Source organism: Nelumbo nucifera, chromosome 2 (genome assembly GCF_055504915.1).
Source record: "Nelumbo nucifera cultivar China Antique chromosome 2, China Antique-T2T, whole genome shotgun sequence".
NCBI classification, from domain to species: domain Eukaryota; kingdom Viridiplantae; phylum Streptophyta; class Magnoliopsida; order Proteales; family Nelumbonaceae; genus Nelumbo; species Nelumbo nucifera.
Genome location: NC_142650.1, coordinates 34,346,525 through 34,474,656, shown reverse-complemented (window position 1 = coordinate 34,474,656; position 128,132 = coordinate 34,346,525). Strand labels below are relative to the sequence as shown.

Below are 128,132 nucleotides of genomic sequence, written 5' to 3'. Positions count from 1 at the left end.
ATCTCACTTGGCATATCAAAGACATCCCAATTCGACACCTAGTGCAGTACCATAATCGAGTCTAGGGGTCAGGTGTAACATTTCAATTTTGCCCATCTATCTCCAAGGTCCAGGGCAATACTGGATTTTGGTCTGGTTTAGAATTTCAAGCAAAGCCACACTATATGTACCTCAGGTCTCACCCTAACAGCTGAGACAAGCCACCCCAACCAACTTGGTGGCACATCAGTGTTAGCTTTGGCAGGATAAATCTCCCCAGATCTATCCAACGGTTGTGAAGATTCTAAACTAACACAAGTCTTATAAGTGTCTAGTTTAAGAATATTACACAAAAACAAACCAATATAACATAAATCAAATATGTATTTTATTCATTTACAATAAATATCATAATATACGTCAAACTGATTGGAACTAAAGACATACACTGTCTAACAGTTGTATCCCAGAAAGAAGTCTCGTCGGTGCTTCTTGTCCCTTAAACTTTGATGCTTTATAGAATCTTGTCCAACACTTCAAGCAACTTCCTCTTCTCGATACATCCACTCAATGCTGATACATATACCAAGGAATTCATCTGGCTCAATCCGTCTATCCTCAAATGACTTCAGGCTCTTCGTCTATGGGTTGAATGCTTCTCTATTTTGTTGCGATGCCTACCGGTCCTTAGGTAATGATTCTATTCCTAATATTAACATCCACACTTGCAGGTCGTGTGGAAACACCGAAAGAGGATAACAGTACAATTAGAGAAGAGTTAGAACGTTTACGGGAGGAATGTGAGAAACTAGCATCAAAAAATGCGTCTAGAAACTTAAGAAACATCAGGGACAAAAGTCTGGAGTAAATGACCTTGATGGCAATCCTGATGCTAAACGCTTGAAGGCACCAAAGCAGGAACCACCTTGTTAAAAGCGAACTGTATCATATTTCAGATTCCAGATTCCGATTCATATACGGATGTGGAAAAACAAAAGTCCAGATCAAAGTAGTGCTGATGATCTCATCTAGTTGTTGTGGGTCCACAACCAAACCAGACGGGCAGCTGGAAACATTAACAAATGGTAAAATTGTAATTTAATAACATCCGTTAATTTATCTACTGACATGGTGGTTTTTGTATGTTTTGAAAAGCTATGATGAATTTAAGAAAAATAGTGAAAAGTCATGATAAATTTTAGATAATTTTTTTTTTAATTTAAAAGAAATTGAATAAAAGACCACAAACTAAAAGCAGAAAATCAGAACCTCCACTGAGGGCCCATACATATCCTTAGGGTGCGTGAAATCGATGCTGCAGATAACGTGGACCCATGTATTTTATATATTTTAAGAGATTGATAAAAAACGACAAACTAAAAGCAGAAAATCAGACCCTCCGGCCCCATAAATATATATATTTAGGGTGTGTTAATTGGTGTAAAAGTACATGATTACACCGTAAAAAAGTGATCGTTAACTTTAAAGCGTGAATTCAAAAAAACATGTAAATTCTACATTATGTAGATATTTAATTTAAAATTTTTCTTTTGATGAAGTTTTATATTCATTTGTCATATAAAACTTTATTTTATTCAAATGCCGAAATGGAATTTTACATTGATTTTGATTTACATTCCTCCCGATAAAATCAAATCAACTTAAATATTTACATCGTTTTCAAACGCAGATAGGTACAGTATGAACATGATTAACATAACAATAAAAACCTAGACTTAAATTTTTTGTTTAAAACAATCTTATTAGCTAACAAATCAGTGGGACCTACTAACCTCCTTATAACTGTGAGAGATAATTATTGGGGAGCCGGTGATAATTGACAGGAGGCTAGACTCAATGATGACCGGAGAGAAGTATTTGTCCTAGCATAAATAGCTTATAATTCAGCCAATGAAAAAGATATTTCCACACCATCTTTCCATTCTAGTAGCCGTTGACATAATTGATTGACCACCCTCCGCTTTGTCATAGCTAAGCTTAAACCATTAATTGGAGGAATCACTCGCAAAATCATCCAGATTTGGGTCGGGATACATCCATTATCCGTAGTGGCGTAGTCGACGTTTCACTACGGAATTAAGATTGAAAATTCGAAGCCTGTGGCCGAGTTCGGCGCCATTCGTGTTATCAAAACGGCAAAACCTCCCCCCTCCAAATTTTAAGGATATACGATGGAACTATTGATCCGAAAGTAGCGATGCAAATGGATTAGATCGGATTTGAATCAGGGTATATTCAAATTCGATTTGACATTGTTCATATCGGATCTGATCCAATCAGATTTTATAGGCCTCAATTTAAATTTGAATTCTATTGGTAAGTTGGATCTTTGAATTTGATCCAATTCGATTTATTTTCTTTAAAAATTAATAAAATATACCAATTTAAATAAACAAAAAACAAAATTTTCAAATGTTCTTTTAATTATTTTCATCATATATATACAGGTTTTTTATAAAAAATAAATAATATAACAAATTTATAAATTACAATATAAATAAATAACATGTATATATATGTATGATATATATTTATATTTATAAATACATAACATATATCGGATCAGGTAGGGGTGATCCAAATCCGATCCGATTTTTGATCGAGTCCTATTATCTGATGTGAAGATCTAAACATAAGTGATCCGAATTCGACCAAATAGGATCGGACTGGGTCATGATCCAATCCATTTGCACCCCTACTATTAATTGCATGTTCGATCCAATCAGATCTGATATATATATCGATCTGAATTTGAATCCAATCGAGAAGTCAGATATTCAAATCTAATCTAATCCGATTTGTTTTCTTTAAAAATTGATAAATTATTAAAATAAAAATAAAATATACCAATTTAAATAAAGGAAAACAAAAGTACAAGTATTTTTTAATTATTTTCATCATATATATACATGTTTTTTATAAAAAATATAAATAATATAACAATTTTACAAAAGTATAATATAAATAATATATTTATACATAAATAACATACATATATGTATTATATATATTATATAAATAAATATATAGCATATATATCAGATCAGGTAGGGGTGATCCGAATCCAATCCGATTTCTGATCGGATCCTATTATCTGATTCGATCCAATCTAAAGATACGAACTGGGGTTATTTGAATCCGACAAAATAGGATCGGATCTCAAATCAAATCAGATCCATTTACACCCCTACCCGAAAGGCCAAATAAAGAGTTTATATGCTATCATGTTCCTTTACAAATTCTCTGACGCCCTGATGTGTCAAGATTTCCAAGCCACACTTAAGAGTTAAGAGGGCTGCTTTACGATGGTTCTTAAGTCCCCCACCTCGGTCCATCACCTCTTAGGACTAGTTTGCAGACCTCATCCTCTCCCATTTCTTCAACAACTAACACTACCAAAAGACCTTAGTCATGCTCATGGAAATTAAGCAAAAATCCAAGAAATCCCTCCATAACTATATATAATGCTTTAACGACGAGGCCGTTGAAGTCAAAGATCTCAATCAAGCCCTTGTCGCCCTCGTCCTTCAACTTCTCACTTGCCAAGAGGCCACCTTTGAACATGGTAAAGTTCTTATCAAAAGCAAAGAAATATATCAATGCAAAAGCCGAGGCTAGTAAAACTCAGTTGAAGAAGAATGGGCATACAAGAAGATGAAAAGGACAGAAATAAGCCAAGGCCTGGCAGCTTACATAAAAAGAAGGACAAATCTAAACAGATTACACCATCATATGAGAGCTATACTTCCCTTAACACTACTTGACCTATATCCTTGTGCAGGTCAAGAAGCAAGAGTTCATGCAATATCTCTCCAAGATGAAGAAGAACCCAAGAAAGGGGAACCAAGACAAGTACTGTAAGTACTACCATGGTGTCAGTCATAACAGGATGAATGCCATAAGTTGAAAAATGAAATTTAAACCCTTATTAGTCATACAAAACCCATGAAAATCAACCCCAAATCGAAGAGAGTCCTTTCACCAACAAGGAAAAGTTAATTGAGCACCTTTTTCTATGAAAAATCTTTGTCATTTTCTTATAAAAGCTCTATTGAGGCCCAAGCTCTTTGGTTAGACGAATTTCAGACCTCTTCCTCTCCTTTTCTCTATAAATAGAAACCCAACTCAAGCTCAGAGGGTGGACCTTTTGGAGGACTAGAGAAAGGAGGGACAGTAGAGAGACCTGGGAAGCATTTCTTTCCTCTACAGAACTCCATTTACCTGAAATCCCGAAGCCCTTTGAACCACAGACTTTAAACTCGCTTCCCCTATTTTCCGACGGAAGAATTTGCATCCAGAAGCACTCCCCCATTTGAAGAACCCATTCAAGTTTCATTTTAACTCATTTCAGCTACCGAAAAACCTTTATCAAGGTCACACACAAGAAAGGTAAGCCTCTCACTCTTCTTTAGCTTGAGTTTGTGATTTCTAGTTTGCTTGAAATTTGAGATCTTTGAGAACCATTGTTCTCAACTTCTTCTAAATTAAGATAAAAGAGTCAGAGAGGCAAGTGACTTAGGGAAATTAGTACCTAAGGCCCGATAACATCACCTTGAAACCGATCTTAAGAGTTGGGAGCATTTTTTTCCAGATTTCAGAAATTCTAGCAATCACTTTACTGGTTTTTCATTAGAAAATGGGCCTAAATAACTCCCATATTAGGTTGCTATAGCAGCTTGGAGAGAAGGATGCCTAACACCTTCCCTCTCTCAATCCTTATTGGGAACCCGAAATCTCTTAGTTGTGTGCCTTTCCCCATGGAGAACAGGATCACTATCAAGAAAATAATTTTGAATATGAAAATGGGGGCCTATTTCCTCTAAAAAATGGGTGTCAACTCATTTTGTTTGAGCCAGCCATAAGCTTTCCAGAGCTTACAATGGCTTGTTTTCCACTCTATCCATAAAGCCAACAGAAGTAAGAGAAAGAATGATCCAAGGAGTGCATTGGGGAGTAGCAGTCAACAAACCCTCACCTCGGTCTGACACTCCATGGACTTCCAACCTTATGGCTTGTTTTTTACGCAAAATCTTTTCCACAACAACATCGAAAGGCCACTTCTTAATTACGACCTTCTTCTTGTAGGCAGCTTCGGCCTCAACATTCTTCTTCTTAGCGGCCTTAACGATGATCACCTTGCCTTTGGAGACCTTGCCCTTCTCCTTTCTAGCCTCGATTGTGACCTTTTTCACTATAGCCTCCTCCTTGGCCTTCTTCTTAACTATCAACGCCATCTTCTTCCTCTAAGTTGGATCCATATCTACACAAACAAGAAGTCTAAAGTTAGTACATGCATACAACAACCAACGAAAAATTAGACAAGAACATGTATTTTACCTAGCCTAGCCAAACTAAGGCCACCCTCCACCAAAGCTTTCTCCTTCAAGATATCATTAACTATAACACTCCCACAATGCCTAATGCATATCAATACCTCCTCCTCCTCCTTGTTGTGTGGATCAACCTTTTTGAAGGTGAGGTTTAGGTTCCTCCACTTCATCTTGAAAGACCAGCCCTTGGGATAAGATATATAAAAATACTTGCCCTTCTAATTATGTACAGAAGATGAAGAACCCTTCAAGATTTTTCCTTTCTAGGCCATGAAATACAACCATCCTTCACTAGAGGGGTGATTCCTTAGAACATATAGGCTCCTAGATGTGTTTAGGGTAAGGGGAACACCTCGAAGGTGACATACAGAGAGAATGTTGATGATAGTCTTAATGGTGTTGGGTACCAAGTAGTTCAAGGTAACGTTATGGTTCAATGTCTTTGCGACAATTGGTGTTCATGGATACATAACTCGCCCTTACGAATAGTCTATGGCCTCTCATCATCCACAAGAACAATTTTTGAAGGAAGGTTGAGGTGATGTGTAAGCTCTCGAGTGATGACTCAAGTAACAAATGGCAGGTCTCTCAACCCCTCAACCTCTCCTTTTATACAAATTCCAATGGCTAAGATCAATCCAGTTGAACGGATACAATGCATCTTTTTGGTTCCTAACACCAATAGTTACCATGTGGCACACACCTTAGGAGATAAAATGACGTCAAACCAAAAATAATGGATCCTGAGCCAACTCCTCATCTTTTGAATAGAACGATCTCGAATTGTCACCCTCTTAGAGCTTGAATTGCCATCTTTACCAATGAATAAAGGCACAAAGGACTTCACACTAGAAAGATGGGTTCTACTCAAATAGCCCTCAACTATTTCCATCACCTGACACTAAACTCGAGACAAGCTAACAACCTCTACTTAAGCCTCAACTGTAGAAATGGGGGCATGGGATATAGCTTAAATCTTCCATCCAATCAAATATGGACACATGGCACATTCAGGGGGCAACCCTATCATTGCACAGATCCCGAAGGGTAATTTCGATATTTCCTCCTCTGATTTAATGAGGACACATAATGGCAAGTGTTACAACCTCGATCGCACCCTTTGATGTATTATTGATAAAGTAATACTCGATTATGTGGTTGTTGCCTTAATGGCCTTGGACTTAATGACACTCGATGTGTAGAGCCATTACCAAAATTCCATTACGCCACCTCTAGGAGACCTCACCTGTATGTACGGATCATTGACCACAACTAACCTCTTTTATGCACTCTTGTTTTCCTACTTAATCATGCTCTCCTCTCACCTCAGCACCTCAACTCTTTGAAACTTTGGTTGACTAAATTGTCGGAGTCCACACCCTTGGACCACACTTCGAGGTCTCTGACGTCTTTTTGTGCTAACATGTGGGATCCTTGACCAAAGAACCTTGGAAGTTTCAAAGTTTTCCTTGTTGTAAACTTCAACGACATCAACCATTATTAGGTGAAGCCCTTCTATTACTCATTTTTTTCTCAAGTTTTACATAATCTAATAACTTAATTGCCAGTTTTGTTTTGTTCTAGATATTTTTCTTAGGTCAATTTCCTCTTGCTCAACAAGCACAATATGAGTTGTATTAAAATCATGAGTCAAAATCTTGCATGATTCTATTCTTGGGTTGTATAGTAGCAATAATATCAGTTTGTTTGTGTTTTTAGTCCATGCACTATAGGGTACTTTATGCGTTGGGCATAAACTAAAGAAACATTACATATCTACTATTTGCATTAATCAACTTTCTCTGTTGTTGTAGTAGAAAGGTCGGTTTCTTTGAGTTCTTTTTTTTTTTAATATGATGTGCTTATCATATGAAGTGATGATTATATTTATAATTTTTTGATTGCTTTAATCAGTTTATTTATATTAAACCAATATGAAATCATGTTTTTATTTGATGCATGTTAATTGTTACCACTGAATTTTCATCTTCAAGGTTTTGTCAAATATTGCTTTATGAATTTGATATTTTACAATTCTACTTGGCAGCACTATTGAAATGAACTTTTCAACTCTGTAGGGAAAGAGCCTGGAATTTTTTATGAGGGGGGACAAAACCTAAAGTGGATTTGGAGGTGGGGGTATAAATATGGATGGGCCCATAGGGGGGGGGGGGGGGGGGCAACCATTGAGGTAGGGAATGGGGAGGGGGGAATTTACATAGAATATTGTACAAAAGTGAGAATTTTTGGACCATGGGGGGGGGGCATGTTTCCCCTGGGTCCCCCTAGCTCCCGCCCCTCTAGTCTCCACACTTATAATTGGGTTAGAAAAGCTTCTTTTATGAAGCTTGATTTGATCTCTTTTTTCCTTAACCCTCCCAACCTTGGTGGCAATCAGATTTGATCCTAGGTCTTTACTCCAATGAGTTAGAGGTCCTACCAACTAAGCCACCATTAGTTGGTGAAGATTGATTTGATCTTATAAAATGGACCGAGTTGCATATGAGGAATCATCGGTGTTGTTGGCTTAATTTTGGTGCAAAATGAGGGTGCATTTTTCTTAAAAAATCACTACTATGCTCATTATGTCAAGCAAACCACTATAGCTACATATCGAGCTAAGACAATTAAAATGAATCAAGTTTTGGGCAACCCAATCCAAATTTGATATATGATTAAAATAGTTAATTATGGTTTGATTGGGCTTAGCTTGTCTAGACCAGTTAGGTATTTGGTTAATCTAGTCTATTGCGGTCCTATCTGGTCTTTATGGATTTCAAAAATAATTGCATACTTAATTAACATTAGTAATGTTATAGTTAGTTAATTGGTAGTATTAATTATGGATTAACACTAATTAATTATCGAAAAAATAATAATAATTAGGGAAAAGTGCGGATGGGCCCAATTTACAATTCTAAATTCTAGTCTATCCATAATAGATTTTAAAAAGACTTACAAACATAACTTTTGGAAAGTCTGAATAGATTCCCACGCCACAGAAATTATTGTCTTTATTGATTTGGTGGCAAGCCAACATGGCTTCTGTTAGACAATTGTATGCCCTTAGTTTCAATCAGAATGATGTACATTATGAATTTATTGTAAATGAATAAAGTACATATTTGATTCATGTTCCTGTGGTGTGTTTCTATGTAATACCCTTAAACTGGATACTTATGAGACTCGTGTTAGTTTAGAATGTTCACAACCGTTGGATAAGTCTGGGGAGATTTATCCTGCCAAGGCTGACATTGGTGTGCTGCCAAATGTTGGGGTGGCCTATCTCAGCCGCCAGGGTGAGACCCAAGGCACATGCTGTGTAGGATTAATTGAATCTTTGAACCAGACCAGATTTTCAGTTCTGCCCTGGACCTTGCAGATTGATGAGAAAAACTAGAAACTTATACCTGACCCCTACACTCGATTATGATACTACACTAGGTGTCGGATTGGGCTGTGTTTGATATGCCAATCAGTGAGATCCTTAGCGGGGGTCAAAACCTGGGTATGTTGTGACAGTCTGAGAAATCATCTGAGTGGGTGATCATAGTGACAGGATCAGCCCCTTTGTCGGACAAATGTAATGATCGGGGATGCACTCTCTCTGATGGAAACCAAGACTGCTGACAACCGATTTCAATCATTGAGATTTGTTTTGAAAAATATATTTTATATGAGATATAAAAGTATATATATATTATGGTTTCCAAACGTTTGCAAAAGGTTTTAATTCCCATGATCCATGTGAGTAGAGAGTGTAGCACTGTTCCTTGCAGCCGAGGGAGAGGTCCCCTTTTGTCGGGCAGTGTTTGATCATTATGGGCTGAGAGGTTAAGTGTAAGACCATTAAGGGTAATACCTGATGGGCTAATCTTACATCTGCCCACAGACCCTGGGTGTTACAAGGTGGCTTGGCCCAGGGACCACTTAGGGTAAGTGTTGGGCCCATAGAGCCCATGTGATGGGTTTCAAGGGGTGCACTGTCCATAACAGTGTATTCGGCCAGGCCTTGTAACAAAGGCTGGGCTGAACCCATGTGGTTGATGTGTAGATCAATGTTTGGGTCCCACGCCGTACAAGGAAGCCCAACTAGGCAGCAGTTTGGAAGGCTAAGTGAGCACATAACCTTAATGGGCCTAACGCCCATTTCGAACGGGGCTGATTTGATCAGTTAAATAAGGGGTGAATTCTGAGATTGGATTAGCAGATAGGATTGGGTCTTAACCCTATCCACTCAGAGAGTCCAGATCTAGGAAACATCCTAATGAGATTAGGAGAAGGCTGATCTAATCTGCAGATAAGATAAGGGTTTACCCTTATCACTTAAAGGGAATTCTGATCCAAATATGATTTGGATCAGCAACTCCTAATGGGATTAGGAGTTGATCCCTTTAAGGTTATGAAAAGGGGAAGGGGCGGCAGCCTTTAGACACACAAGTTCACCACCTGTCTTCAGAGCTGAAATCACAGAAGAGAGAATTCAGCACATCTGCGAAAATTCTCTCCTGCCGCCTTCTTCCTGTCGCCGCCACACCTGCCAGTTCGATCTCCAATTCAGTAGGAGAAATCAAGATTGGATCTTGATATCAGTTCCTTGTGAAGGGACTAATAGGAAGTTGTGCTCACATGCCATCCTGCTAATTCTTGCGAAGGATTAGGTTCTTGGGAAGAACACCGTTGATTCTGCTCCATCCTGCACTGCGCCATTTTCAGTGGGAGCAATCTTTGGATCCTTCCTTGGGCGTGAACACCTTCATTGGGAGATATTATTTCTCCGTATCAGGTATATCCCTCTCCTACTGCTTTTGTTCAGATCTGATTCGATTTTTTGTTCAAGATTGATCCTCGAAAAATATGATTTTTATAAAATACGGAATACGATTCCCAATAGGATGGAGAGAAATTTTTGAAATTCGCCCATTCTACTCCGCAAGATTCGGGCGTCCATGCGATGGATATCTCATCCCTTCAGCTTCCATGTCACTCTATTGCATAAAACTTTTCGAAACCCCTTTTCCCCTTGAAAGACAAAGACTAAAATGCCCTTATTACAAAAATAAGACTCATTTGAATCTCTTCCTCTCTCTCTCTGTCTCTCTCTTGCTTGCCTTGCATTTCTTGCATCTTAAAGCTCACATAAATCGAAACAAAGTGCTCTTACTCATCTTTCAACTCCATTCTTCTTATTATTGTTAAAGACAAATTTTAGGCCTTCATTCAACCAATATTTTAACTCTCTAGTACTTCACTCCCTTTTGTTCATCCTTTTCATTACAATAGAGTTTCCTCTAGTCCTTCCACTAGATTGAAGGTAGCCCTAACATAGGCATCGAAACATCTCCATTGAACACAAGTATTAGAAGAAGAAAGAACTAAAAGACTGTTTTCTAAAGTTTTAAAGAGAATCTTTCATGTTTGGATGAGGAGTGTAGACACCCAAATTTTGCGCTGTTTAGTCTTTCTACAGCGCTTCAAGCTTTAAGCATGCTTCAGCTAACCTCTTAGCCGACCCTGGGGCATTCTTGGATTTTTACAAAAGCTTGGACCTCAATGATCCAACACCATAGGTACATAGAGGCCAAAAATCCAAATCTGATGACACCTAGATCACCAAAATACGACACCGTGTACCCCTTCATCTTAAGACCCAAAGTCGAAACTAGTTCTTATCATCCGATTGGAGTCATTTGATCCTGGACCTCATCTTATGTCAAATAAAAAATCCAACATCATAGGTACATACAACCCAAAAATCTAAATCCAACGACACCAAGGTCATCTAAATCTGACATTGTTTATCCCATCATCTTAACACCCAAAATCAGAATCAATTTCAACCGTCCGATTGGAATCATTTTGATCTTCAATCTTATTTCATATCAAAACAGAAATCCAACACCATAGGTATTTATATCTTGAAAATCCAAATCCGACAACACCAAGGTCACCAAAATCCGACATTGTTTATCCCTTCATCTCAAGACTTGAAGCTAGAACAAATTTTTATCGTCCGATCAAGATCATTTTTATCCTAAATCATATTTCATAGGAAATCAAAAATTTGACCTAGTAGATGCATAGAGCTCAAAATTATGAGTCCACGATACCAAGATCATCCAATTCTGACACCGTTAACCCCTCCATCTTGAGACCTAAAGCTAGACCCAATCTAGACTTTGTTTGGAATCTTCTTCACTATAACTTCAAACCTTGGGACCCACACCATCAGATATTTCTCCTAGCCTTTAGAAGCATCTTAAAATTTAAAATTTGACCAACAAAGGAGCCACTAATCAATCAAGCCAATCACCTAAACTTGGAATGTTCAATTTAGGTAAATTGGTAAAATTTTCTACTTATTGTCTTGATTAGTCAAGAAGATCTCTCCCAAAGCTGTCTTGACAGCCCCTTACCTCAATCAATCTCCCTCCAAAAACCCTTTAAAATTCAACCATTAATCTCTCTATTCTCAAATCTCAACCCTTCACTCCCTTCTACAATCCTCCCTAAAAATCTATAAATACCCATATTTTCTTACACACATGGACACACATTCTAGCCTAGAGATATGCTAACCTAGGGGTAACCCATGCAAACACCTTCACATAGCCATTAGCCATGTCCAGTAGCCTCTCCCCACTATCTCTCACGTCCGTAGAACCCCCAATATCTGTATTGTAGTCTAAGAAACCCCTAGATCACGCATACATCCGAGAGACATATGAAACATTCTTGAAGCAACAATAGTGCAACAGAATTACAGTCATATAGCAGCAATCATACATCATTTGGGCTACATAACAAATGTCTTTGACCTCCTAAATTATTGGAATTCATGCCTGTTATGATTCGGCCTGCCTTGGAGTTCTATTTGTCTGAGATCGGTTATGTAGAAAGAGGTAGAAAGGTGGAAGAAAGAGAGAAAGAGAGAAAGATAGAAAGGAGAAAATCTGGTTCGAACTGGAAGTCTCAAGTCAGTTCCCTCAGTCGGCCAGACAGTACTTTTATTATTAAAAATAAATGAAAAGACATATGTGCCCTTATTTAAGTAAGGAGCACTGGTTCTAACACAACATTACAAATCAACAACATTAATCTAGGTATAAAGACAAAAATACCCCTATGCTAACACTCCCCCTCAAGCTGGTGAGTATATATCATATACTCCCAGCTTGTTATATATGTAGTCCACTCTTCCCCGACTCAAGCCTTTTGTAAATAAGTCTGCCCACTAGTTTCCTATATTAACATATGTAGTGCCTAGCTCTCCATTCAGCACCTTCTCCCTCACAAAGTGACAGTCAACTTCAATGTGCTTGGTTCTTTTATGAAACACCGGATTAAAGGAAATATGAACTACAACCTGATTGTCACAATAGAGTTTCATTGGAGTGTTGATGTTGTACCCTACTTCCTGTAAAAGGTTCCTTAGCCACACTAATTCACAAGCGGTGTGCGCCATAGCCCTATATTCTGCTTCTACACTACTTCTTGCCACAACCGTCTGCTTCTTACTTTTCCATGTCACCAGGTTACCTCCCAGGAAAGTGCAATAGCATGTGGTAGACTGCCTATCAGACATAGAACCGGCCCAGTCAGCATCAAAATACCCTTCTATTTCAAGTTTGCCGCCACTCTTGTATATCAGACCATGACCCAGAGCCCCTTTTAAATACATCACAATTCTCAGAACTGCATTCCAGTGAGGAATCAGAGGTTTTTGCATGAACTGGCTTACCACGCTAACCGCAAATGAGATGTATGGTCTAGTAATGGTTAGGTAGTTCAGTTTACCCACAAGTCGTCGGTATCTGCCAAGGTCTTCAAACACTTCACCCATATCACTACTTAGCCTGGTATTTGTGTTCATAGGTGTTTCAGTTGGTTTAGCACCCAACAAGCCTGTTTCTTCGAGCAAATCAAGCACATATTTCCTCTGGCACAGATTAATACCATACTTGGATCTTGCTACCTCTATCCCCAAGAAATATTTCAGTTTACCAAGATCCTTTGTCTAAAAATGATCCTGCAGATAAGTCTTCAGCCTGTCAATACCCATGTTATCATTCCTAGTAATAACAATATCATCTACATACACCACCAATAGTATTTTTCCTCCCAGAGAGTCATTACTAAATACAAAATGATCAACTTTGCACTGTTTCATACCAAACTTCTTTGCTAGCTCACTGAACCTACCAAACCATGCTCGAGGAGACTGTTTAAGCCCATATATAGCCTTTCTTAGTCTGCACACCTTACCATTCTCCCCCTGAGCAACAAACCCTGGAGGTTGCTCCATGTAGACCTCTTTGAGTAAGTCACCATGCAAAAAGGCATTCTTGATATCAAGCTGATGTAGCGGCCAATCATACATGGCTGCAAGAGACATCACAACACGAACTGACCCTATCTTAGCAACCGGTGAGAAGGTCTCTGTGTAGTCAATACCATAGGTTTGGGAGTACCCTTTTGCAACCAATCGCGCTTTCAGGCGTTCAACACTACCATTAGGCAGATACTTAACCGTATAAACTCATTTACAACCAACAGCTTGCTTCCCAGGAGGAAGAGCAGTGAGGTCCCAAGTATGATTATGATGAAGGGCAGAGAGTTCTTCTTTCATCGCTCGACACCACCCTGGAGAGGCAAGGGCTTCTTGGACATCTTTAGGGACAACAATTGATGATAACAAGGCGACAAACTGGTGATGGGAGGCAGAAAGATGAGTAAGTGAAACATAATTATAAATAGGACAAAGGGTGCAAGTGCGTTTACCTTTCCGCAAGAAAATGGAGAGATCAAGCTCAGATGCTGTGCGGGTCTGGTGCCGGATCTGTCAACGGAGATGTAGCCGGAGGAGTAGTAGTTGGTACGCGTGGGCGATGTGTATACACATGATGGATGGGTGGGCGTTCAACAGGTGGTGGCACCGGAAGCAAGGATTTGGTCATGACTGGAACAAGGGGAAGAGGGTCGGCAACGGGAAGTGGAAGAGGAGGAGGTGATGAGGTGGATGAAGCATCACCGGACCCCCAAAAGAACGAAGTAGACTCAAAGAAGGTGACATCAGCACACACAAATGACCGTTGAGAACTAGGATGGTAACACCTATACCCTTTCTGGGTCCGAGAATAGCCAAGGAAGATGCACTTAAGAGAACGGGCATCGAACTTATCATTCCCGGGACCCAGATTATGGACAAAGCAGACACACCCAAATACCCTAGGCGTAAGAGGAAGCGGAGACAAAGCGGGAAACAAGACCGTAAATGGAGAATGACCATCAAGGATGAACATGGGCATCCGATTAATCAGAAAGCAAGAGGTAAGCACTGCATCACTCCAGAAGGGTTTGGGAACATGCATGTGATGCATTAGGGACCGTGCGGTTTCCAGGAGATGGCAATTCTTTCTCTCAGCCACCCCGTTTTGTTGTGGTGTGTAGGTACATGAGGTTTGATGTATAATGCCGTGTTGGTCTAGGTATTCTTGAAATGATGAGGATAAATTCTTCACGGCCATTATCAGAATGGAAAACTTTGATGTGGGTACCAAATTGATTACGAATCTTAGCATAAAATTTCTGAAAAATGGTAAACATTTCACTTCTTTCTTTCATTAGATAGAGCCACGCCATCCTTGAAAAATCATCTACAAAAATGACAAAATATCTGTATCCATTATATGACATCACTTTATAAGGACCCCAAACATCTGAATGAATTAACGAAAAAGGACTCGACACACGGTTATCAACCCTAGAACTAAAGGGAACACGATGGTGTTTCCCAAACTGACATGACTCACAATCCAAAACAGAAAGTTGACTCAAAGACGGAACCAAAGACTTCAAAACTTTTAGCGACGGATGACCAAATTGGCAATGCCACTGGAGAGGAGAAAGGGATGACTTGAGAGCTGTTGAAGTTCTGCCACCACCGTCAAGATAATACAGTCCACCAATCTTCATCCCCGCCTTGAGATCCTGAAAAACACACATAAAAGTTTAAAAAGTAATGGAGCAGTTAAGTGATTTGGTCAGCTTACTAACAAACATAAGATTAAAAGGCAATTTGGGAACATACAAAACTAAGGAGAGGGATACAGGGTCTAGGTCAACATTACCAACACCACAAATTGAGGATGTGGAACCATTAGCAAGGGTGATAGATTGTGATGTTGAGCAATGAGATAAGGAAGAAAACACACCTGGAGTTCCAGTCATGTGATCGGAGGCTCCAGAGTCAATGATCCAGGGATTGGGTGTGGATGCCAGACAAGCCATACCTAAGTGAGCAAAAGTCGTCGTGTTCTGCTGTGATTGGATAAACCTCTCATATTCATCACGGGGAACACTCACCGTCCTCTTCACGGGACCATTTGTGGATGTAGGAGGTATCTGATCAGATGAATGATTCTCCTGTCTAAAGCTGGAACTGGAGCCACTGGTCGCGACATGATTGGCCCAGGTTGAGGGTGGACCATGTAGATCATAACAATAGTTAATGGTATGTCCATCCATACCACAATGAGTGCACTTCCTCGGGCCTGAGCCACGTGTTCTACCATGGGCTCCCCCTGAATCTCTGCCCCCAGTACGACCACCACCAGGATTATAAGTAGGCCCACCATTGCCACTTCGGCCATACACAGAACCATTACTACCACCACGGCCAGATTGAGCTCCCCGAGCTCCACCTCTAGCACCACGACCTCTCGATACAGCAAAGGCAGATCTATCTGAGATATTAGAGTTCTCAGTAGATCCGATAGAAATCCTCCGGAGTCGAGGAAATACCTATTCTAAGGAGGGGAAAGCTGATCCTCCTAATATCTGAGCCCGTACTGGTTCATATTCAGACTTCAATCCCACCAAAAATCTAGTCACATCAAGTTGTTCTCTCTGTTGTTGCTGGATCTTGACATCAGAAGTGAGAAGGTGATAGACATTCAACTCATTACGTATGTTTCTCATGCTGTCATAGTACTCAAGACTCTGATTGCCCTGTTGCAGATTAAAGTACTCTTGATACAACTGATACACTCTGGTTGTATTGTCTTAACCTGAATACAATTTCTTCGCATGGTCCCACACATCTTTGGCAGTGTCAAGAAACATGAAGTTTACATTAATCCTGGGTTCCATACTATTCCACAACCATGTGATGATCTAAGCATCCTCTTGCTCCCAGTCTTCATACTCGTGAGAGTCAGTGGAGGGTTTCTCATCTCTTATGTGTTTTACCTTTTTCTTTGCCTTCAGAAAGATTTCGACGGATTTAGCCCAATGCACATAATTCTCTCCATTTAGTTTAATGGAGGTCATCTGAACTTTCAGGTAGTCTATAGGCACCATCACACTACATTTACAATCACTATTATCTTCAATTCTGTTATCACCGATTCTGCACACTTGTTGAATTCTATTACCACTAAATTCTGCACACTGCACACTGCACACAACTAAATCACACTCATCACACTGATTTTAGCACTTGTTGTTGCTGAAAAGTGTGCTCTTTACACCACAAGCCCTACCCCTACGGCTACTTGAAATCTCACCACTATATGATCACAACTCTTCCTTTGAAATACACAAAAAAACCAGCATAAACCCTAGCACACTACTGTCTGAAACCCTAGCATATGGTCTGAAACACACTTCCTATTTGATCCATAACAGATATCATGCACAGAAATCTCTTACCTTATCACTGAAGGAACAACCACACGAGCAGGAATTCAATCCACACAAGAAGCCACTGCACCACACAGATCGACCCTCTATTCTTCATCGATTAGGGGAGGGCGATCTTAGAAACCCCAGCAACCGACCACACAAGACCTGACTAGAGGCATAGAAACCTCCAAGGGAAGAGGGCGATCACTCCTTTTCAGCCCTTTCCCTTATCTCCAGTCGAATGCAGAAAAAATCAAGAAAAACCCTAGATAGGGTGTGCAGAGAATAGAAATCTAGGCAGACAAAAATTTAGGCAGATTCAAGTAGCTCTGATACCATGTTATGATTCGGCCTGCCTTGGAGTTCTATCTGTCTGAGATCGGTTATGTAGAAAGAGGTAGAAAGGTGGAAGAAAGAGAGAAAGGAGAAAATCTGGTTCGAATTGGAAGTCTCAAGTCAGTTCCCCCAGTCGACCAGATAATACTTTTATTATTAAAAATAAATAAAAAGACATATGTGCCCTTATTTAAGTAAGGAGCACTGGTTCTAACACAATATTACAAATCAGCAACATTAATCTAGGTATAAAGACAGAAATACCCCTACGCTAACAATGCCAAAATCAGAGATTTATTCTTGGTGCAAAAGGTGTTCAACGATGTGCATTCGGGGCATCAAACATTAATTCAACTTTTGCAAGTTGATGCAATATGTTTATTTTTCTAGAAATCATTTCTGAGGTATGATAGTTGCTTTTTTTTACCATTAAGCCAATTTAGTTCATCTTTTTACTTCAGTTTCATCTCATTTTTATATTTATTTTTTATTCTTATAAGTAGTCTAGTAGGATTGGTTCATCAACCTTCCAACGACGAACATATTTTCATAGTGTTGACATTGCAAATACTTTTCTAGTAGATTCATATTTCATCAAATAGTTTTTTTTATTTATTTATTTTTCTCCATTTCTCTCTTACAATTAGATTTGTCCATCCTCCTGTACGCATCATACATAGTTAAGCTCAATATATGTCTTTGAATGGGATAGCCACATGGCATTTTTCTTAGATAAATTTAAGACCTATTAAGCATTTAGGTAGGTTCTTTTATGCTCTTTAAAAAGTGTTCGGCTCACACCATTGCACCTTTTATGCTTGATTTCAATTAGGAGTGTGGTTTCATTCATTCTATTGCAGTGTTAGTTTGTTTTTAGTATAGCTATCCTATCGTAATTACATTAGAATATAGGACATCATCTTTCACTTTATTCTTGTTAATTGCCTAAGTCAAGTAAGGGTCCAACTTTACCAAATCAGCATTCACTAGGTTAATAAATAATCATATTTTTTCACTTTTTGTACAATAGAGCATCTAATTCCTTTAGTAGACTCTAAACCCCATTATTTTCTATTTTTTAGCAATGACCTATTCATTTTTTACATGTCTTAATGTTCTTTTCAAAATAAAACGCATTTTTCTTCTTTCTCCCAATTAACTTTTTTAAGGTGTTGGTTAGGCCCTTGGTTGCAACGTCCAAATTAGTAGTTATTTGTTTTCTCATTCCACACATTAGCATTAGGTTTAGTTAGTGCTTATTTGAACTAATCATATTGTTCTTAAAACATGAACACCTTTAAGTCATCGATTATGGCATTGCATCTTAGGTTACACTCTTGTAATTTGTCATAGGAGCTCCTTTAATTTTTAACTATATTTTAGCTAATTATTAGTCTTATTCTTTAATATTTTGCTCATCAATTTTGATTGTTATAATTTACATTTTATAGTTAATTATTCAATTGTCATCTCTTAGTTTAATGTTTTATTCTTATATTAATTGTTAGCTTATAGCTAGTTCTTTTGTTAATTTAATAATGTGATATTCGTTACTTGTCCAAGCCCAAAATTATTAAACCTTTTTTGGAACATTGGTGAAGTAGAGGCCGATTTAATCAGGCATGTGTGGGGTTCCTAACACCTTCCCACACTGTGCCTTGGTCCCCTGGACCCTAAGAATTTCTATCCCATTGAGCAACAAGTCACCAAGAAAATAAATTGTTTTTCTTGCAAAATCCCCGATTTTCCTAAATTCCTGGGTATTGACACATGCCTTTTTATATGGTTTTTCATACCCTAAATGCCATCTTTGTGAACATTTACTTAGTTTCTAAATTGGTGAAATTTACTAAGATGGGATATAGGGTTGGTTGTACTTTGATCATCATCATAGATGTCTGGCATTGTTTTACAATGAATTAGACAAAAAGTTATTTGTTGCACTTTGGCCACCCTCCTATATTGGCCTTGAATGCTTTAGTTGCTAAATTAGTAAAAGTTTACTAAGGTGGGGATTGAGGGAATGATTTGAAATGTAAGGACACATGGAAGTCATCTCATACATATATATTCACCTGGTGATAAATCAAGCTGTCAATTGTGTAAATCAAATAATGTGATTGGAAAAACTACACAATACCCCTACATATCTTCAAAAAAATATAACAAAAGATTTTAGTCATGATTATGAAATTTCATTCTTACAAAAAAGTATGGAGAGGAAAAAGAATAACTTAATGGGTCTACAAACAATTTCATATATGCTTATTACTTATTAGTTATTTTGTGCTTAGCCTTCTCATATTAGCATTGCTTGCCATGATTGCCAACCTTGTAAAAATGTATTTAGATAGGTTTGAGTTGTTGGTTGCGTCAATTGACAAAAAAAGTTACACATTCATTTGGTTTTCATGTTGTATGGTAATGGTTTCATGAACAACAATATAATAGTGTCAGTTATTGTATGTTCACTCTTCTTATGTTAGCCTTAAATGTTATAATTGCCAACTTGGTAACAATTTACCAACTTAACATTGATGAATTAAGTTCAAAAGTTAGGACACATGGCAACCATCATTAATGCTTAATATTGTTTTACAGTAAATTAACATAAAAAATAAAACTAAATAGGAATTTATCTCCAATAGGTAGCTTTTTTCCCATTCTCTCCCATATGCATCCATTGAGAGTTCAGATTCTACCTCAACTCTCTTTATCCAATAAGTTGAGTCAATTGAATATAAGGGGTTGAATTTTATAATGGGGACATATGAGCATTCCTATTAGGAAATCAAGGTTCAATGGAGAATATGATTGTGCTTTGGTAGGATCTTATATATCATTCCAAGTTAATATTTATTATCTCAATGCTCTAAGTTTGAGATATTGCACATTGTTCAACACCTCAAACCAAATTAGACTTGAATGCTCTAATTACTAACTTAGTGAAAGTTTATCAAATTGGGTATTAAACGTTGGTTAAATTCATTAGTGATAACAACACCACTCACTTGACTTTCATGTTGTATAATGACAACTTAATGAATTAAAACAACATGATGGTTCTTACTACACTTGGTTACCCTTTAGACTTGCATATGTTAATTGTCATATTGGTGAACATTTATCAAGATAGAATTAATGGGCTAATTTCAAGTGTAAGGATACATGACAACCATCATAAGTGTTTCACTATCAATTTTTAATAGACCTAATGTAATAATTCCAATTATTGTGTACTCATTATTTTCATATTAATTTTACATCCCTAATTGCCATCCTAGGATTGATGGGTTGATTTCATGATTGAGAACATATAGCAACTTCCATAGATGTCCAATGTTGTTTCACATTTTTGTTGAATGCTCTAACTGCTAACCAAATAAACATTTATTAAGAAGGGATCAAGGTATTGGCTAAATTCATTACCAAGGCATTACCATTCTCATTTGGATTTCATGTTATAGCATTAATATTTGATTTATGCCAAGTAATAGGCATGGTTATTGTACACTAACCCATCCTTATATCAGCCTTAGATGTCTTAAATGTCATCCTAGTAAATGTTTACAGAGATAGCGCTAGGTTGTTGGTTAAATTGATAAGCAAGAACATAACACCTTTCATTGCCCTTTAGGATGCATAGTGATGATCACACAGACAAGGATTTAATATTGCTAAGTATCATGTGCTTAGCCTTCCCACACATTGGTGTTACTATCTTAGTTCACATTTACCAAAATAGGTATGAGTGAAAACACATTGTACTAATTTGGTGTTAGCCTATCTTAGTATGCATTTACCAATTTGGCATTGAATGGTACTCACCCATCTTAGTATGCATTTACCAAACCATTTAGATAGGGCCTCCAACTTGTTTATAAAAACAAGAAGTGGAGTTAAAATAGGAATGTTGCAATGAGAGAAATAGCACTTGGTCCGAAACTATTGTGACCTCAATTCACAAGAACATAGAGTGAGAGCAAGTGTGCATGCGCACTAGAGAGAGAAAGAGAGATTTTTGGTTTAGGAGTATAGTTGGAGGAACTGAGAATTTGAGAAAGGGAGAGATAACAAAAGAAAAAGAGGAAGTGGAGAGAGAGCGAGAGGGGTTCAAAAGGTGCCTTTTTGTTTTGTTTCTTAAAGAGGGTTATTTTAGTTATTGCATATTTAATGGTAACTTTGGCATTTAAAGGAGTTTATGTAAGTAGCTAACATGGATTGGCTTGCCACTTCATGGAATGACATACATGGTATGGCAATCTGTCCACATTTTTGAGAAATATGTTTATGTCTTTTTAAATTTTGTTACGGCTGAGTTGGAATTCAAAATTCTGAATTGGACCTATTTGTACTTTTTCCCAATAATTATGGATTAATCAACATTAAATTAACAATAAATTACTTATTTTATTGTTTAAGTAATTACCTAATTTACTACTAATTAACATTAATTTATTTATTATTATTTAATTACTTATTTTGTTAATTAATGGTAATTTACATAAGTTTATCTATTAACATTAATTAACTCTATTTACATAATTAATAGTAAAATAGTTAATTTAGTTTCTACAATTATTGATTTACTTTATTTCCACAATTATGAGTTTCAACGATAATTACTTAATGCTAATTAATTTACTAAATGTTTTAATACCTTAAACCTTAAATTTATTAGGTTTCTTAATAAAGCTTAGTTAGGTTGCTTAATTAATAGAATTACTTATCATTATCAGTACATTACTTATTTTACTATTAATTAAATTTAATTATGGATTAAGAGTAATTTATTAACTTTAATTATGGATGAATTAGCCTTAACTTAGTATTAATTATGCATTTATTATTTACTGCAAATTAATTTCCTTCCATGTTATTATTTGGTTTCTACTACATAAACTAAAAATAATGTTTGAGTTGGAATTAGTTTAGCTTTGCCTAATTGAAAATGTCATAAGGGTCCTTTAATTTGGATTTGTTTTAACACAGGGCCATGCAGGTGTGCATTGTACGCCCCCCCTCTAGTTGAAAAATAAATTAAAATATATTACTTATAATACACCTAACTCCGCCAATGTGAGCTTGTCTACATTGGTGGTTCCAATCCCAGATAAAGATAAAGGATAAGGGTTGCATTAGGTTATTGGCAACAACACTAAAACTTTAGCCATCTCATGAATATAACTACTAAATTTGTCTTTTCATGCTCAGGGACGTTCTCTAGAAATGACACACTACACCCAAATTTCAAGAAATTATTTAATTAGTTGGCTATAAATAAAGTAAATTATTTAAAATCAAAATTTCTCTTTATCCAAAAATATCTCTTTTGATTTTTCTTACTAAATGTACATGTTAGAATATCATATTCACTCACATATTCATCCATGGCATGTGACTATAGGACCCATTAATTTACATATTAAAAATACGTGTTATGATTTTTCTTTAATAAAAATAGATAAAGTAAAAAAATCACTATAATAAAAGATTGAACACAATTTTTAAATAATTTTGTCCACATTAAATTACTTACAAGCCATTTAGTTCCAAAAAAAATATTGTATATGATGAAAATTATTCATTTGAAAAATTTATGAATTAGTTTATATTGAAAAATATTATGTAAATTAAGAAAATTTTTATTTTATTTAAATATAAAAGGCTATAAATATGAAGTCCATCATTATGCAAACCCTATCCCAAATATATGGTGTTAATAATCCACATAACCCTCTTCTATTGAAGAAAATTATAATAATGAAACAAACTAAAATACAAAATTTTTGAAAATAAATTGCATATTGTATAAAAATGACAAATAAATTTAATTTGTATATATAATGTTGTATTAATATTATTTATATTGCTATAAAAAATAGGTGAAATTTCCCTTAAAAAGGGAAAACTTAATTTACCCTCACCTAACAAATGTTGTACAATTAGAAAGTGACGCAAAGAATTGATGCTAATACAAGTAAGGATGCAAGTCAAGTTGGCCTGAGTTAACAATTTACATTGTTTCGGGCTTAGGCTTTGGGTTGGGCCCATTGAAATTTTAACAAAATTTCAACCATAACCCGCAAAAGTTGCACCCCTAAATATAAGGGAAATGTGATAAAAAAAGGATTTTGAAGTTTTAATTTGTTATGACAATTCAAATAAAAATTTGTTAAGTGGGTTTTAATGATAATTTCCCTAAAAAATTATAATAAATATGTTTATAGATATCCATGCAAGAGGCTTAGGCCTCGCCTCTAGAACAACTAATAGCCTCACCTCTGCCTTTTGGTTGGTCTTTGGACTAGAACTTTGAAGTGGTTTATTTTTAAAAGCAATGCTAGTGTCATGGGCGACTGGTGGTTCTTGTAAAGACGTGACGCAAAAGTTGATTTTATTTTAAAGGGAAATTGTCAAAAGCTCACCATGAGTTTTCAACATTTTTCTTAAACTCACCACAATTTTTCAAAAAGTCTAAAACTCACCATGTCACTAACTTGATATTAAAGAGACTAACAGCTGTTAATATATTACCATTTTAACCTTCATAGAAAAATATAAAATATATACATATAATTTAATATTTAGACATGAAATAAGGAAAAAGTTCAAAAAATATTTTCAAATATAAAAACACAAAAAGTACAAAAAATATAAGAATTACAGAAATTGCACACAAAATAAAAAATTATTTTCAAATTATAGAAACTATAGAAATTGAAAAACAAAATCAGAAAATAAAAATTATAGAAAAAACACCAAAAATTATAAAAAAACACAAAAAGTGCAAATAAATAACAAAAAATATAGGAAATGTTATAGATGGTAGAAAAGGGAAAAATATAAAAAATAGAAGAAATATAAAAAACAGAAATTATAAAAAATATTGGAAATTATAACAAAACAGTAAAAAAGTAAAAAAAAATTGAAAAATGAAAAGACCATTTTCCTCTAATTCGCCATGGGTAATTTGGTCATAAAATTTGTTATTTGTGTTGATGTGGACATCTTTGATAAAAAATATTAGCGGTGCTCTAACGAAAGGTGAATTTTAAAAAATACAAACTTATTGACTTGATAAATTTTAGATGTTTTAAAAAGTTGTGATGAGTCTAAGAGACCCAGACAATTACGGTGAATTTTAGACAATTTCCCTATTTTAAATAATGGGACCCAGACAATCATTCCAGTGTTCAAAGGCATCAGTAACCGCAGCGGTGAGTGGTGCTAACCGCTACCCTTTCTCATGTTAATGTTTAAAGATATTTTGATAAGATCAAATGCTTAATACTCATCCGATCGGCTGATTTTTGGTGTACGACCATTTGATCGTCTCTGATCCTGCCACGTTGCATGTTCGGTCCCGCCCCAAGTTCCCAAGTCCCCAAGTCCAAAGATCGATCTCATTTCTTTCGTTCCGAAGTGATCTGCGGGTCTCTCTTTGCACTTTGCTCCTCTCTTTCTCTCTGTACTGTGGAACGACGAGTCTGAAGCCAGGTCTCTCTCTCCCCCTTGTATGCGTGTGAATTTGTTGCTGAGATTTGTTTTAGGATTTAGTAAGATCTATGGAAGAGAACTTTGCTTTGATTTCGGCGTTAATTTATGCTTATTTTTATTGGGTTCAGGCTCAGATCTGCAGATATCAAAATTGAATTCGTTTCTGCGTTGATTTACGCTCAGTGTGTTCAATAGTCAATATCTAGTAGGTTTTGCATCTGCAATTCGAACGCCATAAATAGCTTTTGATTTTACATGATGGGCGTTTGTATGTAAAGCTGTGATTTGTGTCGAGACGAGTTTATGTGGTAGAAATGGATTCAGAAGCTGCAGCTTCTATAAGAGAAAGCTCTGTACGTGAAGCACCATCACTATTTACTGCTTCTGGCATATCGTCATGGGCCAGAAGTCTCAGAAGCCCACAGCCCTCGGTTTCGGGGCAAGAAGAGTCACAGACTGGAACTGCCGGGAAGTCAACGTTTGCACGTTTTACCGGTGGATTGGGATTGCGGTTATCTCCGAAAGATCCTGTGTCTGATGAGAATGCTGAGGGCACTTCAACAGCTGCGCAGCCTGGTGTTTTTGGGTCAATCACCCAAGGGTTGGTTGATTCGTCGAGGAGCGCGGTTAAGGCTGTGCAGGTCAAGGCTCGACACATTGTGTCTCAGAATAAAAGAAGATACCAGGTAGCACACTTCTGTAATTTTCTTTATAATCACTGTAATTGTCTTTTTATTTTGTTTTCTTTCTATTCTAGTCAGAATACTAGCTTTTCTGAACTTAATTTTATATCTTGAAGTGCATTTCTGATCTAAGAGTTTATGGCAATTAAACCCAGAAAATGCTACATTGTATTGGTTTCTCAATACTCTTCCCCTTTCATCGGGTCTCAGATTGGATCCGTTTAATAAATGGAATAGAGATGTATCATTAGAATTACGGGTTTCTTGCACTGTACCTTAAATTTAATAGGTAATACCCTAGATTGACAGGTGCAAATCTTTTACTGCTAACATAAATTTCTTGTCCTTTTCTATATCTAATGTCTTTTTCTTTATTATCATGAAGTGCTGGTGCCCCTTTGTTGGGGAGGATTGAACATACCATTAAATGTGCCTGATCTTGCATTACTTTAGGAGCTCTGTAAAGAGCTTTAATGGAGGTTTTATGTTTATAAGATACTCTCATTACCTTTATCGCGGAGGATTGAGCACACCACTAAGTGCATCCCATCTGCATTACGTTAGGAACTCTAGAAAGAGTTTTACTGGAAGTTTATGTTTGCAAGATGAAGGTTGTAAGAAACACAAGACTGTGTGGTCTGAAAGAAATAGAAGACTGTTCCACCAGACCTCTAAGGATGTGGAGGAGTTTTATCTTTTGGAAAGCTGGTATCTTGGATTTCAGCTGCAGGGCTCAAACAGCAAAACCTTGTGTTGTTGCTGACTGCTGAGATCTAGGAGCCTGTGAGATGTTCTTGGGGGTCTGGTTGTACTCTTGTTTTTTTATTAGTAAAATTTGTCTCATCTCTTTTCAAAAAAAAAAAGAAAAAAAAAAGGAAAAAAAAAAGATGACCGTGGTAAGAGGTCCTAGTTTCAATCATCTATGGAGCTGATTACTATTGCAGTTATTTGTTTAAGCGGATCATTCAATGGTGTATCCTGATATTCTTGAAGTGTTATGAGTGGATAATTATAAGGGTTTCAAAATCTTACAAGAATCTGCTAGCCCCATCTCAAGATATTGCCTTCCTGGATTTTGTCAGTGATTTGTGTAATGATCATTATTTATATACCTGGTTTCAGGAAGGGGGGTTTGATTTGGATATGACTTATATCACTGAAAACATTATTGCCATGGGATTTCCTGCTGGCGATATGAGCTCTGGGTTTTTTGGATATGTTGAGGTAAGCAATTAAAATAGCTTTCTCTTGAATTTTAACTGGTTGAGTTTTACACCATCTTTATGAGATAATTTAAGAAATGTCATGCAGGGGTTCTACCGGAACCACATGGAAGAAGTAATCAAGTTTTTTGAGACTCACCACAAGGTAATGATACAACTACTTCTTATCTTAGGGTAAGGTTGAATTAGCTTGCCAACATGAATTTTATTAGTGTTACTGTATACTCTATTTTAAGCTCAAGATGCAGTTATCACATGTTGAATGAAGGTCAAATTATAAGTTGTTCCCCTGGTGGTCTAGTGTATAAGCAATCCTGTATATCAACTCCTAAGCCTTATATCTTATTTGTAATGTCAATAGATTTTTCTGTTAAGAGTATTGATTTCTATGATGTCTGTTGGTCTTGTTCTCTGTTCTTGTGTGTTTTGTTGATGTAGGGTATGCAAAGGAAACACTTTACTTCTTTAAAATCCATGGTTTAGCCTCTAGGAGAATCATACTGGGGAACCTTGTTATCTAGGCATATAAGTGATTCTAGGCTACAGTGGCCAGTGGGTATAAATTTTACAAAGAAAAAAAATCTAGGTTAATTTCCTAGTTTTATATACCAAACAACATGAATATAAATTGAAAACATGGCAATGCTCTTCAATTATAACATTGATTTTCTATCAATCTTTATATTTCAAACACAATATTAGCTATAATCTTTATACTAATTGAATCTTTAAGAGGAGAAAAGGGAAAAGAACAAGTTCTACTTCAATATGAGAGAAAGAAGTAGTTGTAAAAGAAAAAAAGAAACTTCTTGTCAAACCCTTAAGTAAAGCATGGTTTATATGTTGCATATGATAGGATGTGTCAATATACATAGTTACATACTAATATATCCCCAAATTGGTGTTCTCTCTGTAAGGTTGATGGGGAAACTGGCTACCACCTTATGGTTACTTGCTTGTTTGCTAAATCTATTTGTGAGTGGGCTTTATCCCTTTTTGGGTGTAATTGGACTCCTCCCTTGATTGTGCAAACTCTATTCTCTTCGTCCTTCTTCAGTTGGCCTAAGAAAAGAGGGAGGATTATGTGGAGATGCATTAGGGTAGTAGTTTGTTGGTCCTTATAGGAAGAAAAGAATTCTCGTATATTTTCAGACAAGGAGAGAACAGCAGAGAACTTAACAGATCTGATACACCTAAGGGTGATTAACCAGCTGAAATCATTGGACCTTTTTACAGACTTTTCCATGACTGACTTGCTGAGAAATTGGAAAGAGATAGCAAACTCTGCTCCAGTTAAGAGAATTTCCAGCCCCACTTGGACTTCCCCACCCTCTGGATTTATAAAACTGAACTTTGATGGGAGTAGTATTGGAAATCCAGGACCGTCTGGGATCGGGGGTGTCTTCAGGAATGTGGAAGGGTCTATTCTGGCCTTGTATTCAGGGCCAATTGGAGAAGGGGACTCTCTTAGGGCTGAGATCTCTGCGGTTTTGGAAGGGATCCAAAGAGCAAGACAATTGAACATAAGAAGATTGGTCATTGAAGGTGATTCAGAGGTGGTGGTTAGATGGCTAAAGGAAAACAACAGTACCATGTGGAGCTACAGTAATGAAAGGAAAAAGTTCAAATGGTTCGCTAGGGACATTGAGGTGAAGTACAGCTGGGTGAAAAGAAATGCCAACTCTTTTGCTGATGGGTTAGCTAAGCAAGGGGTGAATAGGGTGTCTTTGTTTTGGGCTAATTTCTAATATTATCTCTTTGTGTAATTTGTTGATGGGGAGTTAAGTCATTTTACCTCCCCTGTATTTTGTGATTGCTTCCTTCTAATTTAATAAAGCTGATTGTTATTGATCAAAAAAAGAAAGATGTGACCATGGTAATAATATTAAAATAAGGCACTCACCTTGTCATTTTTGTTGCCTAGGCAGGCACCTAGTTACCTAGATGGGATTTTTAATACAAGTCATTGGAGTTCAAGCTGGTCTCCCCACCAAGAGCACTTTGTCACCTACGCAACCCCTTGAAAACAATGCTGGGGAATAAGCTAAGACCAACTTGGGTCATGGAAGAACCAATATGTGATCTAAGTTTGTGAAGTTAGTACAGTAATAGGCTAAATGAAACTGAATATGTTCTCCTAAGACTACTTAAGAGATTTAGTGGCTGAAGTTGTGGGCAGATTTGAAGCTTTGAAGTCCTTGTTGAACAACTCATTGAAATGGATGTCTAGTTTTTTTTTTTGCTAACTTTTGGTTAATTATTTGGCCAAAACTGGTGGCTGAAGAGGTCACCCAGGGCCTTTAAGTATATGGGGAGTATTCAGAGATGGAGATGGGAGAATTATTGCTATGTTCTCTGGGCCGTTAGGGGTGGGAGACTCATTGCGAGCAGAAGTGATGGCTCTGCTTCAAGGTGTAAAATATGCCAAGCAATTGGGATTACACCAAGTGGAGATTCTAAATTGTTAATGGACTGGCTGCAATCAGGCAAGTTGGGAGCATGGATGTATTGACAACCCATACGGGAAATTCTCAATATAACAAGGGAGCTTGATGCAGGCTTCAAGTGGAAAAGAAGATCAGCTAATGGTCTGACTGATACCTTAGCCAAACAAGGGACAGTGAGGGAAAACTTGTTCTGGGCAATTCTGTAATTCAAATTACTTGGGCCCAACTCCTATCTTAGGGGTTGACAATTGTAACTTAATTTTCAGTAATGAAGTTACCGTTTCCAATTCAAAAAAAAAAAAAAAAAACTGGTGGCCAAAGAGAGTTGTAATGGTGTGCAGTAGTCCTGGTTTAGCTTCGGTGGTTCATTTTGTATTGCATTGTTCCTTTATTTTCTTTTGGCTTTTGTATTCTCTGTAAGGTTTTGTTTACTCCTTTTAAGCCTTAATTATTTTTATTGATTAAAAAACTAAGGCTGCGTTTGGTAAAAGTGCAAATACTGAACCAAAGCAAATTTCTAATCTGGTTTAGTTTTGCAGGTGTTTGGTAGAATTTGATTTTGTACTGGAAACGAAAGTAAACATTTTTTGCATTAAAACGGGAGCAAAATTTGCTTTATTTTTGAAAGCAAACTTTTGCACTCAAAGTTGGTCAATGTAAAAAAGGTAGATTGCAGTCTTGAAATTCGTGTTTATACACATCACAGCCAAATACATTTGGTGAGAATAGAATTATCAATGCAAAACCAGATAAAGTTTGCACTTTCATGAAACCAACATATTTGCATTTTCACTGTTACCAAATGCAGCATAATAAGTAACAGTTGCAAGTAAATTTCAGCAGGGTTTTTGGTAGATGTTGAATTAAAGGGATTCATAGAATGTGGTTTAAGTGCTGATTTTAAGATGGGGAGATAGTTGTAGTAAGAGTTTGGTTTGGCAATGCAAACCGTAGGAGATTAAGGACTGGATGGTTGGGCTATGATTGGATTATAAGCATTACAAATTAAGATTTAAGAGGGTATTGTAATGGACAAAGCTTGGAGTTAACGAAAGTCATGCTTAGGACTAAGGGCTGGATGGTTGGGCTATGATTGGGTTACAAGGATTACAAATTAAGATTTGAGAGGGTATTGTAATGGACAAAACTTGGAGTTAATGAAGGGCATGCTTAAGACTGTAGCTGCAAGGAGAGTCACTAGGAAGTGGGAAATTGTCACTGCAAGGAGAGTCACTGCAAGGAGAGTTAATGTAGGAGAAAAAAACAAAAAATGCGGTCTCCATTGCTTCAAGATATAACTACAAAGAGCTTAAAAAGATTAACTAGTGAAGTGGGAAATTGTCACTAGGAGGTGAGAGGACGAAGGCTTAGGCATTAGTAATATTAGATTGAGAAACCTAACCTTGTTAGGAAAGTGGTTATGGAGATTTCCCTTAGAGCAGGATAGCTTGTGGGCCTTGTGGCATTAGGTGGTAGTAAAGCATTCATGGTATGGAAACAAATGGATGGGATGCTGGCCTTGACCCTGGGGCCTCTTGTTTATCCCCCAGAAAGCAATTGTTGGAGTCCTACCTTCTTTTCAACCATTCATAAGGTATTATGCTTGCTTAGGTAACAAAATTTTGTTTTGGGAGGACACTTGGGTTGGAAACGCTCCTCTTAAGGACAGGTTCCCGGTTATGTATTCTCTTTCTTTAAACAAATTGAGGGTCATTTCCTTTGTGTGGATGAGGGTTCGTAGGACTTGGGACTAAGGAGAGGGTTGAGGGACTCAGAAGTGGCCTTTGCAGATGAGCTATTGTTGGGTGCTGTTTTTCTGGACCAGGCTTGCCCAAATAATAGAATTTGGTCAAAGTTCTCCTCAGGGATATTTTCTTGGTCTTCATTTTTCAATGTTTTACTTAGTTTTGTTGTTGTGCCTACCCCTTTCCACGCAAAACAAGTATGGGTACTTCTGTTCCACCAAAGGTTATGGTTTTTTGCTAGGAAGTGGTTCTCCAAAAGGTCAATACTTTGGACGTACTTCAAAGAAAAAGGAAAGATTAGTGCCTTTCCGCACATGTTTGTTGCCTTTGCTTAAGGAGTGGTGAGACAGTGGCTCATCTATTTATTTCCTATCCTTTTACTTCTTGTATTTGGGATCGGTTCTCCTTTCTCTTTGGTTGCAAGTGGATGACTCCTTCGTGTGTCAACTCTAGCCTTTTCCAGTTAGCAAAGAAGAGAGGCAAGGCAACATGGAAAACAACAAGAACAACTATCATATGATCATGGTTTCAAATGTCTTGACATTTCGCTAATGTCACCCGACATATGTTAATGTCGAGGCTCACCGACATGAAAATGGATGGTAATATAAAAATTACATTATTTTGGTCGACATTTCCTATATTTCAGAAATGCCGACCAAATCGGTCCAAATAACAAAAAAAAAAAAACATTTTTTCCTATTATGTCGACAGGATGTCGACTAATGTACATTAATAATATAATATATTAGTATATTATATTAATATAATACAGTATATTAATATAAATTATTCCATTAATAGTTTCTATTTAATATTTCAAATAAAATATTTATAAAAAAGAATTAACAAAAAATAAAAACAAAAGAATAAATTAATTACTTTATAATATAAAACATAAAATATTTTTCAAGTAATAAAATATTAACTAGTTAGTATTTTTAAAATATCTATTAAAATCAGAAAATGTTTATTAAATTTTATAATAAATCATATTCTAAATTTAATATAAAAAATCAGAATAAATTTATTTAATTTTATACTTATTATAAATTTAGTATTAAAAATCATAATAAATTCATTAAGTTTTATAAGAAATCAGAATTTATCATAATCTTAATACTACAAAAAGGAGAATCGGTTTATTAAATTTATAATAAAACATAGTGTATTGTAACTTTAATATTTAAAAAATCAGAATAAATGTATTTCTATTTACTAGTGTGAAATAAATATATTAGAATTTATAATATCGGATAACCTTGTTAAAACATCAAAGTGCATAATAAATCAGTAAATCATCATTTACTAATTTGTTATTGATCTTAGTTTCTTAGCTTTATATAATGGTTGGGAATAAGATAATAGTCTAGAAATATGTATTAATGCTTCTTTTATCATTTTACAAAATATCATTGCATATTTCCACATATTTCATAATATTTCCACAATGTCTCTAATTTTTACAATATTTCCCCTCGACATTTCCGACATATGTCTTATGTTTTAGTAAGCGACATTTCCATCGACATCAACATTTTAAACCTTGCATATGGTCAGTCTGGGAAGAGATCAGGAGAGAAAGAATAGGATTTTCCAAGGGCAGGAAAGACCCAAGGAAGCACTTATAGAGAGCAACACCACCAGGATCATACATTAGCTGAAAGCTTTGGAGCTTTTTAAAGAGTTTTCCTTTACTGACTTCACTAGAGGGTGGAGTGTCATAGCTGGTTCCTCATCCTTCTCTCCTTCAGAACAAGAAAGTTGGACTCCGCCACCTTGTTCTAGAGTGAAACTGAATTTTCATGGAAGCTCTGTAGGCAACCCAGGCCCCTCAGATATAGGGGGTGTTTCAGACGTGAGGGGGTAGAGTGCTGGCCCTGTAGTAGTGGAAGACTCCTTAAGGGCAGAAGTTTTTGCTTTTCTCCAAGGTCTCAGATTGGCAAAGCAATGGGGAATGCAACAGTTAGAAGTGGAGGGAGATTCGAAACTGTTAATATGCTGGTTGCAAATTAGAAGCTTGGGCACTTGGCCCCTTCTACAACCATAAAAGTTTAGTTTGATCAAGAGAGGCTATGGAGGTTACCATTGGGGGTGTGTTAGATTAAACTGCATTTTAAATACAACTTGTGGAGATATTTACATGGAAGTATAGTGCTTTCTAACTGATTAGAAAAAGGAAGTACAACTGTCTTATGCTGTAACAATGATGAATCAGGAGAATATCCATAAAAGACAATAATGAATGAGAAGAAGGTTTTGCCAATGATGAATGTTGATGATGAGTCATGAGTTCAAAAACTAGTTTCTCAAATCATGATGTGGTGTACTTGGCTGACCCAGGTCATTACGAGTTATACAATACCTCACGATGTTCTAATGGTCATTGTTGCAGTTGCATATGCAATTTAAGGTCAATTAGTTTCCCATTTCCTGAAGATAGTCTTTGGCTTAGATTTAACTGGCCCCATATAGTTGGGGTAAGGCTTGGATAATGATGATGATGATGAGTCTTTGGCTTAGATTCTTGAGTCAGATCGTAGATGCCATGTTTAACATTATAGGAGTCCAGATATGATAAAAGGGAATGCATGATACAACTCTTTTAACCCTAATCTGAGACAGATGTTGGCTCCACAAGAACTATCATAACCACACACATGATTATATTACAAGCAACGACAGACTTGAAGTGAGACCTGCATGAAGCATGAAGGATTTTGTGGGCCCTTTTGAATATCTGTCCCACCATAACATGTACATTTTTCAAAACACATGTAAGCTCCACAAGAATTACTCTTCATGTGTTACAATACATATTTCAAGCTTCTGATCTTCACAGCTCTGAAGATTATTAAATGTTATCCATATTCTCGTTACTTTCACATAAAGAAGATTATCTCAAATTCTTCCAAAGATCTAATTCAGAAGTAGAAGCTAACATGTTTTAATTATTAAACCTTTAGCCATTTCTTGGACATTCTGTAGGAGTGTCAACTAATAAGCAAGGATTGTAAAAGCTGGAATTGACCTTTCGAATTTATTTATTTTTTGATCAGCAACTCAAGACATTTTATTAGGATTAAAGAAAATAGAGTACAACAAGGAGTTGTTTAGGATAAAGACCCTTTACAACAAAGAACCCCCCATACAATTAACATTTGAGCCCAAAACAAATGATGTCTATGAACTCCTTGCTTAGCTAATCCATCCGCCAAACCATTAGCAGGACCTCCTAACCCTTCTCCTTTTTTCAACCAACCAATGACTATTTTTGAATCCCCTTGACCCTTCAACAATCAGCCTTGTAATTCCCAGAACCTTAGCCTTTTGCATCCCAACAATAGCATCCATGAATTCAGCTCTCACTGAATCACCTTGATTGATAGGACCTGAAAACAAACCACAAATATTCCCACTCCCATCTCTAAACACTCCACCAATTCCAGAAGGCCCTGGATTGCCAAAACTACTTCCATCAAAGTTCAGCATAGTCTACCTGCCACTTGGGGGACACCAAGCCTCTAGGGTCTTTTGTTTCCTAGAAGAAGAAAAGGGCAATTGACCTCCAGTTTTGGAAAATGTCTCCCATTGAGAAATCTGAGAATAATTTCAACGTTTTCACGCAATGTGCAGTTCTTACGGTAACACTCTCCCATATTGCCTCCTTATTTCTTTCTCTCCTCAAAGATTCTTAGGCTCCTTTCCTCCTAAACTGACCACACCACTGCTGCCCTTGCACACTTCCATAAGATTCTACCTCTTCTCTTTGTTCTCCTCAGAAAAGATGGGCTAAAGAGCCCTTCCAAGCTGACAAGAGGGATCCACCTGCAACCAAAAAGAGAGCAGAACCATTCCCAAATACAACCAGCAAAGGGACAAGAGATTAAAATATGGAAAACATTCTCACCATTCAACTTACACAAAATATACCAATTAAGAGACAAGCATCAATTTGGCCTTTTCTTTTGCAGCATATCACACATGTTGATGCACCCGCGATAAACTCCCTAACAAAAGGCACTCATTTTTGGGGGATAGGGGCACACCGAACTTCTTTCATATGAAAGGAATGGGGAAGGGAAGTGGACACAAGGGAAGAGAAAAAGGATTTATAGGTAAATGACCCGAGGGACTGAGAGACCAAACCCTATTGTCATCCCCTATATCATCAAGGACACGACCACCCGGACTATTTAACAGGTTACACTGATGAGAAAAAAAATTGATAAAATAAAGAGAATTTTTGACTCTTTAAGGTTTCTCACTAACCCCAAATTCCAACCCTCCCTAGGGGAGGAGGGGAGACCCAAAGAAATCAAACACAAGTTTCTCCTTGAGATTAAAGAGAACCAAGCTTCAAAATTTCGATACGGTATGCCCAGTATTGAGTGTATCGTATCGGTGGCTTCACGATATGCATATTTACAGGTCTTTCGGGAACCAGCCTCTGTTTAATAAAAAATATAGTTAAAAATAGGCCCAAAAACCAAAATTTGAAAAAAAAACAAAAAAAAATATAAAAGCGTGTCATTTTAAGTACCGATATGCCCATGCCGATATACAGGTGCATATTGATAATTTAAACCTTGGAGAGAACATATAGAGAGGGAAACATATCTTTCAAGGGACTATCTCCAATCCACACATCTTCCTAGAATCTTATCCTATTACTAGAAGCCAGATCATACTTGATATGCTCAAGGAATTGAGAAAGAATACCATGCACTGCTTTCCACGGTGCTACAAGATTAGCTCTTTGCAGAACACTGGCATCCCATCCATTCCTAGCAAGCCCATGAATACTTGAAACCACTTTATGCCACAACCTGTCATTCTCTAAGGGGAAGCGCCACAAGTACTTACATAGAAGAGCAAGGTTTTACTTACAAATGTTACCTAGACCCAACCCACCCTCTTCTTTCCTTTTCACCACCTTTTCCCAATTCACCAAATAATCCTTTTTACTATCTCCTAGTTCCCACAAAATGTCTCTCATCGGTTTTTCCACCCTATTCACAATTGCTTGAGGCATCCTAAAAGCAAACATGAAGTACATAGGGAGATTAGCCAAGGTTGATTTTATCAAAGTGATTCTCCCCCTAAAGAATCGTACCTTCTTTTCCATCCATTTAATCTTTTCTCAATTCTCTCAACTATTGGATTCCAAAAGCTTATTGACCTTGGGTTGCCACCAAGGGGTAAACCTAAATATTTCAACGGCCACTCCCCTCTTTCACACCCTAAAATCTCCGCAAATGACTCTAGCTCCTCTTCTGCTCCCCGAAGAAGCACTTCAGCTTCCGATGCAATCCAAAGTTTTCTCCATCTGCCTTTGGTAAACAAGTCCAAAGCACATGGGATTAAATCCGGTTTTGCTCCCATAATCCTCACCCTCACAGCACAGAGGTCAGGGAAGTTAAAAGCATCTAAAACGCCTCCATAGACTGCTGCTACTTTATCCATAACTTGGATCTTCCACAGGTTGAAGGGGAGCCCGAAAATTCTGATATCAGATCTTCCTCCTTCCAGCTCCTTTTTCATTATAGGATGGATTCCAGCTTTTGATCAGCATCCAGCCCTCTTTTGGTCATAATATTTGTTGTTTCGATAGTGCCTCCACTGAAGTTGGCAATAGCTATCTTCTCATCAAATGGCATTGGCCAGGGTGAGTTCTCACATTGGAAAACAGTTGAGAGATCCACCCAGATTCCTTTCCAATCCACTATTTTCTTTTCTGCAGTAACTACCCATCTCTTCCTCCAATCTTCCATTGTACCCTCCATTATTTTTGGTGAGGTCAAAACACTACACCTATTTCCTCCTCAATATCTTCTTTTTTCCTTCCAACTTGCCCCTCAACCAACTTGGAATTTTGCTTAGTCGATGCCTCCATACCTCTCTTGTTCTGTCACCTCCTCTGTGCCAAGTCCTCTAATGCCTATGTAATCTTGACTCAGCCTTGTTTTCCCCTACCCTCTGGGATACAATTATTTGGCTTCGTTTTTTTTCCAAAAGTTTCCGTCAACAAAAGATTAAAGAACCCCTGTTGTTGCTTTTTACCATTGCAGACTATCTTCTCTCTTCCATACTCATATCGCTCGCCCATCAATGAATCCTTTAAGCCAGTCCAAAGATTCTTTGATCATAATCACCATAGATTGCCTGTTCTCTCTAATTTTTACCGCGGAGCCTCCATTCGCATCCTCAAACAGAAATTTTTTCTTTTCCACTGTCACCTCCTTTCTCCACTTTGTTGCCGGAGTAAAGCCATTGGGTGGATCCTTCTGAGAGTTGCACATCACCGGTTTTCCTCACTTCCATCAAGGAAGTCTGCACTTGTAGCATATTTTCATGCCATTTGATAGAAGTAACTCAGTTACACCAATATCTGGATATTCGCATTGCAGTATAATGTCCCTGAGACAAAATACCCTTTGAATTATGGCCTCTGGCCTATTGTTTCTGTTTATTATTTAAAAGATTGGTAATTTACAAACTTTTCTGTACAATCTAAGGGTTTTAATGTTTTACATTATCATCATCATAGGGAATGAACCAATTTTGAAAAAGAAGGTGGCGAGTGACTAAGGCATAATTCCAATATGAAACCGAACAGGGGGGGGGTAGGGAATGGGTTAGATCCTTTATTTATGGAAAGACAATTTATCCATCTTTCTTTCAGTTTCCCTTTTTAGAAAAGAAAATTTTCTTTTTCAAATGGTGAAGTCATTGCAAGCTTGACAAAGTAACAAACTAACAATTGACATGAGGAATAAAGAAACATAATATGGAAATGAAAATGATAATGTGGTGTTAAAGTTTCTAACTCTACAAACTAAGATGTGGGAGGACTAATAAGAAAAAGTAGGATGAGGAAGCTTACAACCTCTGCTTTCTTTTCTCTTTTATTGATCAATTTTTTATTCCATTAATCACCCCATCCCAAAAAAAAATACTGGTGATGAAGAGTGGAGTAATTGTTTCTAGGATTTCCTTCAGTGTCAAGATGAACTCATCCTTCAACTGTTACTTTTTCTTACTTTCTTTGGGATTTAGTCGGGGTATACATGATATATTTTTTTACTTGGCTTCTCTTCTTACAGTTTCCCATTGTATTTGGCCAGCTATTCCTCTCTTCTTACATTTTCCCATTGTATTTGGTCAGCTATTCCTTTTTGGTTCCTCAGGCCTGTTCCATTTTCTGGTTGATCTAAGAAAATATCTATTTTCAAAAAGGGGAAGCACTTCTTGTTTCTTCTCTACTGTGGTTTTCGTGTTTTTTTTTTTATATTGATTTACCCAGTTAATTGTCTGCTCAAAGGTGTACTAAGTTTGCTTATTTGCAAAGACCCTGTCTTTTCTATTTGGAGCATGGTTCTGGCTTTTGCTGTTGATGGCATTGCACTTTAGGTCATTAAATATATCATGCAAGTAATTCTGTAATTTGTATTATATATTATCAGTTGAATGAACTTGATATCATTTCCACGCTTCTGTTTGCAGGGAAGATACAAAGTGTACAATCTTTGTTCAGAGAGGTTGTATGATGCATCACTATTTGAGGGAAAGGTGTGTGCCTTTCCTTGTTATTTACTTCGTTCTTTGTTAGAATCTAATAGTTATTAGGTTACAGATGTCAGCTATGTTGTTTATTAATTAATGCAGGTCAACCTAGAAGGTTAAAACTTGTACTATAACCTAATACTAAAGTAAAATAGAGGTGATCAACCTGTAGGTTGGATGAATTGATTCTCTTTCTTTTTTTCCCTTATTGTATTTTTTTCTTTCTTTCTTCTCTTCTCGTAAGTCTTGCCATTGAATATTTTTCTTATGGTTTCAGTTTTGGACTCTTGAAAGAGTTTTCTTGTGTAGTGGGTAGAGAAAACTTAGGTGAATGCTCTGTCACCCTCTGGCAAAAGAATCAGAATTTGTCTTCTCTCTCTTTATATTGGAAAAATCTCTACAATTGGAGTAGTACCCTGTCAATAGTTTTTGTATCAATAAAACTTATTGGTTTTCTTTGCTACTTGTGGTACAATAGCACACGGGTCCAATTTTTGACTCATTTGTTTTTTTTTGATAGATAAAATATCACATTTCCATTAAATCAAAGAGAGATTACAAGAACAGTCCCTTGGGAAGGCGTGAGATGCTGCCTCTCCAAACCGAAAACACATAAGCTAAAGCAAAAAGTACATGAGTGGTAATACAAAATTACAGTTGAGCCCAAAACAATGTTTCCCTATTTGAAACTATTGTCAGTCCCTTGGGAAGGCGCGAGATGCCGCTCTTTCTTTCAACTAGTGCTATGCATCTTCATTCTTCTTAATATAAAAGATTTTTATTAAAAATAAAGAAAAATGAGATCCTCCTTCCTCTTCTTCCTCCTTCCCTTCCTCCTCCTCCCCCACCTCTTAAGGAGGCTTACGCCTCCTTGTGTTTGGGAGGCTTATGCCTCTTACATTCTGAACTATGCCTCACACCTCTAGGTAGTGGAACATCTTGCGTTATGCTTCCGCGTTTTAAAAAATTGGGCATTAGCTGATATCGCCACCCACAATATTGAAACAGACATATTCCTTGTCATCCATTTGAATTTCTTTAGGTCATTCTTGTAACCCCACACAACATCCTCCAGATTATTTAACCACTCCAGCACTACCTTGAGTCCCCTTCAACCATCCAATTCTTTGCAAGTACTCCTTGTATGTCAGCTAGCAATTCTGCTCTAACAGAATTAGAATTCCCAACGTCCATTGGGCCAGAGTAGAGAAAGATAACCTCTCCAGCCTCGTTTCTCAAAACACCTCCTCACCTAGAAGGCCCTGGGTTGCCCTAGCTACTCCCATCAAAGTTCAGCTTCAATAAGCCTTGAGGGGGGAGTTTTTGCCTCATTTGCTTCCTATTTTCATCTTTGTTCTTGAAATTTGTAGAATATGAAATAAGACTTGAGATGAGAAAACCGTGAGAGCCAAAAAACAAAACCTGGGCAGTTGGCCCTCACATTAGTGTATTATTTAATAAGATGAAAATTACAAAATACTTTCAAGACCAAACATGTTAATCATGCCTCACTTGACTAGAAGATCAACAAATTTGGATTTACAATTCCTTTTGTGAGAATACTGACAAATTTAAATTTGGACTTAATAAAAGGCAGACACACGCATAACCTAATTTCTCTTTCTTCACTTTTAAAGTGTTGGGCTACTTTTATGTGCTTGACCTATTAAGCTGAATTGGAATCTGTGCTGTGTTTATTGTTGCCTGCTTATCAAAATATAGCCTAACATGTTCTTCAAATGTGATACCCAAGTCAGAAGAATTTTAACTAGAGTAGCTTAGATTTGTTTGCCCATCAATTTGGGGATGGCATGTGCTGGAATATTTCAGTTGGGTCCCCAAATGCCTCCAAAGTGATCTCCAAAAGTGACGAACAAACTTCACATCACGGTTGGAAACTATAGATGTTGGCATCCCATGCAATCGCACTTCTTTGAAGAACAAATCTCCTACATGAGTAGCATCGGCTATCTTAGAACATGGGTAAAGTGTGCCGTCTTTGAAAATTGATCAACCACAACAAAAACTGAGTCATGTCCCCTTGCTGTCTTCTGCAATCCTAACACAGAGTCCATGCTTAGTATGTACCCATTGGTGATTCTGGCACTGGTAATGGCATGTACAGATCTGTATTTTTCGATTGCCCCTCAGCCAATTGACAAGCTCTGCAATGCCTCACTAATTTGTCCATGTCTTGGTACATATGAGGCCAGAAATAGCAGTCAACCACCATAGCCATAGCTGTATCTCTACCGAAATGACCTCCTAACCCTCCTACATGCATTTCTCTCATGATTTGTTCCCATAGTGACCCTTTGGGAATACATAATTGATTTCCCTTAAATAGATAACCTTCAATCATAACAAATGGACAATCCTTCTGGCTGGTTGGGTTATCCAATTCCTTCAATATGTGGCTGAAAAAAACACAATTGTTGCTGTATTGTGTTCTCAATTCTTGAAACTTGACAATAGAACAGATCTTTGGCTTAAAGCATCAGCCACCACATTTGACTTCTTGCATTCCTCCTCGAATTTACAGGCTGAAAGGTAACCTGCAACCTTGCTGTCCCTAGAAGGATTTGTGGCTTCCTCCTTCATAGGAAGCAGAGTGATCTTCTTCCCATCCTTCTGGTAGGTGTAAGTATTGGCATCTGTAAGATGCACCATTTTGTGATCATATAGCCAAGGTCTTCAAAAAAGTATATGACTGACATCCATAGGAGCCACATTACACCAATCTTCATCATCATATGTATCACCAAAAGTAAAACCATAGTTGTCAAGGCGACACCTAGGCGAATAGGCGGTTTTCAAACTTTGCCTCGCCCAGACGCCATGCAAAGTTTGTATAAGGTGCACGCCTAGGCGACTAGGCAGGCACTCAACTCCAAGGTGCACGCCTTGACTAGATGGAAGACACATTAATACATCCCTTAATACATTGGTCCTTTTATATTTTTATATTGTTTTTTACTTTTCTTTTGCTGCAAATAGTTTTTATTGGTTAGTTTTTGTTATTACAATAGAACCTATCACACATTATCACTCTTTTTATTAGAAGAAGAGTGCTGTCTTTTTAGGGTTTTATTTTCTTGGCAGAACTGAAAAGAAGAGGGAGAGCTGTCTGGTCAGGTATGTTTCACACACAGTCCAACTCCAACTGTTGCTGCAATGCTGCATAACCAACTAGAAGTCTAAACAACTTCGAATATGCCAGGTATTCAAATGAATCATCTTCTTCTCAGTTTTCAATCCACCTATTCTTCCTCCTACCCTCTTTGTTTTCAGCCTTTTTATTCTTCCTTTTTGTTGGTTCTTCCTTTTTTTGTCTTTTCCATACATTTTTTGCATGATTTTTTTTGGAATCAAACAGGGGCTCCACCCCCTTCGTTTCTTCTTCATTTTCCTGCAAACTTTTCACCCTTTTACATGCACTTTTGTCCTCCTCGATGGTAATCTGGAACAGGGGTTCCGCTCCCTTTTCTTCTTCATTTCTCTGAGTTTCTTCATCATTTTTTCCTCTTCACTGGTGATCTGAAACAGGGGCTCTGCCCCCTTCTTTTCATTTCTTCTTTTATTTAGTGTTTCCCTTGTTTTTCTTGGTCTAAAACAGCAGTGGAGCCCCTTGTTCTTTTTCTTTTTTTGGTCTAAAACAGGGCTCTGCCTCCCTGTTTTCTCCTTAAGTTCCTTTTCTTTTCTTGGTCAAACACAGGGGCTACGCCCTCTTCAGTTCTTTTAAGTCCGAATTTCTATTTCTAATATTCTGTGTTGCATGCTTTAAGCACGACTACAAGAATCATAAGTAGAAAATTTAGTTTAGAGGTTTGTAGGTTAATGTATAAAACCAAGTAACTAGCTCATGAAGGCTTACTATTTTCTGATTTCATTGCCTAGGCACCCCTTGGTCGCCTAGCCTTGCCTTGGCGCCTTGAATTTACAAGGCAATGTGAAGTAATGGGAAACTCCATACCGTTTTGGAACCAAGCAACCTTGTAAGGTTGTGGATGCTTCTCCATTGGCAGCTTTAGCTTTTCTACAGCATCCTTGGAGATGATGATATTTCACTGCTCCCTCCATCCAAAATCAGATTGCACACCTTTCCGCCACAAATGACATGTGTACAGAATAAGCTTCGGCGATGCCAATCCTTCTCTTTTTCACTCTTAGGGGATGTTAGCACCCTTCTCACCGCCAAACTCTCACCCTGGAAAGGAAACACATCCACTTCTTCCTCTTCACCTTCATAGTCATCATAAACAGGTTCCACAAGTTCTTCTTCATCGTCTCTTTCAACAAGATTAACTCTGTGGACATGTATAAGAGGTGTGTCCCCTTTCTCCACATGTAAAACAACGTATTGAGGGCATGCTAACATCCTTGGAAGATCCATCACCTATGCGACTAGTTGCTGGTTTGGCAACTTATTTTTCTTTCTCGCTTCTGTCCATACCTCCAACACCCTTGAACCCTGTCCAGCTGCCACCAGAAGCACCTTAATCCTAAGTCCTAATGGGAAGCATTAAGCTCAATCCTTGTGTTCCTAGCAGCCCCATAAGACATCTGATTTGAATCTGCATCTATGCGTACAGCTGGAACTCTCCTTGACCCTAACCTTTTTGACTCTAGCTTCAGTCCAAAGGGCATGCTGTTTGGCATCCTCCAGATTTGTGAGCTGCACCACCCCAATCTCATCTTGAATTGAGAGGTTCGGCCTGATAAATAACAGGAAGTAAGTTGATAATTAGTTTCTTAGAGATCAACAGACACCAACAAGTTATTGAATTCATTTGAATAGTCCTCCACACTACAATCCCTTTGTTTCAACTCATGGAAGCGGTGGCACATGTCCCTTAAATAATCAGCAGGAAGGAACTGTTTTCGCATCTTTCTCTTCATGTCTTCCCATGATCTGATCTTTGGCACTTATGTCAAACTCAGTTTCTTGAAGATATACAAAGTCCGGAGATGCAGTGGTCCTCCTTATCCCAGAGGATCTATGAGGAATTATCGGTCCTTCTGGTTCAAAGATACTGTTGAAGTTTGACCTGCCATAGAATTCTGTCTTGTTCGTTGACTGTAGAGTAAAGTAGACAGCAAGAAGTAGGAGAGGAAAGAAGAAAAGAGAGAAGAGAGAAAAGAGAGAAAGGCTGGTTCGAATTAGGGAAAAAAGTTAATCCCTTGATTCGGCCAGACCTATTATTATATTATTGACTTATTGAAAAAGACTTGAGTGCCCTTCTTTAAGTAAGAGGCACTCGAACTAACATAACAGTACACATCAGCATTCTCAACAAGTACAAAGACTGAAATACCCCTTCACTAACACCACTAACACTCCCCCTCAAGCTGGTGAGTATATATCATATAATCCCAGCTTGTTACATATGTAGTCCACTCTCCCCCGACTCAAGCCTTTTGTAAACAAGTCTGCCCACTGGTTTCCCGTACTAACATATGCAGTTTCTATCACCCCATTCAGCACCTTCTCTCTCACAAAATGACAGTCAACTTCGATGTGCTTGGTTCTTTCATGAAACACTGGATTGGAAGAGATATGAACCGCTGCCTGATTGTCACAGTAGAGCTTCATTGGAGTACTGATGTCATATCCTATCTCCTGTAGAAGGTTCCTCAGCCACACTAGTTCACAAGCAGTATGTGCCATGGCCCTATATTCCGCTTCTGCACTGCTTCTTGCCACAACTGTTTGCTTCTTACTTTTCCATGTTACCAGGTTACCCCCCAGAAAGGTGCAATAGCCTGTGGTAGATCGTCTATCAGACATAGAACCTGCCCAATCAGCATCGGTGTATCCTTCTACTACCAGTTTTCCACCACTTCTGTACAGCAAACCACGACCAGGAGCTCCTTTCAGATACCTCACAATCCTTAGCACTGCATTCCAATGTGGGACCAAAGGTTTCTGCATGAACTGACTCACCACACTAACTGCAAATGAAATATCTGGCCGAGTAATGGTTAGATAGTTTAGTTTGCCTACAAGTCGTCGGTATCTTCCAGGCTCTTCAAACACTTCACCTATATCACTGCTCAGCCTCGTATTTGTTTCCATAGGTGTCTCAGCCGGTTTAGTACCCAACAATCCTGTTTCTTCCAGTAAATCAAGCACATATTTCCTCTGGCACAAATTAATGCCATGCTTAGATCTTGCTACCTCTATGCCCAAAAAGTATTTCAACTTGCCAAGGTCCTTTGTCTGAAAGTGTTCCTGTAGGAATGCCTTCAATCTGTCAATGCCCATTTTATCATTCCCAGTCACAACGATATCATCCACATACACCACCAATATTATTTTACCTGCCGAAGAGTCAAGACTGAAGACAGAGTGATCAACTTGGCACTGTTTCAGACCAAACTTCTTGACCACCTCACTGAACCTACCAAACCATGCTCGAGGGGACTGTTTAAGTCCATAAATAGCCTTCTTAAGTCTACATACCTTACCATCCTCCCCCTGAGCAACAAACCCAGGTGGTTGCTCCATGTAGACCTCCTCGAGCAAATCCCCATGCAAAAAGGCATTTTTGATATCGAGCTGATGGAGAGGCCAACCAGACATAGCTGCAAGAGAGATGACGACACGAACTGACCCTATCTTAGCAACCGGGGAGAACGTCTCCGTGTAGTCAATGCCATAGGTTTGGGAGTACCCTTTGGCAACCAGCCGCGCCTTCAGGCGCTCAACACGACCATCTGGCAAGTACTTAACACTATACACCCACTTACAACCGACAGCCTGCTTCCCAGGAGGAAGAGCGGTGAGATCCCAAGTGTGATTATGATGCAAAGCAGAGAGCTCTTCTTCCATAGCACGGCACCACTCTGGAGAGGTAAGGGCTTCCTGGACATCCTTAGGAACAACCACGGAGGATAACAAAGATATGAACTGGCGATGGGAAGCGGAGAGGTGGGTAAGTGAAACAAAATTGGAAATAGGGTGAAGGGTGCAAGTACGCTTACCTTTCCGTAAGGCAATAGGAAGATCTAGGTCGGAGGCTGGTGTCGAAGCTGGAGCTGGATCTGTCGACGGTGATGAAGCTGGAGGAGCTGCAGCCGGTACACGTGGGCGATGTGTATACACGTGACGGATGGGTGGACGGTCAACCAATGGTGGCACCGGAGGCAAGGACGTAGGCATGACTGGAACCAAAGGAGGTGGATCAGCCACAGGAAGAGGAAGAGGAGGTGGTGATGTGGGGGAAGCAGCAGCACCGGACCCCACGAAGAACGGAGTAGACTCAAAGAATGTAACATCAGCACATACCAAGGAACGACGAGAACTAGGATGATAACACTTGTACCCTTTCTGAGTTCGGGAATAACCAAGGAAGATACACTTCATGGAACGTGCATCTAACTTGTCAGTCCCGGGACTCAGATTATGAACGAAGCAGACACACCCAAATACCCGAGGAGAAAGCGGAAACGGAGACATGTTGGGGAATAAGACACTAAAAGGAGAACGACCATCAAGGATAGACGTGGGCATCCGATTAATTAAGAAACAAGAGGTGAGCATTGCATCGCTCCAAAAAGTTTTGGGAACATTCATGTGGTGCATGAGGGAGCGTGCCGTTTCTACAAGATGGCGGTTCTTTCTCTCAGCAACCCCATTTTGTTGCGGAGTATAGGTACATGAAGTTTGGTGTATAATGCCATGTTGGTCCAAGTATTCTCGAAAAGATGAAGACAAGTATTCACGACCATTATCAGAACGGAAAATTTTGATGTGAACACCAAATTGATTACGGATCTCAGCATAAAATTTCTGGAAGATGGAAAATAATTCACTTCTTTCTTTCATTAAATAGAGCCACGTCATTCTTGAACAGTCATCAACAAAAATAACAAAATATCGGTATCCATTATATGACATCACTTTATAAGGACCCCAAACATCTGAATGAATTAAAGAAAAAAGACTCGACACACGGTTATCGACCCTAGAACGAAAGGGAACACGATGGTGTTTCCCAAATTGACAAGACTCACAATCTAAAACAGAAAGTTGACTCAATGAAGGGACTAAGGACTGCAACACTTTCAGCGAAGGATGACCAAATCTACAGTGCCACTGGAGAGGAGAAATGGATGACTGAAGAGCCGTTGACGTTCGTCCACCACCATCAAGATAATACAGTCCACCGGCTTCATGCCCTCCACCAATCTTCATCCCCGTCTTGAGATCCTGAAAAACACACAGAGAAGGGTAAAAAGTGATGGAGCACTTAAGTGACTTGGTCAGCTTACTAACAGACATAAGATTAAATGGAAGCTTAGGTACATATAAAACAGAGGATAGGGATACAGGGTCTAGGTCAACATTACCAACACCACAGATAGATGACGTGGAGCCATTAGCAAGGGTAACAGATTGTGATGTTGAGCAATGAGTGAGAGATGAAAACACACCTGGAGTTCCCGTCATGTGATCGGAGGCTCCAGAGTCAATAATCCAGGGGTTGGGTGTGGATGCCAAACAAGCCATACCTGAGTGTGCAAAGGAAGCTGTGTTCTGCTGCGACTTGGATTGAACAAACCTCTCATACTCATCACGAGGAACACTCACCATCTCCTTGCCTGGACCATCTGAGGGAGTAGAAGGCATCGGGTCAGCTGACCGTTTCTCCTGTGTAGGGCTGAAACTGGTGTCACTAGTCATGGCATGGTTGGCCCACGTCGAGGGAGGACCATGTAAGTCATAGCAGTAGTTAATGGTATGTCCATCCAAACCACAGTGAGTACACTTCCGTGGACCCGAGCCACGTCCTCTACCACGAGCTCCCCCTGAATCTCTGCCTCCAGTACGACCACCACCACGGATATGTGTAGATCCACCACTACCACTCCTGCCAGGCTGGGTTCCTCGAGTCCCACTTCTGCCACCTCGGCCTCTTGACACTGCAAATGCTGATTTATCGGAGACATTAGAGTCCATAGATCCAATGGAAGCCCTCCGAAGACGAGCAAACACCTCCTCTAAAGATGGAAGAGCAGATCCCCCTAGTATCTGGGCTCGTACTGGTTCATACTCAGACTTCAGCCCCACCAGAAACCGTGTTACATCAAGCTGCTCTCGCTGTTGCTGTTGAACTTTGACATCTGAAGTGAGAGGATGATAGACATTTAACTCATTACGGATATTCCTCACATTGGCATAGTACTCCTCAAGGCTCTGATTTCCCTGTTGCAGATTGAAGTATTCCTGATACAGTTGATATACCCTAGTGGTATTATCCTGACCTGAATACAGTTTCTTGGCATGATCCCACACCTCTTTGGCTGTGTCAAGAAACATGAAGTTCACACTGATTTTGGGTTCCATACTGTTCCACAACCATGTAATGATCTGTGCATCTTCCTGTTCCCAGTCTTCATACTCCTGAGAATTAGCGGGGGGTTTCTCCTCTCTTATATGCTTCACTTTCTTCTTCGCCTTCAGAAAAACCTCTACAGACTTGGCCCAAGGGACATAATTCTCTCCATTCAGTTTAATGGAGGTCATTTGGACATTCAGGTAGTCAGTAGATATCATGACACTAGGTTTACTATCACTGTTATCTGCCATTGCCGAACTCCCTTAATTCTGAGCACTGAATTAGGAGCACTACACACTGCACACTACACACAGACACTTCATCGAAATCTGCACACTGATTTCAACAGCTGAGAACTGCAACACCACAAACCCTACTCACCGAAGTCTGTACACTGATTTCAGCAGTATTAAATGTTGAAAACTACAACACCACAACCCCTACTCACCGAGGTCTACACACTGATTTCAGCGATATCAAAAGCTGAAAACCACACTTGTAACACCACCAACATTAATCCACAACTATAGGAAGCTTCACCATTAAGTAGACACTATTGCCATTCGAATCACACACAAACCAGAATAAACCCTAGCATAAACCCTAGCATACTGCAATCTGAAAACCCATCATGCGAACTGTACTACACCTCTCATGTATTCCATAACAAAAAAAATATATAAAAAAACTTTACCTCATCGCCTGAAGGCCAACCATACGAAGGGCTGAGACACCACTGCACCACACGTACCAGCCCTAACTAGGGCTTAGAAACCACAGCAACCAATCACCAACGACACAATCGGAGGCATAGAGACCTCCTAGGGAAGAGGGCGATCACTCCTTTTCAGCCCTTTTCCCAGTCTCCAACTCACAACTGAGAACCCCAAGTGAAACCCTAATTCGAATGCGCAGAAGGCAGAATTCTAGCAAGTCTGATTTGGTGAACCTAGCTCTGATACCATGTTGAAGTTTGACCTGCCATAGAATTCTGTCTTGTTCGTTGACTGTAGAGTAAAGTAGACAGCAAGAAGTAGGAGAGGAAAGAAGAAAAGAGAGAAGAGAGAAAAGAGAGAAAGGCTGGTTCGAATTAGGGAAAAAAGTTAATCCCTTGATTCGGCCAGACCTATTATTATATTATTGACTTATTGAAAAAGACTTGAGTGCCCTTCTTTAAGTAAGAGGCACTCGAACTAACATAACAGTACACATCAGCATTCTCAACAAGTACAAAGACTGAAATACCCCTTCACTAACACCACTAACAGATACTTTCTTGAACTTCAGTATTTTCCTCAATGCATTAGTTGTATTCATGGGTATTTTCTTCTGTGTAGTAGAATCTGTATCTTTTCTACCTATAAGTGTAGCCTATAAAGAATCCACTTAGGGTTCTTAGATCCAATTTGCCCATTTGCGGGTTGTATATCTTTGCCTCAACCCATAGTTGTCAAGGCAACAAGGTGCCCTTGGAGGCTCACCTCGCCCAGTTGCCAAGCAACTTTGCATACTGTGTAATAAAATACTTTTATATTGTTATTTCTTTTGATATTATAATTATAAAATAGACATTATTAAAGAAAAATATCCATTTTTTTTGTGTTTATAAACTAATTTCTATTTAGTATTTTCTTATTTGTTAGGGTTTAATCAACACAAGCATTGCTAACTGCTGTATTGAACCCTCAATGACTTCAAAATCTGAACCAATAAGTAAGGGAAGAACTTAAAATTTTGTCTAATCAACACATTTCTTCTTCCACGTATTCTTCCACCTTTTCTTTTCTTCTTTTCCTAAAACAAAAATAGGGGTTCAGCCCCTATATTTTTTGATTTTTCTTTCCTTTCTTCTTTTTCTTCTCATAAATATGTTGATTTTCTAGACTTAAACATGAAGTATATAATTTTCTTATGAAAATTATGGATAGTTATTAAAGAAAGCTGGTTATGGAACCTAGGGAACTACCCTAGGATATGTGATTTTTACTTAAAAAAATCCATCGCCTAGGCAACAAGGCGCCACCGTCACCTAGCCTCGCCTTGGTGCCTTGAAAGCTATGCCTCAACCTTGCAGCCCCAGACATGTACATGGTCGAAATTGGGTTTCTTTCCAACCCACAATTCAAAAGGTGTTTAGGAATTGCTTTAGATGGAACCCTATTCAGTATCATTGCAGTCTTAAGGGCTTCTCCCCACAATTTTTGAGGTAACGAGGATTTGTTCGTCATGCTTCTCACCATCTCTTTAAGTGTTTTGTTTCTCTGTTCTGCCACATCATTATGGTTGGGTAAATCTAGCATGGTGTATTGTGCCACAATTCTGTGTTCATGGAGAAACAAGGTAAAGGGTCATGGATTCTATCCAATTTCTGTGTACCTACCATAATACCCTCCTCCCTTATTGGACCTTATGGCTTTAGTTGCATTTTTGGTCTATTTTTCCATTTTTGCTTTAAATACTTTAAATGCCTCTAGGGCTTCTGGATATTCATGTATCAAGTAGAGATGCATGTATCTTGAGTGGCCATCAATGAATATGATGATATATCTCTGTCTACTCAAGCGAGGAGTAGGTAGAAGTCCATAAATGTCTGTGAATTAGGTCCAATATCATATTGCTTCTCGTGGTCTTTGTTCCCTCTTGGTAGTTTGTTTACTCTTAATACAACTAACACCAGCATGGAACTTAGTGAAATTCATGATCTGTAATATCCCATCATTTCTTCTGTGCCATAAGATTAATGAATTCTCTTCTCGAGAACTCCTTTTAACATCAACATCACAGCTTAAGACCATTCTGGTTTCACCTAAGGAGCATTCAAGTTTATATAAGTTTTTCACGCAAGAAACCATTTCCTACCAATCTAGAAGGATTTCAATAATTTAAATTTTGATTCATGAAAAATAAATTTCAAACCATTCAAAGCTAGTTTGGAAATTGAAATCAAATTCCTGGACAATCTAGGAATGTAAGCAGTTCTACTTGATAAAAGTTCAAAACCAAAACAAAGTAGTAATCTGAAAGTACCCACAACCTGCACTTCCAATTGATTTCCATCTCCCAACTAGATGAATTGCTCGCTTGGATTCAGTTTCCTTGTCCTTAGGAACCCCTTCAAGGTGTTAACAACATGGGTTGAAGAACCAGAGTCAATCCATAGAGAATCATGATGGACCTCAATTAAATGAGATTCAATGACTAGGGAAAGATTAGTACTCGTATTCATTCCTTCCTGATCCTTCTTTTCTAGCCATTTCTTGCCAGTAATTTAAAAGGTGCTCCTCAGGCATGCCTAGCCGCGCAGGCCCAGGCATAGCATTTTCAAGAGTCGTGCGGCTTTTGAAAATCTATACATTTTTTCTATTTTTTTGTGTTTAGCAATTGAGTCGGGGGATCCGCCCTTAGACCCACCAAAGCGGAGAGAACCCCATATTTTCTAATGTTGCTCATTCATTCATCCTAATAAAAGATATTTTTAAAAGACACTTAAAGTTATAAAATCATTTTTTTATAGGGATTAAGAATTTAAGGCCCTGATATTGATTTGTTTGGGCTTGCCTCAAGGGGCTTGGTACAAAGGCGGTCGTAGAATTAGGAATGCATAATGTTTAACATCACATTAGCTATTTGAAGTAATGCAATTGGGAGAAAAATAAAGAGATTAAGAGTTTACATGCTTGAATATGTTTTATATGCAATGCCTGATTTTATTTTTAAATTTTCATTTTGAATATGTTTTACATGTTATGTTTATATATTAATTTGAGATAATAGGTTTTTTTAAAGCATTTATTTTAAAATTGAAGTTTATATTTTCAATTAATAACGTGTTTAATATTTTAATATTTTGCATTTTTTTTGAATTTTTTGGCCTTTTTTTAATTTTTTAGATTTTGTTTTTTGCATTTTGGTGCCTTGCTTCAAAAAGGTGTGTGCCTCGGGTGCAAAGTGGTTCTTATGCTTTTTTTTTGCGCTTTGCACTTTTAAAACACAGTTTCTTGTACCCAGTGCAATCACTTTTGCAGTGACCTTTCTTCTTGAAGAACAAACAAGTTGGATAATTCTTCCCCTTACTCTTGGACAAATTCTAACCTCTGCCCTTCGTGTAGTTTCCTTTATTCTTATCCTTGATGAAAAGATTAACCGTTTTTAGCTTTTTATGTTTCAATCTCTCTTCCTCTTGGACACACACATCATCAAGAGTCTATTGAAACTCCATGGCTCTTTCTAAAGGCAGAGCTGCTGAGAGTTTAACACAAAGGTCAATAGGAATGGTTCAATGGTTGTAACTTCTATACTGTTTAGTTTGTTACTAATGTCCTTCATTTCCAATATGTGCTATCTCATTGTTTTGAAGTGTGAGAGCCTCAATTTGACCATTTTATTGAGAAGGGTTTGTAACAATATCTTTCTTGATACTTCAAACTGCTTTTCTATTTCTGTCACATACTTAGCTACAGTCTCCTTTTTAGGGGCATCACCTCTAATATTCTTAATTATCTTTGATTTCATAATCAGTTTGTAGACCTATTGGACTTGTCCTGGTCCTACAAGTAGCTTTTCTCTTCCTTGGAGCTTTCATTAGTTATGACAAGTCTTTCCTTAACTCGTAAAGCTAGGTCTAGGTTATTGCACCCTGAGGCAAATAAGAGTCTTTCTTTCCATTTTGGAAAATTGTCTTCTTCCAGCATCAGAATCGAGCTAAGGTCAAAGAAATTTAGGTTTGTTGCCACAAATAAAATTAAATCATTAGGATACTTGCAAATTGTAAAGAGACTGGGCCGAATGGGCCCTAACAGCTGCTTGTGGGATATCCTTTATTTTTATCTTTTATTTTATGTTGATGGGCCTCACTTAATGGGCCTGTTATTTGTTCTTGTTTTATTTTCTTTATGTAATTGCCAAGCTGGCCGCCCACTTAAGGGCATACTTGTCATCATTAATTTTTGGAGATTAATAAAATAGGGTTAGAGGAGAAGGGTGATTCATTCAACTTTTTCTTCTCTTACCTCTTCTCTTCGACATACACAGCTCTTGCACTATTATTCAGATCTGATCTGCACTGTTAATTACTAATTTTAATCCTGATATTAGAAGACTGATTCACATCTTGGTATCAGAGCGGGTACAGTTCTTCTTTCTTCCTTTTTCTTCGTTCCTGTACACTCTAAAATCAAGAGAGTGTATGGAAAGATAGGTTCTCTATAGTATAGAGAATCACTTGCCCAGTTGGTAGAAGGGTTTGGAGATTTAAGTTTTGGCCGAATTTTGCCAAGAAGTGATCCTATTTTGCTGCTGCCCAAAACCCTAGCCAACTAGAGATTTTCGAGGTTACCAGGAAAGGTGAAGCTTGGGTGTGGCGCTCTGTGCTTGGAAGGTGTCTTGTGACTGCTAAAGGAGGGCGGTTCAGGTTAGGAAGAGTTTGGGTCAGTCTGGTTGGTGCGACACCATCTTCTCTCTTCCTCCCATCTGCTGGACGGAGCAAAACCCTAGTTTTTCAAGCACCCTATTTTTGGTTTGACTTCAAGTAAGTTTGCATAGTTAAAATTTCAGTTCTTTGATTTCCGTTTGATTAATGGAGACATACGGAAGTGAGTTCAAGCAGGTGCCGGTTTCTGGACCTGCTCCAGTAGATTCCGTTTTGACTGGTGTTACCACGATTAAGCTAGATGGAACGAACTATCTTGTCTGGGCACAGTCTATAAAAATTTATGTTTGTAGTAGAGGAAAACTCGGGTATCTCACATAAGCCAGCACTATCTCTGGATGTCTTCTATTAAGGAGATATGAGACAGTGTAACTGAGACTTATTCACAGAAACTGAATGTAGCCCGAGCATACAAATTGAAAAGTGATGTGAAGAAGCTGAGACAGGGGGAGAAGAGTGTAGCAATCTACTACTCTACTAAAATCCCTATGCCAGGAAATTGATGTTATGGAAACTGTGGTATGGGAGAGTAAAAAGGATGTTGAAATGTACAGAAAGCTGGTGGAGAGAAATAGGGTGTTCGAGTTTCTCACTGGACTCAACCTTGAGTTTGATATTATCATACATAATATTTTGGCCAGAGATGAGGTTACTCTATCAAAGGCATGTGCCATGATAAGTAGTGAGGAAAGTAGACGACAAGTTCAGTTGCAGAGTCCACCTACAGAACACTTTGCACATGCAGGAATGAAATCTAAGGGGCCTATTGAAAAGGGGGAGCAGGTGTGTGAATATTGCAAGAAACCACGGCATACCAAGGACACCTACTGGAAACTTCACCCTGGACTACTCCCTGAGAGGTTTAAGAACAATCCTAAGAAGGGCAGTCAAGCGGGAAAACTCAAGACTACTAATGCTGCTACAGTACCTGAAGGGGGAAGTAAGGAGAGTGAGAAAACATCAACCATTGAGCAGTTGGCTGCAATGAAGTTAGACTTTGAGAAGTATGGGAGGCTCCTAAATCAATTGGAAGCTACAGTTTCTTCAGCCCACCCTTCCAACAATACATCCTCTTCATCGGCTTTTGCTCACTCAGGTACATATGCCTCAGTAAATCATGCTTCAGTTTCAGGTAATCATAAACTCCCTTGGATTATAGATTCCAGTGCATCAGACCATATGACCAGCCTATCTAACATTTTTGTTCATATCATCTCCTCTCTGGGAAAGAGAAAATATCCCTTGCCGATGGGTCACTTGCCCCCATCTCTGGTAAAGGAGATATAAAGACCTCTGACACCCTGTTCTTATCTTCTGTTCTCCATGTTCCTAAGCTTAACACAAACCTTTTATCTGTTAGTAGCTTAACAAAGTTCATGAACTGCAGCATAACCTTCTTTCCCACTCATTGTGTTTTTCAGGACCTGCAGTCTCAGAGGACTATTGGGAGTGGCCATGAGGCGAACGGAATATACATGTTGGACACACTAGATCAAGCCTTGGGACCACCTCATGGAGTTGCTTTAGAGTCGGTTGTGTCAGAGTCTGTTAACAAAATTTTGTTATGTCATTTTCAGTTTGGTCATTTGTCTTTTTCTGCTTTTAAGTCATTTGTTTCCAGATATGTTTAAAGGAGTGCCTTTATCTAGTATTCATTGTGAGTCATGTGAGCTAGCAAAGCATTGTAGACATTCCTATTCAATCAGTAATAAAAGATCTCTTTCTCCTTTCCATATTGTTCACTCTGATGTGTGGGGGCCATATCACATGCCAACCATGGGGGGTTACAGATATTTTATCCTTTTTATTGATGATTATTCTCGTTATACTTGGATTTATCTCATGAAATCCCGGGATGAAGTACCAATTATTGTGAAAAATTTTCATGAACTCATCCTCACCTAGTTTAATACCCGTATCAAAATATTCCGCTTTGACAATGCTAAGGAGTATTTTGAGAAAACCCTCTCCACCTATATTGAAACTTTTGGGGTTATTCATCAAAGTTCTTGTTCCTACACTCCACAACAAAACAGGGTGGCGGAAAGAAAGAACAGACATGTGGTTGAGGTTGCTAGATCCCTTTTATTTGCATCCCATGTTCCTATAAGGTTTTGGGGAGATGCTGTTCATACTGCTACCTACCTAATCAACCGTATGCCCTCTAGGGTCCTTGGTTTTAAAACCCCCTTTAGTCTTCTCTTCTTGGATGAGGATCTCTTTTCTCTCCCTCTCCGTGTATTTGGGAGTACTTGTTATGTGCATATTCGTAGTCATCAAAGGCATAAATTTGAACCTAAGGCTCATAAGTGTGTGTTTCTGGGATATGCCTCTACACAAAAGGGTTATTGCTGTTTTGATCCAGTTCGTGGCACCCACTTTGTATCTCGGGATGTCACCTTTGCAGAGTTGACTCCTTTCTTTAGTATTCCTCCTGGGGGGGAGACATCTGATGAACCCTTTGCTATGTCTCTAGCTGTTCCTCTTCCCATCCCTTGTGAGTCTGATCATGGGGTGTCCACCTCTTCCACTGGACCCACCCCTGATCCTCCTCTTGCTTCTGTTCCTACTCTCCAGAGGTGTTACCAAAGGCGGAGATTCAGACATATGCAGGTTGCTTCCACTCCTTCAGAAGAGCATCTTGCCACTCCCACAGTTCCTGAGGAAACAGGTCAGCCCTCTATCGACCCACCTTCGACCGTCCCTGACCTTGACCTTCCTATTGCTCTTCGCAAGGGCAAGCGGAAGTGTACAATCCATTGCATCTCCAAACATTTATCTTACAGCCTTCTCTCTCCTTCCTACTACTCATTTCTTGCTTCTGTTTCTTCACATGTGATCCCCAGGCCTGTACCGAAAGCATTATCTCAACCTGAATGGAGGGATGCTATGATGACTGAACTTGAAGCATTATATAAGAACCATACCTGGGATATTGTGGACTTACCGGAAGGGAAGGAACCAGTGGGGTGTAAATGGGTGTTTACCATTAAATATCACTCTGATGGCTCAGTTGAGAGGTATAAGGCTAGGTTGGTTGCCAAGAGTTACACCCAAATGTATGGCATTGACTATCTTGAGACCTTTGCTCCTGTAGCTAAGATGACTTCAGTCAGGGTCTTGCTTTCTCTAGCAGCTACCTTTGACTGGCCTCTACACCAGTTTGATGTTAAAAATGCTTTCTTGAATGGAGATCTACATGAAAAAGTGTATATGTCTTTACCTCCAGGGGTGTATGGGAAAGAAATGAAAGGCAAGGTGTGTAAACTACACAAATCAATTTATGGTCTCAAACAATCTCCTCGGGCTTGGTTTGAGAGATTTCGGGCTGCTCTTGTCTCCTTTGGCTACATTCAAACACAATCTGATCATACATTGTTCTTGAAGAGAAATAACACTCTGGTGACCTTCTTGATTATTTATGTTGATGATATTGTGGTCACGGGTAATGACATTGAAGAGGCCAGGAAACTAAAAGGATTTCTCAATTCTGAATTTGAAATCAAAGACTTGGGAGACCTTCGGTATTTCTTGGGCATTGAAGTTGCTCGGTCTAAGGACGGTATTTTCATATCTCAGCGCAAATATGTCCTTGATCTTCTTGCTGAAATTGGTAGACTTGGAGTTAAACCCATCTCCACTCCCATTGATCCTAATCATAAACTTTCTGTCACAAATGGTGAACCTTTGTCTGATAAGGGAGTATTTCAGAGACTGCTTGGGAAGTTGTTGTATCTTTGCATGACTCGACCAGATATTTCCTATGTAGCAAGTGTTATTAGTCAGTTTATGCATTTTCTTAGAGATACTCATCTAGCTGTTGCGGAAAGGGTTTTGTGCTACTTGAAAGGTACTCCAGGGAAAGGTATTCTATTTGCTAAGCATGGTCACATGAAGCTGGAGGTCTTTACTGATGTAGATTGGGCAGGATGTATGGATGACAAAAGGTCCACCTCTGGTTATTGTGCTCTGGTTGCTAGGAATATTATGTTTTGGAGAAGTAAGAAACAATCAGTAGTTGCTAGATCCTCAGCTGAAGCAGAATACAGGGCAATGGCTCATGGTGTGTCAAAACTACTATGGCTACGATCCCTTCTAGAGGAATTGGGGGTGGACTACGAGAAACCAATGATGCTCTATTGTGACAACCAAGCTGCTATCAACATTGCACATAATCCTGTTCAACATGACAGAACTAAGCACATTGAGGTTGATAGGCATTTCATAAGGGAAAGAGTCTCTTCAGGAGAAGTTTGTTTGCCATTTATCACATTAGAAGAGCAACTGGCTGATATCTTGACCAAGGGAGTTCCCAAAGGGAAATTGACACACTATATAAGCAAGCTAGGCATGATTGACATCTATGCTCAGCTTGAGGGGGAGTGTAAAGAGACTGGGCCGAATGGGCCCTAACAGCTGCTTGTGTGATATCCTTTATTTTTATCTTTTATTTTATGTTGATGGGCCTCACTTAATGGGCCTGTTATTTGTTCTTGTTTTATTTTCTTTACGTAATTGCCAAGTTGGCCGCCTGCGTAAGGGCATACTTGTCATCATTAATTTTTGGAGATTAATAAAATAGGGTTAGAGGAGAAGGGTGATTCATTCGACTTCTTATTCTCTTACCTCTTCTCTTCGACATACACAGCTCTTGCACTATTATTCAAATCTGATTTGCATTGTTAATTACTGATTTTAAACCTGATATTAGAGGACTGATTCACATCTCAAATACCACAATCAAGTTTTACCTTTGGGCATTCAAACTAATTGTATTGTGGCTAACTACATAATCCAAAACTAGTTTTGGGTTAATTCAAGTATGGTGTTCCTATACCTTTGGGCATTTGGGATCACTCCATTCCTAACCAACTCACACCCATCTAGCTCCATAGTCACCAAACTAGTGATTACTTGCCTTTAGGCTCACATAGCCACCAACTTGATGACCAAATGCAATTTTGTAAATGGTATGGTTTCCAATTACAATTTGCACCTAGGTTGCTTTGGCCACAACCAAGTCCAAATGTAAGTAAAAAATAAGCAGCAAGAAATCAAGTAAAAAAATCCAAATCTAAGGAAGTAGTTCAAATGTGGTGTATGTTTTCTAAAAACTTGATTTCGACCAAAACCTTGGATTTGGTTGGACTTGGTGTCCAACTTAGAACCCAGGCCTATGCTTATTACTCTCTTAGTTTTACTATAATGATCAAATATGTGATGTAGTTCCCAATTCATCCCAAATCCATTGGCAATAATCCTGATTTTTTTTTTCACAAGTGGGCCTGGAGTTAAAGCATAACATTTCAATTCTACCTCTTGTCTCAATATTATAGATATAATCAATCAAAACCAACCAGTTCATACACCATACACAAGGATAATACAAAATTAAATAAAAAACTGATTGGGTGTAACATTCTATTCATCCAATGATGCACATCACAACACAATCTATTTAGTGGTAGGAGTAAACTAAGCATTCACCGAGTTTATCTAACAACAATAGAACTGAAACGCCAAGCCTTTTGAGTGTATCAATCAATCTACTAAAACAGCATAAAGTAAACACACCAAATAAATATGTTAATGGACTTTGCCAATCCTTAACATTGCCTGTTACATCAGAGATGCCTTCAAATTTCAGCATCTAAAATGAAAAGAAAGAATCAAATAAAATTACATTGAAATTTAATACAGGGAAATCAGTTCTTATGATTACATCATCACAAATCAAGCCATGTTTTTGGTATAGACATCACCGAAATCCATTAACTAAAACACTAAATAAATAAATGAGTGTTTGATACACTCAAGATTGTCTGTACTTGATAATAAAACATCCCCATCTTCTGACATTCAGTCAATCTAACCATGAACCAAGCAATGGTTTACTAGGACCCACTCTGATATCACTATTAAGTTGATTGAATATCAATAGAACCAATAAAATAAATAAATATGGTCATACCTGTAGACGCCATAGCCATGGGATTTGTTCAGATTGACCTGAATCAATCCTAGAACTGTCTCTCTTTGATTCTCAGGTCCAATGATGAAGTCAAAAGTATGAAGTTGATCCTTGCCTTGGATGCTACTTTCTGTCAACGTTTCTCCTTTTTCTCTCTAGTTATTGACTAGATAGGCTATAGTTGATCTCCCTCTCTCAATCTATTTTGCTCAAAGCAACAATAGTACAGTGGTAGCAAGAATGGGATTGCCAACCCACCTAGTTGATTAAGAGGGAAGGACCTTATTCACTTAGAACATTGAGTGGTTCCTCCCATTAAGGAACCGACTCTTGTACTAGCCAATAGGAATCATATTACTCCCCACCTACCTACTCCGCCCCAAAATTGTCTTCATCCTTATCTCTAATTTAAAATTTTAAATCAGTAGTAGAGATCAAATAAGAGAATACTTGGGAGATTTAAGGACCAAATCAAATGGGTCTCTTTGGAGTCAGTCGGTTTGGATTCTCTCAAGGTTTGGCCACAACACAGGGCCATACTTGGGTCTGTGGACTCGGGCTAACATGGGTAAGGTTTTGTTTGGTTTTGAGTTGAGTTGATTCAGCTAATGCAACCAGATGGTGTAAAAGCATGGAAAAACTTTGGCTGTTGAGAACATTCTTGGGAATGCCACGTTACCATGATAGTAGGGTAAAATAGTAATTGCCCCTATTTCCTTTTGTCCAAAAAGATAGGCATGGGCGTGAATGGGTGAACTGTCCAGCCCAAAAACGTTCTCAACAGCATAGGCTGTTGGCCCCCAACAGCCAAGGTTAACTCCAAACACATGTGAAGTGGCTCAGTCCCTAAACAAGATTAGGGAGATATTCTCCATGTTGTCTCGGAGATGGATGTCAGGATTAAAATAGAACTCTGTGCATAATGATAAATCTCTTCTTGATTGGTAATTGTTGTGTGATAGGTTTTCTATACATAACTCTGTGCATTTGTATACATCCTTTCATGCAATATTTTTTGATACAATTGATACTTTTCTGTCTTCTTAAGTATGACTCGCATCTTTTTGCTAGCATGTGTTAAAATTATAGAAGTTTCAACCTATTAGATTACTGAGGTTGTGTCTGGATGGGCTGGAGACAAAACCATGCAGACCAGACTGGGGAACCTATCACGAGTGAGCACACCAGTGTTCCATACACACGGGGCCCACATGGGACCCACACCTTATGCATATGGCACACTGGTGTGTTCAGTTGTGATAGGTTCCCTGGACTGTGGTATGCATGATTTTGTCTCCAGCCTATCTGAATTCATTGATGTTGCTCTCTTGCTTGATCAAATTTTTGCAGAAAAAAAACTGTTCTCTTTCAATTTTTGATGTCTTGTATATTTCCAGGTTGCATGTTTTCCATTTGATGACCACAACTGCCCTCCCATTCAACTGATCATATCATTTTGTCAAAGTGCATACTCATGGTTGAAGGAAGACATTGAGAATGTGGTTGTTGTTCATTGTAAAGCTGGTATGGCAAGGACAGGATTAATGATTTCTAGCCTTCTTCTGTACCTTAAGGTGTGTTATGTTTGCCCCAGTATAGATACAAGTTCTGTGGATATGGGGGAATTTATTAGTTTATTTGTTCTGCTGCCTTTGTGCAACTGTAGTATTACTTTATCTGGTTCTTCGCAGTTCTTCCCAACAGCTGAGGAGTCTATTGATTACTACAACCAGAAAAGATGTTTGGATGGAAAGGGGCTAGTTCTTCCAAGCCAGATTGTTAGTGAAAGTCTACCATCTGATGACTGATATTGATGTATTTCAATGAGAACACACCTTTCATATCTGTCTCATAAATTTTTAATTTTTCTTGTTAGAGATATGTCAAATATTTCGAGCGGATCTTAACATACTCCAATGGGGAAAATCAACCTGGGCGCAGGTATTAATTATCTCTCAACGTGTGGCATTTAGTTATCAGATATTTATTGACTGTGTTTTCTGCAGGTGCATGCTTAGGGGATTTCGACTTCATAGATGTCCCTATTGGATTAGGCCATCAATTACTATTTCCGACCATAATGGTAAGATGTGGCATTCTTATTTTTCATTTGTTTTCTTCCTTTGACTATTTTCTGATAGATGATGCTGTTCTGTTCATTGTTTTTTTTTTCAGCAAATAAATTTTTATTAATATATTTAGAAAATTCAGAGAAGAATACAGTTAATAGGCCATCCCACCAGCCCAATATACATCAGATTACAACTTTGCCCAAAACAAACTAGGCTTGTCAACTCCTTGCTTTGCCAAAACATGTGCCAACCCATTGCAGTCCTTATCCAGCTGAAAGTAGAATTGGACCTCTTTGCTAGGATATTAATTTCCCTGAAATCATGTCTGTATTTCCAAGGAGCTGAACTGAAATTCTTGGTCCATTAAATGACCAACTGTGAATCTCCTTCAATTTCCAATTCCCTTACTCTGAGCTGTACTGCAAGTCTCAATCCTTGTAAGAGAGCCAAAATTTCAGCCTGGACTAAATCTGCAAAACCAATTAGTCCTGAAAACAGGGCTACCACCACTCTTTGGTGGTTTCTAAAAACTCCTTTTCCTGCCCGTCCTGGATTACCCAATGAGCAATCATCAAAGTTCAACTTTAGCTTTTTTATAGCTGGAGGTTTCCAATCCATTCTTACACTTTTTGTAGGTCTAATTGTTTGTGCCACTTCAGTCTAGGACCTTATTATGTCATTTGTTCAAAATTCCAAAGTTTTTACCCAATGTGCAGTTCTTACTGTTACGGCTTCAATCAAATCCTCCTTTGGTTTGCTCTTCTCATTAAAGATTTACTGATTTATTTCTTCCCATACAGTCCACATCAATGCTGCCCTTGTTTCCCTCCACAAAATTCTTCATCTCTTCTTCTGTTGCTTTGAGAAACTGAAATTGAACAAACCTACCACATCTTATGGGAGAACCCATCTATAACCAAAGAGATAATAGAAGTATTTCCAAATACAAGACACAAAGGAACAGGAGATTAATAAATGTGGAAGGGTCTCACCACTTTTCTTGCATTGGATACACACATGAAGAGAGAGGCATTTATTTGGCCTTATATTTTTTAGCAAGTCACAGGTGTTGATCTTCCCAAGGAACACTTCCCAACACAAAGCTTGTACTTTAGGAGGGATAGGTTTGCACCAGATTTCTTTTACCGGGAAGTTCACCCCCAAAGGTCTTGACAAGACAAGAAGGTTAAAAAAGGAGGCATGGGAGAATAGGCCATCATGTGAGGAACCAAATTCTTCCATCTGAAGTGTTATGGTCCAAAAAACATTTTCAAGCTTTGACAGTAGGAGAATAAGGGAGTTACACTCACTTAGAGACAAGTTTGGACTTATAATTGGACAAAGAGTAGAGTAAGGGAAGTTATAATTTAAGGGGCAAACCCCCAATCCAAAGATCCTCCCAGAATAAAATTCTCTCCCCATTGCTCGCATCAAAATGAATGAAATCGAGGAAGGTTGGTAATACCTCTACTATTGCTTTCCAAGGGGAATTTGGAGAAGCATGAAGTGCCAAATTTGCATCCAACCATTTTCTGCCAGACCATGAATGCTCCCAATGACCCTATGCCACAATTTATCTCTTTCTAGAGGAAATCTCCAAAGCTACTTTCCTAGAAAAAGTGTATTCCTCTTAGTTAGATTCTTAATACCAAGTCCTCCCAGTTCTTTAGGCTTACACACCTATTCCCATTTGATCAGATGATATCTTCTTTCATCACTCAGTTCCAACAAAATGTTTCTCATAATTTTTCCAAACGCTTTGCAATTCTGACCGGTATTCTAAAGGTGGACAAGTAGTAGGTAGGTAGGTTGGATAAGGTGGATCAATTAGAGTAATTCTTCGTCCCATAGAGATGCAATTCCTCTTCCATAAAGCTATTTTTTTTGTAAATCTATCTACTACTGGTTTCCAAAAGCTTTCTGACCTCATATTACCCCACAAAGGTATACCAAGATACTCTAGGGGCCAGCTTCTAATCTCATGGCCTAGTATTCCTACCACCATTTGGATATCTTGTTCTCCCACATTAATTCCTGCCACACAACTCTTCCCCTAGTTCACTTTCAACATCGAGACCCTTTGAAATCCATCAACTAGAAGTTTTCAATTCCTCATGCTAGGTTCATTGCAGTCCTCACAAAAGATTATTATGTTGTCTACAAATTGTAAGTGGGTAACAATAACCTCATTCTACCAATTCTCCAACCTCTAAGCACATTGTTTAGATCAGCCTTAACAATTAGTTTGCTTAGCACTTCAGCAACAAAAGTAAACAAGAAGGGGGGGATAGGATCTCCTTTCCTTAAGCCTCTTTTGCTAGAAAGGAATCCTTAGCTACACCATTTATGAGAACCAGGAAATGTATTGAACTAATGCACCCTTTAATCCATTTTCTCCACCTATTTCCCAACCCAAAATTTTCCAAGAGAACTAAAGGAAGGACCAGTCCACCATATCATAGGTTTTTTTCAGATCTAGTTTGCAAATTAGACTTCTCCCTCCTTTTTTCTTCTTTACAGCCACTAGGATTTGGCCTATTGTTTGTCTTCCTTCTACAAAGGCTCTTTGGTTTTGAGAGATTACTAAGGCAACAAAGACTCCAGCCTTTCTGCCAAGACTTTAGCAATGATTTTATAGTGACTACTAATTTATGGGCCTAAAGTCCTTGGGAGTTTTAGCCTCTTTCTTTTTGGGCACTAGGGCAAGGAAGGTAGCATTTACACCCGGTGAGATTTTCCCTTTGTGGTGAAACTCAAAATACACCTCCATCAAGTCATCTTTTAAGATCTCTCGACAATCTTGATAAGAAGTTATAGAGAAACCATTAGGTCTCGGGGCTTTAGATCTTTCCATTGAGAAGACTGCTTCACGAACCTCCTCTATAGAGAAATCATTAGGTCCTAGGGCTTTAGAAATTCTGCTCTTTTTATGTTCTTTCTTTTCTCTAGGCAGCAACCGATCAAAAAACTATCAAGACTAAAGGTTGACAAGTTACCTTGAACAAATGCCAGTTTACTTCCATATGCTTGGTCTGATCATGTTGCACTGGAATATGGTCAATGTTAATTGTTGCCAAGTTACCAAAATAAAATCTTGTTGGGCTTATGATGCCTAAATATGGATATGGATAGAGGCGATGGCACAGATATGAGAAACGGGGATATGATTCTCCATTTCCTAAAATCTTGGATAATGGTACTCTAGACATCTAACATCAGTACAATAGGCTTGTGCAGGCCATATCTATTAAGTATTGTCTCCAACATTGGTACACTAAGCATGTACAAATATCTAGGTATTATAGTTCCAAAACGATGAAAATGTTTGAAATGAGGGAAATAGGTCTAAGTTTGGAATTTTCAATAAAATTTCCTAGGTAGGGATTGAATGGATAGTTTTATTCTTTTCTTATAAAAGTTATAGGTTATTTATTAATGAATTATGGTTGCTAGTTGCTACGGAACCTAGGGAACTACCCTAGGGTTCATATTATTTATTTAAAAAAAAAAATCCATTGCCTACGCAACACCTAGGTGACTAGGCGACAAGGTGCCTCCTTCTCACCTAGCCTTGCCTTGATGCCTTAAAAACTATTACAGAATTGCCACTATCATAATAAAACTGAATTAACTCCTAAACTAGTTAACCAATGACTGGAAATTTAAACAAAACTATATTATAGACAAATCAAACTCTAAGGCCAATCCCATCACTCATGGGGCTCGCAATGAGGGCCAACATCATTCCCTCCTTGGCCTTGCTCTCAAATTCTTTGCAAGACAGGAGACAGGTGGTGATCCTAGATGTCTTTTGTTGCTCACATTGGGATCTCTCTAGTCTAAGTACGAACTTGACTCCACCCTTGACGAGATTGTACATGTTGCTTCTCCCATCGTGGATCACACTTTTGTCATATTGTCATGGTCTTCCTAGGAGCAGGTGACATAAACCCATCTATATAACATCACACCACACTTCATCAATACAAGACTTACCCATGGCAAATCTTATCAAACAACGCTTGACAACTCTCACTTTGATGCCCTTCTTGAGCCAATGGAGAGAGTAAGGGTGAGGATGAGCACTAGTAGGCAACTGAAGTTTCTTAATTTTTTCCTCCAGTACAACGTTCTCATAGCTGCCTCCATCAATCACAACGCTACACACTTTTCCACCAATTAGGCACGTGGATCAAAAGATGTTTGTGGAGCTAGTCTTCTTCCTTCTACGGTGCTAACAAGTTTCTGCACACGACTAGGCCTTTTTCTTCAATGCCATCATCTACAAACTCAACATTTACCTTTGCTTTAGATGGAGGGTCATCAAGTTGGGGCTTTGCATCATCATACAACACGCTCTTCAACTTGTAATTGTTGGTAGTATGCCCAATCTCTTTACATTGGAAGCATTAGACACCCTTTTGCGAGTTTGATCTTGTTGAGGGCTTTGTCGAAGATGCTACACTGAGGGTGGCAGGGTTCATGGTAGGGGGCTTACTACCCTATGTCTATTGTGGGGCGGAGAGTTTGAGGGATTGTTGGGACCACAACCTCTCCACTCTCCATGCTACCTGTTGAGCATCGGAGATGGAGTAGATGTGCAAAGCCACCAACAACTATTGTTTCAAGGCTAGTTTTAATCCCTCTATGTACCAGGTGACAGTGATCTCCTTGGGTTCTTGCAAATTCATCTGGGCTAGAAGAGGTTGAAACTTGAATTTGTATTTGTCTACTATCTCGGTTCCTTGGCGTAAAGACTGAGATTAGATGAAAAGACCGACGGTAGTAAGGGGAGGAACTCTCTCTTCATCTTTGTTTACATGGCTTCCCAAGTCCTAATCTTGGGCTTACCTTGCTGGCGGCAAGTTTTGCATCGATTGTTCCGCCAAGCAAGGGATTTGCCTCACAGCTTAAGGGATACCAATAAAACATTCCTCTCCTTTTGGACCATCTTGTAGTCAAAGAACTTTTCTATATTGCTAAACCAGTCAATGAAAACCTTTGGGTGAATAGTGCTAGCAAACTTGGCGATCTTGCACTTGATTCCTCCGTTCCATCAATGGGGTTGGTGTCTTTCTGTTGTTGCATGTTGCCTAGGGTGGCATGGCTCCTAGGAGGAAGACACTGAGGCCTCTTCATACTCTCCCACATTGAGTCGATGTGATGAGCTATGAGTGAGATAGAGAAGGGGAGATAGATGAACACTCCTGGAAGCTCTCCTTCCTCGTTGCCCAAGGACCAGGTTTGCAAGTTCTTGGACCTGAGTGGAAATATGGTCAAATCATCTATCCATATTTGTGATGCGTTCTTCCAAGTCTTGCGTTGAGGAAATAGGTCTCTGCAAGCCTCAGATAGAACTCTCTTCAATGTAGTGCCCTCCACTAGGGCTGCAACCGGACTGAGCTCTAATTGAATAGTTCAGGCTCAATTCAAGTTCAATTATAATCGATTTTGAATCTCAAGGTAAGCTCGATTAGTTATTTGAACTCGTGCTTGGCCAATAAAAAGTTTGGCTGGAAAGCTCGTAAGCCTAGCCTGATTAACATAAACATACATACATACATATATTATAGAATATAGATATAAAAATATATTTTCATAATATATGTTATAAATATACTCTCTCTCCCGGTATAAAGGGAAAACTGTGTCTAATTTCTTGATCCCTTCTGAGTCCAACTTCAGTTTTGATAGGAATTTGGGTCTTAGACGAAGCGGTTAATTCAGGTTTTGAAGGGGGTGGTTTTAGACTTTTCAAAAAGGGATGGCAGAATTTGGACCTTATCTCCTTCAGGTGTCTTTTCTTGTGCGTCTTTCTTTTAAGTCTTTGGTGCAACCTGTCAGTTTGACTGCCCAAACTTTCCCAGTAAAAGAAGTATGGGGTAAACGGATCCCTCCAAGGGTTGGAGCTTTTTGTTGGGAAGCCTTCTTGGAAAGATGTAATACCTATGACTTACTCCAAAGGAAAAGGCCTAATTGGTGCTTGTCCCTAAACTCGTGCATACTGTGTAAGGCTAATGGTGAAAGTCCGTACCATTTATTAATCGCTTGCCCGTTTGGCTCTGTTATTAGGGAGTGGTTTATGGCTTTATTTGGTTATAGGTGGGTCCCTCCTCCAAGTACAAGGGTTGATTACTCCTTCATTCTTCAAGTGGCCGAAAAAGAGGGGGAAATTCTTGTGGAGATGTTTAAGAGCTGCCATATGTTGGACTCTATGGGAGGAAAGGAATTTAAGGATATTCTCTGAGAAGGAAAGGAAGAAAGAAGATATCATTGAAGTTATAACAGTTAGGGTGGTACAATGGGTAAAATCATTGGAGCTGTTTGTTGATGTCTCCACAGGGATGTTGCTTAATAGCTGGAAGGAGGTGGCAAATTCTGAACCAGCTCTTTCAGCTGTTTGCCCTCAGTGGTCACTACCAGTTCCAGGTTTTATAAAATTAAACTTTGATGGTAGTAGTGAAGGGAATCCAGGACCTTCAGGAGTAGGAAGTGTATTCAAAGATGAAAATGGGAAGGTGGTTGCTATGTACTCAGGCCCCATTGGGGTTGGTGACTCTCTTAGAGCTGAAGGGGACTCAAAGTTGGTTGTAAACTGATTGGGGAAAGATTGTGGTTCTTGGAAAATTGCCAGTGAAAGGAGGGAGGTTAAGTGGTTATCCAGGGGGCTGGAAGTTCAGTTTCAATGGGTGAAGAGAACTGCAAATGCATTTGTAGATACATTGGCAAAGCAGGGGGTGGGAAGGGAGCAAATGTTTTGGGCTATTTTGTAATTTCTTTCTTGTTCTCTTGGGGAGAGTGAAGTTATTTTACCTCTTCCCGGATTGTTGTATGTAATCCTGTCTTTTTTTAATAATATGAATTTCTGTTATTGATAAAAAATATACTATATGTTAGTGTAGGGGTATTTCTGTCTTTATACTTATGTTGAGGTTGTTGATCTGTAATATTATATTAGAACTAGTGTCCCTCACTTAAGTAAGGGCGCATGTGTCTTTTCCATTATGTCAGTAATATAAAATATGTCTGGCCGAATGGGAGAGGTAATTTTTCTCTCATTCGAACCAGACTTTTCTTCTCTCCTTTTCTCTTTTCTCTCTCTTTCTTTCTTCTTTCTTCTCTCTTCTTGGCTGTTATCAGACTAACAGAACTCAAGGGCAGGCCGAATCATAATACTATACATTATAAAAAAATATATCCATTTTCAAGCTTTCAAGCTGAACTCGAGCTCATCAAATATTTAATTGAACTGAGCTCAAAGCAGGAAATAAAATTCAAATCGAACTTGAACCCGAGCTCAGGCTTGAGGCTAATCTTATCTTGGCTGAACCGAGCCAAGACATGCAAAAGTTCAGCTTGGCTCAACTTGATTGCACCCCTACCCTCCATGTCTAGGAGTCATTCTCACTCTGATGCCAGATGGTACGGCAGGTAGTCTCTAAATGGAGCAAGTCTTGTAGTAGACAACCAACAGCAACAAACATTGCAACAGTGTGGGTGACTATAACAGTGGAAGTGCCCACCTCCGGCTTTGCAACCTGCAAGGGTAGCGACCTTAACCTCTTCTCTAGCAGGAGGCGAAAGGATTTGTAGGATTCTAAGTAGCTCTAAACCAAGTCTAACAAGAGATGGGAAAGGGGGCACAAGGTAAAGCCAAAATACTTCTATTAGTTCAAAATCTGAGTTACAAATGTCTGAGCAGCAGCCCTTTTATACTGTTGGGATGGCAAACTGTAGCTATAGGTGTCCGACGAACTCTGCTGGTAGATGATTGGCTGGTTGGCAGGTTTTGTGCTGACAGAGTAAAGACTGGATCAACAAACATTGAGGGGCTAAGCCTTGTGGGAGAAAATTTATGGAGCCTCGCAACTTGGATCTCGTGGAGGGCCTCATGACGTCCCAACCTCGTTTTCTCAAGGGCCTAGCTAGGTCTATGGCCTTGCACGGTCATGTTTTAAGTTCCTGAGGATCTTGTGGCTCTTTGTGATCTCGTAGGGTCATGAAATGTGAACGCCCTGGTCTCCCATGTATGGATCTCGTTCCTTCCTGTTTTGCAGTACTTGGACTCACTTTCTTGGGCTTCGCAGGGCACAATCTCGCTTGTGCTTTGTCCTTGACCTCACTTTCTTGGACTCACTTCCTTGACCTCATGGGCTGTATCAGTATTGAAGCAGGAAAGGTTCAAAATATCACAACATATCAGTGCATATTGACCAACATGTATCAGTTTTCAGGGTCACTGACACCTAATGGGAAGAGTTAGAAGATTTATTTTTTTTTCAAATTCTAATATGTGATGCGACAGGTTTCTTGTCAAGTTGTCAGTCCAAAATTTGTATATCGAGAGTATCGATACTTTGAACCTTGGAAGCAGGTTCTGTTTTTACTTTTAAACTTTGAAACAATACAATTATCTCATTGACTATCTCAATTGTGTTTGGTTGTATTTCTTTCATATTGTTGTTAAACAAGATTTTTAATGTCTGTGGAATGTAATTTATTTGTTTCACACCTGCTAGTTTGAGTTCCTTTCGTTGTGGAATCTATATGATGACACCCGCTGTTTGCTTTTTTTAGTTTATGACTTTATAGCACCAAACTTAGCTCAAATTGGTTAATATAGGTATCTATACAGTTTGGAGCTGATTGGTCAATATAGGTATCTATGCAGTTTGGAATTGATGGTGATATATTTTTTTTAATGTACAGGTGTTCTCTTCTCTACTAAAAAGCATCCAAGAACCAAGGATCTGTCGGTACATTATTATTTGACACTTCAAATTTCCCTTTTCAGATACATGTCAATTTATGCTTGCTATGGTTCTAAAAATATCCTTTTACACTTCTATATTGTTGATTAATAGTTCAAGCTTGCATGATCTTTATATTTCTTTGCATATATTTTCTCCTTGTCTCAGCCAGAAGATTTTTGGTTTAGTGCACCAAAGAAAGGGATCATGGTCTTTGCTCTACCAGGGGAGCCTGGTTTGACAGAAGTGGCTGGCGACTTCAAAATCCATTTTCACGATCGCCAAGGAGATTTCTATTGGTATGTGAATAGTACCCTGTTGGTCCTAGTTCTGTTCAATGTGTTGATCTTGATCTCAATACTTTCTGACCATCCAGATTGATGTTATCTTTTCCACCAATTTCCATTATAACCTCTGGCATATATTCAATTGAAACTTGAAAGATGTTTCATAGAGTTTAAATACAATTCTGATATTCTTGCTTCGTTTGGTAAATTACCAATTTTTTCAAGTAATGGTATTCAGTGAATAATTTTCTTTGTAGGATCTTTCTTGTGCAATATATTTGTTTTAAACATTTCATCCCTGTACTTGAGAATCATGACTGCCTATTTTTTATTCCATGTTACAGCTAAAATCTATATTTTGGTGCTTTTCTTCTTTTTTCAGTTGGTTGAATACCACATTGTCAGAAAATAGAAAAATCTTAGACACTTCTGATCTTGATGGGTTTGACAAGGTAATTTCAAGGGGAAAAGAAATTTGTAGTAATATGGTTGTATATTTTTTCCTTATTCTTTCCTGCTGTCTTTTTTCTTTTTCTGCTTGTCACTTTGCCACTATTCATTATTGAATTGTGGTATTTGCACTGAGCAGAGGAAATTGCCTTCTCCTGGATTCCAAGTCGAGGTTGTGATGATAGACTACAATGGTACCATTCCAACAAAGACAAGAACTGAGAGTGAGAATAAGGAGTCAAATGCGGGCTCGGGGACAGGTCCTGGTCCAAGTGATGGAGGTGCAGCAACTCCAGACAAAAGTAAAGGTTCTGGAAGTCAAGATAAAGATGATGTTTTCTCCGACAGTGATGGAGAAGACAATGAGTCTTCAAAGAATAGAGAAGCTCGAGCACTTTCTGGAGGGACAGAAACTGCTACTACAGCTGCCAGAGGTCCTCAAACTGGCACCACTCCAGAGCAGATAGCATCTGTAACACGTGGTACCGAACAGCTTTCATTAAGAAGTGAAGGACCCAAACAAGCACCTGCTGCAAACGAAGTAAAGACTGATGGAGGAAGTGGAACTGGTTTGGGCCTTGACATTTCAAAAGACTCGACAACAAATGATTTCAAAGCAATCGCAGCCGATGCTTCTGTTTTTACTTTTGGAGATGACGAGGACTATGAAAGTGAATGAGCCATTGGCGACATTGACGGCAGAGATGGCCACAAAAAAGATTTGTACAGAAGTTTTTGTTTCGTTATTGACATGGTTTCATATATTGGATCAGTTAACTGAAATTGTGCTTTCTTTTGGATTTTGATACGAACTTGATCTCAAGGTTTTATCTTTTACTGATGTACACAGCTAAGGTTAAATGTTGGATTGGGACTTCTTTTTAATTATAGGGGATTGATATTGCGTGTTAGCAGCAGTGGCAATTGGTCAGATTGGGTCAATTTTGAATCGGTTGATATCCTTATTGTTCTCTACCCACTATACATGGGAACGAACACAAACTTGCATCAAAGTGACAAACCCCAAGACAGCTTTGCAGCCAAACGCATCTAACCCAATATCTTGGCTTTTTGTATGTAAATGTTGTTGCCAGAAACAAGGTTCGAAGTATTGATACTTGAAAAAAAAAAAAAAAAAGAAAGAGAAGTATTGATACTTGGTTCTTTCGAAAAAAAAGGTATTGATACTCAGAATTTGTCGATTTTATGTATTTTTGTAAAAGTGCTTTCGTAAAACTATTTTTGTAAAAATGTTTTCATAAAATTATTTTTATAAAAGTGTTTTCGTTTTCATAAAAGTAATTTTATTTTGGCTTCAGTTTTGATTGGTTTCAAATTGGACAAGGGTTTGGCCTCATGATCGGATTATTGGAAATTTTATTTAAGTTTAATTCAGACCAATTTATTTTGGATTGATCCAATCCAATAATTATAATGAATCGTCCAAATCCGATTTGATAAAGTTTGGATCAGATTGGATCCAATCCAAAACCAATCGATTGACACTCCTAGGTGGATGGCTGTAACTTGATTAGCTAAAATTGAGGGGAGAATAGCATTTGTTTTATTTAAATCGTAGGAATTTGTTCCTCTATTGATTAGAAATTTTACTTTCTGATCTTCTATTATTTTTATTTATTTATTTATTTTTGATGATTTGATCTTCTCTTATTTGGTCACTTAGTAGACCTGGCAAAAAGTCTCTCCAACCTACAAATCTGGCCCAACCTAAAAAAAGTGGGTTAAGGTCCCATATGTAGACCTGAAGTAAAAGGTGGATTCACTTTACCCAATCGGAAGAGATTTTGGGCCGGGTTGGGTCATGGCCCATGGGTCACCATTTGATCCCCTATTTTCAAACCAACATTGATTTGATGGTTAAAACTGTATTTTTTGTAAAAAAAAAAAAAGACTTGGTCAAAGTAAGAATTAAAGTATTGTATCAGGTATTTCATCAAACCACTCAAATATGGATACATTTTGGAAATGCATATATATAAATGAAAAATATGGAGATGCTTAGATATGTTGGGAAATTGATCTAAATCCCATAAGTATATTAATAACATTATATTTAATTAAGGTCAAAATAGTCATAATTAATGTATTAATACATAGGAACTATTATATGTGATAGAAATACATACAATTAATCATACAATTTTATTGATAATGTATCAATCAAGAGTCCTAAAACATATATTATATTTAATATATACACACACACAAATTAATACATGCACAAAGTTATTATTATGTCATTTTCCATTGTAGTACAAAAACATATGCAACTATTATATGTGAATGATTATTATATCAACTATTTTCTATTTTACTCTTTTAACTTTTAGTGTTAACAAAAAAACAATTAAAAATTAATTCCCAAATGTTTGGTAAACAACATTTTTATTTATGTAAACAATAAACACATTATTATGAAATGTAATAACTAAAATATCAATTAATAATTTATAAAAATACATAATCCTAACTTAAATTATATTAAAATTTATAAGATACATATCACACGCAAATTCATAATTTTCTAATTACTATATTAAAATTTTATTTCTACAATTTTTATGAAATAAAAAATCATTTTTGATATAAAAGTAGACCAATGGATTTGACAAATTTAATTTATATTATATTCTTGAGTAATTTATAAATAATATTTTTGATCTCTATAAATAACAAATATGTTGTTGTTTAATGCAAATTAAAACATTAATTAATAATTTATAAAAAAATTAAGATACATATCATGTTCAAATTTATAAATTTTAAGTAATAAAATAATTATTCTATTTTTAATATTTTTATTTGTGTAAATTTCCTAAGATTAAAATCCATTTTTGATATAAATATTAATTTGAGAAATTATTTATTTCATTAATTTACAAAAGACTAAATTTGAATATTATTTTTTTAATATTTAATTGGAGTTCTTGAACATAAATACATGTTAATTGTTTAGACTACACATGGACATTAGAATTGATAATTTTTTTTTATTTCATTTATTGCGATAAGATAAAAATTGGCTTAGTGATTTAAGGTTACATTTAGATTTTAGAACATCTATCATCTCATATCGACATGAATCGATCAATACAATACGATATAAACCGATATGAATGCATGTCACCCTGATACGCATGATTTGGGGGAATACAGACTTAATGGTAGCATTTTCCATATCTCTTGGCGGATATCAATACGATACGCGAAGTATTTAAATCCTTGAGGCCGTTGAATCATTGATCCATCGGTCCCATGGGTCAACCCTAACCTGATTTCTAAGGTTTAGGGTCTAATCTTTTGCCAATCCAATCGGAAAGTTGATTCTATTCGAACCCGACCCGGTCCAACCCAACCTGATTGCCAGGTCTGCTTGTGAATTACGAAATCGGGTAATTTGAATACCGTTTTAAACCCATCAAATGCTAAATGGGTCTGACCGTCTGAGCTCTTGAGCGAAATCAAATAAATAAAAGAAACGGGCGTGCGCGGGAAACCAAATTAGAGTCTAGAGAGAGAGCGAGAGAGCGAGAGAGCGAGAGAGCGAGAGAGCGAGATGGGGCATCGCCGGCAGCAGCAGCAGCAACAGCACGAAGCGGTGGACAATCTGTTGAACCTGTTCACCAAAGCGAGCTACGATCTATCTGTTGTCCAACACAGGCTTGAGAAGGAATTCCAAAACATCTATCCCGAAAACGTAAGCCAAGCTGCTTCTCAGCCTAGGGTTTCTTTCTTCTTTTTCCCCTAACTTCAACATCTAACGCTAGAAATCTTCATATTTGAAGGATCTCTTCGTGTTTCGTTTTGTTTTCGACTTCTTCTCACTCTTATTTTCTATCTGATTTGAAAATTGCAGGCAAATCCAATGAATTTGGTTTCTCGGGTAAAGAAAATACAGGACGAGCTCTCTTCCTTGAAAGATCAGTGCCGTGAGCTTCTTGCAGCAAAGCAGGTATGCTTCGCTTCCAGCTCGTATCTTTGTGTTCGAGTCGACTTGTAATGACACGTTAGAATAATGGTCCATTTTCACTTTTTGAATAAACACTGTTTTAATATCTTTGTGGATTTCTGTTTGTTTTAATGTTTATCCATGGGTATGGCAGGATTTGATAGACCAGGCAAGGACAACTTTAGTTGGGAATAGGAGCTTGCTGCAACGGATGCAGACATCCTCTGGCCTTCCCGTCACCAGGGATTTTGATGATCCGGCGTACGCCGACTTTAACCAGGTGACGGTTCAATTTATATATCCAAAATTGAGTGCAGATGCATGACACCAGATGATATTTTCCAAGTTACATCTGTCAACATTTTCCCGTGAACTTTTCTTATTGATTGTGTATTAACTGAATTAGTTCCATATTTCTTTTTCATTTCTACTTTAGCCCGGCGTCTTCTGCGCCTGTTGTAATAGTTCTTTCTTTTGTGGTTGTATTTTTCCAAGTGGTGTCAATAGAGGTTGCACCATTTGCCAGCAAGCAACCAAGATTAAGCAAGGCAAGACTTTCTTTTTCTTTTTACATTGAAAGAAATGAATGAATGCCAAGGCACAAGTTTTCGCCTTGGGATTATTGCAATAGAACCTTGCTACATTCTCTTGTTCCCTGAAGTTTCATTTAACGATTTTGATGAAATTTTCAGATTAATGTTTATTTCTCAAGCGAACTCAGTTGTTAAAAGCTCCTCTTTCTTAAGCCAAAATAGTAGAAGTTAATTTCTTCAAATTGACCTAGAAGAATTGAGTTAGATCCTAGGGCCTATTATATTTCAGCCTATAGATGTATTTACATTTATATTCAGTGTGTGCGTGATTACTGTTTGTTTTAATCATCTTGGTTTCTGACATGCTGTATTTAGATCATCGACGAGTGGACAGCTCAACTCAGATCAAATAGAGGTAATGGTATTTGCAAGGTTCATTCTTTTTCGACTTTTTTTGTTTTCTAGATCATGGTTTGTGTTTTACCATTCATGTCATCTACTTGGCACACAGTAGTGGGCAGTCCTAGGGTTGTAAGTTGGGCCCATTTAAATTTCAACAAATGCTCAACCTGAGTCCTAGGGGTGCAAGTCTTCAGAGAAATGTGTCAATTCTCATACCAGACAGATAAACGCACAAATAGAGGTTCAAAGGTCTGAGTTCTATCTACTGCTATATGGTGGTTTAAACATGCAAACATTCAAGGGCTAGGCTGCTGTAAATGTTCATCATTAACTTAATAAAGTCATTCTTTAATGGGGCAAGGTGTTAGATGTCTATGTTAGGAATTTTTAAAATTCTTAAATGGTTCTTCTTATACCCAAAAGCTTCAAGGTGTCTAGTGGCGATTCTGGGCGACACTGAGGCGCCTAGTCACTCGTCACCTAGGCAATAAAAAATTTATAATATAAAAAACTGACTTTTGGCTAGTTTCCTAGTTTTATATACCATTCAGCATGTATGTTAATTGAAAAAATAGCAATTCTCTTTATTAAGAACATTAAATTTCCTCTAAAAATGTGGCAAATCATCACATCTAAAAGATAAAAATCTTTTACATATATTAATTTCATTATTTTCAAAAATAATACTACTACAATAAGTATTTAATAGAGAAAATTCCTATTAATTAGCAGCTAAAGATGGTTATCAACTTTATATGATAAATATTCAAGATGGAAAGTAAAATAGAAAAAAAAAACAAGGATGGAGTTTTTGTTTTATTTAGTTAGAGAGAGAGAATAGAAAAAAATAACTTTATTATTCTATTCTTTCTTTCCTTTTCCTTTTTCTTTTCTTTTCTTTCTTTCTTTCTTTTTCTCTTCTCGAAACCCATTAATCTTTTAAATTTCAATAGTAAAACATTAAAACAAAGTACAATTGATATATATAGCATATAATAAAATGTATTAACAAATACATTAATAAGATACAACAACATAAATGATATTATAAAAGGTGTCCGCCTTGTCTTTTTTGTTGCCTAGGCAGGCACTTAGTCGCCTAGAAGGGGACCTAAAAGTCAAGGCGTTTGGGCGAAGTGCCCAGCCAAGGGTGCCTAGTCGCCTAGGTGATGCCTTGGCAACTATGCCCAAAAGAAATGACTCTTTATTCCCTTTGTGCTTTCTATGTAAATAGTACCTGCATATATCCCTCAAAGTTTTGGCTACTGAATTGAAATGGAATTCCAACATTATAACTTATAACGGCAGGAACTGTTCCCAAAGAATTGTAAACTGAAGTTGCACATTTGTGCAATGTTAAATGATATGCTACTTCTAATTTAACAAGAGCATTTTTTGAGAGGCATAGGAAATTATCTCTTACAAGTTCTGACAAACTTTGCATGATGATGACCACAGGCAATAACAAGCTGGAAGCAGATTCAGAGGATATTAATCAGCTTCTCTTCTCAGCAATAGTTCAAGACAATTGATTAGAGCTAACTTGTATAAGATTTTTAATTCTGTAGCCATGTTGTATGTATAGGTAAGGATCTGGTTTTCCTTTGCCAATTGCTTGTGGGCGAGTGAGTACAACTATATGTTTCTCCATTTTGGCTGTAAAATTTGAATGAGAATAAAGTAAAAACATTCTTAAACTTACAAACTCATCTACTAGATTTTTGCAAAGTCATAATCTTTGCATTCCACTACAAATCAAACCCTAGGTTTCCTTTCTCAAAAAATAGATTCAGAGTGGATATCTGCTCTGTATATGTGGTTTCTTTTTTTAGATGTAATGGTCTCAGCTCCACTAGTGTGAGCTTATCTTACACTGCAGGTCCCAAGCCTGGATAAAGGACGAAAGTTGCATCAAGGTGGCAGCTGGAACTAAAACTTTTACTGAACTCTCATTATCATTGGATCCTGAATTGTCTGTTTTGTGCTAATGCTAGGACATTCTGGCATTAAATAGAACAGAATGGAAAAATAGGATTGATGTAGCCAACCCCATATAATTGGGATAAGGCTTGGATGGTGATGATGGTCTGTTGGTCTGCATTTGCTTGATGTCTTCTCATTGTTTTCCCTATTTAGACTACCTATTACCTGTTTTCAGCTGCTATTGTTTACATTCTGAAAACCCTAGAATGCTTTAAATAGTGATTTGCAAAAGCAAACTTCTGTAGGTGAAGCCTGGTATAAATGACAAATGAAGAATATTTTAACAAGAATTGAATGTTGGTTTGGTTTAAATTAGTCGTTGAAGTGAATAGAAGCAGCTTATATGCCACCATATGACATAGATCAGTTTCATGTAGGAGCCGGACTGTATTGATCTTGAATAGTCTTCTTCCATGGCTTCTGCCACCTCTGTTTCTGTTGCAGATGCAACTTCTGCAATGAGACCGGCAACCTGCAAGCAAATTAAAAATGAAGGCTTAGTTTCTTATTTGCTACTTAGGTTCAGTTTGGAAGGAGTACAAATACAAATTTGTAGAGTACAAAACCTTGAATTTTGTATTATTTTGTATGTATTTGCTCTGTACATATTTGTATTTGTACTCTTTCCAAACTGAGCCTTACGGGCACAAGCACTAGAAGCAATAAGTTGATTTAATTTTCTTTTGACACATTTCTTTTGGGGCTTGAGGGGGTTCAGGGAGTGAGGAAGTTGTCTTGGTTGCATGAAGTACAAGGTTTTTGGTTTTGTATTTCTTGTGAATCTTCTTTTATACTTTTGTATTAAAATATAAAATGGAGTTCATTTCAATAGAAACTCCAAAAAACATAATTTCAATTTTGTTATCATTGGAATGAAACTGTCAACAGTAATAGATTTATGGCCTCAAATGCAATAGAAACTCCAAACTTATTTCATTTTAGGTGTCTCAAAACAGACCATAGGTGAGACATCTCTTAGATGGTGTCCTGAAATAACATGCAACGGAGGAACTGAAATTTATTGCCAAGAATAGCTGTCTAAATCTTTGCAAAGCAACTGCAAGAAAAAATATTAAGACAAAAACAGGAGTTACAGGATGCAACTGTTTGTCGATTTAATCTTTCAAGTACAACCTATCCTAGGTATGGATTGGAAGTGGAATTGTTCAACCAAGAATCTATTTGAGATGTTGGACAATGCGTTTTTGTTGCATTCTTTAAGAATAATATGAGAGGAACTGTGTAAATTTACCTCGGGATTTACAGATAGCAACATTTGGAGATTGGAGCGAGCTTCAAGTTCAAGAGAAGCATCCCGTCCAAATAAAGATCCTTTTCTATCAGTTCATCAGTAAGACCTTTCTTTCACAGAACATTTATGAACACCTGACACCTGATTGCTCAACATCATTGATCAAACAGGGCTTGTTTATACTTATATCAGATGGTCTGTACTACTGAACTATTACAAGATGCGTGAGTTTGTCAGGCTCTCGCCGCTCTCCAGATCCAAGGATGTTGTTTCTGGTGACTGATCAATCACTATCATCATCGATGCCCCTTTAGAAATTAGAACAATAACAGTGTTAAAGAATAAATTCAGGTACCTCATCTGAATTGGTATTTATTCTCTAACACGTCTCTCACGCAAAGGTTTATTGGGTTTGAAACACGGATAAACACAGGCCCATCCATAACTTGCTGAAATTTAATTAACTGTAACGGAGGCAACAAGGATAGAATATTAGGCCACTTGGTCAAACAGGCTGTGGTATCATTTCAAGGAACCATTCAACCTATAAAAGTTTAAGTTGCTTGATGAGGATGTGCTCATTGCCATGGTCACACCTAACAATCTCTTTCATCATATGTGGTTTATCAAGCAGTTGCTAGTTGTAGGGCTGTAATTGGGTCGGATTACAATTGGATTTGATCCAAATGCCAAAATGTTATTTCTGAACCTGATCAGGAAACTGATACGTTGGACTTGGGTTGGATTCAGGTTTAATTCGACTATATACATATAAAATATATCATTTACTAGCAATAAATTTTATATAATTGTATATATGTATTATAAATACATAATTTTATTGCATATTTAGGGAAAATTCCTGATTACTACCCCGTACTGTGGGCCTAGGGCCACTTTGGCCCCTGAACTTTAAAACACAACAGTTCAGTACCCAAACTTTCAAAGCGTGCCAATCCAATACCTGTCGTTAACCAGCCATTAAGTGGCATTATGACCTCAACTTTCTTGGATAAAAGAGGCAAGGATTGAGAATGTTTGTCAACGTTTGGATGGTTAATAAAGAAAATTATATAACACTCAAAGGGCATTTTGTGTCTTTTCAAATGCCACCTAATGGATGATTAATGACATGTACTAAAGTGGCACGTTTTGAAAGTTTGAGTATTAAATTGTCGCATTTTAAAGTTCAAGGACCAAAGTGGCACTAGGCCCAAGTACAATGTACTAATTGAGAAATTTTCCTATATATAAATAGGGGTGTTCATTGTACGATTAAAACCGTAAAACCGCACAGAACCAAACCGAAATGTGATTTAGTTTTTACTCAAAACTGTTTGGTCCAATTTCAAAAATTTTAAAAATACAGTTTACAGTTTCGGTTTGGTTTATTAAAATTTTTAAACCAAACCAAACCCTAAATCGTATTAATATAATAATATATATAAATACATATAAAAATTAACTTTTAAATTTTAATTTTAACATTCTTCTCTTTTATTCGATATCCTTCTCCCCTTTTGTTCAATATTCTTCAATCTCCCCTTTTGGAGATTAAAGGGGTAATAGTCACAAGTCAAAGTGAAATTGCAAGAGCAGTTGTAGATCATTTTAGGTATATTTTTAGAAGGCTCCTAAATAAAAGGGTGTGGTTGGAAGGTCTGAATGGCCAACACTGAAGAGAGAAGATAGGGAGTGGTTGGAAAAGAAATTTGATTTGGAAAAAATAAAAGAGGCAGTCTTCTCAATGGATATAGCAAAGACACCGGGTTCAGATGATTTTACGATGGCTTTTTACCAGGATTGTTGAGAAATACTAAATGAGGACTTAATGTTGGTATTTAATGAATTCCATGCCAGAGGAGTAATTAATCTTGGGCTAAACTCCACCTTCATTGCTTCAGTACCCAAGAAAAGTGATGCAAGTCATCCAAAGGATTACAGGCCGATCAGCCTAGTTAATAGCATTTATAAGATCATCACTAAGGTGTTGTCCTTTAGAATTAGGAATGTGTTCCCAACAATCATAGCAAATAATCAAGGGGCTTTTGTGAAGGGAAGGCAGATAATAGATCAGATACTTGTAGCAAATGAGAGCCTAGAGGACTATAAGAGATCCAGGATGAGAGGAGTGGTCTATAAATTAGATCTGGAAAAAGGCTTATGACTTGGTTGATTGGTTTTTCCTATTAGAGGTGGTGATTAATTTTGGGTTTGGAGACATCTGATGGAAATGGGTGATGGTTGCATTAGGGATTGTCATTATTCCATTTTGGTGAACGGGACAGTGGTGGACTATTTCCTAGCTTTGAGAGGGATTAGACAAGGAGACCGCCTATCCCCTTTTTTGTTTACATTGGTTGCAGATGTGTTGGGGAGACTAATATCCAAAGCAGATTCTAAGGATTTAATAAAAGGTTGGAGAGTTGGAAGAGAAAATATACCATTTACACACCTACAATTTGCAGACGACGCAATTCTGTTTTGTAAAGGAGGGGATATCAATAGGATTACAAACCTGAAGCTCACTATACAACTTTTTGAGCAGATGTCAAACCTTAGGGTGAATTTTGAGAAAAGTTATATAGTTGGAGTCAATATGGGGGAAGAGGAGGTTCGGGAGTATGCAGACACTTTGGGGTGTGTAGTACCTAATTGGCCCTTAAATTACCTTGGTTTACCTTTGGGGGATAATCCTTAGAAATGTGATTTTTGAGCCCCTATTGTGGAGAGGTTTGAAAAGAGACTTTCCAACTAGAAAAAAAATATTTATCTCTTGGAGGGAGAATCACCTTAATTAGGTCTACTCTAGCTAACCTTCTTGTCTATTTTTTGTCAGTCTTTAAGATTCCGGCTAAGGTGGCTAGCAGGCTGGAAACACTAATGAGAGAATTTCTTTGGGAGCCAGGGGAGGAGAAGAAAGGACCACAGGGTCAGGTGGGAGGTGGTATGTAGGGGTAAGGAGGAGGGAGGTTTGGGAATTGGGAATATGAGGATTAGGAACTTAGCATTACTAGGGAAATGGTTGTGGAGATTTTCATTGGAGAAAGAAAGACTATGGGTTAAGATAGTGAGAAGCATAAATGGGTTGGTAGACAATAGATGGGACTTTGGGATTCTAGCAATGACTACAAGAGTTTCTCCTTGTAAAGCTATTCAAGCCATCTTGCCCTTATTCTCTCCTTGGATCAGGTATAACTTGCACTCAGGTAACCTCATTAAATTTTGGAAACATGTTTGGGTTGGGGATTATTCTTTGAAAGATCAATTTCCTCTTTTCTTGTACCGTCTAATTCACCTTCTGGGTTCAGATGGAACCTGAGTTTAAGAAGAGATGTCAGGGACACCGAGTTAGAATGTACTTTAGCCTTATTATCCATTCTTGAAGGGGTATTCATTGAGCCATCAAAGACAAATAGTAGAATGTGGACACTCACTCCCTCGGGTTCCTACACTTGCACCTCTTTCTTTAAAGCCCTTTTACCCCCTCCTCTTGTTGGGTTGTCTTTCCCTGTTAAAGAGGTGTGGTGTCGACTTATACCTTCAAAGGTTGAGAGTTTCTGTTGGGAAGCTTTTTGGAAAGAGTTAATATAGGGGATCTATTTCAAAGGAAAAGACCCAATAGTTGTTTGTCTCATCACTGATGTGTTCTTTGTAAATCTGATGGTGAGTCTGGATACCATTTACTAATTTCTTGTCAGTTTGTTAAAGATATTTGGGAATTGTTTACTTCTTTGTTTGGGTGCAGGTGGACTCCTCTTTTGAATGTGCAAAGCTTATTTACTTACATGCCTAATTGGCCAACCAAAAAGGCCAAGATCATGTGGAGATGTGGTAGGGTTGCGGTGTGTTGGACTATTTGGGAGGAGAGAAACTCAAGGGTATTCTCAAATAAGGATAGAAGTTTGGAAGTAATCCTAAAGACTATCCACATTAGGATGATACATTGGTTGAGAAGATTGGAATTGTTTTCAGTGTTCTCAGTTGATGAAATGATAAAAAGTTGGAAAAAGATTGCATATTCAGGCTTAATTAAGAAGACCTTAAATTCCTGCTGGACACCTCCACCTCATGGGTTTACCAAACTGAACTTTGATGGTATCAGCATAGGCAATCCAGGGCCCTCCGGTGTAGGGGGAGTGATAAGGGATGAAAAAGGGAATTTGTTAGCCATGTATTCTGGTCCAATTGGGGTGGGAGATTCCTTGGGGGCTGAGATTCTAAGAGCTCTTGAAGGGATACAAAGGGTTGAGGAAATGAATATTAAAAAGTTGATCATAGAAGGTGATTATGAAATTGTGGTGAATTGGCTAAAAGAGGACAATTCTATGCTCCAGAAATACAACAATGAAAAGAGGAAGTTCAAGTGGCTCACCGAGGACATTGAAATTCATTGTACATGGATAAAGAGAAGTGCAAATGCATTGACAGATGGTCTAGCGAGGCAAGGAGAGTGTAGAAAAACTCTATCTTTTGGGTTGTTTTGTAACTGTTTCATGGTTAGGATGTACTGTAGGTAATTGGGAGTTAAGATTCTTTAGCTCATTCCCTTGTAATTCTGATTTTCTCAATCGTTAATAAAATTCATTGTTATTGATAAAAAAAAAAAAAAAAAAAAAAAAACTAAAAGAACCACCGAACCAGAGACATCAGCCACAGCCCTCCCTCTTACACATTGCCATTTGCCATTGTCGATCACTACTAGTTATACATCGCCTTCATCGTTCATTGTCCAAGGTCTGTCCTCTCTCTCTCTCTAAAAGACTAAAACAAATGAAACCCTAACCCCTATTGTTGTTTCACCATTTTCGTTGACTTACCGCCAACCAGTCCACCGATGTTGCTGCTCCCCTTTCTCTCTCATCCTATCATCTATCTTCCAACCTTTACAAAACACCCTAACCCAAGAATCAGGAAACCCTCTCTTTAACAGAACCATATCTCTCCACCCTAGTTCGACAGTCCCACCATTATCGTCGAGTTGCCACCGGCAGTTCCACCATCTCCTCTCTTATAAATAAAAGCTTTAACCCCTTTATCACTTCTTTGGTTAGTGTTCAACTGTGTATAGGTGCCAGAATTGGAAGTCTGGAACTCTAGAAAATTGGAAATACATTATACCAGACCAAGAATTCGAATTTGGGCTTGAGAGGCAAGTAAAATACCAACCATTTTTAGAATTTTGGGAAAAAATAGTATTTGTTTACTTTTTAATTATATGTTTATATATATGCATGTTTTAGGCATTAGAATGCTCAATTAGATGTTTTATATGAAAATGTTTTTATTCATGTTTTGATTTTTTACTATATTTATTTAATTGATTGTTTTATATTGTTGTTAAAGTTTTTTGGTTTTAGTATATATTGAATATATTTAAAATGTCAGCAATAAATTGATACAAATTGTTTGATTTCTATGCCAAAATGATTTAATTTGGTCTGAGAATTTCCGAAACCGTAATTTATTGATTTGATCTAGATATTCTCCAAACCACACCAAACAGGACTATGAACACCCTTATATATAAACAATAGTATTTAATCAGATTCTGATTTTAATCAGATCAGACGAGAATAAATCGGATATTAGACTTTCGGATGTCAAATCGGCACTACACCCAGCAAATTGTTACCAACATACCATAATTACCATTAACGATATCCTCTTCACAGGACCCCTGAAAAATTGTTGAATGTTGACCTTCAGAGACATGAAATATTAAAAGGATACTATTGATGACAACTCATCAATGGTCTGGTGTTGGACAAGGGTCATGAAAGGTTGCTGCAATCAAGTTTGACATCTGTTGAAGATTGACATTAAATGAAAGTATTGTTTCCAAATATCAGAAAAAAAAATGAAAGCATCGTCTCCGGTGCCTATTGGAAGTATTTTGAAGATGCATTCGCAAATCTTTCCTTGCTCAACCATAAGGTTCAGTTGGAAAGAGTACAAATATAAATATATATAAAATAATACAAAATACAAGGTTTAGTACTGGGTTCTGGGTTGCTGATGAAACTCAAGGGACTTGAACGAGGTACAGCACTTTGTGGATGTGCCTAGCAGCTTGTGCAATGCTAGAGAACATTGATACAAGATCCAAAATATTGCAGTGTATCCATGTATATTTGATTGATAGATTTCGATTTTCAGAGTCACAGATACACTAAAGCCCCTTTATTTTTGAGATTTTATCCATTGACCAATTTACTCATGTTTTTATTTCAGAAACATGACAAAATTAATTTTTCCAAGTATCACTGGTAAGTGATACCCTTCCCAAACCTGGGTAGGTTGAATTTCCCAAGTAGAGGGTAAATGAAAAAAAAAATGCCCCCACAAGATATATTTATCCAAATAAATTAATACCCTTCCCAAAGATGGCCTGATTCAAAGCTTGAAACCTAAAGCAATTTCTACCCATACATTATACCTTTGGAAGATTACCTTGGTGCAAGTGGTGGTTCAGTGGAGAAAGAACTTTGATGATTTCTCTCTTTTGAGATTTGATGCATATATCCTCCAACATGCTGCCGTAACAATTAATGAGAAGTTTTCGTGCTTTATTTTATTCACATTAATATCAGATTCGCATCTGCACCCCACAGAGAATCTTCCAATGACAACTATGGGAGATGTTCCCAATGCACACCGAAATGTGCATGTGGATCTAGCCCCGATGTGAGCTCTTTAATATCTAGTACTTACTGGAATTCTGGGGACCCGGCTGCTTCAATGATTACACGGCACTGAGGGAAGGGTTATGATTCTGTAAATGCCCATTGGTTCAATCAAATGAGATTAAGTTCTAACTTGTAAGAAGTATGAACAGCTACAGGGCAACCATACAGGTTCAAGGTAAATTCATCATGGTTAGTGAGAACTAGGGGTGTCAATGGAACGGACTCGGGTTGGACAGGATTGGACAGACCAATGAGACATTGAATTTGGACAGGCCAATATGACATATTGGATTGGACTTGATCCGTCCATAATGAATTTATATTGGATTGAGCCAATATCTGGTCCATTGATAGAAGATAAGAACATAGGTGTCAATGGAGCAGGTTTGAGCTGAGACCAATTTAGATTTACAGAAATTTGAGCAAATTGAACAGCCTCTGGACCGGTACAAAATGGTCCAAAATATTCATTGGACTGGATTAGACCAGGTCCATTTGTAATAGACTCACATTGGACTGGACCGGATTGGACCAAATCCAGTTCAATTGACATCCCTAGTGAGAACAGTAGGGTTTGTAGCTTCCTCTCTGTGTGGACACAGAGACAGCATGTCCTGAATCTCCATCACCATGATTATTTCTATGAATTGGGAGAAAAAAAATCCAATTCAATGAACCCAATATCCTTGGTGTAAGTAGAAAATTATAATATATTTTATCAATCTACCTAAACACAAGTTAAAAAAAATCCCTCCAACCCACAATCCACCCCTTCGAAGTATAGCCTCCATTGTCAGACCCATCTAAGGAGGGTGCCATCACGACCTCATGGAATTATCTGGACGACTATCAACCTGTTTATTAAAGCTATGTTTGGTGTGATAAAATAAGAGAGGAAAGTTCTCAATAAATTTTGTGAATTGAATTTCCCTCGTCTGTTTCTCTAATTTTCTATCAAACGGAACACAGCCTAAAGGGAGAAATAAGGAATAGCAAATTAAAACCGATGACCTTGAAACTACGTGATGATACCTCAATAGACCAAAACCTACACTGCATAATGTTTGTCAAGTGCTGATAGATCTCATGCAATGGTGAGGAAGAAGGGGGAGGGGGAGTAACCTTATATCTACACAACTTTTAGTTCCTTGAGCCATGTTGTGTGTAGAGGGCATGGATCTGCCTTTCTTTCAGCAAGTGCTTTCTGGGTGAGTGAATAGAAATATCCATTCCTCCACTTGAACTGTAAAAATTCAAAATGCAATGCAGTGAGAAACATAACTCTTTAATGCTAGTGACATTAAATTTATAAACTCATCTATTATACAATAGAACAAGAAGTAACCTCTTTAACAGCAGTTGGGAAGTGTGCAACAGCCCTGGAATAAGCACACAACCTTTCCACTATGGCTTCTTCAAATACCAAGCCTTTCTCGGCTGCTGCTGCAGATGCAAGTTCTCCAATGAGACTGGCAACCTGCAACCAAATACAAGAGAAGAAAATTCTAATTGTTATATTTAAATTGTGTTCTTTCATTCGCTACTTAGAGATGGCTAGTTAATGGAAACAAGCATTAGAAATGCGATTTTCAATAAATCCAGTATCAAGACCGAGGCACAAGCCAAAATATTTATTTCTTCATCCCATTTTGCCAGCATAGTACTTTAGTTCTGAGCTTATGAATTTCATTTTTTTGAGCATTACTTATCATACCATGTTACCAAGCAAACAAGCCACTGACTTCTTTTTTTTATATAGAAAATGGTAACTTCATTCAATGATTAGAAAACAAGCCACTGATTGGTACAAGAAATATATATATATATATATATATATATATCAATAACTTTATTTTTTTGTGGAATTTGAGCTAGAACTCATCATAAATAAGCAACTCAAAATCCTAAAGTAGCATGTTATTTCAAATTTGTTAACAATTCTTGAAACGAAACCATTTTATGCAACAGAATTATGCTAAATCATTTCATTCTACAGGGCCTTACTAGATGCACCTGAGCTACATGATGTCCAAAAGTATATTTAGATAAATACAGGCAAACTTTTTGGTCAAACACTATATTTGGATAAACACAGAAATAAATATATGCAACAAAAAGATCACATTAATCTCAGACCTATATGTAATGATGAAATCTTTACTAAGACAGGGTTCCTAGAACTGATGGAACCTGAAATTATTAATAGAGGTCCCATCCAACTCACTAAGTGCCCCGTAACAAAAAAGGTAGAGCAATAGTTAACACTTAATATGGAACCATCCTGATACAGGATGAATAGCCTACCTTGCTACAACTACAAATACTTGACGAGTGGTGAAGATAAAAACTGTTGTAAAAGAAGAAAAAAAAAATAACAAAGAGAACTACAGTAACCATAGGGTTTAAAGCTAGGAATTGGGGCAAAGATGGGGATAGGTCTAACAAACGTCTTAAGAATGGTAGGGAAGGTTAGAGTTTAAATATAAGATTCTAGAGAAAGAATAATATGCTAAAATACTGTATACATAGAATTTTCAAGAGTGAAAAGGAAAGACTTTTTTGATATCTTGAAAAATAGGATGAATTAAACAAAACAAACTGAAGGAGTGGGTAAATAGGTGAGATATAAAGGAAAGTTGGCATAGATAGAGGTTTATATGTGGCTTGTCACTTGTGGAGTTTCTAAGTTGGATGATTTCTAGAGAGAGTATAGGTTCTTGTAGAAAGTCAACAAAAGATAAACAAAGGATGCAAGAAACTTGAGCACAGATGGAACTAAAAAAAAAAATTATGTATTCTAACAGATGGAATTACAGCTCCAATCAATATTTAAATCAAACATGTGGAATAGGAAGAAAAACCAATAAAGAAGAAGAGAAAATGGTAGAAGAAAGAGTAGTAGAAAAAGAGTTAGGGCTTAGGGAAACAATGCCAAAACAAGCTCCAAGAAAGAAAAAAATCCAATTTTAATTTCACTTGCCTCAGAGAAAAGATGAACATTGGGTGGCTGTGGCTCAGGTTACTCTTCACCATAATTATGAAATTGCCACTGCCCATGCAATTAAGAGAAAAAACAATATAACTTCTAACTTATTGATCCAATTACTTTGGAACTTTAAATCAACCCTAAAGATGACTTAACTAACAACTTACAATGGATGAACATTAAATCAAAAAGTAAAATGACCAAATTATCATTGTAAATGAAAATTTTAAAAAAATCAGAAAACATAGAAAATTCTTAAACCCAAACAAAAGATCCTTATGACATAATTGCAGTGAGGTAGATACAATTAGAGTATGAGGCCAGCAAACAATGAGACCATTGTGATCATGCCATCTATTGATTTTGAATGCAAACCAATTCAGCATCCTTCCTGCCTCTAGCTATCCAAAGTCTTGGGAGGGGTGGTCATGATATTTGGCATTTTTTGAACAATAAACCACTTTTCGACTTGAACCCTCATTTTCAGGATGTTCCTCTGTTCTAATACATATTTAATTTTATCCAGAATCAGTACCATACAAAATGATGAGTTGACCATGTACATTCAATTGAATGCAATTGAGAGTTAGATTGATTGCATGCATAAATATTCAATAACATTAGGTCATTGGCATTGTATGACAAAAAGGTTTCAGTTTTCAGATTATAGGACCATCCCTCCATGAAGATGTTTAGCGACTTTGTCAACAAATCATCCAAGAGCTGGCCCCCCAATTAGGCACCCCAGACTGATGAAAGCATACTTCTTAAGCATTGGCAGTTTGGCACTAAGAATGCACCAGGCAGTGATGATGATGTCCCAGAGATTGTGGGATGAGATAAAAGTATGAATGATACGCTAATACAATTCTTCAAGTAACGATTAGAGAATGATGTAACTTGCCTCAGAACGGTATTGGCTCTCCACAACACCTACTGTGGCTCCCGGATGCCGGGCTCCAACCAGCATGAAAGCACATATCCATATTAGTTTCTCTAACATTTGCTTCTGAAAAGCTTCCTTGTCGAGGACCTGCCAACAATATTTATCCAACTTCAATGCCAAAATTGTTCTTTGTATCTAAACATAATATATTGACACAAATGGTAAATTGCAGTCCAAACAGAAATTCGAGGCTTAAAATCAAAACCCATCTCCCACCTTGCAAGAAAGGCCTCCAGCATGCAATCTTGATGCCACAGCAGATGCCCATTTCCCGTATGCCGCCGTTAATCCCTCGGGATTGGTATCCGTCTTCCCATCCACCGGAGGCTCTCCAAGCTTGGAAACGGCGAAATACGCCAAAACCTGGTCGGCATCACCTAGGCCTTTGCTCTCAAGCCATGGCTCAAGCATCCCATTCTGGAAAAAAACCAAGTCTGCTAGATTATTAGCATCCATTCTGCTTTACCAGACTAAACATGATTTCTGTAACATCAAACTAAGCAATCAAAATCCATAACAAAGAAAACCCAGATGAGGCAAATGCTCTAATTAGGTACCGCTCCACCGGGATTGAGGAGTGGATTGAAGAACAGCTTCGAGGTCGTCGTTCCTGGTGCAGACCAAGATGGGTCCAGGGAAATCGAGCGGCACAGATTCCCCTCTCTTCACAAGCACATCGGAGCCGTCCCCCATGCTTTGCAAAGCTTTTCCTACTCGCCCACCTCCGACGATGATGGCGGGGACAACAGTGGTGGTGGCCGCCATTGCCGCCGACGCCCTAACCTTGACACCACTAGACCTGACAGTGGCTCTGCTGCAGTGACGCCAGATGGAACTAGTAGAACAGATTGCAACTGCGTTGGCCATCCGTGCGCCGGGGCTGTGGACTTATAAACCCACCCCAACTTGCTGGATGCTGAGCTACGGGGAACATGCTGTACTATTTTTTTATCTCTTTTCTGTTCATAAGTGACGACTGACGACGACGATAGCCACCCGTTCAAAACATGATCTTTGTTCTCCTTCTCCGCTTCTCTTATCTTGTCGTCCCCAGCGTACGTTAGAAGGGAAAAGAGTCTCTCCCCTCCACAATCGAGCTCACGTCTGCGCCCACAACGTTCCACAGAACATCCCACCGTGTATTTAGAACATCTCCCGATGATGTACCAGAAATGATAAGGTTCGATCGGTTAGAATAAGGTTCGACCAGACATATATTCTCTCTTCCCACTCTCGACCACGGCCCGGAATTCATATATGCGCCTAGAAGTGTAAATCGGGTTGTGCCACCCGTGGCCTGGCATGGCCCAGCACGACGGCCTGTGGGTCGTGTCAGGCCCGCCATGACCATGTGGGTCGTGTTGGGCCTAGGATTTTAGGTCCACGGGCCGGCATGGCATGGCACGACCCAACCCGTAGCCCGGTCCAGCATGGCCCGTGGCACAGCCCATATTATTTATATATATATATATATATATATATTATAATTATAGAATAATATTACTATATAATATATTAATAAAATAAATAATTTTTTTATTTTATTATACTAATTTATTTAACTATTGCATATATAAGCAATTTTATACACAAAATTCATATAAAATTAAAAATTTAAGTTTTTTTATCAATTTTTTTAAATAAATAGTTTTGGCCCAATACATGGTTTGACTCGGCCCACGGGCCAGCCTAGCTCATGGCATGGCATGGCACGGCACGGGCCCACATGGGCCCGAGCCGTGGGCCGTACTGGGCTGACCCCCAAATTTTTCACTGGAGAGAGTGGCACGGCCCACTTTACACCTCTATCTGCGCCCCACAACGTCCCACAACACATCCCCGTTGTGTATTGGCAACATCTCTCGATGATGACATCACCGAGACTAGTACTATCATTGAGAGATATTCATAATACAGGGCGGGGATGTGCTGTGGGATGTTGCGGGGCATCCCCTTGTGGGGTACAGATTTGAACTCCACGCCCAGGGTTGTTCATGGTCGGTTCTACCCTATCCAATCAATTATTGAATAATATAATATATAAAAGTATCCTGATTTTTTATGATCTTTATTTTATTTTTTCAGTAATGGGCTATATACGGCATGGGTACCTCAACCCCCAAACCCTATACCTCCCAACCTCGATTAAGGTGGTTTTTCGTATTTGTTTCATACAATGTTTAAAGTATTAGAAACAGTGTATGGAAAAGACAATTTTAAGAAATGTATGAAGATAGTATGTGTATCGAGAAAAATTAAAATAAATATATATACATACGAAAATACTATAAATACTTCAATAAATCATCAAAATACATCAATAACTTTAAGGGTTTGGAATCAGAATCAGAATGGACCATGCGATTGGTTGGGCGGAACTGAAATTTGATTCCCATGACAATCCCCCATTTGAGAGAATGGCCATTCCCGACCCACCCCCCGTAATCAGAATCCTATTCTTGTTTCTTAAAATAACAAAAAAAAACAAAATTACATTTAAAGCCCTCAAACCATTTTCACTAGCCGTTTCCAACTTTTATACCCCTCTCTCACTCATCTTTCGTCTCTCTCTCCTTACAGTTGAAGAAGAACGGATTTGGACTGAAGCTCCGGCGACGGCAAGGTAAGTCATCGTGGATTTTGCTCTCCCTCCTCTCATATTCTCCTTCTCTCTCTCACTCTTTTTCATTCCTTCCCTATCTTTTTATTGCAGATCAGACCATGATGATTTCTTTTTGTTATTAGATTTTACACACACTCTCTCTCACACGGCTCGGCTCGATTTACAGGGATGAAGACAATACAGAATAAGCCGTAGTAGAAAATTGCAGACCAGACTAGACCACAATGATTGCTTGAAATGCTGTGAGAAGAAATTCCTTTTATTCTGCTGTTTGCCTGCTTCTCTGCTGGCTTATGGGCCTTATTTTGTAGTGCTGTGTCTTGGGCTGTTTTTTGTTTAGAATTCTTCTATTGGAGTTCTCTGCATTCCTAATCTCTAATAATTTTCTTCTGTTCTCATTAAATGGCAATAACAACAATTTGGCAACCACATACACTGAGCATAGTGCACACTAGCAATTTAACTTGTGGAATGAATGGGACCAATGAATCCACTTATAAGTATTCTTTTATCAAATGGCACTTTAATAGTTTGATGATTGACCTATTACATTCTTATGGATGATGATCTCCTAATTGCATCCCATTGGATGATGCATATAAACCATGGTCTTGATTTCCTTGGATACAAATAATTTCCTGCAATGCCCCCTCCTCCATGCTTTCTTTCTTGAAGGTGGGAAAATATCTCTTATATTATCTCCTAGTTATACATTTTTTCCTAAGGGGCCATTTGATAACATCTAAAGTTGCTGAGCTGAAAGATATATTGCTTTGTCTTTTAGTTGATAAAATAATTAAACAATGAAAATTTTAAGGGTATAATGATCTACCCAACTTCAACTTCAACCATTAAGGAGCTCACAACCTCCTAAAAATCTTATTTGCTAAAAAAGCAATAAACTTTTTAGTTCACCCACTTCAGCTGTTATCAAATGGCCCCCAAATATCAGAATTATCAGGATTCTTAATTTATTGGGAGAAATCAATTTTCTTATAGCCGAATTAGTGTTTTTAAGGAGATGATAATAATTTTGGTTGAAGTTATATCTAGTAGATATGAAAAGTTTGATTATTTTGAAGTCTTGAGGAGGGGTGCTTGGTACTTTTAATTTGCATCCATATTGTTTAACACAGTTTAGTAAAGTTTCAACTTAGTACTTACCAGTAAAAAAAGAATGTTTACTTATTTTGGTGAAATAATTTAATGTCATTTATTTAAAGGTGTTAGTTATCTTAATTGTTAAAGTCTTTTTTTTTCCTCTTTTATTTTGGGGGGAGGGGGAGGAGGAGGGGTGTTACTTTTACAATGAAATCATGCCTCCTATGCAGTTTTAAAACCTATTGTTTCTAAGGTACTTATCCATAAATCCAATTTTGCATTTAATCCCCCTCTAGTTTTGTCAATCAATACTATGCCATCTTCTACCCAAATAAAAATAAAAAAATTAATTAATAAATAATAAAACAGAATAAAATAATACTGTGTCATCAGTAAACAACACACACCAAACACCATAAATGTGTTTATCAATTTTTCTTGCCTAGCTATGGATTATAATTATGTGTTCCATACAAATTTCTGATTTTTTAACAGGCACTGATATAGTTTCATTAAGAAACAAAAAGGGCCTTGATAACATATGAAGGGGGAAAAGAGAAGGCCCCTGGTAGGGTTCTGTGATGGCATGAAATAGCTGCTACCCTTCTATCCTGCATCCTGCCCCATTTCTACAATATTTTCATTCACTGTACCTTTACAAGCAGAACTTGGCATCGCTATTTTAAGGCTTTTAAGGCCCAATAGTTTGTTCCAGAATCCAGATTCAGTGGAGTCATTGGGTTGCTAGAATCTGAAGGGATTGAATAAGAAAGGGAATGTGCTTTGGAACTTAATTCAGTATGACTACAGAGGAATACTTGTATCTTTGAGCAGAAAAAGAACCCTGTAAAAGCTGTTATCAATCTCAGTGTTGAGATTACACAATCATGTCTAACAAATCACAGTCTATGCAGCGATGTTCATAAGAATGATTTGCTGACTTTTGATTACTTTTTGAACTTTTAGTTTTCTGACCAGTTGTTTCTTACACAATTTTTTGACAAGGGATGTTCATAACCTAAATGCATCTCTAGTTTGGATTTCTGCATGTTGATGTGGTGATGTTGCAATTGTAATAATATGAATTATATGTTCTATAAATTGATAATTCATGAGGCAAAAAGATGATTTAGTTTAACAATCCTGAAATAAAGAAGTTTGAAATGTCCACGATGGTTTAATGTAAGCAGAAAATGGATGTATACCAAGGTTCAAAGTTTCGGAAATGCTATGTGTATCGAAGAGGCAAATTTAAAAGACATATCGGGATACGCCTTGGATATGCATAGATACGGACGAAAAATTAAGATACGCATGGAAACACATGGAAATGCTATAAATAATCTAATAAATCATAAGTAAACATCAGTATCACTAAATATAAGACATAAATGAGCTATTTATGCATAAAAATAACACGTTTTAGTGGGTTTTATGAAAAAAAAACATTATAATCAATAAACGAGAAGTTGGGAATAGAAACATACTATCTAATTATGGACATAATAGGTCAAGTAATTATTTTGCATGTTTTATTCTAATTTTCTAAAAACTAAATAGTTATTTATTTTTATTCAAATAATTATTTTGCATGTTTTATTCTAAAAATTAAATTAAAATTAAGAAAAGTACATATATAATGAAAAATTGAATAAATTTATGGACATAATAGATGAAATAATTAATTTTCATATTTTATTCTAAAAATTAAAAAATAAATAAATATCAATGTTTTAAAACACATAGTTATTCCACTACCTAGAGGCGTGAAGCATAGTTTAGAATGCAAGAGGCGTAAGCTTCCTTAAGAGGAGGAAGGAGGAAGGGGGATTTCATTTTTTTTCTTTATCTTTAATAAAAAAATTTATATTAAGAAAAATAAAAATGCATAATAGTTGTTAAAAGGGGGGTCTCGCTCGCTTGCCGAAGCGGAGCAAGACCCCCCTAACTCAAAAAAATAAATTAGGCTACATCGAAAAGGGGGACAGGGGGGCGAAGCCCCCCAACCGAAGGGTTAGGGGGCAAACCACTTTCTTTCCCCTTATTTGCCGTGTAAGTGGGTGCCGCCTTAGATAGGACTGCCGGCTTAGGTAGGAAAAACTGCTGCCTTCCCCTTGGTCCGATGCGGTTCAAAGTTCTCTAAGGCGGCAGTTTTTCGGACCGCCGGCTTCGCCTGAATAAGTTGGTGGTCTAGACCACCGCCTTAGGTCCTGTGTGACACTACTTCCCATCTTGTTCATAGCTAAGCTGGCAGATATGGACCGCCAGCATAGACCTTTTCTAAAAAAAAAAAATTATATGCCTACTTAATTTCAGCATTTTTGATACCTGCCTTTTTCCAATGATTTAGCATCTTAATGTACCTACGAAATCCTATAATTGATACATGAAAACTTTGATAAATAAAAAATGTAATTTAAAAATTACATTAAAAAATCCAAAAACAAATTATTCAAATACAACATTCAATTGACATATTAACACTACAAGAACCTCAAAAATTTCCAACGATATCTAATTGACATATTAACCATACAAGCCACTGGTAATGATAGTTGTCTTCCTTTTGAATGTTTAACTTTGGAATATTTCTTGAATTCCTTCACCGTTTCCTACGAGTCAAGCATTAGAGTGTTAGCAACAATTTTCATTCAATAGATGTATTAAAATAATAATTTCTTTCATTACAAATCAAACAAATACCTTGATGCCTCCAACTAATCACACACTTAACCACAATAACTATGCATTGGAAATTGATTGCTCCACGTATAACCAGACCTGGAGTCCTGGACCTTATCAAATGTATGATTTACAACTCTTATGAGGTTCACACCTAAATTTGAGACCTAGAATTCTAGACTCCGATCCAAATGCCAAAATAAATTAGGTATGTAGAGATTGGGAACATCCTATTGCAAAACATTGAAACATAAACTTCATTATATGCATACAATTAAAGACGAAAGAAAAGATATACTTCATTATATGCATACAATTATGATCTGATCCCTCATAAGCTTCAAGGTGGTGTCAGAATTTGGACTTACATAAGCTTCAAGGTGGTGTCAGAATTTGGACTTCCGTATTCTCTCCTCCATATACTGTACCCTCCCTTGACTGTAGTCTTGAGCTGTTTGGATTGTTCAATTGCTGCTGCTTGCATTTGCTTTTCAGACTCTTTGTTCTAGTGGATGAGCTCTGCAATTTGAAGTTCCCTCCTTGCCCGTCGCAGTTTCTACAAAACTTAAAAACATGACCACCCTGAATCCATTGTCCTAAAGATATTTAGAATTTGTGATTAGAAGAATTAAACAGTTCACCTGTCGCTGGAGCTTTATTGGGTTCATTATGATGGTTGGTTGATACTGCATACCTCCATCCTTGAATTGATGTTCATCAGTAGAAAGCTCACTTCTGTCATCCATTTCACTCATCACATGTTGAAATGAATCTTCTCTTGCCTGAAGAAAGCAGTAAGATGGAAACAAATAGCAGTGTTATTAATACAGAAGGAAAAGGTAGTCAAATCAAAATTTTAGACATATATTCTGGACATTACAACCTATCATATTTTAATTGGTATGGCCTATTTAAGGTATACAAGGATGACATGACCATTCCAAAGAGTCCATAGAAAGGAGACCGGTGGATTTGTCAAGCATTCACTTCTGTACTGGAGCTTCCCAACGTAACATTATCTTTCCAGAGTTCTCATTTTTCAATTCTAAGAAATGCCTACAACAAAAAGCTTATTTTGGACATTTGGAAACTAGCAAAAGCTTCCTGGTTGAAAGTTGCCCCATGAACAGCAGAATTCAACAAGTACATGTGAGGCACCACCACCTTATAATTGAGCTAGTAGGTGGGCTTTTCTTTTATTCTTTTTACCGTAAGTCCAAATATCTATGCATGTTTACTTGGCCTTACCTGTTTTAGAAACTCATAAAATTTGGCATTATTTTGGGGTGGTACTGATATTTTAATTTTTTAATTAACTTCCAAGATTTGATTATAGCAATGCCTTTATCTTTTATTCTAGGTTGTTGTTCATGTTTCCAAGACTAGGGTCACTTATACCAATTCTATTAAAACTGAACTAACCCAAACAAATGGCAGTTCAAGATCTTATAACTAATGCACCTGAACTGATCAATGGTGTCTGTGATATCATAAATGAATCAATTCTAAAAAAAATTGAGGGTACACACAGTATTTTAGAAGGTGCACCTGGGTTCACAATCAAGGCTCATTGTTAGGTGCACTTTGCCAGACTTGTTGCTATGTTCTTTTTAATCAGTGACAGTAAAGCTTTGTTATAGGGAAAAAAATGAACAGAAAGTACAAAGTTCAAAGAACAACCAACACCCATGGAAAAAAAAACCATGAAAAATTAGGGCAGTGCCCTTGGCTGCTCCCCACCTACAATTTAAATGTAGTACTCCTAAAATTTGGCACATTTTGAAATTCGAGTACCAAAGTGAGACTAGGCCCAAGTACATGTTAGTAATCTACAAAGGATTACTGTTGACATTTCAAATGCTGTTTATTTTGCCTACACAGGACCTTTTTATCAAAGTCTGGGGGTAAAAAAATGGCCTTCTTTTAGGGTCAAAATTGGCTTTTTTGTAAAGTTCAAGGGTTGTCCGAGCAAAAAAAAATGTTTTGAATATAGTGTGATAATGTACATATTACATTACTTAATTTAATCAATAAAGATAATATAAGTTTTAAACTAATATTATAATATTATATTTATTGAAAATCAAGTTTTTAAAGAGCATGTTTCTTCTTCTTCTTCTTTTTAATAGAGGAGAGACAAAGAGTTAAGAAAAAACAGGTTCCATGGATAGACCTTAGAACTAACCCTAGAACTGCCAATGCCAAAACCGACACGAGAACTCACCTTCACCGGATAGGTTTCAAGTTTCAAAAACTTGGAACTGACCCCTATATGGCAGGTTCTAGGTTCTGCCATGGAATTGAACAGAATCGACCCATACTCACCCTTAATAGTGGGATCCATACTTACCAAAAAGCGAGCATCGAAAAACTCCCCCTTCCCCAAACTTACCGCCAAATGAATGTGACCTAAATATCAAAATGACAAAAATAATCATTCTCAAAAAATAAATGATAATATACTAATCATTCTCATGGCATTCTCAATATGAATTTTGTTAAAAGAAAGTTGAGAGAAACATTGAAAGTTAGGATTAAAAATAAAAAGGAAACATGAAAGGGAAAGATGGTTTCCCAAAATAACATGGATTTTAGAAATATTTAAGGAATATTCTAAAGAATTAATTATCAAAATAATGGAAGGGTAAGTTATAAAGAACCCCTTGTACTATAGGGTTAGTGACAAAAACCACCCTGTATTGCGACAAAGACCTCCCTAAACTTTTATCGTGCAATAAATACCCCCTAGTTGTTAAGTAAGTTGACGAAATGCATTAAATTACCAAAATACCCACCTAAACTTTGTTTATTGTCTTCCCATTGCCTTTTGTCTTAAACCCTAACCTAATCTAATCTTTGTATTCCTTTCCCGAAAAAAAATTACCTTGAAAGAAGCATAACTTAAGGAACTACAAAATAAATGAGAGAGGTAGCATAGAAAGAAATCCTGTTCAATTTGAAATTATTACAAGCTATGAATAGGGATGGCAATTTCTACCCTACCCAGTGGGTACCTGCCACTACCCCCCCTGATGGAGAAGGTTCTTTTGCTTAAATGATGGGTTTTGGGGCAGGTACGGATTTTGGCATTCTACAACCTTTATATACTAGTTTGCTAAACTTAATAATATTTTGAATTTTATGTGAAGGATATAATTTCTAGTTTTTGTTTTTTACATGTATTAATTAAATAATTAGAAATCTTGATGTTTATTTGTGTTATTTTACTTATTTATTGCTTATATATATGATAAGAAATAATAGAAAATTAGATGCAAGCTTTAAAACCCAACTTGCCCCTACCCTTGAATGCGGGGAGGGGTACGGTTGGGGAGGGTTTTGCACTTTCATGTGCGGTGAGGATTTGGATTCTCAAAATCCAACCCACTATAGGTTTTAGGGCGAGTACGGGTTGGGAGGTTTAAAGAGACAAATAGAGTCTAGAATTTACAAAACCCTCCCCAAACCCGCCGTATTGCCATCCCTAACTATGAAGCTTGAAGCATTGAATTTTTAGATAAACTTCCATGAATTCAACCATTGATTAAAATTTTCAAGTACTACCATAATAGTTTACGACCAGTTGTACTTCATCTGTGAGGTCAAGTAAACAAGTCGATTCCCAAATGTCTATTCTAGTATTAGAGATAGCAAAACAAAAACCATTAAGAATTGAACTATTGGTTTTAGTTCCAAACCAAGTATTAAAGTATGGCCGTCCAACCTACAACTTGCATTTATAGAGAGAGAAATCCACTAACGTCCATTACTTATAGGAATCAATAGTCACTATGGTCATCAATTTAAATAAATAAGAAAAGAGCGGCTTAGGGATTTAAAAATTTTAAATAGTTGAATGAGAGTCATTTTTTAAGATAACTGAAGGAACAGTAATGAAAAGGGAATAAAGTTTAGGGGGTCTTTGTGGCAAATTAAAGTACAGGAGACTTTTGTCACTGATTTCACGTGTTTGGTATGGCATCCCATTTATTTGATAAAGGGTTGTTACGTAATTGTCAAATCAACATTTGCCCCATCATGCCGATTTATACACATTATTATTGATAAAGTTTGGTATTGATTTATATGCATACCAACAAGTTTCATTTTAATGTTTTTCTTAATAATTAAGTATTTATTTAATGTTCCATTGATGTGACGTTTAATGGCATTTAATTATTAATAAATCCTAAAAAAAATATTTATCAATCACTTTTTCTCGATTTTAAAAATAAATTAATTACAAACGTTTATTTAGTAAATGAAAACTATACCAAACACAACCCCCATGGTAGAGGGGTCCTTATAACTAAAGTACAGGGGGTCTTTGACACCGATCCATAATTCAAGGGGTCGTTGTCATAAAGCAAAGTTGAAAGTTCGGGGACGTAAGTGTAACAACCCCCTTAGTAAAAACAGAAAAAAGTGTTAACAACCCCCTAGAAAAAAAAAGTATAACAACCCCCTAAGTACAGGGTCGTTGTCTGTGGTTTAATTTAATTTACCCAAATGGTAAGGCATTACAACGATAGCCCTTACTTTCCCTACCCAATGCAACTTCTATTTTCGGCTGGCCGTAGTAGTTCCGCCGCCGGTAAGTCATCACTCTCTCCGGCAGTCTCTCACTCTCACCCTCCTCCTCCTCTCTCTCTCTCTCTTTGCACGATCTCTCTCCTTCTTTACCGATATTCGTGTAGCCGTATATACCGCCGCCGGTAAATCATGTCTCTCCGGCAGTCTCTCACTCTAACCTCTCTCTCTCTCTTACACACACACAATCTCTCTATTCCCCCTTTATCTATGCAATGTTTCTAACTTCCTGTCCCTCTCTTACGATTTCTCTCCCCCTTTTCTTTTTTTTTTGGTAAAGTTCTCCTCTTTTTCAGATCTTCCTATTTCTCACTGTTACCTCCTTCGGATACTACCGATTTTTGTTTCTTATTTTTTTTCATGATAAATTTGGCCATTTTTGTCGCTAAATTTATTCACCTTTTTATAAGAAAAAGGCCTTCTGAGTTCACAGAAAAAATTGGTTTTTCTGATATTTGTTCTTGATATGTTTGATCAGAGAAAAAAGGTAGTTATGCTGCAGACTTGAGCTTGCTTTTCAGCTTGGGTGGAAGACTGAACCGTGCTACTAATTTTACTCTGTGAAGGTACGCATGGCATACGCAGATGCCTTCGAACATTACTTCGTATTCTTGTCACTAGGTCCAGAAGCAAAATTATATCCATGATATAATGCTGAAATCCTGAAACCCTAGTTATTAGACATCCCCCTGTAAGATTATAGATTTCAGTGTGTTTTTTTGATAGATAAAATATCACATTTTCATTAAATCAAAGACAGATTACATGAACAGTCCCTTGGAAAGGCGCAAGGTGCCGCCTCTCCAACCAGAAAACACACAAGCTAAAGCAGAAAATACATGAATGTTGATACAATAATACATTTGAGCCCAGAACGATGTTTCCCTATTTATCCCTTATTTTACCAAGACATCAGCAAAGGCATTGGCTGATCTCCCCACCCACTGTATTGGTACAGATATATTCCATGCCAGCGATTTGAATTTTTTTTGCTCATTCTTGTAACACCATGCGACATCCTCCAGATTATTTAACCATTCCACCACTATCTTAGAGTCCTCTTCAATCAGCAGTTGTTCCACGTCCAATTCCTTTGAAAGAAATACTCCTTGTATGGCAGCTTGCAATTCTGCCCTGACAGAATTCCCAATGCCCAATGGGCCAAAAGAAAGAGGAACAACCTCTCTAGCCTTGTTTCTCAAAACACGTCTGAGTTGCCCAGGCTTTGATGAGGAACAGCTTGCTACTGTTAGCCAGTTCCTCCATAAGTCAGTAAAAGAGAATTGGTGAAAAAGTTCCAAAGACTTTAACCAGTGTATTGTGCTATATATGATGCAGTCCTTTAGGGTTTGGCTGCTTGTCTCCTTTTCTTGGAAGATTCAGGCATTCCTTTCTTCCCAAACTGTCCAGATCAAAGCTGCTCTTCCACACCTCAGCATGCTTCTTCCTCTTTTATGGGGCCAACTGGCCAAGAGAGGGTAGAAAGGTTAAAGATCGTGCTTATTTCTGCTAGCATATCCCACCAAACAAATAGAAGAGTGAAACCTGAAGCTCTGTAGTGACATTACAGGATAAAATAAATGGTAACATTCCTCACCATGAGATCTACAAAGAGTACACTAGGTAGGTGAAATACAAAGGTTCTTCTGTTTTGTAGGTTATCCATAGTGTTTACTTTCCCATGGCACACTTCCCAACACAAAGCCATAACCTTAGGGGGAATTGGCCTGCACCAGACTTCTTTGAAAGGGAAAACCTCTTGAGAGGAGGACCAGGAGGTTTGGCAAAGGAACTTAAAAAAGGAGCCACAGGAAAAAAATCCCTTTCGGATTAGGGGCCCAAATCCGCTTATCTAACTTTGAAGGGTCCAAGCAAACCTTATCAAGAAGGCAAAGTAGATTAGACAAACACACAACTTTCTCATCCTTTAACCCTCTATGAAAACCAAAATCCTAAGTCAAGGCCAAAAGATTTAACAAAGATGGAAGGAATTTTGAGATCACCTCTTTTTTATACAAAGAAACATAGAACAAGGATGGAAAAAGGTCTTTTAGAGGAAGGTCTCCAACCAAGTGTCCTCCCAAAACTGAGCAAAATTGCCAGAACAACATCATACCTGACACAACTGAGAAATTGCAGGAGAAGTCTAGGAATTGCCTTCCATGGTGTTGCCAAGTTAGCCCTTTGTGATGCACCAGCATCCCACCCATTCTTTGAGCATCCAAGAATACTCTTCACCTCTTCGTGCCAAAGCCTCTCTTGCACCAAGGGCCACCGCTACAACCACTTCCCTAACAAAGACAAATTCTTTTTAACCACATTTCCTAGACCTAATCCCCTTTCCTCTTTTCTTCTACCCACAACCTCCCATCTGATTAAATGATCTTTTTTTACATTCTCTTGGTTCCAGAGAAAGTCTTTCATCAATTTTTCTAACTTCTCTTCGCTTCCCTAGGCGGTATCCTAAAGATAAAGAGGTAGTAAGTAGGTAGGTTCGTGAGGGTAGCTTTTATCAAAGTGATCCTCCCACCCAAGAGATATAATTCTTCTTCCACGAGGCTAACCACTTCTCAAACTTTTCTATGACTGGAATCCAAAACTTACTCTCCCTAGGGTTTTCCCCTAATGGAAGCCCTAGATAGGAGGACATAGGCCAAGAGGATATAGAACACTCAAGACAATTTTCAACATCATCAATCTCCAAATTGATTCCCGCTAGCAGCTCTTTTTTGGATTGATTGTCAAATTGGAAATTCCTTTGTAGGCTCTAACCAGCTCCTTGAGGTTTCCACCTTCTCACCATAGCCTCCATCACAGAAATCACCAAATCATTTGCAAATTGAAGATGAGTAACTGGAACTTAGCTTCTGCCTATTCTCCATCCCCTTATAAGATCTTCTCTATCAGCCTTAGTGATAATTCGACTGAATATATCAGCTATTGGGGTAAAAAGGAAAGGTGAAAGTGGATCCCCTTGTCTAATACCCTTATAGGCTGGAAAAGAACATCCCTTACCACCCCATTTACTAGGATGGAGTAATGACAAGTAACAACAATACCAAACATCCAACTACACCACCTTTCCCTGAAACCACATTTCCTCCAAATCTCTATTAAAAATTGCCAATCCACCAAGTCATAGGCTTTCTCAAGATTCAGCTTACATACAATGTCTCTTTGCCTAGATCTCTTCATCTCGTCTACACATTCATTGGCAATCAGACTTCAGTGTGTTCCTTAATGTAAAATTTGGTTTCTAGAGACTTGAAACATAAATATTTCTCTTCCTGTGATGAATCTACTGTTTACTGTTTTTCAACTTTCTTTCTCTTGATTTTCTATTTTGGATTTCTCTCCCTTTTTTTGATTTATTTTTTTTGGGCAAAAGAGATAACAGGAAAGATAGATATGACTGAGGATGCCTTCCTCTTTGTCTGTTGATGTGTTATAAGCCATGACGACACATCTTTTAAGTACTTTATACAACACTGTTTAGTTCTAGTCAAGTTTTCCATATGATGGGATACAATATTTTCATGTCTATATACATAATTGATGTAAAGTGGATTTCCATGTTCCTGTGGATCTATTCACTATTAGGAATTCAGAGGAATTATCTAGACCTGCAAGATGATCTCTGTGCTTTGCTTTTGGAGATGTCATCTCTTATACTCCAAGATTGGTAAAGGAAGAAAGTGGCATGGATTTCTCAATTACATTTTGAAATCTACATTGAAAAACACATCATACACCCACCTTGCATTGAATTACTATATGATCCCTGCCTTGTAATGGAATTTTTGTCTCCCTATTGCCAATCCAGTAAGGATTTTTGCGTGGGAGAAAGGCAATTAGACAGGTGGAACTGATGTTCCATCTCAAGTGGTCCCCCATGAGAACCCCCTATTTGGTAATGCTGTCCATTCATTCATCCTAATAAAATATCTTCTTAAAAGCATATAAAACTATAAAATCATTATTTTTTTGTGTGAAAACTCAGAATTTAAGACCCTAACATGGACTTGCTTGGGCTTGCCTCGAGGGGCGTGGCACAAAGGCGGCTCGTAGAATTAGGAATGTAATATGTCACATTAGCTACTTGATTTAGTGAGAAAAAAGAGATTGTGGGTTTTATATGCTTGAAAATGTTTTATATGTTTGATTTCATTTTTAAATTCTCATTTGAATATGCTTTACATATTATGTTTATGTATTTTAATTTGAGATAATAGGTTTTTTAAAATATTTATTTTTTTTGATTAATGATTTTTTAAAACATTTACTTTAAAATTTAAGTTTATATTTTTATTAATATTATGTTTTATAATTTTTTGAATTTTTTGGCTTTTCTTTTGAAAATTTTGACATTTTTTTGAATTTTTTGACATGTTTTTTTGATTTTTTAGTTTTTTTTTGAATTGTGTGCCTTGCCTAAAAAAGGCGTGTGCCTCGCCTTGCGCCCTTTTTGAGCCTTTTGCTTTTAAAACACTGGGTGCAAGATGGCCCTTGTGCTTTTTTGCGCCTTACGCTTTTAAAATTCTGAATGGTAAAGATGGCGAAAGGAGGACATGTAGTTAAATGAGAGAGCGAACATAGTTGTCAAGGTGATACGTAGGCAGGTGCCTAGGTGACAAGGTGCCCATGGAGGGTTGCCTTGCTTAATCACCAAGCTTATTTGTACATGGCACTATGAAGTATTATTCTTAATATTTTGAGATTATAATAATAAAATAGACATTATTGAATTAAAATATTTATTTTTGTAGGTTATATACTAGTTTCTTTTTATTGTTTTCTTATTTGTTAGGGTTCAATTTACGCTTGTTTGTGTATGCTGAGAACCCTCAAAGACTTCAAAACCTAAACATAAGCAAGGAAGAACTTAAATTTTTATCCATATACACTCTTCTTCTACCCTTTTTTTTCTTCTTTTCCTAGGACAAAAACCGGGGCTCAGCCCCTATATATGTTTTTTTTTTGAATTTTCTTTTCTATTTCTTTTTCTTCTCATGAATATGTTGGTTTTCTATATTTTAATATGAAGTTTATACCTTTTTTTTGAAGATTATAGATAATTATTAATAGAAGATTGTTGCTAGTTACTAGGGAACCTAGGGAACTACCTATGGTTCATGTTTTATATTTAAAAAAAAATCTATTACCTAGGTGACTACATGACAAGGCGCTCCTCTGTTCCTAGCCTTGCACTGTTCCCTTGAAAACTACAAGAGCGAATCTGTGTTGCTGCAAGGGACTCTATTCAGTTGTTGGTGACAATGAGCAGAGATAAGGGTTTGAATTTATAGAGGGTACCACTGGAAACTGCTGTTTGTCTAGAACTTATGCCACATTGTAAAGACAATGTGCACAGCTGACATGCGACACATGTCTACGTCTCCAGCAACAGCAATCTGAACAGTGAGTGTAGAGTACTAGAGTTGCAGCAGGTATGTTCTCCCACCAAGTGACCCATATCTTACCTCTAAGGTGTGGCTACTTGTTGCCCTATAACTGGAGGTAGCTAGTCAATAGTTAAAAATATGAATAATCAAACACTAGCTCCATCTAACTAGGCATGGGATTTTGTCCAACTTATGAGCCAATCCCTGCTATTCGGGCCTTTGGAACTTTGGGTTGAGAATGTCCCAATCCAAACAAGACACATTTGGATTAACTGTTTTTTGATCAATAAATATTTGGATTAACTTACCCTACTGAAAAAAAAAACTTTCCTTGTTGGGTATTCTTGGCTAGGCCAATTTAATTTAGGTTTATCCATTAGATGATAATCTTGGAAAGGAAAGAGAAAAATGATTCATGATTTTTTCTTTAGGTTACATACTGGGTGAGAAACTTCAATGTGACCATGAATTATAGATCACAAAGTAAGATTTGCATGAATTTTAAATTCTCACTTCTATCATTTTGGTACAATCCATACTTACTAATGGGTTAGGATCCATAGAGGATATTGCCGTATTGGGGTGTATTGACTGATGAGACCTTCCTGTTTTTCAGATTGTCCACTTGCACTTTTATGTATATTGTGCTTTGTATGCTTATAATAGCATCAAAGATGTGCAGATGAAAAGTTTTGATGCGCCCAGGTTGTATAAGGTCATACTAGAGATATTTTCTGTGTTGAGCTAGAACTGCACTCTCATCCGATTGCATCAGTAAGTGAATTTGCAATTTGTGTTCATGCTAGACTTCTGTAAGTGGTGTGCAATGAATTTTAATATATATCTGGCAAGGAGGGACAATTATTGATGATTGTGCAGAACTAGAAGATACCCCTATTGGGGACTTTTTTTTAATTGTTTGCATGCACTTAAATTTATTAGGCACCAGCATGAACAGCTGGTGCCAATTGAACCATTTCAAATATGTATTCTTGACATATAAATAAAGATAAATATCTGTTGTCATTTGTCAAAGTCCATGCACATTTGTTGCTTATTGTGCATGGAAACTTATTTGCCATGCTTAAGCTTTTGGTTTTGGAAGAGTCTAAAGCCTTTAGTTTTAGTAGGCAGAATGTCTTGAATTGTGTTGACTGAGATGGCTGGATGTTGATCCATAGGATGGCTATGGAAAATATTCATGACAAAGAAGATAATAAGTTTGTCAAAGAAGATGCTATGTGGTCTGATGCTGAGGAGAAGACCTTGGTTGACTTGATGGTTGATATGGTGAAGGCTAACAACAGGCCCACTTCTACTTTCAACTCTGAAGGTTGGAAATACATCAGGGAAAATTTCAACAGGATCCACAACAAGAACTATGTTCATTCACAATTCAAGAACAAGTACAATGCATTGAGGAACAGGAGAAGACAATATCTTATCTTAACAAATCAAACAGGTTTTACAATAGATCCTGTGACAAAGAAGCCAATCGCAGATGAAGCAGTATGGTCCAATTTTTGTAAGGTAACTGCCTATGTTTTTAAGAGGTTACAATTAAATCATAAGATACTAATTAATGAGGAAAGATTTGCAGACTAATGGTTTTGCAAGGAAGTTCAGAACAAGGAACTTCCAGCACTGGGATGAGCTAGAGTACATATTTGGTGGGATAGAAGCTTCAGAGAAACATGGTGTCAGCTGTAATCAGGTTGCCTCAGACGATGATGATAGTGTTCAACACTCGCAATCCAATTCCCACACCCAAGATTGCCAAACTACTCCCTCCACAGGGGAGTCCATGGGAGTTCAGAATGTTGTCAATTTGTGTGATAACCCTCCGCCGAGTAGAGAATTCAGCATGAGAGTTGATATTGATAGCCTCCCGATGTCTACGAGGAAGAGAAAGAAAATTTCAACTTGTGGTGCAATGGATGATGTAATTAGAATATGGGTAGAGGCCAAGAAGATAAAATATGAAGTGCAGAAGATGCGCTTGGAAAAGGAAATGAAGGCAATTATTCAAAGTCAACATGATGAGGTGCTAAAGAAGGTTAAGGAGAGTATCACTACTTGCATTGAAATTTTGAACAACATATTTGCAGTGCATACTCTCTCTCCGAAGTGCTGTCTGAAAGCAACAATGTTATTTCAGGAGGAAAAGTGGAGGAATACATTCCTATCTATGTCCCATGAATTGAGGGTATGCTGGCTACAAAATCTGTCGAATATGCAAGTCTCAGGTACTGCTGACTGATTACTGCTTAGAATTGTTATCAGTTTCTGGTTAGAGTATTCTATTTTGTTATCATCTCTATGCTTCTGTCTTGGTTGTATACTTGTTAACATAAAGTAGTTGACTTTGTCATCATTCTGTATTTCTGTTGTGTACTTGAATGTAATGTTTTTCTGTTTGGCTTTCATCATCGTTGTATATTCTCTGGAAGTGTATGCTAATAAATGGGATTTTCAGCTTTGACAACTCTTGAACTTTGTAAAAAAGCACTTTACACCCTAAAGAATTAAAAGGGCCATTTTCGCCCTCAAACAACGATGGAAAGGCTACTTTAAGGCAAAAAACAGACGGCGTTTGAGATGTTGTTGATGGTTCTGTTGACAAATAATAAAATAATAAGGCCTGATGATATGGCATTGCTTAAATAAAAAAACCTGGGAAATTAAGGTGAGTCCCAACTTAAAATTCCCACCTATTAACAAATGACCAAGAATAAAAACAAAAATTCTCACTGTCCCACTTAAAATTCATCTTCTTCTGCTTCTTCCCCTGTTATCTCCTCCACCATAACCACTGACCGAACCAGTGTTTGCCCTATCCAACAGAATATTCTGACCAACTATTCACAGGTGACCAAACCAGTGTTTGCCTGCTGATGTGGCATTGCTCAAATAAAAAAATCTGGGAAATTAAGGTGAGTCCCACTTAAATTCCCACCTATTCACAGATGACCAAGAATAAAAACAAAAATTCTCACTGTCCCACTTAAAATTCTTCTTCTTCTTCCCTTGTTATCTCCTCCGCCATAACCATTGACCAAACCAGTGTTCGCCCCATCCAACAGAATATTCTGACTAACTGCTGAGTTTCTTTCTGAAAAGTGTGACCAAATGAAGTTGAGCAGTCTCGAAAGCATGGCCCATCTATTTTTCTCTCTCCATCGTTGCACCGTCAATGGCTCTTTGGCATCGGTATCAATGAATTTATTTATTTTTTTTCATTTTTGAGAGTCGGTTTGCGGTTAGATTGAGCAAACAATTGATATTTTCAATTATGATGATTGAACGGTTCATCGTCTGTATCAACAATGCTTAGAGTTCCGAATTATCTGAAACCTTTGTTAACTCGATATCATAGATGTGATAACACAAGAAATTCGTCATGGCAGCAATCAAGCTTGATTTGCCAAACCCAGGAGGCCTATACAATAGATACCCTCCTATGAATTGAGATAAAAGATTCCAAAAGAATAATTAGTAGACATGGTTCAATAATTGTAATTGTAATTTTTTGATGTATACTATGGATCCTCCGATGTATTATTCCAATCTAACAGCTGTATCTATAGAGGAGGGTGAATGACAACTCTATGGGGCCTAGCCATTATGTTTAAAATCAGGTAATTACGATCCGGGTTGGTTGGAAAACTACTACAATAACTGCATCTATTTACATACATCATCTTTGTATCATTTATGATTAGAAGGATCAAGGACATAAACCCGTGATTCTAAATCCTCAATGACAGGGGTGTGACATTCTAACGTGCTGGTAGGTTGTGAGTCATGAGCCCATTGAATGAAGAAGCCTCAGGTGTTACCATCACTGTTGGTTCTCCCATCAATACCACCTTATGCTTAGGTTTAAACATTCTGATTTTATGATGTAAATACAGATATAGGATAGACCCTTGCCTTCTTGGTGGGGCTCCTAGCTTTGTTTCTTTACCAGTCAGTGTCCAACATGGTGGCAGGATTCACGACCTTGAGTAATTTTCTGTTTCCCTCACCAAAGAATTTAATGAAACTTTTAAATTAATGGATTTTAATTTTAGCAAGCACTAACTGATGTGCATGGAGGATATGAGGAAATCTGGGAGTCAAGGTTTTGATTGCAAACTAGACCTAAAGAAGATGTATGATTTGGTGGACTGGAGTTTCCTCTTAGGATTGTGGGTTTGGGGAAAAATGGTGTCTTTGAATTTTTGGTTGTCTCACTTTGGTTCATTACTTTGTGCTAGTGAATGGAGTGGTAAAAGGATTTCTTTCCAACTTGTAGAGGTTTACACATGGCCCTCTCTCTTCTTTCCTTTTTACATTGGTTGCGGATGTGCTTATTAGATTGATCTCAAAGCCAGATAGGGAGGAGGTAATGAGTGGTTAGAAGATTGACAGGAACAATGTATATGTGACTCATCTTCAGTGTACAGGTGATATTATCATCTTTTGTGAAGGAAGATGACTCGAGGAAAGTAAGAAATCTTAAGGACCTAATAATAGGTTTTGAGTGCGTCGCCAATTTAAAGACAATTTTGAAAAGAGCTATGTGGTGGGTCATGGGTGTCAATTTGGTTGATAGTGAAGTTGAGTCTGTTGCAACTTGCATGGATTGCTCTATTTCTTCATGGTCCATGACTTATTTGGGTTACTTTTGGGCAATACTAGGGATAGCGGTTTTTGGTATCCAATTGTGGAAAATTTTCAAAAAGTATTGGCATCCTAGAAAAAGAATTATATTACTTTTGAGGGAAGGGTAACCTTGATTAAAGCTATGCTTTCCAATCTATTGGTGTATTTTTTTTTTTGTGTTTAGGATCCCCCTCTAGGGAGGCTAGAAATTAGAAAAGTTGACGAGAGGTTTTCTTGGGAACTAGGGGAGAGAAAAAGGACCATTTAGTTGGGAGATAGTTTGTCGGAGTAAAGAGGTAGGGGGTTTGGAAGACTAGGGAATTTTGGCTCTTAAAAAGGAAGCTTTATTGGGGAAGTGCCGAAGTGGCTTTGGAAATGGCTTTTGGAAAGAGAAAGTTTGTGGTACAAGGTGGTGCCTAGTATTCATGGCTGTTCTGATTTTGGTTGGGATGCTGGAGTATCTCGTCGGTTTTACCAAAACAACACTTTGGAAGACAATACATGGCATTCTTCCCAAGTTTCTTCAATTTGTAAGGTATGATGCTTGCTCTAGGAATTCAGTTCTTTTTGGGAAAACCTTTTTTGCGTTTATCCCCAAACTGGTTTGTTTTTGTGCAAAACTCATAGTGAGGACTGCTACCACTTACTGATTTCTTGTTCCTTTGCTATAGCTCTATGGGATTGGATGTCTATTTTGTTTAGATGTAGGTGGAACCAGCCAACAGAAGTCAAATTGTTGTTTTTTTTTTCTATCTTTGGCCAACAAAAGAGGGAGAAGCAAGTGGATATGTTTCAGAGTAGCCACTTTGTGGACCATTTGGGAATAAAAAATGCTAGAATTTTCCAAGTGAAGGAGAGATCCTTTCCAGTAGTGAAGGAGTGCATTTTGACTAGGGCTGATAATTGGCTGAAATCTTTGGATTCCTTCAATTCCCTCTCCTTTGATGACATTTGGAGGAATTGGGCTAGCCCATACTTTGGTTAAGAAAAACAGATTTATAACAATTTGGGCACCTCCTCTGGAAGGATTTACTAAACTGAATTTTGATGAAAGCAGTCAAGGCAATCCAGGGCCATCTGGCATAGGAGGGGTTCTGAGGAATGAGGATGGCAGCATTATATCCTTGTTCTCAGGCCTGGAGGGAATAGGGGAATTCTACAAGGGCTGAGTTATTGGCTGTAGTACAAGGGTTCCAAATTGCCACCCAACTTGGAGTGGAGAAATTGTTAATTGAAGGGGAGTCTAAGGTGGTTGGTTATCGAGTCCAGATTCAGTCATTTGCAGTTATAGGGATCTCATAAAAAAAAGTTGAATGCTTAACAAGACATAATATTTAGTCCAATGGGTGGGTAGGTCGGTCAATGCTTTGGCTGACTCTCTTGCTAAACAAGGGTCCTCTAGGGGTGGGTTATTTTGGGCAGATTTGTAATATTTATTTCTGATCTCTTGTAATGTTTAAGAGAGGCTGCACCTTGCATCTCTCCAAGGGATGCTTGTAAAGTCTTATTCTATTTGATTAATGAAATCAACTTTCGATCGATACATATACCAATTACCAAAATTTTTCATCAACATATAGCTTTATTCCATCATGTGTTATATCTATGAGCATGGAATGCACAATATACACAAAACTGCAGGTGGAATTTTCAACAAAAGCAGGGTCTCACCACAGTCCAACAGTTTTTAGGGATCTTGGGTTCCTAATCCATTGGTTTTTTTGGCAGGTTCCTAATCCATTAGTAAGTGTAGTATATAAATGATTGAGGTGTAAATTTCATATTCGTCGGTCTTTTTTTTATGTCCTACAATATTCATAATCATGTTTTAGGGAAAAAGATTTTTTTTTTTTAATTTCTATTCTTATTGGTCGTAATGAGATTAATGTTTCCCACCTAGGATGTAACCTAAAGAAAGTACCATGAATCTTTAAATTCTTTCTGACATTTAGCCTTTTCTCTTTCCAAGGTTATTATCAGGTGGATAAACCCAAAAAGTTGGCAGACAATCAGCTAACAATACCCAAGAAGGTAAGCTAATTCAATGTCTTTGGAGCAAAATATAAGATCTCACCGTTTTGTTGAAAGGGGACAACCGACAGGGCAATCCTAATGAATGGGAAGAGCTGTAAAGAAGAAAATGCATCTTATCTATTGTAAGTATAGATGTTGAAAGAAGGAAAGGAAAAATTTCTATTGTAGATTGTAGTTTTTCTGTGGTCTTCCACCCGGAACTTCTGTATATATATATATATATATATATTAACTGTTCTCTTGTATGAGGATTTGATGGATGCATTTCTCGTGCAGTCAGTTATATCAAGATCTCTTATTATCTTATCCATGAAAAGTATCAGCAGCTTACTGTTTTGTTGATTTTGGGCTTTTCTGTGTTCTTGTTTTTCGTCAGCTGCTCATGCTTGAAATTCTCAATGGAGAGTGCAATTGAAATACAATAAGCATGGTTCAAAGTATTGAAATGATACACAAAAAATGCGTATCGCAAGTTTTTAAACTTTGATGCTCTATTCTTTTATTGTTTCAGTTCAATGTCTTCCCAATAGATATACTTGGAGGGGTTCTATCATCTAAACCTATGAAGACCCCTTGGTTCCTAGTATTTAATGTTTCAATGACCTTGAAAACTGATATACATCATATTTGAACCTAGAATGTTTATTTGCTAAGGTGTACTAGCATGTATTACCTCTCAATTTTCTTCCAGTTTCTAATGTTTTCCAAGTTCCACTGACCTTGTAGAGGTCACTCTGTTGCATGGTACCTTGTTGACCTTGCATGGAGGTCACAAAGTGAACGGCAAGGTTTAAAGGACCTGGCATATTGTATTGGTTTCCAAGGTGAGTGATACGTAGCATGGGTGGAATGGTCCGATATTATGCCATTCCTCCCATGCTTTCCTATGTCGGGCTTGTATCGGCTGGTACAGACCATGCTCTTTGTAACACACAAAGTAGGGTCTATTAAGCTGCCTCTGTTGGGTAAAGATACTTTCAATGGGTAATGCAGCTAGCTGAGAAGTATCTCCAAATGAATATGCCAACTCGGGAGGGGGAGGGTTAGGGCTGCAAATAAATCGGATATGATCCTATTTGAATTTGGATATACCCTTGATTCAATCCCATCAGTAATGCATCTAAATCGAACCGGATATCAAAGTTGACCCATTTGTTAGTCAACATACTATGCAGTAAGTAAGGGTGTCAATGGATCGGTTTTTGATTGGATCCCATCCAGTCCAAAATCAATTTGAACGGATTGAATGGATCAATAAGACATTGGATTGGACCAATCTGGTCCAAAGTATTTATTAGATTGGGTTGGACCTGGTCTGTCCGTAACAAATTTATATTGGATTGGGTTGGATTAAGCTAATATCTGGGTCCATTGATATGAGATAAGAATATACGTGTGAATGGACTAGGTTTAGGTTGAAGCCAATATAAATCGAATGAATTTGAACAGATTGGATGGTCTAAACATTGAATTAAACCGATCTAAATTGGTCCAAAACATTCATTGGATTGGATTGGACCTGATCCATTTATAATGGACTCACATTGGATTGGATCGAATTGGACCAAATCCAGTCCAATTGACACCCTTACTATGCAGATTGATCATAAATGAATATCCTGCAATTTTCTCCTATACTTCCATTCAGTCTGTAATAGGGTCCAATTACATGTATACTCATGCATATAGGTATTTACACGTGTAAATGGCATACACGCCACAGACTGAATGAATTGCATGAAGTGCAGAGAGTCGAACCTGGTTTTCAACCAAAAGCATATCTGATTTTTTTTTTGGTGCTATATTTGTGCACTTCCATTCAGTCTATGGTGGGTGCTTCATTACAAGTGGTCTCATATGCATGGGTACAACTCGGGTTGGCCCGAGTTAGCATTTTACTGTTTGGGTTATGGCTGGGCCCATTACACCTGTCACAGACCGAAAGAATGGCTGGTGCTGCAGATCCAATTAGCTGCCTATAGGTGCCCATAAAACTCGGAAAACTCCAAGATCAATGGACTACTAGCCCTAGTTTATCATTCTGGTTCTAGTTGGGAGGTAATAGAACCGAAATTTATCAATTTCATTCAATCTATTTTTATAAATAATCACCTTTGGAATTCCCTAAATGTTACTCAAACTTGCCCTAATTCCAAAAAATGACAAGTCAAAATCTGGCTAAAGATTCCCAATCCATGGGCTTATGCAATATGAGTTGCAAACTTACAGCCAAAATCATTGTAAATAGGCTTATAGCTCAGCTTTGTGAATTGATTTCCTCCCCAATTAAAAATGCCTTCATCAAACAGTAGGTAAATAATTGATAATTCTTCAAGGGATACTTCAACAATATGAAGGCAATGTAAGCATCAATAGTTGTTCACACTTAATATATGAACATAGCTAAAGTTTATGATAAAATTTAATATTCCGACCTCCCTTTAGTAATGGAGCTCATGAAAATATCCTACAAACTCTATAACCTCATAAAACTTTTCGTAAGTACCCCTTCTATCATGGTAATTATCAATGGATACCCATACAAAATCCTTTGGCCTAAGGCTCAAGACAAGGCATTTGATAAGGCTGTCCTCTATCTCCATATGTATTTGGATTGTTCTCTACAATTATAAACAAATTGCAGGAGAAGGTGAACTCAAAAATATCAAAATGAGGGGATCAACACCCATTATCAATCACCCACCTTGTGATTTTAGATGACTTAATGTATTTAGAAAAGGCTCAAACATACTTGGGCAATAAAAGGACAAAGCTTCAATAGAAAAGTTGCATTAAACTCCTTGGAAGTTTTGAAAATAACATATAGAACAATAAACTTAGGGTCTGTTTGGTTTGTAATTGGAATTGGAATAGTCTATTCCCATAATCTGTTTGGTTCAAATAAGAATAGAAATTGGAATTGAAATCAGCTGTGCTAGGATTTCATTCTCAAGAGAGGGGGAGGAAATGATTATTCCCTCAAATGGGAGAATGTCATTCCACAGGAATGAGAATGAGATTCTGGTTTGCCCAACCAAACAGTTGGAATCAAAATGAGCCATTTTGATTCTAGTTCCAGTCCCTTATTCTTACAAACCAAATGGGCCCTTAAGTCATTTGATCATGCTGATTTTTAGTGTAGAGGCACTCTTATTGGATCCGCATATTTTATGTTAGATGCATCCAAGTGACAAGATCACAGCCCATAAATATTGATCTTCTGGTCCAAGACCCAAGTCAATCCAAGTAAAAGTTTTAGGTAACCAATTCTATATACTTAAAAGCAGTTGTCCATCATATTACTTCCTAGCCTCTTTCACACCAGCTTATTCTCTCTCTCTCTCCTCATATTACTTCCTAACCCCCTTGGCAATTTGTTGTTTTCTTTTTTCTGAAATTAAAAAAAAAATGAAATATGGGGCTATTTCTACTCATCCACAAACAATTCAGTTTCCTTTTCATTAAGAAACTGAATGTAATCACCCTCTATAGAACATAGGCATGATTTAACACCAGCCCATGCATCACAGTGGTCTTTCTTTCTTTCTTTTTTTAGGTAAAACACAGTTGTCTTTCTAGTACTCTGTATACTCTGTACACAAACTTTAGCTCCTAGTTTTAAGGAGTGATCTTTTTATTGTAAAAGTTCAACAATTTTCAAAACATGAGGCATTATTGACCTTGAAAATGATTTTTTTTTTTTTTTTTTTTCGATTAGGAGAGCTTAGCTGAAGACTCAGGCATTCACTAAAGCTGGTTCAGTTGTTTTCAAACAAAGTTCAAAAAATCGATACAGCCTGAAATAGGTGGGACCCCGAAACAGCTTGTGTAAGGGCATATCGGAGGGGCCCGATAAAATACGTATCAGTCGATACACTCCAATACGTGACGAAATTTTAAAATACGTATCAGACAGCCCTATAAATGATTAACAGACAGCCAAACTAAACTATCTGGGTTGTTTAGCAAATACAACTTATAGGTTGTTCATGTGAGACCCACTTTGAAAAGCCAGAAGCCGCTGTGCTTGAGTCTTTTCCAAATGGGCACTGGGAGGCGTAACCAGACCTTGAAATGTCTGGCCCATCCTAGCTCAGACTTTAGCTGGATTTAGAGCCGTGCCATTGCATAACAACCTAATTAAGATAGCCTGATCCTGCTAAGTCCAGCTGCCACACCCACAGACATGTCGGCCTGATCTTTGCAACCCCAATTTTCAATTATCATATGGGAAATAAATATGGCCGAATAAAGTGAAGGCTTCAAGGGGTATTGGATTAGCAGATTGCAATGGTCGTATAGCGATTATGAACCAATGATAACGTCCCACATCAGTCATAAAATATATATATATATATATATGGCTATAATCATTCTAAAATACATGAGGCCAAAATTGAAAGGTTGTGAATCTCATATATTTTATTACTGGTGTAGGGCATTATCATTACTGAACTGCTATTGTCTTCATTAATATCGGGTCAAAAATGGTTTTTTATACTTTCTTTCTGATAATATATGACAATGTCGGCATGCCATACTAGGAATTAGTTGGGGTAGCCTCTAAAGAAGGCCATGAATTTAAAACTGAGGGGACCTCCCAATCTCACCCATCTCTACTCCATTGTTCTTTGACCTTTGTTAAAATCCTGTCCGAACCGGCTGTTGAAATTAAGTATGGTCCAAGCAACAACTCATATCTCGGGCTATAGGCTAGTAAAATGGCTACATGGTTTCAACTTTCAAGTTGTAACCCTTCTTCAATGGTTTCAATTTTCTATGAGAGGCAGAAGCCCATACTTTCTTCATGACTAGGGAAATACTTTATATATGCATCATTTCAGTCCTTTTAATTTCTTTGGGCCATCAAGATGTGTTTTTTTCAGCAGAATCATGAATGTGGTTGGTCGCATTCATGGTGGCCATTTTAAGTGAGATTTTGAGATCTTGAGTTTGTTAAGCCTCGATATGCCATCACTTTGGTGATGGATCTGAAGCCTCTATATCCTTGTTGGAGTTGGCTGTGGGGCAATCTACTCACATTGGACTACTTAATTCATATTTAACAGAGATCATTATTTTTCTTAAGGGGATTGATTTAAGCACATTGAGAATAGTGAGGAGACAATACCTGGGGTGTTGGTAAATCGAGCTCATCCCTTTGGTTTTTGAAAAGTACGGTTCTAAAATAGAACCGAATTAATTGATTGATTCGATTTTTTAATTTTTTAGTTTTTCTATTTTATAATATATATTGATTAGTTCGATATTGAGATTACCAGTTTTAGTTTGATTTTCAATTTTTCATATTACCCTTATTTAATTGATGGAGACTTTTTTCTTTTAAAATAGCTATTTTTTTTACTAGTACCGAAGGTGTTTCCCTTTAAATTTTTCCTATCTTATGTTCAAAACCAATATTCAAATTAGAGTATCAATAAGTGTGTATTAATTACCCATTTCAAGGGTGATATACTTCAGTTTAGGGGGTGTTCTGTAGTGGGTGTGGATTGGTCCATACCACACCCTATGGCAGGGACCAATCCACACCACACCACAGCCCACAGTTGTTCTAAACTATGGATAGATTGTGTGGACCGGACTAGTCCACACCCACTGTGGCGTTATGTAGGTGTGGTGTGGATCCACACCACACTCTTTGATTCAATGTATCTCATATACATTTTACGGGAAATCTATACAGTTGATCATAAATGTTTAATTTTTGCATTTTATATGATAAATAAATTGAAAAAATGCATTAATATATAAACAACGATTGCATTTTTAAATAATTTAAAAATATTATTTTAAATATTAAAAAAATAAAAAATTAATATTTTAAATATTATTTTATTGATAAAAATATTAAAAAAAATAAAATTTAAATAATGAAAAAAGAGTTGAGAAGGAGAACGATCGGACTTGTGCTAGAATTAACATTAAAAATTATTATTTTATTGATAAAATATTTAAAATTTAAAATTTGAAAAGTATTAAAAGATTAAATAAAATAAGAGTAATTGGACCAATGAAACCTTCCCACAAATTGTCCACACCATAGTGTAGACCAACCACGAGAAAATACCGTGGATGATAAATTGGGGTGTGGCATGTTCCTATCCATGTTATTTTGTGGATGGGGAATGTCCACACATAGCAGAACACCATATTTTACCATGGACCTTGTCTATGATATTTATACGCTACCAAATGCCACCTTGATTTTTTTTTCTTTTTAATTGCAAGTAATAAAGCTGAGCTCGAATTTGTGCCTACTCATTGCCAGAAAATGCCTTATTATAAATCAATTTGACTACGAATTGATTGGTAAATAATCAGAGTCCATTTGGTTTGTAGTTGGAATTGGAATTGGAATCCTTCGAAATCGAAATAGGAGTAATTTATTCCCATAGTCTATTTGATTTAGACAGAAACAGGATTTCATTCTCAAGGTCAAGGGAGGGGGAGGGAATGACCATTCCCTCAAATGAAGGATTGTCATTCCACTAAGAATAAGAATAAGAATGGGATTTCAATTCCGCCCAATCAAACAGTTAAAATCAAAATAACCCACTCCGATTCCAAATTCTAGACCCTTGGGATCTGTTACCTATCATAATGGTTTCCGCACCTAACCCTATTTATATGCTGTCATGCTTAAGAAGACATTCAATGTCTTGTAGGTAGGTGCGGATAGTGTTTATTCATGATTAGGCCCCAAATAGAAATTAAAAAAATAAAACTATTAAACCCCAATCAATCTTGCCCATCATACTAGTGAAATTTGGAATTAAATAAAATAAGGGCAGAAAAGGGGGTAAGAAGTTGCAAGGGGTGCGATTTGACAGGCGGTAGGTTATTAGGTTAGAAGCTGAGGGTATAGATATGCTGATATGCAGTTGACATGTCTCCTCCTGCTTCGCGACACCACAATTAATGGGATTCAATAAAAATTGAGAACAGGAGAAGACTGTGTTTTGTTTAGTTCTGATGATCATAAAGAACAACCGAAAAATACCAAGTCAAACCAACACAATACATCAAAAGATATGATACTTCTCACTTCACAGATTTGGAGACTATAATATATTGTGTAATCTATGAAGGTTTTTTAAATGGGTTTATGAAGGTATAGGTCTTAAACTGTGTGATATGCACCTTGGTTGATGCAGTCAATATATATTATTCAATAATTTATAAAGGGCAAATTTTTTTAACTACTTGTCTAGTTTAGAAAATTGACTAATTTAATCTTTATTATTTATATATTGTTTTAAAATATTCATAAATTCTTTTATGATTGTCTAAAACTTTCCTTGTCTTAACTTTCTATCACTCTCGTGACATTAATATATTTTTGAAAATTCTTAAAATACTCTTAGATTTCGGTGCCATACTGCAAATGACCAAAAACCCAATTGTCTACTCCATTGCCAAGGTCGTTGATCGAAGGCGAACCTGCTGTTGCTGCGACACTGGTAGAGGTAGGGTGAGCACGAAGGAAAGCCTTCAACTGTGGAGGCTCTACAAACATAGAGTTAAGAGAGTATTAGCACAACTTGGCTATGATTCATCTTATTTGACAGAAAATAATAAAAAATAGGGCCAACCAAATAAAACCAGTAGCATAGTTGTAACTTTCATGGTTTTAAAAAATGACTCGGAAATGTCTAACCACCGGTTTTTGAATCGACAATTCAACCGTCTGATTCGAATGGATGATCCGTTTTGATAATAAAAATTAAAAAAATAAAAAATAGTCAAAAATTATTAAACGAACTATAAATCGACAGTTCAACCACCTAAATCAACGAGTTATTGACCAATTCAATGGTTTTTGGTTAAGAATCGGATTTGGGGTAAAACAAAACCGATTACTTACACTGTTCTCAGGCTGAACGATACGAATATCCAGCTGAAAGGCAGTTCAAAAACTATGATAACCTCAGATTGAGCTAGGAACCGGATTTTAACACTGAACCTGTGGATCCTCCAACAGCCGATATAACAAAATTAAATAATGCCGCATGAGCTCTTAACAGTTTTCCTTCATTTTGTTACAAAGAAAACTAACAAAAGCGAAGCAACATTGAAAAAGGGAACTTATAAAGGTCAAGAAAAATACCTGAAAAATCAATCGAGCCACTTCTCCCGAGGAGTATGAGTTCTATCGACGTTTCCATTGAAAATTTTCTCCATTGCTTCACAGAGAAGAATAACAAGTTATCATGAAAAGGCACAGAATACGTAACAGAAATAGAAGAAAGCAAAAAGAGGAGAAAATTTTGGAAGAATAGAAAAAGGATGAAAAGAAAAGGAGAAAAAGGGAGAAGAAATGAACCTTAGAAGCCTAGAGAGCAATACAAAATGTCATTTTTGTATCTTGCAATCAGTTCCATATACGTTTGAGACTTTGAGGCGGACATCATTAAAAACAATCTAAGGATGAATTGATCAACAATGTACAGGAACTGCTCCTTGGAAAATTACAAATTGAATCCCCCAATCGCCTCCACAAGGTGATCTCTTCCTCTTTTATTCAATCAAGGTCTTCAGATCTCTCTTTACCATAAAACTCGAATAGGAATCATAACAGGGACCAGTCCGACAATTTTAAACGAATCAAACCACGAGGCTCAACCGAACGTTCGAAACTGATATCTCGATAAAAGTCCAATTGTCTAAAACGATTTTCTCCGATCCGGAGCGGGAAATCGGCTTGAACCGAAGTTCTAAGCTTCAAATCTAATGATCAAACACACGATTGGAACAGAGAACGAGGGGCTTCTGTATACATGGATAAGAGGGACGTGGTGTTGGTAGATATGGTTGCCGAGTTAACTGTATTCACAACCGTACACATGGACATGGCGCTCCAAGTACCATGGATTTGGATGCTTTCAAGGCCCGATCGAACAATTGCATTGGTCTCCAATTCTCGGTATATAGTAAAGTGTCAAATGTTTGATTTTGAAAATTTGAAAGAAAATGATGGCTAAAATAATGTTTGTAATTTTTCTGTTAGCCAACTTTAAGGACAAAGAGGATTTAGTGGATCCTTTAGAAAATATAGAGATACTCTTAATACAATATGTAAATAATAATAGAGGTAGGGTTAGTTAATTTTCTAAATCTTACGCGTACTATAATAAATTTGTCCGTTATACAACTATTAAAAATGTGAAGAAGAGTGCATAATTTTTGTTTGATTAAAATAACTCGACTTTTGAATTTGGTGCTAGGACAGAAATGTTATACGAACAATCACTTTTTTCTTTGTTCAAATTCCTATTATTAAGTTTTATATTTAAGATATTAAATACTCGTTTGATAACACTTTTTAGACATTTGACATATGAAAATGTTAGACACGTTTGGTTTCGAATATGAAATAGTTTTTCAAAGAGCAAGGGAACTAAATATTAGACGTTTGGTCTTGGAAGGTGACTCGAAGGTGATGATTAGACCTGTTTATGGGCCGGGTGGCCCAACGGGCCGGCCCGACCCCCAAACAGGCTTGAACATGCTTATAGGCCCGCGGGCTTAAATTCGGGCCAAAAAGCCCGGCTTGCAATAAATTCGAGCTGGGCTCGGGTTTTGTCAAAATAGCCCGGCCCGACCTAATATTAAACTTAAAATTAGTTATGTGATTATGTCCATTTGAATAAATTTTTTGATTTAAGAATGTAAAATTGTGTTTTAAAATATAAAAGAAAGGGAAAAATACCATCTTCTAGGCCTATTGTTTATTTAAATAGAAAAAAAATACTATCTGAATTTTTAATTCTAATTTGAATAGGAAAAATTGTTTTTTTTTTCAATTAGGTTGGGCTTCGGGCTCAAGCTCGGGTTTCGGGCTTTTTACCAGAGCCGGGCTCGGGCCCAAGTTATAAGCCCGTTGGTCGGGCCGGGCTCAGGCTCGGGCCTAATATATTTTCATTAGAGACAAGTGAAAGCCCGACCTGACCCATGAACAGGTCTAGTGATGATTAGTTGGCTGAAGGAAGTGGATAGTGCCTTGTGGAGCTATAACAATGAAAAGAAAAACTTCTATTGGTTGGACAAAGATATTAAGATACACTATAACTGGATGAAGAGGTCTGCTAACTCATTTGCAGATGGACTGGCCAAGCAGGAGGTGAATAGGGAGATTATCTTTTAGGTTAATTTTTAACTTTCTGTCATTGTATTCTGTTGATGGGGAGTTAAGCCCAATTGAATCTAAAACTTCATAAATATTCACATCTTACGGATAAAAAAAATAGTTTTTCAAATCTGTAACGGTAACACATGGCTTGAGCTCTTAATTATCACAATTAAACGCGTTGACTAATGTATAAAATACCGCAACTAATTTCAAACTCCTTTGTTAGATATTTCGAAACTTCTCGAATGTTCTTGTTGAACTCTCTCTGCGTCGCCTCTTCTCCAACAAACATTGCAAGCATTGACGATATTGATAAGTGATTTTTACCCCATTCTTTTCTTTTATTCTTTCCATTTTCTCTTATTTTGTTCTACTACACATCACTTTCCTTTTGAATGATAGTTATAAACCACTTTCTTCTTTGCGTTGCATCTTCTCCTACAAACATTGCGGCATCGACTAATTAATTGGTGACTACCCACTTCAACCCAGTGATCAAAAGGTGTTAAAGGGGAGGCATTTGAGTATTTGACAATGGCCTGTCACTTTCAATATTGTTTACATAAATTACCTGACCATTCACATATTCCAACCTTCTCTTGTTTGTTCTCCACTGTTTACTGTAATTTATAATCAACATGTCCACTGTAATTTATAATAAACATGTACTTGCCGGGACCTAACTTCTGGGGACGGGGTTTAATAGAATCTCTGATCGGGATTGGGGTCGGGGGTGGGGAATGAGGTCCCCGCCCTACCCCAATCCCGATTATATATATAATTATATTAAATGTATATTATTTATATAAGTTAAAACATTATTTAAAATTTTTTATTTATTTTTCAAAAAAATTCTATTATCTAAAAAAAATTCAGGGATTCGGGTCCCAGTAGGGAATCCATCCTCCTTGGGGATCAGGGATAGGGGACAAATTTTATCCCCGTCGGGGATCGGAGACGGGGCTTAATTTCAGAATCGGGGGTGGGGGCATGGAATATGATCCCTGCCCCGTTACCATTCCTACCCAATACTATAAAAATGAAGCCACAAATTCAGCCACCTAAATTAAGCCATCCACAACATATATGTTGTCCCACTAAATTTTGCCTTTGCATTAATATCTTAAGATTTAGAACATATCTTTTTGTGGTAAGCTAGTTGGAACTTAGGCTCAGTTTGGAAGGAGTACAAATACAAATATATAGAGTGCAAAACCTTGTATTTAATTTGTATTGTTTTATATGTATTTGCACTTTACATATTTTTATTTGTATTCTTTCCAAACAGAGCCTTAGGTTGCATTTGGAAATGGTGCAAATGGAGTGCAAATCCCAGTTTAGGGTAAATTTGCACTTTGGTTCACTTTTGCTTGTGTTTGGCAACATTACATTTATACATTGACAAATGATAGAAAACACATTTTTCAATGCATATTTACATTGATAATAAGATACAAAAGTACATCAACAAAAAGACGTAAATTTGCATTCCAGTGGACTTTTGATAAAAAAGACATATGCTTTATTGGAATTCGTGTTTACATCTATTACAACTAAAAGTCTATTTGGTAAGAAGGGAAATGTGTCGGTGCAAAACTAACTCAACTTTGCAATTTATATGAATTGTTTTATACTCTACATATTTGCATCGTTTCCAAACACAGCCTCAAACACAAACTACTACAATGAAAATGCATAAGACTAATGACAATGAGGTGCAACTAATTTACATGGAAAAATTAAATGACGTGAGGTGCAAATAAATTACATGTGATGGTTGTCATGAAAATATGAAATGCCTAGAACTAGGGGTGAGCATTATTCGGTTAAAACCGAATTACTGAACTGAAAATTTCAGTTTCGGTTTTTTCGTTTCATTTTTTTTTCAGTTTTTGAGAAATTCGGTTCGATTAATTCCATTTTTAATAATTTTGGTTTTCAGATTTAGAAATTCAGTTAACCGAATTAGTTAAAATTCATTATATAATATATAATGTATAATATATAATATACAATATATAATATATAATATATATATATATATATATATATAATATATATAATATGCTATATATCTATATATTAATATATTATATATAATCTATTATAATGAAATTAAATTTTATAATATATTATAATAATATATATTATAGATTATAGTATATAATATTATATATAATAATAACTAAATTCGGTTTTTAACTGAAAATATAACAAAAATTTTGGTTTTATTGAAAATCGGTTTCAGTTTTGGTTTTAAAAATTCAGTTTATTCGATTCAATTTCTAATCGAATAAACCGAATGCTCACCCTTACATAGAATAGGATTTTGCATGGAATTCTTATGCATTCTAATAATACATGGATCGAACGGACTTAACTACTCGTTATTGGAGTGCTTTATGCATTATTGGTAGGCCAAAATAAATTGTCATAAAGCTCACATATTGTTGACATGTAACTAAGGTAAAGCATGTAACTTAAAAACATCGTAATATAGGATATCTCTTATACATGATTAAGTTTCTTTAAGTCCAACTATCAAATGTTTAGTTCATTAATTAATCTAATTATTTTTTGATTGGTCATCAACAAACCATTGGAATTTTCAAAACAAACCATTGAGTATAGTGACATCACCTAACAGTAGGGACCTTTCAAATGGTAGTACTTCGTCACCACCATAGTATGACTGTTCAATGTTATACTATGGTGATAATGAATCCTACCAACGACTAAGTCAAGGCAAGTGCAATAACACCTATTCACATCGATACAACCTAATCATGGGTATTGGGCCACCGTATGCCATTTACTTATTACATCGACTAATAAAACACCCACCAACACAAAATTCTCGTTTATATCAGAATACAACATATCATGTATGTGTGGGTTCCCATATGTGCATTGAATCAAATACATGTGTCCTAATCATACCAAATAATTTCCACTATTGAAATGATCCTCGTAGCCATTAATATCAAATACGTGTGTGGGTAAATGTGGCAGTTATAGCTGTTCATGGGCCGGGTAACCCGATGGCTCAGCTCGTTATTTTTGGTTTTGGACAAAACTTCAGACCCACGGGTTCGAGTTCAGGTTTTAAATATCAGGCTCGGTCATTTTATGGGTTGGGCTTGGGTTTTTTCAAATAAGTCTAGTTCGGGCCCGAGCCCGGTCCGATACTATTACATATAATAAAAAAATATTTATATTATATAATATATATTTATTTCTTAAATTATTAATAAATATTAATTTACTATTATGAAATATAAATTAGCTTATTAATTTTTAAATTATTACTAAATTAATATAATATTACTTTATAAAAATACACTAAAAAATAAGACATTTTATGTATAGGTTGGGCTTCAGGTTTGGACTCGAGCTCAATATCTATATCTGATGATCGGACTCGGGCTCGGGCTCAGGCCTATACATTTTTTATTGATAAAGAGACAAAACCCGAACCCAACCCAACCCAACCCAGCCCATGAAGAGGTCTAATGGCAGCCAATGCCACAATTCTTTATTCAAGACCGGTCCTTGACAAACCACAATAGCAACACAAAAAGAAAACAAGCAAATAACAAGACATGGCGTACTCTATCCAAACCTCAATACTTAAAAGAACCTTTTGAATAAATAAGTATTTTCCTTCAAAAAGATTACTCACAAGTATTGACGCTTTAACGGTTCAGATTAGGGTTTTAATGGCAACATAATTTTGCAAAAGGAATAGGGTTTGATGATGGGCGAAATCAACACATCTACCACTTGGCGCCACGTCACCTCGGAGACCTCAGGACTTTCTTGAGCGACCTTAGAAATCATTTGACATCAAGATGGGTCCATGTATCAACAAGTGGCCTCGGTAGATCATTCATGACGGTCAAATCAAAGCCGCCCAATACATCGGTTCCACCTCGGGCTCCTTGGGATATTAGACGACCCAAGCACAAATTAACATTCCCGTAGAATGACCCCAACCTGCCACGTCAGCATGGGGAACGCGTTTCCAAGTAGTTAACATCTCCGAGATCCTCGAGAACATGTCGAGTAACCAACGGAAGTGGCAAACGACTCATCTAGAAAATGCTCTTATGGGCCCCTAAGAATTCGGACACCAAGATCCATTACTTCTGAGAATCTCGGGAGTGCCTTGATCATCCCCCAATTAGACATGTTCACGGGCCGGGCTTTGGGCCCAATTTTACACTATCTCGGGCTCGGGCTTCAGGCCAAGTCCATTAGAATTTTGACAAAAGCCAAGTCCGAACCCAACCCATGAACAGGTCTACCCCCAACTCTATAAAAGGGGGGGGGGGGTGCCTTCACCTTCATGTGGTATGCTCTCTGATAAGGTATTCTAACTCTCTTTGCTCTCTTTGCTTGGAACTATCTATCAACCCATCCAGTTCAGCACTAACTTGACCGTCAAAGCCTCCTCACCTGGGCTCAGAACCCAGGCTCTCTAACATCCTCTTTTTTGCAAGGTTCAGGCCACTCACTGCTCTCACTCAAAGCTCTCCAAGTAGATTGAGCACCATCAGGGTTTAACATGATTTTACTTGCTTACTTGTAACCAGGAACATTACCTTTCAATGGCGCACAACCTTCGGGTGTTGCAACACTCGTTACTTTTAGGCTAGTGGGTTCGTGGATTTGGGGTTTCAAGTGGATTGAGAGGTGGTGATGTTCAGAGGTGCCAAAACATAGCCCAAATGAATCATTTAATCCCCTTTTGGGTGACAAACCAAAAGGGCAAGAGAGTCGTTTCACATTTTTGACATTTTAGTGTTTTTTCTATGGTTTTTAAAATCGACCCGGTGACCGAACCGGTCAGGGGTCCGGTTATTGGTTTGAACGTTCCGACTGTTCAACCCGAATGGTTGGCCTGTTCTGACAAAAAAAAAACAAAAAAATAAAAAATTGAAAAACGGTCAAAACCGTTTAAACGGTTCGAACAGTTAATCGGTCGGTTCAGCGGTTTGCTGACCAAAATCAAGGGTTTTGAGGGAAAAAGTGGTTTTGGGGAAAAATAGATGACTGGTTCCCAGTTTTTCCGTTCCGACCGTCCGGTCTGTTCTGATTTTGAAAACCATGATTTTTTTTCTCTTTATTGTTTATTCAAGGGTAATTTCAACATTTTGTCTTTTTCGACACAATTTAATGGTGATGTCAGTTGTCAGAAAACTTAGGGCACAATTTAATGGTAGAATAAGTCTATTTCCTAAAACTTAGGGGTATTTTAAGAGATTTTTCCATTTTTTTTTTTGTAATATTAAAGATACTTTTACTACTTAAAAGTTAGGACACTTG

General features: G+C 37.4%; 4 protein-coding genes and 1 long non-coding RNA gene across 7 annotated transcripts; 3 read left to right on the top strand and 2 right to left on the bottom strand.

The window, feature by feature from the left end:
- The first annotated feature begins 24,716 nt into the window (after positions 1-24,716).
- Positions 24,717-71,725, top strand: LOC104589843 (phosphatidylinositol 3,4,5-trisphosphate 3-phosphatase and protein-tyrosine-phosphatase PTEN2A-like). The gene is made up of 13 exons (XM_010248278.2): positions 24,717-24,851; positions 24,980-25,537; positions 26,657-26,758; positions 26,846-26,902; positions 38,456-38,521; positions 60,653-60,829; positions 60,947-61,033; positions 61,132-61,196; positions 61,262-61,338; positions 70,037-70,083; positions 70,246-70,376; positions 70,747-70,816; positions 70,954-71,725. Exons 2-13 carry the CDS (start codon positions 25,166-25,168, stop codon positions 71,491-71,493), a joined length of 1,791 nt encoding a protein of 596 aa, XP_010246580.1. The 5' UTR covers positions 24,717-24,851; positions 24,980-25,165; the 3' UTR covers positions 71,494-71,725.
- Positions 71,726-74,330: 2,605 nt separating this feature from the next.
- LOC104589844 (spindle/kinetochore-associated protein) lies at positions 74,331-77,424 on the top strand. The gene is made up of 5 exons (XM_010248279.3): positions 74,331-74,532; positions 74,692-74,787; positions 74,939-75,064; positions 75,693-75,732; positions 77,178-77,424. Exons 1-5 carry the CDS (start codon positions 74,392-74,394, stop codon positions 77,249-77,251), a joined length of 477 nt encoding a protein of 158 aa, XP_010246581.1. The 5' UTR covers positions 74,331-74,391; the 3' UTR covers positions 77,252-77,424.
- Positions 77,425-86,500: 9,076 nt separating this feature from the next.
- On the bottom strand, positions 86,501-90,597 carry LOC104589845 (nuclear protein). Its single transcript, XM_010248280.3, has 5 exons — positions 90,133-90,597; positions 89,792-90,009; positions 89,534-89,662; positions 86,989-87,120; positions 86,501-86,886 (listed from the first exon to the last, which is right to left on the bottom strand). The coding sequence occupies exons 1-5, from the start codon at positions 90,440-90,442 to the stop codon at positions 86,773-86,775; spliced, it is 903 nt and encodes a 300-aa protein (XP_010246582.2). The 5' UTR covers positions 90,443-90,597; the 3' UTR covers positions 86,501-86,772.
- A 9,842-nt stretch (positions 90,598-100,439) lies between these two features.
- LOC104589847 (uncharacterized) lies at positions 100,440-112,992 on the top strand. 3 transcript variants are annotated; one of them, XM_010248281.2, is made up of 6 exons: positions 100,440-100,575; positions 101,050-101,137; positions 106,590-106,747; positions 107,155-107,503; positions 107,574-108,219; positions 112,590-112,992. In XM_010248281.2, exons 4-6 carry the CDS (start codon positions 107,156-107,158, stop codon positions 112,658-112,660), a joined length of 1,065 nt encoding a protein of 354 aa, XP_010246583.1. In that variant the 5' UTR covers positions 100,440-100,575; positions 101,050-101,137; positions 106,590-106,747; position 107,155; the 3' UTR covers positions 112,661-112,992. The 3 variants fall into 3 exon arrangements, with proteins under 3 accessions (XP_010246583.1, XP_010246584.1, XP_088754657.1); XM_010248282.2 differs by lacking the exon at positions 106,590-106,747; XM_088898531.1 differs by lacking the exons at positions 100,440-100,575; positions 106,590-106,747 and adding an exon at positions 100,793-100,845.
- A 6,891-nt stretch (positions 112,993-119,883) lies between these two features.
- Positions 119,884-121,752, bottom strand: LOC148802086 (uncharacterized). The gene is made up of 4 exons (XR_016082000.1): positions 120,999-121,752; positions 120,783-120,858; positions 120,540-120,638; positions 119,884-120,181 (listed from the first exon to the last, which is right to left on the bottom strand). It is a non-coding gene; the product is annotated as an uncharacterized LOC148802086 (long non-coding RNA).
- Between the last annotated feature and the right edge of the window lie 6,380 nt (positions 121,753-128,132).

Coding starts and splice junctions, on each gene's coding strand:
- LOC104589847 (XM_010248282.2), top strand. CDS start 107,156: ATGGCTATGGAAAATATTCATGACAAAGAAGATAATAAGTTTGTCAAA. Junction 107,504..107,573: donor TATGGTCCAATTTTTGTAAG/GTAACTGCCTAT, acceptor AAAGATTTGCAG/ACTAATGGTTTTGCAAGGAA. Junction 108,220..112,589: donor GTCGAATATGCAAGTCTCAG/GTACTGCTGACT, acceptor TCTCTTTCCAAG/GTTATTATCAGGTGGATAAA.
- LOC104589845 (XM_010248280.3), bottom strand. CDS start 90,442: ATGGCCAACGCAGTTGCAATCTGTTCTACTAGTTCCATCTGGCGTCAC. Junction 90,010..90,132: donor TCCTCAATCCCGGTGGAGCG/GTACCTAATTAG, acceptor ATAATCTAGCAG/ACTTGGTTTTTTTCCAGAAT. Junction 86,887..86,988: donor TCCCAACTGCTGTTAAAGAG/GTTACTTCTTGT, acceptor GAATTTTTACAG/TTCAAGTGGAGGAATGGATA.
- LOC104589844 (XM_010248279.3), top strand. CDS start 74,392: ATGGGGCATCGCCGGCAGCAGCAGCAGCAACAGCACGAAGCGGTGGAC. Junction 74,533..74,691: donor AAAACATCTATCCCGAAAAC/GTAAGCCAAGCT, acceptor TGAAAATTGCAG/GCAAATCCAATGAATTTGGT. Junction 75,065..75,692: donor CGTACGCCGACTTTAACCAG/GTGACGGTTCAA, acceptor TGCTGTATTTAG/ATCATCGACGAGTGGACAGC.
- LOC104589843 (XM_010248278.2), top strand. CDS start 25,166: ATGGATTCAGAAGCTGCAGCTTCTATAAGAGAAAGCTCTGTACGTGAA. Junction 25,538..26,656: donor AGAATAAAAGAAGATACCAG/GTAGCACACTTC, acceptor ACCTGGTTTCAG/GAAGGGGGGTTTGATTTGGA. Junction 70,817..70,953: donor ATCTTGATGGGTTTGACAAG/GTAATTTCAAGG, acceptor TGCACTGAGCAG/AGGAAATTGCCTTCTCCTGG.